We start from the raw sequence: 144,179 nt of genomic DNA, 5'->3' as shown, positions 1-144,179 counted from the left end.
GAGTATCAGATAGAAACTGCACCAAAGGTAGCATCCCAAAAGGTTCCCAACTAGTATGTATAGTTGAATCACCCAGAAGAGAAAATTCTGGGGAATAAGAATGATGGTGTGCAGACTAGAAGAAGACTTGCCAAGAATGATGAACAAGTCAACCTATGCTTCATGACTGAAGTTGAACCCAAAAATTTCATTGAGGCTAGCAAGAGACAAGGATGGATGGATGCCATGGAAGAAGAACTACACAGGATTGAGAAGAACAAGACTTGGGAGTTAGTCCCTCAATCGGAAGACAAGAATATCATTGGTACAAAGTGGGTCTACCAGAACAAAATGAATGAAGAAGGTAAGATTGTAAGGCATAAAGCTAGACTAGTGTGCAAAAGATACTCTCAAGTAGAAGGGATTGACTTTGAAGAAACATTTGCATCAGTGGCTAGATTAGAAGCAATTAGGATGTTTCTAGCCTAATCTACCTACAAGGGCTACAAAGTATACCAAATGGATGTAAAATCTTCTTTTCTAAATGGAAATTTAGAAGAAGTATACATGGAGCAACTTGAAGGATTTCTACTGCATGATGATGAGACATTTGTGTGTCGGTTAAAGAAGGCTTTGTATAGTTTGAAGCAAGATCGTAGAGCATGGTACTCAAGATTAGATCAGTATCTGAAGGAGAAAGGATTCAAAATTGGAAGTGCAAACAGTAATTTGTACATAAGGAAAGATTGGAATCACATGATTATTGTGGTTGTGTATGTAGATGACATCATTTTTGGAGGCAACAAGGATACTCTCTGCGAAGATTTTGCTGATCAAATGTAGTCAAAATTTGAGATGTCAATGGTTGGTGAATTGACTTACTTCCTTAGCTTGTAGATATTACAAAAAGATAAAGGAATCTTTATCTCATAGGTCAAGTATGCAAAGGAGATTCTTAAGAAATTCCAATTGGAAGATTGCAAACTGGTAAGTACTCCCATGGTGATAGGCAGTAAATTGAGTAAGAATGATGAATCACTAGTAGTGGATTAGACTCTGTACAGATCCATGATAAGAAGTCTACTATACATAACTGCTTCAAGACCAGATATAGTTCAGGTAGTATGCATGGTAGCCAGATTCCAAGTAGCACCAAAGCAGTCACACATGAATTTTGTTAGCATAATTTTTAGGTACCTATAAGGAACTCTCAACTATGGTTTGTAGTACCCTAAACAGGGAAAATTTATCATAGAAGCATACACTGATGCCGATTGGGACGGATGCATTGATGATAGAAAGAGAACAAGTGCTGGTGAATTCTTTCTAGGTGACCGGTTGGTCTCTTGGCATAGCAAGAACCAAGGCTCACTCTCCTTATCTACTGCTAAAGCTGAGTACATTACTGTTGCAACATGCCTCTCTCAAGTCCTTTGGATGAAGTATACTCTCAAAGATATATAGGTAGACATCATTGAACCTATTCTTATACAGTGTGACAATTCGAGTGGAATCAACATAGCAAAGAATCTAGTCATCCATTCTAGAACAAAACACATTGCAATAAAATATCACTTCCTTAGAGAGAAGGTTGAAGGACATAAGGTAAGAATGCATTATGTTCCTACTAGTGAACAAGTAGCAGACATTTTCACTAGACCATTACCGGCCAACACTTTTGAGTACCTACGACACAAGTTTGGTGTTATAGCATCTGCCTAGGTAGGTTCTATATGACACAGGGGGAGTTAGGTCAGGGGCAAAGGGGGAGTGCACAAGTACCCTTTGTCATTTATGTCAAAGGGGAAGAAATGTACTAACATTGAGTGGACTGTGAAAAGTTGACATCAATGCCAAAGGGGGAAATTGTTGGCATTTTGGCACTAAGTTTTCATTGATGTCAACCGATGGAGATTGAGCATGGAGGATGGTTGATTGCTCATGATGAAGAGGCAGCATGTTAAAAGTTGTCTCAAACCACCAGAAGTAAAGATGTTGGTCCAGGAGCACACATGGTGTAAGGAAAATATATATTCAAAGTCATCATTTGAAATATAATTGATATTTAAAGGTCATTTATAATGTATTTGAATCCATTTGGAATGATTTGTAAGGCTTGGAAGCTTAAAAATGTAAGCAAGTCTTGATTATGTCCTAGTTGTCCATATAGGCCATTATAGGTCAAGATGGTCAAAATTGTATAAAAGGCCATGAGAAGGCTATCAAGTATGTAAAAGGTATTAAATAGATAATTTGGACATTTTTAGGGGGTTTTTACAAATTGGAGAGTCATTAGGAAAAAGTGTCAAAGTTGCAAGAAAGTTGCAAAAGTGCAACATTTGCAAAAATGTAAAAGTGCAAAAATTGCACATAAAGTTGTAAAAGGGAAGATGAAGGGTCATAAAGGTAGTTGGATGGTTTATAACTACCAAAGAGTCTATAAATATGTTTTATTAGTCGAACCAAATCATTATTGGAAGAATAGAGAAGAAAGGAGAACATTTTGGAGCATTCTAGTATTGTTATTTTGGTTGGCTTTCTAGTTTTTGTGTTGGTTCTAGGCCTTGTACGACTATGTATGACCTAGAAACCTTTGTATATGTTTAATGGATAATTATATATATTAATTACCTTTCTTTTCCTTTTTTTTTGGATTTATTATGTTTAGAAATGAAGAAGATATGGAAGTTTTGGTGAAAGTTGTTAATTGCAGATTTGATACTTCCTGAGAACAGTCACATTGTAGCATATGGTATGAACTCATATGATATTATTAAGACCTCTAAATAGAATTATTGGGAATATATGTGAATCATATTTTTTTTCCCTTTGTTTTGAGATATTTTTGTTTTTATTTGTGGAAGTTATGAAGATTTTGATGAAAATTGGTTTTAAACTGTTCTAAATGGAGTTGCTGGAAAGGGTTTGTACTTATCTTGTGATTTCACCATTGGAAAAATTAATAACTTGAATATTACGAAACTAGACTCAGAGGGCTTTCATTTTAGTATGTTATTGTTTTATTTTGGTTAAGTATTTGTTGTGAAATATGATGCCCTAGCTGGCAGCAAGCATACACTTTCCAAATTTATGACAGTCAAAATTGGTCTCGGTGCATAGATGATAACGTTTTATTACACCATTGCATCTTTATGAATTTAGGATATGTTGTTTATAATACAATTATTCAGGGTCTGACCAAAGGGATTGAGATTGTTAGTTGTTGTTAAAAAGTTATAGAACTCTGTGTATAGGTCTATCCAAAGGGGCAGCAAGTTGGCAAGTTTGATACCTAGATTAAGTTTTCTTGATTGATTGATTGCTGAAGAATGATGAAATATGCTTCTAATGAATTGTTATCATGATTAAAATATGGATGGATCAACATGATCCTAGAGTTGTGATTGGTTTTCCACGATGCCTTTGCATCAAATTGGTATAAGAGCTAGAAGAGCTTGAGTGTGTGGATAGAGCGTCGAAGGAGGCAATCCACACCAGGACCTCGCCCATGAGATTGTTTATTTGATTATTGTGATTAAAGTTTCTTGGTTGTAGGTTTGGTGCAGGTTCACTTAGCTACAAGTAGGTGGATAGGAAGGTCTACTAGAGGGGGCCATAGGAGATGGTCCAAAGGGCCTGAGAAGGAGGTCCAGTGTGTCGCCAAGAGTCTTTGGGAGAGAGGCAAGAGAGGACTCCCAGGTGAGGGACAAAAGTTGTTGGGTGTTTGTAGTAACTTGGAGGAGTGGAATTCAGATAAGAGATGCACCATTGGAAGTAGCCAGTATAAACTCCATTGATAGGAGTCTTGATTGAAGCAGAATGTAGCAGAGGCATCATGTTACTCATTTCCAAGAGGAAATCTTTCAACGCCGGTAGTATGGTGCAGGAACACCCATGGTGTAAGGAAAATATATGGTCAGAGTCATCATTTGAAATATAATTGATATTTGAAGGTCATTTATAATGTATTTGAATCCATTTGGAATGATTTGTAAGGCTTGGAAGCCTAAAAATGTAAGCAAGTCCTGATTATTTCCTAGTTGTCCATATTGGCCCTTATAGGTCAAGATGGTCAAAATTGTATAAAAGGCCATGGGAAGGCTATCAAGTATGTAAAGGTATTAAATAGATTATTTGGATATTTTTAGGGGGTTTTTACAATTTGGAGAGTTATTAGGAAAAAGTGTCAAACTTGCGAGAAAATTGCAAAATTGCAACATTTGCAAAAATGTAAAAGTGCAAAGATTGCACATAAAGTTGTAAAAGGGAAGATGATGGGTCATAAAGGTAGTTGGATGGTTTATAACTACCAAAAAATCCATAAATATGTTTTATTGGTCGAACCAAATCATTATTGGAAGAATAGAGAAGAAAGGAGAACATTTTGGATACATTTTGGTGTATTCTACTATTGTTATTTTGGTTGGCTTTCAAGTTTTTGTGTTGGTTCCAGGCCGTGTACAACCATGTATGGCATAGAAAACTTTGTATATGTACAATGGATAATTAGATATATTAATTACCTTTCTTTTTATTTTTTTTGGGAGTTATTATGTTTAGAAATGAAGAAGATATGGAAGTTTTGGTGAAAGTTGTTAATTGCAGATTTGATACTTCCTGAGAATAGTCACATTGCAGTGTATGGTATGAACTCTTATGATATTATTAAGACCTCTAAATAGACTTATTGGAAAGATATGTGAATCATATTTCTTTTCCCTTTGGTGTGAGGCATTTTTGTTTTTATTTGTGGAAGTTATGAAGATTTTGGTGAAAACTAGTTTTAAATTGTCCTAAATGGAGTTGCTGGAAAGGGTTTGTACTTATCTTGTGATTTCACCATTGGAAAAATTAATAACTTGAATATTATAAAAGTAGACTCAAAGGTATTTCATTTTAGTATGGTATTGTTTTAGTTTGACTAAGTATTTGTTGTAAAATATGATGCCCTAGCAGGCAGCAAACATACATTTTCTAGATTTATGACAGTCAAAATTGGTCTCGGTGCAGAGATGATAACGTTTTATTGCATCATTGGATCTTTATGAATTTTGGATATGTTGTTTATAATACAATTATTTGGGGTCTGATTTAAGGGATTGATATTTCTAGTTCTTTTTGAAAAGTTATAAACCTTTGTGTATAGGTCTATCCAAAGGGGCATCAAGTTGGCAAGTTTGATACCTAGAGTAAGTTTTCTTGATTGATTGATTGTTGAAGAATGATGAAATAAGCCACTAATGAATTGTTATCATGATTAAAATATGGATGGATCAACATGATCCTAGAGTTGTGAATGGTTTTCCAAGATAACTCTACATCAAATTGGTATCAAAAGTAGAAGAGCTTGAGTGTGTGGGTAGAGCACCGAAGGAGGCAATCCACACCAGGACCTTGCCCATGAGATTGTTTATTTGATTCTTGTGATTAATGTTTCTTGGTTGTGGGTTTGGTGTAGGTTCACTCAGCTACAAGTGGGTGGATAGGAAGGTCTACTAGAGGGGGTCATAGGAGATGGTCCAAAGGGCTTGAGAAGGAGGTCCAGTGTGTCACCAAGAGTCTTGGGGAGAGAGGCAAGAGACGACTCCCAGGTGAGGGGCAGAAGTTGTTGGGTGTTTGTAGCAGCTTGGAGGAGTGGACTTCAGATGCAAGATGCATCATTGGAAGCAACTAGTATAAACTCCATTGATAGGAGTCTTGATTGAAGCAGAATGTAGCAGAGGCATCATGTTACTCATTTCCAAGAGACTTGGAAATCTTTCAAGGCTGGTAGTATGGTGCAGGAGCACCCATGGTGTAAGGAAAATATATGGTCAAAGTCATCATTTGAAATATAATTGATATTTGAAGGTCATTTATAATGTATTTGAATCCATTTGGAATGATTTGTAAGGCTTGGAAGCCTAAAAATGTAAGCAAGTCCTGATTATGTCCTAGTTGTCCATATAGGCCCTTATAGGTCAAGATGGTCAAAATTGTATAAAACGCCATGAGAAGGCTATCAAATATGTAAAAGGTATTAAATGGATTATTTGGACATGTTTAGGGGGTATTTACAATCTGGAGAGTCATTAGGAAAAAGTGTCAAACTTGCAAGAAAATTGCAAATGTGCAACATTTGCAAAAATGTAAAAGTGCAAAGATTGCACATAAAGTTGTAAAAGGGAAGATGAAGGGTCATAAAGGTATTTGGATGGTTTATAACTACCAAAGAGTCTATAAATATGCTTTATTGGTCAAACCAAATCATTATTAGAAGAATAGAGAAGAAAGGAGAACATTTTGGATACATTTTGGTGCATTCTACTATTGTTATTTTGGTTGGCTTTCCAGTTTTTGTGTTGGTTCCAGGCCGTGTATGACCATGTATGGCCTAGAAACAATTGTATATGTATAATGGATAATTAGATATATTAATTAATTTTCTTTTCATTTTTGTTCGGAGTTATTATATTTAGAAATGAAGAAGATATGGAAGTTTTGGTGAAAGTTGTTAATTGCAGATTTGATACTTCCGAAGAATAGTCACATTGCAATGTATGGTATGAACTCATATGATATTATTAAGACCTCTAAATAGACTTATATGAAAGATATGTGAATCATCTTTCTTATTCCTTTTGTGTGAGGCATTTTTTTTTTAATTTGTGGAAGTTATGAAGATTTTGGTGAAAACTGGTTTTAAACTATCCTAAATGGAGTTGCTGGAAAGGGTTTGTACTTATCTTGTGATTTCACCATTGGAAAAATTAATAACTTGAATATTATAAAAGTATAATCAAAGGGATTTCATTTTAGTATGGTATTGTTTTAGTTTGGTTAAGTATTTGTTGTGAAATATGATGCCCTAGTAGGCAGCAAGCATACATTTTCCTGATTTATGACAGTCAAAATTGGTCTCGGTGCAGAGATGATAATGTTTTATTGAATCGTTGGATCTTTATGAATTTTGGATATGTTGTTTACAATATAGTTATTCAGGGTCTGACTGAAGAGATTGAGATTTTTAGTTCTTTTAAAAAAGTTATAGACCTTTGTGTATAGGTCTATCCAAAGGGGCACCAAGCTGGCAAGTTTTATACCTAGAGTAAGTTTTCTTGATTGATTGATTGTTGAAGAATGATGAAATATGCCACTAATGAATTGTTATAATGATTAAAATATGGATGGATCAACATGATCCTAGAGTTATGAATGGTTTTCAAGGATGCCTCTACATCAAATTGGTATCAAAAGTAGAAGAGCTTGAATGTGTAGGTAGAGCGTCGAAGGAGGCAATCCACACCAGGACCTTGCCCATGAGATTGTTTATTTGATTCTTGTGATTAATGTTTCTTGGTTGTAGGTTTGGTGTAGGTTCACTCAGCTACAAGTGGGTGGATAGGAAGGTCTACCATAGGGGGCCATTGGAGATGGTCCAAAGGGCTTGAGAAGGAGGTCCAGTGTGTCGCCAAGAGTCTTGGGGAGAGAGGCAAGAGACGACTCCCAGGTGAGGGACAAAAGTTGTTGGGTGTTTGTAGCAACTTGGAGAAATGGACTTCAGATGCGAGGTGCACCATTTGAAGAAACCAGTATAAACTCCATTGATAGGAGTCTTGATTGAAGCAGAATGTAGCAGAGGCATCATGTTACTCATTTCCAAGAGACTTCGAAATCTTTCAAGGCCGGTAGTATGGTGCAAGGGCACCCATGGTGTAAGGAAAATATATGGTCAAAGTCATCATTTGAAATATAATTGATATTTGAAGGTCTTTTATAATGTATTTGAATCCATTTGGAATGATTTGTAAGGCTTGGAAGCCTAAAAATGTAAGCAACTCCTAATTATGTCCTAGTTGTCCATATAGGCCCTTATAGGTCAAGATGGTCAAAATTGTATAAAAGGCCATGAGAAGGCTATCAAGTATGTAAAAGGTATTAAATAGATTGTTTGGACATGTTTAATGGGTTTTTTTAATTTGGAGAGTCATTAGGAAAAAGTGTCAAAGTTGCAAGAAAATTGCAAAAGTGCAACATTTGCAAAAATGTAAAAGTGCAGAAATTGCACGTAAAGTTGTAAAAGGGAAGATGAAGGGTCATAAAGGTAGTTGGATAGTTTATAACTACCAAAGAGTCTATAAATATATTTTATTGGTCGAACCAAATCATTATTGGAAGAATAGAGAAGAAAGGAGAAAATTTTGGATACATTTTGGTTCATTCTACTATTGTTATTTTGGTTGGCTTTCTAGTTTTTGTGTTGGTTCCAGGCCTTGTATGACCATTTATGGCCTAGAAATATTTGTATATGTATAATGGATAATTATATATATTAATTACCTTTCTTTTCATTTTTGTTTGGAGTTATTATGTTTAGAAATGAAGAAGATATGAAAGTTTTGGTGAAAGTTGTTAATTGCATATTTGATACTTCCTGAGAATAGTCACATTGTAGTGTGTGGTATGAAATAATATGATATTATTAAGACCTATAAATAGAATTATTGGAAAGATATGTGAATCATATTTATTTTCCTTTTTGTGTGAGGAGTTTTTGTTTTTATTTGTGGAAGTTATGAAGATTTTAATGAAAACTGGTTTTAAACTATCCTAAATGGAGTTGCTGGAGAGGGTTTGTACTTATCTTGTGATTTCACCATTGGAAAAATTAATAACTTGAATATTATGAAAGTAGACTTAGAAGGATTTCATTTTTGTATGGTATTGTTTTAGTTTGGTTAAGTATTTTTTGTGAAATATGATGCCCTAGCAGGTGGCAGGCATACATTTTCCAGATTTATGACAGTCAAAATTGGTCTCGGTGCAGAGATGATAATGTTTTATTGCACTATTGGATCTTTATGAATTTTGGATATGTTGTTTATAATATAGTTATCCAGGGTTTGCTCGAAGAGATTGAGAGTTTTAGTTATTGTTAAAAAGTTATAGACATCTGTGTATAGGTCTATCCAAAGGGGCAGCATGTTGGCAAGTTTGATACTTAGATTAAGTTTTCTTGATTGATTGATTGTTGAAGAATAATGAAATATGCCTTTGATGAATTGTTATCATGATTAAAATATGGATGGATCAACATGATCCTAGAGTTGTGAATGGTTTTCCAGGATGCCTCTGCATCAAATTGGTATCAGAGCTAGAAGAGCTTGAGTGTGTGGGTAGAGTGCCGAAGGAGGCAATCCACACCAGGACCTCACCCATGAGATTGTTTAATTGATTCTTGTGATTAATGTTTCTTGGTTGTAGGTTTGGTGCAGGTTCACTCAGCTACAAGTGGGTGGATAAGAAGTTCTACCAGAGGGGGCCATTGGAGATGGTCCGAAGGGCCTAAGAAGGAGGTCCAATGTGTCGCCAAGAGTCTTGGGGAGAGAGGCAAGAGAGGACTCCCACATGAGGGATAGAAGTTGTTGGGTGTTTGTAGAAACTTGGAGGAGTGGACTTCAGATGAGAGATGCACCATTGGAAGCAGGCAGTATAAACTCCATTGATAGGAGTCTTGATTGAAGAAGAATGTAGCAGAGGCATCATGTTACTCATTTCCAAGAGACTTGGAAATCTTTAAGGGTCTGTTGTATGGTGCAGGAGCACCCATGGTGTAAGGAAAATATATGGTTAAAGTCATCATTTGAAATATAATTTATATTTGAAGGTCATTTATAATGTATTTGAATCCATTTGGAATGATTTGTAAGGCTTGGAAGCCTAAAAATGTAAGCAAGTCCTGATTATGTCCTAGTTGTCCATATAGGCCCTTATAGGTCAAGATGGTCAAAATTGTATAAAAGGCCATGAGAAGGCTATCAAGTATGTAAAAGGTATTAAATAGATTATTTGGACATTTTTAGGGGGTTTTTAAAATTTGGAGAGTCATTAGGAAAAGGTGTCAAAGTTGCAATAAAATTACAAAAGTGCAACATTTGCAAAAATGTAAAAGTGCAAAAATTGCACATAAAGTTGTAAAAGGGAAGATGAAGGGTCATAAAGGTAGTTGGATGGTTTATAACTACCAAAGAGTCTATAAATATGTTTTATTGATCGAACTAAATCATTATTGGAAGAATAGAGCAGAAAGGAGAACATTTTGGATACATTTTGCTGCATTCTACTATTGTTATTTTGGTTGGCTTTCCAGTTTTTGTATTGGTTCCAGGCCTTGTACAACCATGTATGGCCTAGAAACCTTTGTATATGTATAATGGATAATTATATATATTAATTACCTTTCTTTTCATTTTTTTTGGAGTTATTATGTTTAGAAATGAAGAAGATATGGAAGTTTTGGTGAAAGTTGTTAATTGCAGATTTGATACTTCCTGAGAACAGTCACATTGCAGCATATGGTATGAACTCATATGATATTATTAAGACCTATAAATAGACTTATTGGAAAGATATGTGAATCATATTTCTTTTCCCTTTGGTGTGAGACATTTTTGTTTTTATTTGTGGAAGTTATGAAGATTTTGGTGAAAACTAGTTTTAAACTCTCCTAAATGGAGTTGGTTGAAAGGGTTTGTACTTATCTTGTGATTTCACCATTGGAAAAATTAATAACTTGAATATTATGAAAGTAGACTCTAAGGGCTTACGTTTTAGTATGGTATTGTTTTATTTTGGTTAAGTATTTTTTGTGAAATATGATGCCCTAGCAGGGAGCAAGCATACATTTTCTAGATTTATGATAGTTAAAATTGGTCTCGATGCAGCGATGATAACGTTTTATTGCACCATTGGATTTTTATGAATTTTGGATATGTTGTTTATAATACAGTTATTCAGGGTCTGTCTAAAGGGATTGAGATCTTTATTTCTTGTTAAAAATTTATAGACCTCTGTGTATAGGTCTATCCAAAGGGGTAGCAAGTTGGCAAGTTTGATACCTAGATTAAGTTTTCTTGATTGATTGATTGTTGAAGAATGATGAAATATGCCTCCAATGAATTGTTATCATGATTAAAATATGGATGGATCAACATGATCCTAGAGTTGTGATTGGTTTTCTAGGATACCTCTGCATCAAATTGATATTAGTGCTACAAGAGCTTGAGTGTGTGGGTATAGCACCGAAGGAGGCAATCCACACGAGGACCTCGCCCATGAGATTGTTTATTTTATTCTTGTGATTAAATTTTCTTGGTTGTAGGTTTTGTGTAGGTTAACTCAGCTACAAGTGGGTGGACAAGAAGGTCTACCAGAGGGGGCCATATGAGATGGTCCAAAGGGCCTGAGAAGGAGGTCCAGTGTGTCACCAAGAGTCTTGGGGAGAGAGGCAAGAGACGAATCCCAGGTGAGGGACAGAAGTTGTTGGGTGTTTGTAGCAGCCTGGAGGAGTGGACTTCAGATGTGAGATGCACCATTGGAAGCAGCCAGTATAAAGTCCATTGATAAGAGTCTTGATTGAAGCAGAATTTAGCAGAGGCATCATGTTAGTCATTTCCAAGAGGCTTGGAAATCTTTTAAGCCCGATAGTATGGTGCAGGAGCACCCATAGTGTAAGACAAATATATGGTCAAAGTCATCATTTGAAATATAATTGATATTTGAAGGTCATTTATAATGTATTTGAATCCATTTGGAATGATTTGTAAGGCTTGGAAGCTTAAAAATGTAAGCAAGTCTTGATTATGTCCTAGTTGTCCATATAGGCCCTTATAGGTCAAGATGATCAAAATTGTATAAAAGGCCATGAGAAGGCTATCAAGTATGCAAAAGGTATTAAATAGATTATTTGAACATGTTTACGGGGTTTTTAAAATTTGGAGAGTCATTAGGAAAAACTGTCGAAGTTGCAAGAAAATTGCAAAAGTGCAACATTTGAAAAAATGTAAAAGTGCAAAAATTGCACAAAAAGTTGTAAAAGGGAAGATGAAGGGTCATAAAGGTAGTTGGATGGTTTATAACTACCAAAGAGTCTATAAATATGTTTTATTGGTCGAACCAAATCGTTATTGGAAGAATAGAGAAGAAAGGATAACATTTTGGATACATTTTGGTGCATTCTACTATTGTTATTTTGGTTGGTTTTCTAGTTTTTGTGTTGGTTCCAGGCCTTGTATGACCATGTATGGCCTAGAAATATTTGTATATGTATAATGGATAATTATATATCTTAATTACCTTTCTTTTCATTTTTGTTTGGAGTTATTATGTTTAGAAATGAAGAAGATATGGAAGGTTTTGTGAAAGTTGTTAATTGCAGATTTGATACTTCCTGAGAATAGTCACAGTGCAGCGTATGTTATGAACTCATATGATATTATGAAGAACTATAAATAGAATTATTGGAAAGATATGTGAATCATCTTTCTTTTCCCTTTGGTGTGAGGTATTTTTGTTTTTATTTGCGGAAGTTGTGAATATTTTGGTGAAAACTGGTTTTAAACTATCCTAAATGGAGTTGCTAGAAAGGGTTTGTACTTATCTTGTGATTTCACCATTGGAAAAATTAATAACTTGAATATTATAAAAGTAGACTCAGAGGGCTGAATATTATAAAAGTAGACTCAGAGGGCTTTCATTTTAGTATGGTATTGTTTTATTTTGGTTAAGTATTTGTTGTAACATATGATGCCCTAGGAAGCAGCAAGCATACATTTTCCTGATTTATGAGAGTCAAAATTGGTCTCGGTGCAGAGATTATAAAGTTTTATTGAACCATTGGATCTTTATGAATTTTGGATATGTTGTTTATATTACAGCTGTTTAGGGTCTGACTGAAAGGATTGAGATTGTTAGTTGTTGTTAAAAAGTTATAGACCTTTGTGTATAGGTCTATCCAAAGGGGTAGCAAGTTGGAAAGTTTGATACCTAGATTAAGTTTTCTTGATTGATTGATTGTTGAAGAATGATGAAATATGCTTATAATGAATTGTTATCATAATTAATATATGGATGGATCAACATGATCCTAGAGTTGTGATTGGTTTTCTAGGATGCCTCTGCATCAAATTGGTATCAGAGCTAGAAGAGCTTGAGTGTGTGGGTAGAGCGCCGAAGGAGGCAATCCACACCAGGACCTCACCCATGAGATTGTTTATTTTATTCTCATGATTAAAGTTTCTTGGTTGTAGGTTTGGTGCAGGTTCACTCAGCTACAATTGGGTGGACAGGAAGGTCTTCTAGAGGGGGCCATAGGAGATGGTCCAAAGGGCCTGAGAAGGAGGTCCAGTGTGTCGCCAAGAGTCTTGGGGAGAGAGGCAAGAGACGACTCCTAGGTGAGGGACAAAAGTTGTTGGGTGTTTGTAGCAGCTTGGAGGAGTGGACTTCAGATGAGAGATGCACCATTGGAAGTAGCTAGTATAAACTCCATTGATAGGAGTCTTGATTGAAGCAGAATGTAGCAGAGGCATCATGTTACTCATTTCCAAGAGGAAATCTTTCAAGGCCGGTAGTATGGTGCAGGAGCACCCATGGTGTAAGGCAAATATATGGTCAAATTCATCATTTGAAATATAATTGATATTTGAAGGTCATTTATAATTTATTTGAATCCATTTGGAATGATTTGTAAGGCTTGGAAGCCTAAAAATGTAAGCAAGTTCTGATTATGTCCTAGTTGTCCATATGGGCCCTTATAGGTCAAGATGGTCAAAATTGTCTAAAAGACTATGAGAAGGCTATAAAATGTGTAAAAGATATTAAATAGATTATTTGGACATGTTTAGGGGTTTTTTACAATTTGGAGAGTCATTAGGAAAAATATTCAAAGTTGCAAGAAAATTGCAAAAGTGCAACATTTGAAAAAATGTAAAAGTTCAAAAATTGCACATAAAGTTGTACAAGGGAAGATGAAGGGTCATAAAGGTAGGTGGATGGTTTATAACTACCAAAGAGTCTATAAATATGTTTTTTTGGTCAAACCAAATAATTATTGGAAGAATAGAGAAGAAAGGAGAACATTTCAAATGGATACATTTTGGTGCATTCTACTATTGTTATTTTGGTTGGCTTTCCAGTTTTTGTGTTGGTTCAAGGCCTTGTATGACCATGTATGGCCTAGAAACCTTTGTATATATAATGGATAATTAGATATATTAATTGCCTTTCTATACATTTTTGTTTGGAGTTATTATGTTTAGAAATGAAGAAGATATGGAAGTTTTGGTGAAAGTTGTTAATTGCAGATTTGATACTTCCTGAGAGTAGTCACATTGCAGCGCATGGTATGAACTCATATGATATTATTAAGACCTCTAAATAGACTTATTGGAAATATATATGAATCATATTTCTTTTCCCTTTGGTGTGAAGAATTTTTGTTTTTATTTGTGGAAGTTATGAAGATTTTGGTGAAAATTGGTTTTAAATTGTCCTAAATGGAGTTGCTGGAAAGGGTTTGTACTTATCTTGTGATTTCACCATTCGAAAAATGAATAACTTGAATATTATAAAATTAGACTCAGAGGGATTTCATTTTAGTATGGTATTGTTTTATTTTGGTTAAGTATTTGTTGTCAAATATGATGCTCTAACGGGCAGCAAGCATACATTTTCCAGATTTATGACAGTCAAAATTGGTCTCGGTGTAGAGATCATAATGTTTTATTGCACCGTTGGATCTTTACGAATTTTGGATATGTTGTTTATAATACAGTTATTTAGGGTTTGACTAAAGGGATTGATATTTTTAGTTCTCTTTAAAAAGTTATAGACCTCTATGTATAGGTCTATCCATAGGGGCAGCAAGTTGGCAAGTTTGATACCTAGATTAAGTTTTCTTGATTGATTGATTTTTGAAGAATGATGAAATATGCCTCTAATGAATTGTTATCATGATTAAAATATGGATAGATCAATATGATCCTAGAGTTGTGATTGGTTTTCCAGGATGCCTCTGCATCAAATTGGTATCAGATCTAGAAGAGCTTGAGTGTGTGGGTAGAGCGCTGAAGGAGGCAATCCACACTAGGACCTCGCTCATGAGATTGTTTATTTTATTCTTGTGATTAAGGTTTCTTGGTTGTAGGTTTGGTGCAAGTTCACTCAGCTACAAGTGGGTGGACAAGAAATTCTACCAGAGGGGGCCATAGGAGATGGTCCAAAGGGCCTGAGAAGGAGGTCCGGTGTGTCGCCAAGAGTCTTGGGGAGAGAGGGAGGAGAGGACTCCTAGGTGAGGGAAAGAAGTTGTTGGGTGTTTGTAGCAGCTTGGAGGAGTGGACTTTAGATGCGAGATGCACCATTGGAAGAAGCCAGTATAAACTCCATTGATAGGAGTCTTGATTGAAGCAGAATGTAGCAGAGGCATCATGTTACTCATTTTCAAGAGACTTGGAAATCTTTCAAGGCCGATAGTATGGTGCAGGAGCACCCATGGTGTAAGGCAAATATATGGTCAAAGTCATCATTTGAAATATAATTGATATTTGAAGGTCTTTTATAATGTATTTGAATCCATTTGAAATGATTTGTAAGGCTTGGAAGCCTAAAAATGTAAGCAAGTCCTGATTATGTCCTAGTTGTCCATATAGGCCCTTATAGGTCAAGATGGTCAAAATTGTATAAAAGGCCATGAGAAGGCTATCAAGTATGTAAAAGGTATTAAATAGATTATTTGGACATGTTTAGGGGGTTTTTACAATTTGGAGAGTCATTAGGAAAAAGTGTCAAAGTTTCAAGAAAATTGCAAAAGTGCAACATTTGCAAAAATGTAAAAGTGCAAAAATTGCACATAAAGTTGTAAAAGGGAAGATGAAGGGTCATAAAGGTAGTTGGATAATTTATAACTACCAAAGAGTCTAGAAATATGTTTTATTGGTCGAACCAAATCATTATTGGAAGAATAGAGAAGAAAGGAGAACATTTTGGATACATTTTGGTGCATTCTACTATTGTTATTTTGGTTGGCTTTCCAGTTTTTGTGTTGGTCCCAGGCCTTGTACGATGATGTATGACCTAGAAACCATTGTATATTTATAATGGATAATTAGATATATTAATTACCTTTCTTTTAATTTTTGTTTAGAGTTATTATGTTTAGAAATGAAGAATATATGGATTTGGTGATAGTTGTTAATTGCAGATTTGATACTTCTTGAGAATAGTCACATTGCAGCGTATGGTATGAAATCATATGATATTATTAAGACATCAAAATAAAATTATTGGAAAGATATGTGAATCATATTTCTTTTCTCTTTGGTGTGAGGCATTTTTGTTTTTATTTGTGGAAGTTATGAAGATTTTGGTGAAAACTAGTTTTAAACTGCTCTAAATGGAGTTGCTGGAAAGGGTTTGTACTTATCTTATGATTTCACCATTGGAAAAATTAATAACTTGAATATTATGAAAGTAAACTCAGAGGGATTTAATTTTAGTATGGTATTGTTTTATTTTGGTTAAGTATTTGTTGTGAAATATGATGCCCTAGCAAGCAGCGAGCATACATTTTTCAGATTTATGACAGTCAAAATTGATCTCGGTGCAGAGATGATAATGTTTTATTGCACCGTTGGATCTTTATGAATTTTGGATATGATGATTATAATACAATTATTTAGGGTCTGACTAAAGGGATTTATATTTTTAGTTCTTTTAAAAAAAGTTATAGACCTCTGTGTATAGGTCTATCTAAAGGGGCAGCAAGTTGGCAAGTTTGATACCTAGATTAAGTTTTCTTGATTGATTGATTGTTGAAGGAGGATGAAATATGCCTCTAATGAATTGTTATCATGATTAAAATATGGATGGATAAACATGATCCTAGAGTTGTGATTTTTTTTCCAGGATGCCTCTGCATCAAATTGGTATCACAGCTAGAAGAGCTTGAGTGTAGGGGTAGAGCGCCGAAGGAAGCAATCCACACCAGGACCTTGCCCATGAGATTGTTTATTTTATTCTTGTGATTAAAGTTTCCTGGTTTTAGGTTTGGTGCAGGTTCACTTATCTACAAGTGGTTGGATAGGAAGGTCTACGAGAGAGGGCCATAGGAGATGGTCCAAAGGGCCTGAGAAGGAGGTTCAGTGTGTCACCAAGAGTCTTGGGGAGAGAGGCAAGAGAGGACTCCCAGGTGAGGGACAGAAGTTTTTGGGTGTTTGTACGAGCTTGGAGGAGTGGACTTCACATGCGAGATGCACCATTAGAAGAAGCTAGTATAAACTCCATTGATAGGAGTCTTGATTGAAGCAAAATGTAGCAGAGGCATCATGTTACTCATTTCCAAGAGACTTGGAAATCTTTCAAGGCCGGTAGTATGGTGCAGGAGCACCCATGGTGTAAGGAAAATATATGGTCAAAGCCATCATTTGGAATATAATTGATATTTAAAGGTCATTTATAATGTATTTGAATCCATTTGGAATGATTTGTAAGGCTTGGAAGCCTAAAAATGTAAGCAAGTCCTGATTATGTTCGAGTTGTCCATATAGGCACTTATAGGTCAAGATGGTCAAAATTGTATAAAAGGCCATGAGAAGGCTACCAAGTATGTAAAAGGTATTAAATAGATTATTTGGACATGTTTAGGGGGTTTTTACAATTTGGAGAGTCATTAGGAAAAGGTGTCAAAGTTGCAATAAGATTGCAAAAGTGCAACATTTGCAAAAATGTAAAAGTGCAAAAATTGCACATAAAGTTGTAAAAGGGAAGATGAAGGGTCATAAAGGTAGTTGAATGGTTTATAACTATCAAAGAGTCTATAAATATATTTTATTGGTCGAACCAAATCATTATTGGAAAAATAGAGAAGAAAGGAGAACATTTTGGATACATTTTGGTGCATTCTACTATAGTTATTTTGGTTGGCTTTCTAGTTTTTGTGTTGGTTCCAGGCCTTAAAGTACGACCATGTATGGCCTAGAAACCTTTGTATATGTATATTGGACAATTAGGTATATTAATTACCTTTCTTTTCATTTTTCTTTGGAGTTATTATGTTTAGAAATAAAGAAGATATGGATGTTTTTGTGAAAGTTGTTAATTGCAGATTTGATACTTCCTGAGAACAATCACATTGCAGCATATGGTATGAACTCATATGATATTATTAAGACCTCTAAACAGACTTATTGGAAAGATATGTGAATCATCTTTCTTTTCCATTTGGTGTGAGGCATGTTTGTTATTATTTGTGGAAGTTATGAAGATTTTGGTGAAAACTGGTTTTAAACTGTCCTAAATGGATTTGCTGGAAAGGGTTTGTACTTACCTTGTGATTTCACCATTGGAAAAATTAATAACTTGAATATTATTAAAGTAGACTCAGACGGCTTTCATTTTAGTATGGTATTGTTTTAGTTTGGTTAAGTATTTTTTGTGAAATATAATGCCCTAGCAGGCAACAAGCGTTCATTTTCTAGATTTATGACAGTCAAAATTGGTCTTGGTGCAAAGATGATAACGTTTTATTGCATTGTTCGATCTTTATGAATTTTGGATATGTTGTTTATAATACAGTTATTCAGGGTCTGACTGAAGGGATTGAGATTTTTAGTTCTTGTTAAAAAGTGATAGACCTCTATGTATAGGTCTATCCAAAGGGGCAGCAAGTTGGCAAGTTTGATACATAGATTAAGTTTTCTTGATTGATTGATTGTTGAAGAATGATAAAATATGCTTCTAATGAATAGTTATCATGATTAAAATATGGATGGATCAACATGATCCTAGAGTTGTGATTGGTTTTCCAGGATGCCTCTGCATCAAATTGGTATCAGAGCTACAAGAGCTTGAGTGTATGGGTAGAGCGCCAAAGAAGGCAATCCAAACCAGGACCTCACCCATTAGATTGTTTATTTTATTCTTGTGATTAAAGTTTCTTGGTTGTAGGTTTGGTGCAGGTTCACTCAGCTACAAGTGGGTGGACAGGAAGGTCTACCAGAGGGGGCCATAGGAGATGGTGCAAAGGGCCTAAGAAGGAGGTCCAGTGTGTCGCCAAGAGTCTTGAGGAGAGAGGCAAGAGAGGACTCCCAAGTGAGGTACAAAAGTTGTTGGGTGTTTGTAGCAGCTTGGAGGAGTGGACTTCAGAAGAGAGATGCACCATTTGAATTAGCCAGTATAAACTCCATTGATAGGAGTCTTGATTGAAGCAGAATGTAGCAGAGGCATCATGTTACTCATTTTGAAGAGACATGGAAATCTTTCAAGGCTGGTAGTATGGTGCAGGAGCACCCATGGTGTAAGGAAAATATATGGTGAAAGTCATCATTTGAAATATAATTGATATTTGAAGGTCATTTATAATGTATTTGAATCCATTTGGAATGATTTGTAAGGCTTGGAAGCCTAAAAACGTAAGCAAGCCTTGAAAAATGTATAAATAGATTATTTGGACATGTTTAGGGGGTTTTTAAAATTTGGAGAGTCATTAGGAAAAGGTGTCAAAGTTGCAATAAAATTACAAAAGTGCAACATTTGCAAAAATGTAAAAGTGCAAAAATTGCACATAAAGTTGTAAAAGGGAAGATGAAGGGTCATAAAGGTAGTTGGATGGTTTATAACTACCAAAGAGTCTATAAATATGTTTTATTGATCGAACCAAATCATTATTGGAAGAATAGAGAAGAAAGGAGAACATTTTGGATACATTTTGGTGCATTCTACTATTGTTAATTTGGTTGGCTTTCCAGTTTGTGTGTTGGTTCTAGGTCTTGTACGACCATTTATGGCCTAGAAACCTTTGTATATGTATAATGGATAACTAGATATATTAATTACCTTTCTTTTCATTTTTGTTTGGAGTTATTATGTTTAGAAATGAAGAAGATATGGAAGTTTTGGTGAAAGTTGTTAATTGCAGATTTGATACTTCCTGAGAATAGTCACATTGCAGTGTATGGTATGAACTCATATGATATTATTAATACCTAGAAATAGACTTATTGGAAAGATATGTGAATCATATTTCTTTTCCCTTTGGTGTGAGTAATTTTTGTTTTTATTTGTTGAAGGTATGAAGATTTTGGTGAAAATTGGTTTTAAACTGTCCTAAATGGAGTTGCTGGAAAGGGTTTGTACTTATCTTGTGATTTCACCATTGGAAAAATTAATAAATTGAATATTATGAAATTAGACTCAGAGGTATTTCATTTTAGTAATTCATTGTTTTAGTTTGGTTAAGTATTTGTTGTGATATATGATGCTCTAGCAGGCAGCAAGCATACATTTTCCAGATTTATGACAGTCAAAATTGGTCTCGGTGTAGAGATCATAACGTTTTATTGGACCGTTGGATCTTTATGAATTTTGGATATGTTGTTTATAATATAGTTATTCAGAGTCTGACCAAAGGGATTGAGATTGTGTCACCTTATTAAAAAGTTATAGACCTCTGTGTATAGGTCTATCCAAAGGGGCAGCAAGTTGGCAAGTTTGATACCTAGATTAAGTTCTCTTGACTGATTGATTGTTGAAGAATGATGAAATATGCTTCTAATGAATTGTTATCATGATTAAAATATGGATGGATCAACATGATCCTAGAGTTGTGATTAGTTTTCCAGGCTGCCTCTACATCAAATTGGTATCAAAGCTAGAAGAGCTTGAGTGTGTGGGTAGAGCGCCGAAGGAGGCAATCCACACCAGGACCTCGCCCATGAGATTGTTTATTTTATTCTTGTGATTAAAGTTTCTTGGTTTTAGGTTTGGTGCAGGTTCACTTAGATACAAGTGGGTGGACAGAAGGTCTACCAGAGAGGGCCATAGGAGATGGTCCAAAGGGCCTGCGAAGGAGGTCCGTTGTGTCGCCAAGAGTCTTGTGGAGATAGGCAAGAGAGGACTCCCAGGTGAGGGACATAAGTTGTTGGGTGTTTGTAGCAGCTTGGAGGAGTGGACTTCAGTTGCGAGATGTACCTTTAGAAGTAGCCAGTATAAAATCCATTGATAGGAGTCTTGATTGAAGCAGAATGTAGTAGAGGCATCATGTTACTCATTTCCAATAGACTTGGAAATCTTTCAAGGCCGGTAGTATGGTGCAGGAGCATCCATGGTGTAAGGAAAATATATGGTCAAATTCTTCATTTGAAATATAATTGATATTTGAAGGTCATTTTGTAATGTATTTGAATCCATTTGGAATGATTTTTAAGGCTTGGAAGCCTAAAACTGTAAGCAAGTCTTGATTATGTCCTAGTTGTCCATATAGGCCCTTATAGGTCAAGATGGTCAAAATTGTATAAAAGGCCATGAGAAGGCTATCAAGTATGTAAAAGGTATTAAATAGATTGTTTGGACATGTTTAATGGGTTTTTATAATTTGGAGAGTCATTAGGAAAAAGTGTCAAAGTTGCAAGAAAATTGCAAAAGTGCAACATTTGCAAAAATGTAAAAGTGCAGAAATTGCACGTAAAGTTGTAAAAGGGAAGATGAAGGGTCATAAAGGTAGTTGGATAGTTTATAACTACCAAAGAGTCTATAAATATATTTTATTGGTCGAACCAAATCATTATTGGAAGAATAGAGAAGAAAGGAGAAAATTTTGGATACATTTTGGTTCATTCTACTATTGTTATTTTGGTTGGCTTTCTAGTTTTTGTGTTGGTTCCAGGCCTTGTATGACCATTTATGGCCTAGAAATATTTGTATATGTATAATGGATAATTATATATATTAATTACCTTTCTTTTCATTTTTGTTTGGAGTTATTATGTTTAGAAATGAAGAAGATATGAAAGTTTTGGTGAAAGTTGTTAATTGCAGATTTGATACTTCCTGAGAACAGTCACATTGTAGCGTATGGTATGAACTCATATGATATTATTAAGACCTCTAAATAGATTTATTGGAAATATATGTGAATAATATTTTTTTTCCCTTTGGTGTGAGGCATTTTTGTTTCTATTTGTGGAAGTTATGAAGATTTTTGTGAAAGCTGGTTTTAAACTATCCTAAATGGAGTTGCGGGAAAGGGTTTGTACTTATCTTGTGATTTCACCATTGGAAAAATTAATAACTTTAATATTATGAAACTAGACTCAGAGGGCTTTCATTTTAGTATGGTATTGTTTTAGTTTGGTTAAGTATTTGTTGTGAAATATGATGCCCTAGTAGGCAGCAAGCATACATTTTCCAGATTTATGACAGTCAAAATTGGTCTCGGTGCAGAGATGATAACATTTTATTTCACCGTTGGATCTTTATGAATTTTGGATATGTTGTTTATAATACAGTTATTCAGGGTCTGACCGAAGGGATTGATATTTTATTTATTGTTAAAAAGTTATAGACGTCTATGTATAGGTCTATCCAAAGGGGTAGCAAGTTGGCAAGTTTGATACCTAGATTAAGTTTTCTTGATTGATTGATTGTTGAAGAATGATGAAATATGCCTCTAATGAATTGTTATCATGATTAAAATATCGATGGATCAACGTGATCCTAGAGTTGTGATTGGTTTTTCAGGATGCCTCTGCATCAGATTTGCAACCAGTACAAGATGCTCTATCGGTCAACAGAAGAAGAATACTCTACTAGCAAAGGGTTTTACCAGTATGTGTTTTCCAGACTGACTGCGTGTTGGTAGGCCATGTATTGATTGGTGTGATGTCATGTGGAGCTGAGGTGGCAAGTGCGTCGTGGTTGGTGAAACTTCATCGATAGGGTTGATGAAATAGATATTCACCATTAATGAAGGAAATGCAAATCAAGGGATGGCATCAGACTCATTGCGGCTTGAGGAAGAAGGAATGACGGAGTTAGATCAAGGGAGCAGTTGGCGCCTAGATCGAAGAAAGAAGATTGGATTGAAAGAATACCTCAAGAAGGAAACAACAAAGGTATTAATAGTAGTTTTATAAATGTAGATCGAAATAATGGATCGTGTTTCCCTTATCTGGAAAAAAGTATTTTAAAAAGGCGTGCAAATGGCAAAGATGGAACAATGGACATCAAGGTGATCAGATCGTGTAGGATCTGATTGGATTTGGTTTTCCTCGAAGATGGTGAGGAAACCATAACCATCAAAACTTTGAATTTCATTTTGGCGGGAAATCATTCGATAAGAAATGAGAGCTATGGACATAAAATGTGTTGATGTAGTGAAGATTGTGTGGTGAAGAGAATAGAGAGGAAGCAAGGAGAAAAATTGAAGAAGGAGATCTGAGGAAGTTGCAGAGTAAGAGAAAGCAAGTAAACTGGTGAGAGGATTCTATTCTACTGGTAGAGTGTGATACCGGTGATTCGCAGAGAGTGAGGTGTAGATCCAGTAGAGAAGCAGCAGGTGCAGAGCAGGAAGAAGAGTGAGTCGTCAAAGGAGAGAAGGCACTTCATTGACAGAGTAAGACAATTGATAAGGTTGCAAGATTCACTTGTAACATTATAACAATCTATGTATTTGAAGTTTACATTGTGAACGCTGAGTTGTAGCTCGGTGCAGGGGTCATTGCTCCTTTGGGTTATAGCCCATAAATTTGATAGGGGTTGTAGGTCCTTAGGTTGGTGCCCTAAAGTTAGGGGTTGGTTCTCCTTGGGTTTGTGCCATAAACTTTGTAACTATGTTTTATTGTGAGGTTGGATTGGAGTATTAGTCTCCAACAACATTGCTCACTGAGGTTTTTCCTATATTGGGGTTTCCTCATAAATCGAGTGTTGTGAATCTCTTATGTGTGAGTGATATTTTTTTTTTCTCTCTTGCCTTAATGGTATGAATGTTTAAGTGGCTAAAGAGTTAATTAATTATTCAAAAGAAGATTAGTAAAGATAAAAATTAGAAACTACTGATTCACCCCCCTCTCAATGGTATTTTGTGTTCAACAAGAGATGACAACAAAAACAAGAGAGAAAGTATTAAGTGGTCCTTTCCTCCTACTGGTTAGATCAAAGCTAATTTTGATGGGGCGGCCAAGGGAAACCCAGGGCTAGCAGGGTGTGGGGGAGTGATAAGTAATAAGGCTAGCTATTGTATTGCAATAGTGACACTCCCCATGGGATCATAGACTAACCACTTAGCCAAGGCCATGGCTTCTTACCAAACTCTTTCCCCAGTTAAATCGATGGGATTTAATAAATTCTAGCTTGAGGGAGATTGTAATAATATAGGTCAATGTCAAAAGGGCATATCCTCCTCTTCATGGACCATAACGAATATCATATCTCAAGATAAGGAGATAATCAACTATTTCAAGCTATGTGTTGTGTCTAACAATTATAAAGAGACTAATACTACTGCTAATTGGGCTACCAGTATGGTCATTCGTACTGATCACACTATGAGCTGGAGAGGTGAGATAGATCTTCCTTATGAGGAGCATGCACTCGTCATTTATGGTAGAGTGCATGGTTATGAGGGAGTGATAAGAAATTATGAAAATGCACTGATCAATGAAAAATAACATATGAATCGGAAAGAGAGGCACTCGAATATTGAGCTGGCGTTTAATGTAGACAAGCCTCTGCACATTTTGTGGGTGCACATTTCTATTTTGAAGACCTTCCTGCTCTGCACTTTGATCTTTGTTTTTTCTCTATTTTGCACTGTGGAGGATAAGAAGTATTTGTTTGCAAACACCATGGGAGTTAATAGGAAAATAATTGAGTCACTCTCCTATGATGAATGGAAAGACAAGTCGAAGGCTTGGGCTATTCTGCAAATGAATAAGATGACAGGGAATATGGAGAGAATTGTAGGAAAAAACCCTACCGTGACCAAAATTTTCAAAAAGAATTGGAAAGATAGAAAAATTACCATAGGAAGAAGAAAGGTTGAAGTTGACAAAGGGATGATCACAAAAGTTACTGGTATGCCGATGGAAGGCAGAAAGTTTTATAGAGATAGGAAGGTCACTGAAGCTTCTATCAAGCGATTCCCGAAGGAGGAGTCTGAGAAAACCAAGTTGGTGAAATCTGGAAAAACCTACTACTCACCGAAATTGATAAAGACTGTATGGAGGTGGATTTAGTCTGCTGTCATGCAATATGTTACTCTTGATAGTAGATACTCTCATGTATACAGTTATCACTTTGTGCTTCTGAATCATTTTTCCTCATAAAGATCTGGTGTCTATTCCCTTCTATTTGTTTAGCTCCCTTAACACTAGTATTAAGGATTTTAGGGCTCACCCAAATAGTAACCCTCCCATGCATGAAGGGTTAATGTTGCTTTTATACAACCATCTCAAGGCTTCCTCTATGCAACATTCTATCACCAAGATTTCAGATTCAGATGATGAGTTTGAGAACTCATATGAAAATGAAGATGATGGGTTTGATATTGAGTGGGAAGATGATGTTGATAGGATTACCCCTGCTAAGGGTTCTAGCAAGGAGAAGGACAAATATTTGACTTCTCAGTCTGGAAATAAGAAACCTAGAAAATGGGTTAAAGGAAAAAGAAGTAAGGTTTAGGAGGAGGAAAACTAACTTGAAGATGATGAAGATGATGACGAGTGGATGGAAACTAATAGTGATTATGTTACCCCTCTGCTAAAGAAGAAAAATAAGTGGAGCCCTATCATCACTAAAATCAACCCAGATAAAGGGAATAATTCTCTTAATTCAATCCAATCCTCAGGACCCCAATAAATCAATAGATGATGTGGAAGAAGATGGGAAGATGGTGAAGGAAGGTGATACTCTACCTCCCAATACTACATATGTTAATGTGGAGACCCTAGATAATTTTTCCCTTGAGATCAACAATGATTGCAGAAACTCTCCTTTAACCATGCTGAATACCATGAAGAGTAGGATTATGGAGTTCTGCAAGGTTATTGATAGGATATGTTTGGAGATCAACAGTTTGAAGAATAAGTTGGAGGATTCATCCAGGAAAGTGAATACCTTAGAAGCTATTGGAACAGGTAAACTCGGTACCCTACCTAACTACCTAAAGGAACTGACTAAAGCCATCAGCGATGCAGAGGCTATCACTAGAGCATATGGCTCTCAATTTAAGGTTGTGGAGGATAGATTCAATAATTTGGAGAAGTGGGTTCTCAATCATGAGAACACCCTGAAGAAAATTGGAGAACAAAGCCAAAAAATTCTGAAATCCTCTAACGATAGCTTCAATATGATGATCAACAAACTGGAACAAGTCCAACAGGAAAATAACACTATTGATACTATTGAGCATAAGGTGCTAACTCTTGAAGGGGGGACTACTGGTCATGGAAAAGGAACTCGTGCTAGTACTAGGAAGATGACCCATCATGCCAAGGAGCTAGAGGATTTGAATAGTGTTGCTGCCTATATGGTCCTTCAGGAGCAAGAAGCAATGGAGCTTATTATAAACCTTTCCTAGGGTCTGTTTCTCATGGTTGTCCCTTAGTTTTCTCTATGTTGTCTATATCCCTCTTTTGGCTTCTTGTTGGTTTTATGTCTTTGTCAATTGTTTATTTTTTGTGTTTAGATCTTTCTAGCTGGTCTTTAATGCCATATCCTTTTATTATCTTCCTATAAAAGGGTTTTGGGGCCCCTTCAAAACCTTCTTTTCACTTAATCAAAAACAACCTAGAAGATTTGTGAGAATTAGAGTAAAACTAAACATGATTTTATTTACCAATAATGTAGTGTTCACAAAAATAAAACTCAAGATTACAATCATCGAGCCCCTCTATGAAGCATTTATTTTTTAGGGTTTTGAGACCCTTCTTACCAATATGGCCAAGTCTTTGGTGCCATAATATTGTCTTCTCCATTGGGAGTTTCATCTCCAAAGGATTGGCACCCTCAGGAACCTAGAAAAAATAAACATCAGATGTAGAAACAATAGTCCTCTTCACATAGCAATCTTATGGTGATGATGAATAATCTAGAGCCCTCTTCTTGGACTCTATAGAAGCACTATTTCATTGTACATTGCATGCATCTAGCTTATACAGGGTTTCTATCCAAACACCCCTAGAAAGAACTATAGAGCCTCTAGTCATCTTGCATCCACCTTTGTAGAAAACAACCCGCACACTAACATAACTCAAATCACTTACAAAGAGTATATTTCATGACAAACCCAGGATATACATTACACCAATGATCCCCTTCACTTTGCCATTAGGGAATATAATCTTTACTCTTCCACAACCAACAACTTTTAGATGAGAATCATCACTAAGATAGACCTTCTCACCATCATATTCTTCATTCTTTAAAAACCAACCCCTATATCGGGTTATGAGAAAAGATACACTTGAATCTATCAACTACATATCTTCTGATGCATGTGTAGCCAAGGTTGGGATAAATGCTTCACCATCTTCTTGAGAGAATTTGTTTCAATTTAAATCGATGGGTTTCATATTCTTTTTATTTTTCTCCTCCTTACATTTTTTTTGAAATGGCAAGTTTTACTGTAATTCCAACATTTTGCCTTGGACTTTCCAAGAGACTTGGATGTCCCATGGGATTTAGATATGCCTCTTTTATCTTTCTTGTCCTTCTTCTTGTCTTTCTCTTTTGATCTACCATGAACAATGAGAGCCTCCTTAGCTAAGTTAGAAGTCTTCCTCCACATCTCTTCAAAAAGTATCAATGCTACCACCTCATCCATCTTGAACTTAGTGGTTGTACTATCAATAGCCATAACAAGGTGGTCCCATGAGTTAGGAAAAGAACACAAAAAAAGCATGTAAAGATCCTTCTCCTCGATCTTTTTACCAGCAAAACCCAACTAACCAACAATCATATTGACTGCATTGAGATAATTAGAAGGGGATCCTCCATCTTTCATCTCCATAGAATACATCTTCCCTCTCATAAAAGTCTTGTTTACTAGGGATTTATCCCAATAAACATCTCCAAGCTTCTTCCAAAGACCTTTCATAGGCTTCTATTGATGGAAATTCACTAAAATGGAGTGCAATAAATAGATCCTTATAAGACCCTTAGCTTTTCGATCCATCACATCCCAAACCTCCCGTGCTATGTTATAAGGTTTTGTTATAGATATTGCAGCCCATAAATCTTGATCCATTAGCATATCCTCCATTTTCAACTTTCAAATTTTGAAGTTGTTCCCATTAAACTTCTCCATATTAAATTTTATGAATGTGCTTGTCATCTTCTTCTTGCAATAAGATTCTGAAAATACTCTACAAAAGATCCCACTTAAACAAAGATCAGTATAAAAAAACATTCTACCCAATAATGAAACTAAAAATGGCCAGGCTCTAATACCAACTGAAAGGAAGTTAAGGCATGGAAAAAAAATCCTAAAACTAATCTAGTTGGTGGAGATAGTGCAAAATTTTCTTTAGAAATCTTAATTATTACAAAATAAGAAACACGTTTACAAGGACATAAATAACATGCATAAAGATTATACCATATAACACAAGATATATTGTGGGGAAAACCCTTTCAAGATAAAAACCCCAAACTCCAAATGAAAAGTGCTTTTTTATTACTGAAACAATAGTTACAACACATTAGCTATAAACTTCTTCTTCAACAGGAGTCCTCAACAATCAATCTAACACACACTAAATCTATTAGTCTCAAAAGAACTCATGGATAATCAATCAAGTTATATATAATATTTTTAACTAAGGAAATTTATATTTAAATATGTACAAAGTTTAAGTTCTGTCATGTAACACAATTCATTATAACAATTGGATATCCAACAATAAAAGAATATTTTCAAGAATCATTGAAAATCAAATAGTGAACATTTATAATTCAAGTTCAAAATTGAAATTGTTAGTATTCAAATTATAAATATCTATATATACTTTTCCAAATATTTTGAACATCTTTTATTACATATTGGAATATATTAAAATAATTTTCACTAATTATGAAAGAAAATAAAGGTTATAAATTGGAGATTTTGATGAACATTTAGAAAAGATCTTAAGGAAAATACAAGTCCATTTGTAGAAATTTTATTAAAACATCAGGTACCTTAGCTGACCTATAAACCATAATTATTAATAGTCAAGATCTACTCTAGTCTATATAAAACTATAATTGAGATTTATAATCACATTCTATGAACATTCTAAAGGTGAAAAATCAAATACTATCCAAATACTACAAGATCATAATTTGTAATTCAATATTGTAGATCATTAGTAGCCATCAAACTACAACACATTCAGTTGGAAACCTAGTCATCTCTTCTCATTTAGACCAAGATATAAGCTAGATTTTATTATTAAGATAAATTTAAAAGAAAACTAAATTAAACTTATAAAGATGACTATATAGTTTTCCAAGTATTATGTACTTGTTATTATATATTCAAATATATGAAAATAAATTTCACCATATATATGAAAGAAAATCACCTATGATTTATGCTAGGGTGAGTCACAACTTCTCATGACAAATCAATATTTGCATAGGTAGAAAATATATGTATGGGAAATCACTTGATCAAAGTCTCCAATTGTTACTCCAATTCTATTGGATAAAGTTATTAAAGTTCATCGAACAATTTTGCACTTCACATTTCCTAGGTGGACGGTGGGACTATGGAGTAATAACATAGGATGAGAGTTTAAATTGAAGACCTAGATTTCAATTACTTTAATTAATATTTTAAAAAATCTATGACAAAGCATCTATCTAATCTCACTTTAAAAATCAAAATTATTAACTTTAACATACATTATCTATTCTATTCCATAGTTAATGAACATCAGAAAAGCTCTCGTATTAAAACCATGATTTTATGATCTATTATCATTATAGAATGGAGATATGAAAAAATAAAAAATATAATCACATAATATTATATCATAATATATAATATATAATATTATATAGCATTAAATTATATAAGTATTAACTCTACAATAGTAGACTATTTTTTTTTTCGGTCCATAAACAACCGAAGCCAAAAAAATTATTATTTATAAAATAGAATTTAACATGAGACCGTTAGTATGGGTAGAAAAGAACAGACAAGAAAACCTCTGGTCTTTCCTGGTGCTTAATCAGCCCATAAACCATGTAATAAATCTGACTAGGCAGACATATTTGCCTGTCTACTGCTAGAATAGTAGACCAGTAGACCATTATTAGCCACAAATGTGCAATGCATTTATTTAGAATACTAAACATATTCTTATAATTTGGCCCTAGTTGGAAGGGTTGCATTGGTTTTCAGTATTGGGCTTCCATTGAGTGACTTCAGTTGGAGGGATATATTTCTTGTATTCAAGTTCAAGGCTACCTGACCACCACTAAGAAAGATTATGATCACTTGTTTCTCTCACAAATAGAGTAGCAGAGGGGAGAAAGTGCGAGGGTGTTCTCTTTTTCGCAGCTTCATAACAGAAGAGGAACTTCATGCGTTCATGAAGAGGCTCGCTTTTATGCTTGTATGTACCCTGCAAAACCTCAAAATAGCGGATGTAAGAGTTGCAAATGGGATCATTCCTATTCACATAAATGTTGGGAACCCAACTGCTAACCGCAATGAAATCACCATATAGGCCGAGCAAAATGGTGTCATCTTTCAATCCCGAGCTCACTGCCACCCATTATCTTCTTGTAAACTCACTCCAAAAGACGAAGATAAAGAGAAGTCGGCCCATCACGCACAACTGATAAAGTTCTTTCGACCATCTCAAAGAATTTTATCTCGGGAAGTCTTGGGGAAAAAAAGGGAGGATTGAAGAGATGAGCCTCCATCTTATTTCGCTCTTCTTTCCCCATTTTTCTTGCAACTGCTACGGCAATGGCGGCTCCCAGTGAATGGCCAACAATCCAAATTTGTGAGGTTTATTCCTCTCAATACTCTTTTTCAACTGCTTTAAGCCCTTGTCAACTCTACTAATTGATTTGTGACGTGCATTGACTGCTTTTCAATTGTGGCGAAAATCCTTTCCTATTATATAATTTCCTTTGCGAATTGTACCTCTGAATGCAACAACTTCTGAGGGAGGCTTACCTTCAGCTTCGCCTCCTTCGTTTGTTCCATCCCACTGGAAAATGGCTCCAAATATTGTTTCATCTTTTATCGTTTCCTTAACCTTGAATTTAAGTAGACTGCACCATTACTTCACCATTTCTTCCTTTTTCTTGACCATTTCTTCCTTTCCATTTCCCTTTTCAAGTTGGTATACAACATTCACCAGACATGCAGCGATGCGTCTCTTGGCGTTGGGATCTCCCCTGCCATTTTTCCATTACAAACAAGAATCATTTTCATAGTTTATCAAACTACCAGAAATTATTAGGAACATGGTCAATAGTTTATTCTATAAACATATTACTGTTTAGAATTAAATATGTGAAATGATAAAATATAAATAATTGTAGAAAAATGATTAAAATGAAACGGGGCTAAACGTAGAAAAATGCAGCCTATTGGAAAGAAACACAGGTATACGTAGAAATATTGATAAAATCTAAATCAACATTGCGGACCTACAAATCTCCTTAGAAACCGAGAAATGACGTTTTGCCCGTCAAATAAAAAAACGATGTGCTTCTATGTTACCGTGTTTGGAACATAGATTTCCTTAGAACAATTATACGTTCAACCATAGAAAAACATTTTCAAGATATATTGAGAACCAGTTACCAGCAATTTCATATTTAGAAAATAACATTGCTAGTATTCAACTTCAACTCGTAATTTTTCTCAGCCTTGCAACATAATATAAATATTAGAAAGGAAACTTGAACAGGAAATTGAATTACCGATGGCAACTTCTATTAAGACTATTATTTCTAACCGAGAAAAAGAAAGGAAACTGAAATCTCTATGACTTAAAAATTGATAGTTCAATCTGAGAACTTTTCTCTGTAAGTATTACCAGTTGGGATTGGCGAGGTCAAGAATGTCTTGGACTTTTTTGGCGTCTTGATCAGCCATTGCAGGTGGACAAGAGATAAGAATAGCTAGTTTGATTACACAAGCCCGTCTACGAGGTCTTATATAATGCCATCTGATTTGATTTCCCAAAGAAGAAGAAGAGAATTTTCGTGAAGCAGAAACTTTGATGAATGGCGTTTTATTCTTAATCTTGAAATATAATTGCCTAAAGAAGAAACTCTATGCAAATCCACTTTGCTTTCTTTCTTATCACATCATTATGATCAAAATCCGTCTTTTCCATATCTGACTTTACTCTTTCATATCTTGATTGCTATCCTAAAATCTTCTCTTCCTCTCTAAGAGTGACTTTGGGATCTTTCTTTTTTATAAACTAAATGCCTACATTCTGACATATGCTCATTGTTTCATTCCCAAGTGCTGGGATGGTAGTTATAAAGCTTCAAAATACCGAAAGATATATGGCGTTTGAATGAGAAGTGACTTAACACAAGATGGCCATGATTTTCTTGAGATGCTCAGATTGCACTCGACCTGTCATTATCATATTGGGAGAATAATTAATGAATGTAAATGAGAGAGCGTGGGTCAAGATAAACATTGGCATGAAGTTTGCAATGAGTTTCCAATATTTTGTCAGGTATAAAGTTACAATTCGATATTGGACAATATCCTACGCTATGTGTAGGTTTAAAGTAGGTATTGGTCGTCTTGGTGCACATGGAGATGGTGTCTAGCAACAACATTCTTGATTCCACCATTCTTATGGGGTCCATATTACACTTAGGAACACGATGTAGGTGTATTTCAGTTTAGGTGCAACTACTTCATGTTTTAGGCTATTGGTATTTCTGAGTTGTTTTAATAGTGAATTTGTATTCTTGAAAAATAGGTCATATGTTTAAATTTTGCAGGGTAGGGTATGTATCAGTTATATGCAGCACAATTACGTGCATCTTGTATGATGTATGACAGAGTTTCATATATTATAAGTCATAGATTTTCCCAAAAATAGATTGCACAATAATGTGTACTATGAAAGGACCCATTTCCATTTCCTATGCAGAAGATGGAGCTTGTTATGCAAAAAGATATGTCCATAAGACTCATCTTTGAGGAAAACTTCTACATCTCATCCCATTAATGACAAAGAGTCAAGCCTTGGTAGGTTTTAACTAGAAATACAATGTTAGTTGGGTATTTGAGTGTTAGGTATTCAATTGGTGCATAAATATGATGTATATAACATGTAAACTCCTAGGAATTCTTCCAAAGTTTCCTTTAAAGTAAAAACATCTAGAGGAACTTCATTAGAATGCACCTTTCTTTCAATGTATTCAAGATGAATGAGTTAAGTGGATGAGGCTCACAAGAGATCACATGGACATTCAACTGTGCTCTTTCTTTAGAAGTCCTAACTTATGGTATCAAAGTCCCATCTTAGAATTGTGTGGATAGGGTTTTGGTGGAACTTTAAAACCTTGTTCATCATGCCCACAACCTTTATCTCCATACCCTATTTCTAAAATAGCAATTTTTTTTGGACAAAAGTAAAAAAACCTAAAAATATATATTAATATAAATATGAATGTACATATAATGCTAGACAGAGTAGCAGAACATGCAATACGGTAAAGGGATAAAAAATACCCCAGAGATCAAAGACAAACATTACATAGCCCCAAAAGATAACATAAGGGCACAAAGCCCAGACAATACGAAACCATAGACCAAAGACAATACCAACCAGAACCAAAAACAACAAACCAAAAATATCATTTTGGTGAATTTTCATCCATGTCCTCCTTTTCTAGGCCTTGCATAGAGGACACCTTCTCCATGAGCTGATATCTGACAAATAATTTTTTATGTTCAAATAGGAGTAGAGCTTTGGACTGCCTTTTCCCAAAGATCAACACAACATCACAAAAATTCCTATCATCCCCACAAACACACTAGTGAGGAGTGTCCTCCTTTCTTAGGATTAAGCTTAAACCAACTTCCATAAGACGTAGCTCCTCCTCCCGAGAAGCATGAAGTGGAATTTCATACTTAAACCTTCTCAAATTTAGTCTATCTTCACCCCTTGCACTATGTTGGTCTTGTTTATGAACATGAGATTTATGCTTAACCAAATGAAGAAGAGCATGAAACAAATTTCAAAAATGGGTAGCTTCAGAAGGGAAAACTAGATCCATAAAAACCATGAGTTCTTTATAACTATTTTTTCAATTACTAGTTTTCAAACCCAGTTTCATAGCCTCATACATTTTAACATATCCAGGACGTTTCTTCAAAATTGTTTTAGGAAAAATTCCACCCACCCAACCCTTACCTTCAAAAAAATCATAATTCCTCACAACATTCTTGAGAAACTCAGAAGGAATTAGGTCTTCCTCCACAAAATTGAGAACAAATTGAAATAAAACCCTATAATTCTAAATAATATTAAATTCCAAACAATACATTAAAAAACTACATGCTCATGACCCCAAGGTGATGAAAGGGTTTGTTAATGGAGCTGGAATAATGGTGTTCTCAGTGTCTATGGTGCTGAGTTCAGAATTGATGAGGAGCTTATTGTGGATAAAATTGGGTTGGAGATGGTGGGGAAGAAGTTCTATATAGAACACAAGGCAACGGAGGTAGCCCTCTCTATTTTTTTTTATAAGAAGAGCAAAAGAGATAGAGTTAGGAAAATGGTTGATGGGGGCTACAACAGAAAAGACCTGATGAACCCTTGGGCTCATGTTGCAGAGGTGATTATGAGTTACATCACCTTGGATGGCCATTTTGTTAGTACCTTTTCTTATCATTTTACTATTTTGAACCATTTTAGACATGGTAGGAAAATATCTCTGTTGTTTTATTTGTTCTCTTCCTTGGACCATAGCCTTTCTAATCATATTAAAAAATGTGAAAACCCTATTTTAGATGAGGGCCTTATCCTTCTTATTATGGAATATGCTTAAATAATGAATTTAAGCCCTTGATAGACCACAAAATTGAAAGTAACCCCAAATCCTTGTCTAGTGCTTATGTGCATATGGTGTCAGATACTGAAATTGAGGATGAGAGGATGTCGAGTGAGATGGATATGGATTGGTGTGACCTTCAAGGGCCAAAAGATGACCCAGAGTATCAACCTTCTGATGAAGAGGGTCCCCCACGAAGGTCATGTTATCTCCTAGAAATGCACCCTATGCGAAGTTGAAAACTAAGCTTTCTAGAGAAACATGGGATCAATCCAAGGCTGTGGGTCACCTATAACTGGACTGAACCTCCAGATAAAGCCAACTCCTAGCTGGTTCTATTTGGTTATCACCTATACTAAAAAACTTACAAAGGTAAAGGGTAAGGAAGAACGTGAACTTAAAATCTTAAAACTTATGAAATAAAGGGTGACACACCTAAATATTAAGCAAGACTTGCATAATAGCTTGTAAACACAAGGTAATCAACAACAAGTTGATATACACAACTTAATAAAGATAAGTATTTGCATCAATATTTTGCAAGAAGGCTAATATGCATGTGGATTTTGAAGGAAAGAAAGCTTTCACAACTCAAAACACCTTCAACTTAACACAACTTACAACCTGCACCTACATATACTTTTCTGTCTAAAGATGCTAAAAATGAGACGCAATAACTAGGCATGAATAAATTCATAACTTAAAGGATCAATCACTCAAAACACATACAATAACACAAAAAATTGAGAAGGTACAATAACTTATCTTATTGATTTACAAGGTTATCACGATAATACATGACCAAAAGAGTTACATAAAATTGTCAAAAACTACAGAAGGACTTCAAGAGTCACTAAGCATGAATTGCATAATCAAAACTAAATCAAGAATGAGTTATAAACATCAATATATCCTCCTCTCTCTTCCTCAAAAATCCCAGAAAATAGGAACCTCCAACAAAACTAGGCTCGGATGTAACACACACCATCAAATCTAGCCAATGAATCCATCTCCAAAAGTGATAAAAAATGGTGAAAAAGTCAAAAATGACTTAGTCAAACATGATGACATCTCAAAACCTCAATCACTTTCCCTAAATTAACTCAAACAACCCCTAGATACCCTCCATATGCTTGCAAACAACCCTCAACTGCACCTAAATCATTGGCACACATGCCCTATATGCTTGGCATCTCTCATTTACTAAGTCTTCATCCTCATTTGAGTGAGACACTTGGCAAAAAATTTAAACCACCTCTATTTTCATTGAATAATAGAAAAATAACTATTAAGGTTTATAATCACACCTTAAAGTCAAAATGTTTTACAATGGATATATAGAAATTGTTCTCTATCTAAAACATAAATAGCATGTACAAGTGCTAAAAACTAAAAATCCTTCAAAGGTGATGTGGCATGTATATGTCAAAGATCTCAAAAACCCAAGGCATATAAGGTATTATAAACCTAAGGCATGAAACATCTTATTAAAGCCCACCGGGTCATTACCTTGTATTTATATTCTTAAAAGTTTTGGCAAAAAATGCAATCTTCATCCATTGACATTTTAGGGTTTTCAAATCCTAAACAAAATATTTTTATCTCTCATTTTGTCCTTGAGCTTCCTCTAGAAGCATCACTGACATGCTCTGGTGCTACCATCATTAGGGGTTTCCTACTATGAATGCATTATCATGACTTACATGGTAGTTTGAGGGCATAATGTAGTAGATTTGAAACATTCTAGAGCTTTATCCTGACATCCCTCTTTATTTCCTGAAGGTAATTCCTTCACCCATTGATCTCTTTTGTGATGACCATACATCTGCACTTTTTTGGGTTTCTGTTTGTAGCTATAGTTCTCGCTAAAAACCATGGTTCCCTCCTCTTTGAGACTTCTAAAGGATGTTTGGTAATCGGCTTGCATAGGTTTAAAACCCTAAATGAAAACCTGCACACAATTGCCATTGGGGTTTTCTCTCCGCTCTTCTAGTTATTTGAACATAGACATTCCTTGCAGATTCAGATTACGAACAAGTTGTAACTGGTAAGTCTTTTCTCTTGAAGTTTTTTTGAGAATTTATTTGCACACTGAAAGAATCTAAATGTATTAACTTGTTGAAATACCACTTTTCTAGTTTATTGCCCATTATTTGAGCCATAGATTGTATTCATGCTCACGGTTTAAGCTTACAATTGCTTTGGTTAATATGGTGAACTTTCACTCTTCTGTTTACAAATACATTATTTTTTAACCAAAAAACTCCTCTAAGATGTAAATCTAGTATAATCTCCTCTGAGATTGCAAGTGGAAAGCAACCTTTATTTCATTTTGAAGTATTTCAGAATGACTATGGGTATTTGATGACTCCTCGACTGATCTTGTTATGTTCCTTGAATGAAGCTTTTTTTTTTTTTAAATAAATTCTTTTGATATAAATGGCCATGGTTGTCATTTTCAACCTCTGATTATGCAGTACTTCTTTTTGTCACAACCCATATGAGGGTTTATGTTGTAAATAGACAATAAGGGTCTAAAAACATTTAGTTTTTCATTTCTCATTAAATGGCTACCATTTCTTGAAATTTTGGGGATTTCTTGTTTGCAGGTGTCGTTGAGATGCTATACGGTAGCTAGGGTTTAAAACACCTCCCTCTTGACTTTCTTTATTTCCTCATAGCCTTGTTGTTGAATGAGAGGCTCAGATCTGAACTTTTTGTATCTTGGCTTTATGCTTTTTATATCTCAGAATGCTTCATGAGAGTTCTTCTTGATTAATGTAAAATATTTATTATGCTTTCATAGTCACGTGGATTGTTCTATTTCTTCAGGAGGCTTATTTTAATTGTATTGTGGCTTTACTTATCTCTTGGTTGTATTTATGTCACTTTAAATCTTTTATTCACTGTCAATTTGCAAATGACTAGATTAAACAATATATTGTTGCTTTCATCACTATATTTTTCCTGTAACTTTGTTTATTTGCACTAACATTATCATTATAAAAAATGACATGGGATCTTTTTTCTATTTATGATCTTTTGATTTGAACCACATCAACAATCTCTATGGGATTGCCTTAATATGTCATCATGTTGTTAATAGAATCTTCCTTTTACTGATGAAGCTTGGATTTGAAGACTAAGGCTATCATCATCATTATGACTGTAATAGTGTCAAAGCCTCAATATCTTTACTTGTATTGATCATGGTCTACAACTATTTGCATGTTTTTTAGCACAACTTCCTTCATCCTTCTTCTTAACCATGTTTTCTATATTGTCCTATTCCGCCCTTGACTGTTTCTAGGGATGCAACTATATCGATACATATGAATGTGTATTCTTGTCAGAGAAATAAGAATTGTCAGTGTCTTTAAGATAATGAATTATGTTCATTACTATTGATATAATTCTAAATAAAGGACTGATAATAAAGACTATTATGAATCCCTTGGTTGCCATGACTTTCCTCTTCATTGCAAACTTTCCTCTACCAGTGAAACTTCTTTCTTTGCAAAAAAATTATTTGAACTAGTGACACTATATTCTTTTATTTATTCAGTGGAATTTGTGACTGTTTATTCATCTCTTTTGACTCTGATACTGAAACTTTTTCAAAAAACATAATGATATAGATCACCATTTTGCATCATTCTATGTTCGGATTGTTGCAAGTCTGTTCACTGATGCCTAAACTTATCATTGTGTATACAAGTAACTAGCTGCCCTTCCCCTAGCATGATGTGATCGAGTTTAAACTAAAAGGTTTCATGACAAATAATATCATGTCACTTTAATAGCTTAATGTTTTTTCTCTGATTAGCATGAGTACTCTAAGACTGTTTAAGTCTAGAGTTTCTGTCAAATGAATCTTTTGGCATAACCCATATAATGATCAACAAGAGTATTTCCTTTTAAATCTGATTATTCCTTTTTTAGACTCTGGACTTAAATAACAACTATTTCACTTGCATGTTGGGCTTAACCCTTGTGGGAGCCACAATTACCCCCACATGCTAAAGATGAACATTGATTATACCTATTTCTGCACATAACATTAAAAGTTAGTAAAAGATATCTTCTTATATTATTGATATATGTCTTTACTTTTTTTATGCATGTTGAGATCAACTGATATATGCATAAGCACATGATCATGCAGTGTGCAAAACTTGTCATTGCTTAGATCCTTCAAGATCTAACATCATTGTCAGGACAAATGCAAGAAACCGAATACTCAGGAGGACTCAAAATGCACAGGGATAACCAGCTTTAGACATCCATTCGGGATGCCTAACCAGTCATACAGACAATGACTAGTTATCCTCTCTATATGATTATATCTTTTAATTTACTTATTCATGTATTAGTTGTTCTACTTTTGTTTCAAAGAAGTAAAGGCCAGTCTCATGGCTTGTGTGAGATAACAAGTACATTTTTTATATTCAATGAATAAAGATTACATTAAGATTGTACAAATATTTCTATGTTATGTTCACTTACATGAAATGAAATAATTTTCTTGAACTCTCTAATATTTAAAATTATTTCATTTTTATAAATGAATACAATGTAAGAGGATTTAAATGCACTATTTTCTTAACAACATAGTGGCTCTACCTAATTGAGCCTGTAGGTGAAAATCTGGTAACATTTTTGGCGATTTCTGTTGAATGTTATCCTGCTAAACATTAAAACCAATAACCTAGAAAACTCTTGGGAACATAGTCACTTAGTGATCATAACTGAAGCACAAACTAGTATAGAAAATAACCCTTTCTATCTTGTTTAAGTACAGGTTTAGGATCTGTGATAGTGAAGTATGAGACTTTACTATCATGGGTTGTAGATACACACTTGATAGGATAATGAGAGTTATCTTTTGCACTTAGTTTTCTCAAAACAAAATTCCTTAATGGACTACTGCCATGTTCACTAATTTATTGGATACATATGTATGATTTGTGACAGTAAGACATAAGTCTTACTATCATAAATGGTATATGTATGCTCAACCAATGAGTGAGGAATGAAAACAGTACGATTTTGAACAAAAAACCTAGTTTGTTGCCATACAGAAAAACCTTGGAGACCTAAGCAAACAAAACGAAGCAACCAACACTACTCAAATTGTGTTGTGACAAAACTTAGGAAAAACAAAACATCTAACCTATAGTGTAGAAACACTTATTGAAATCTGGAAACCTATACTAATATTTACAATAAATATCTCATACCTCAAAGCAATACTTTAGGTGTATCCCATTCACAGGGATAGGTAGTAATTCTCCTTCTATGGTTGAGTGCTGAAAAACATTGTGCTTTCTTATCAAGGACCCTTTTCATTTGGACTTGTTGATTCTCCATTGTCTTCATGTCTTTATCTCTGGAATCCTCCAACTCAAAATACCTCAACTCCATATGATAATTTGCTTGAAAACTTGCAAAAGCATTTGCAATATCAAGTGTAGGAGGCTCAGTAGAAATGGGTAGCCTTGCCTCTTTAGCATACACTAGCTTATAGGGTTAGTTACCAATGGACCTCTTAGGAGTGATAATATCTACCCACAAGGTAGATTATAACTTATTGTTCCAATCCCTCTGATTTTACTGCTGAGTCCTTTTGATAATTCTTATTAGTTTCTTATTTATTGACTCTGCCAAACCATCACCCTGTGGGTAGTAATTATATGATGTGTTCAAATAGATACCATTTTTAACTACCCAGTCACTCTTCCTCAAACCAATAAAAGCCAAGGCATTATTAGATATGATAGATTCAGGAACCCCAAATCTAGTTACTAAATCATCATAAAAAATCTAAATAGTTGATTCATTGGATTCTTTTAGAGCCACTACCTCAGTCCATCTTGTAAATATTTAGTAGCAATAATAACCCACCTATGCCCAACACCTGAAACTGAGTTTATGGGGCCAATAAAATCAATTTCCCGTTTCATAAAAGGTTGATCTACCTAGATAGGTTGTAATGGCAAAGCTGGCAGCCTTTCTTTACCTGCAAATATGGCACACTTTGTGCACTTTCTTGCTCAAGCATGGACATCCTTGAATAAGATTGGCCAGTAATAATCAAGCCTCATTATTTTCCAATCAGTTGTCTTAGGGGCAAAATAACCCTCTGAAGTTCCATCATGAAAGTCATGCAAAAATTTATCAATTTGTTCATTATCAATACATCTCAGTAGGACACCATTCAAGTCCTTTTTAAAGAAAAAAATATTAATAAGGATATAAGGGATAGATTGCAACCTAAAGTACCTTCTTTTAGCTCTATCTAGGCTTGGTGGACACTCACCAATTTATAGAAAATGAGTCATGTCTTTGACCCAACTTGGATCAGAGTTTAGAGGCTCATCATTTAGAAGCAAAACCTTCTTTTCTTCATGTTTTGAATCATTATGAGCTGCTGCAGAAAGCTTCTCACACAATCCCTTTCCTCTGACCAATTTTGTTATCTTGATATCCACATCATACTCCATGACTTTAGTAACCCATCCTACTCTTTTTTCACTCAAATCTTTGGTTAACAAGAACTCTTTTACACTTGAATAAGTGACCATTAAGTGGATCTTATTGTTAGAGATCATCTATCTGAATTTCTTTAAACTTCTAATGAGTGAAAGAGCATGCTTTTCAACAAAGATATTCCTTTGTTCACACTCCTCTAAACCCTGGCTAAAGAAGGCAATAGGCTACTCAAAGCCTAAAACATTCTGTTGTACCATCATAGTAGAAATAGTGTCCATACCTCCATAAGAATAAATGATAAAAACCTTGGAAAAATATGGATTTATCAAGGTGGGTGCCATGGATAATGCTTCTTTGATGGCCTGAAAAACCATCTTTTGCCTCTCTAGTCTAGCTAAAAACTGCATTTTTTCTTAACATTGTAGTTAGAGGTTTCAATAAATTAGCAATATCTGGTATAAACCTTATAACGAAATTAATCATTCCCATAAAACTTTGCAGTCCCACTTTGTGATTGGGTAGAGGCAAATCTAAAATAGATTTTACTCTTTCAAGGTCAATTGAAATACCCTTTTTGGACACAATTTGTTCGAATAACTTACCCACTTGCACAACAAAAATATACTTTTTTGGATTGAGGGAAATGCCATACTCTCCGAACCTCTCAAAGACCTTCTTCAAATGAGACAAATATTTATTAGAGTTGTTTGAAAACACAATTATGTCATCTAGATAAACCAGTACCAACTTATACATCAGACCTTTAAAGGCCATATCCATAGCCTTTTGGAAGGTTGATGCATTAGAAAGAACAAAAGGAATTCTCTTGTAAGCCATGGTATCCCATTTTGTTGTAAAAGAAGTTTTATGTTGGTCCTTATCCTTGACCTAAACTTGGTTATACCCAGAATAACCATCAAGGAGAGAAAATATTTTAGATCCTACAACTACTTGCGACATCTGCTCCATAGAAGGTAGCGGATAATAATATTTTAGAGATGCTCTATTAAGGTCTCTAAAATCAACACACAACCTTATCTCTCCATTTTTATTCCTCATAGAGACAAGCTTAGAGACCCAAGATGTGTGTTCAATAGGGTAAATGATGCGTCCTTCAATCAACTTGGTTAACTCTTCGATAAGCAAAGGCTCAAGTTCTGGGTTTAAAGGCCTTTGTTTCTGTCTGATAGGCTTAGCCCCTAATTATAACTCTATCATATGCTAGGCTATATGAGGGTCAAAACCCTTTAAATATGAATACTCCCAAGCAAAAACATCATGAAACTCTTGACACAAAATAATAAAAGATTTCTTCTCTTTAGGAGAACAAATCTTACCAAGTTTCAGCAAATTACCCTTAAATATTTCCAGCACTTCCTAATGATGGTGTTGATCTACATACCAACTTTACTCCTTTTTAACCGGTCATCAGTGCTGAAAATGGATTCTAAGGTCACAAGACCTTTGGATAGCTTGTTTCTTCTTAACTGAATAATCTATTCATCATAATTAAGCCTCAACCTTTCTTGGTTAGTGACAGAAAGTTTGAAGCTTAATTATGATGAATAGATTGAGGGGGAAGATCAATGACAAACACCTCTTGGGGAATGGAGAAATTTTGGCAAGCATTCAATGTTAAACCCAAATCCTTAATTACCCCTATGGTCTTTATTGTTGTTCCATCTAACTGCAACACTCCTTTCTCTAAAGGTTGGCAAGTTAATCCTAAAATATCAGCAATTTGTCTTGACATGACATAACTTCTTGCTCCACTATCCATCATGTAATTATGAAGTAACTTATCCCCAATGATTAAAGACAAATAAACAGGAGGAGGCTTCACATTTTTATCTTCCTCTTTACTTGCTAACTTACTTTCCTGAAGGTTATTGGTCAACACGGCCCTGTCTTGACCTATTGGAGATTCTTTTGATACTTTCAAATATTTTAATGCTCAACTTGCAAATGGGGTTGCTCCTTGGTAGTTGGCCGAGTCTTTCTCAGTAGAATGCGAGGTATTTGTAATGTAGATTGTCCTCCAGTTGCTTCTTTTTCTTTACCAAATGCTTGTTCAAGCTCAAAATATATTTTATTTGATCTAGTGTTAGCAGCAATTGGAGTATCATTTGCATTCATTTCGAAGAACTCCTCCCCTTACCAATTTATTAGAGCAGTGTCCTGTGTATGTTGCTCTTGCTGATGTGAAGCACCATCATTAGGCAGGCTAGGCTTTGGACTTGCAACATTTAATATATTCGAAGCATTCTGAACCATTAAAGCTTGATTGATGACACCATTTCAATATGTGGCTTGGTCACGAGGGTGACCACTAGGAAAATACCATTCAGAATCAGCAGCAAGATTATTTTGAATAGGTTGAAGGTCTTTTACCACACTGATATGTTCTGGATTATATGTTTGAAAAGTCCTTTGATTTACATTTTGCCTTGGACCTTGATAGTTTCCTTGGTAGAAATGCTTATTGCCTTGGTACTACTATTGTTTACCTTGAAAAGGTTGATTTGAAGCCTGATTTTGCAGCTGATAGGGGGTCGGTTATGAGCCTGCTACTTTTCCAAGTTCACCAACTTGTTACCAAAAATTTTGAAGTAGGCTTTTGATGTCTTGTAGCTCTTGAGTTGATCCTAAAATAGTAACTTTTTGAGTTGTAGCAGTCTCAGTAGTTGCTGGTAATGTTCGCACCAATAGAAAAGGTGAAAATGATGGAATCTGCAAAGGCATTTTGGGTTGAATGTCCAGATGTATGGGCATAGGAGGTCTGGGAGAAATCTTCCCAGCCCGAATTAAACTATTCTCTTCTTTAATGGATATCTCATATGCATCAGGCAGTGAAACTCCTCCCATTCATTGAATCATCACCGCTATATCACTATTAAGGGATCTTAAGTAGTAGAGAAAAGCATATTCAATAGATGGCTTAATAGTGGTAGGAATTCTATCCTAAGTCCTTTGGAACCAAAAATTATACTCAGACATTTGTTCTTGAGGAGTCCTCTTAACAGTCGTAAATTCCTCAACAAGGGAAAGATGATTAGACTTGTCTTTGAATTGACTGTACAACTTCTCCACAAAATCATCCCACATTGTAACTGAGCCAACTACTAGGCCTCTAAACCATTGCAAAGCTTTACCCTTAAAATAAGCAACAAGTAATCTCAGGGCTACATTTTCCTAAGTGATATGATGTGCTCCACATAGAGAGACAATATCTCTGATATGCTCTATGGGAGTGGTTTGATCCTCACCTGTAAAGAATGGTAGAGTCCTTAGTGTAGCCACTGGAATATCATTGTGTATTGTAAGAATCAAATGGATGCCTCCATTAAATACCACAAAAGGAAATTATCTAGCCATAGGAATAACTGGAGGTGGATTAAACTGAGCTAGAAAAAAGGGTAAGACAACTGATAAAACAAAAGAAGTTACTATCTTAAAGATGGGTGGTGTTGACTGCACTCTTTTGGACTACTCAAGAGTTCTTTTTGTAGTCCTTCTTATTCTTTTAGGAGGTGAAACTTGCAGATAATCAAAGGATGAAGAGCTTCTTCTTGTTTGCATTCTTCTCATAAACTCTAAAATGCACTAAATTTTCTCACAAAACATCAGTCGCCAAATGTTCTTAAATCACCTCTTGAAAGGCTTAAAATTTGTTGGTTGCATATCAAAACCAACAAAAAATAAAAGATTCTTCAACTGTCTAGATTCGACATTCCCACTGGGTGTGCCAAAAATTGTCATCTCTTAGAAATGCACCATATGTGAAGTTGAAAACTAATCTTTATGGAGAAACATGGGATAAATCCAAGCCTATGGGTGACCTATAATTGGATTGAACCTCCTGATAAGGTCGGCTCCTAGTTGATTCTATTTGGTTATCACCTATACTAAAAAACTTACAGAGGTAAAGGGTAAGGAAGAATGTGAACTTAAAAGCTTAAAACTTATGAAATAAAGGGTGATGCACCTAAATATTAAGCAAGATCTACCAAACAACTTGTAAACACAAGGTAATCAACAACAATTTGATATACACAACTCAATAAAGATATGTATGTGCATCAATATATTGAAAGATGGCTAATATGCATGTGGATTTTGAAGGAAAGAAAAATTTAACAACTCAAAACACATTTAACTTAACTTAACTTACAACCTCCAACTACATATACTTTTTTTGTCTAAAGATGCTAAAAAGGAGACACAATAACTAGGAATGAATAAATTCACAAGATAAAGGATTAATCACTCAAAACACATACAATAACACAAAAAGTTGAGAAGGTAAAATAACTTATCTTATTGATTTCCAAGGTTATCATGGTTATACATGACCAAAAGAGCTACATAAAAATGGTAAAAACTACAGAAAGACTTCAAGAGTCACTAAGTATGAATTGCATAATCAGAACTAACTCAAGAATGAGTTATAAAGATCAATATATCCTTTTCTCTCTTCCTAAACAATCCCACAAAATAGGAACCTCCAACAAACTAGGGTCAGATGTAAGAAAAACCCTCAAAGCTAGCCAATGAATCCATCTCAAAAAGTGATAAAAAAGGGTGAAAAAAAAAATGACTTAGTCAAACATGATGAAATCTCAAAACCTCAATCACTTTCCCTAAATTGACTCAAACAACCCCTAGATACCCTCCATGTTCTTACAAACAACCCTCAAATGCACCTAAATCCTTGGCACACATGCCTTGTATGCTTGGAATCTCTCATTGATTGAGTCTTTATCCACATTTGACTGAGACACTTGGAAACAACTTTAAACCACCTCTATCTACGTTGAATAAGAAAAAAATGACTATTAAGGCTTATAAAATCACACCTTAAAGTCAAAATGTTTTACAATGGATATATACAAATAGGTCTCTATTTAAAACATAGATATCATGTATAAGTGCTAAAAAAAACAACTCCTTCAAAGGTGACGTGGCATCTATATGTCGAAGATCTCAAAAACCCAAGGCATGAAACATCCTATTAAAGCCCACGGGGTCACTACCTTGCATTTATATTCTTAAAATTTTTGGAAAAATATGCCATCTTCATCCACTGACATTTTAGGGTTTTCCAATCTTAAACAAAATATTTTTATCTCTCATTTTGTCCTCGAGCTTCCTCTAGAAGCATCACCAACATGCTCTGGCACCACCATCATTAGGGGTTTCCTATTGTGAAGGCATTCTCATGACTTCCATGGAAGTTTAAGGGAATACTGAAATAGATTTAAAACATTCTGCAGCTTTATCCTGATATCACTCTTTATTTCCTAAAGGCAACACCTTTACCCATTGATCTCTTTTGTGATGACCATACATCTGCATTTTTTTGGGTTTGTGTTTGTAGCTATAGTTCTCGCTAAAAAACATGGTTCCCTCCTCTTTGAGACTTCTGAAGAAAGTTTGGTGATCGACTGACATAGGTTTGAAACCCTAAACAAAAACCTACACACAAGCACCATTGGGGTTTTCTTTCTTCTCTTCTAGTTATTTGAACACAGACATTACTTGCAGATTCTGATTATGAAAACATTGTAACTGGTAAGTCTCTACTCTTGAATATTTTCTGACAATCTACTTGCACACTGAAAGCATCTACATTTATTAACTTGTTGAAATACCGTTCTTCAGTGTATTACCTGTTATTTGAGACATAGACTGTATTCACACTTGTAAATTACGCTTGCAATTGTTGTTGTTAATATTGTAAACTTTCATTCCTCTATTTACAAATACATTATTCTTTAACCAAGAAACTCCTCTAAGATGTAAATCTAGTATAATCTCATCTGAGATTGCAAGTGGAAAGCAACCTTTGTTTCATTTTGAAGTATTTCATAATGACCATGGGTACTTGATGACTCCTTAACTGATCTTGTTATGTTCCTTCAATGAAGCTTTTTTTTAAATTTTAAAAAAGAAATTCTTTTGATATAAACAGCTATGGTTGTCATTTTAAAGCTCTGATTATGCAGTACTTCTTTTTGTCACAACCTATATGAGGTTTTCTGCTGTAAATAGACAATAAGGATCTAAAAAACCTTAGTTTTTTCCCTTCTCATTAAATAGCCACCATTTCTTAAAATTTTGGGGATTTCTTGTTTGTGGGTGTCATTTAGATGCTATACAGTAGCTAGGGTTTAAAACACCTTTCTCTCGGCTTTCTTTGTTTCCTCATAGCCTTGTTCTTGAATGATCGACTCGGATCTGAACTTTTTGTATCTTGGCATTATGTTTTTTATATCTCAGAATGCTTCATGAGAGTTCTTCTTGAATAATGTCAAATCTTCATTATGCTTTCATAGTCACATGGATTGTTATGTTGCTTGAGGAGGCTTCTTTTAATTGTACTGTGACTTTACTTATCTCTTGGTTGTCTTCATGTCTTTTTAAATCTTTTATTAACTATCAATTTACTAATGACTGGATTAAACAATATATTGTTGCTTTCATCACTGTATTTGTCATGTAACTTTGTTTGTCTCCTATAACATTGTGATTACAAAAAATGATAGGGGATCTTATTGCTATATATAATCTTTTGATTTGAAACACATCAACCACAGCTCTGGGACTGCTTCTTAATATGTCATCATGCTGCTAATGAAAACTTCCTTATACTGATGTAGCTTGGCTTTGAAGACTGAGGCTATCATCATCATTATGACTGTAACTGTGACAAAGCCTCAATATCTTTACTTGTATTGATCATGGCCTACAACTATTTGCATGTTTTTTAGCACAACCTCCTTCATCCTTCTCCTTAACCATGTTGTCTGTATTGTCCCATTCTGCCCTTAACTGTTTCTAGGGCTACAATTGTATTGACACATATAACTGTGTATTCTTGTCAAAGAAAGAAGAATTGTCACTGTCTTTAAGATAATGACTTATGTTCATTACTATTAATTTAATTATAAGTAAAGGACTGATAATGAAGATTGTTATGAATCCCTTGGTTTCCATGACTTTCCTCTTCGTTGCAGACTTTCTACTACCAATGAGACTGCTTTCTTTGCAAAAATTTAATTTGAACTAGTGACACTATATCCTTTTATTTATTCTGTGGAATTTGTGACTGTGTTCACAGATTTTGACTGTGATAGTGTATTTTTCAAAAACCATAATGATACAGATCACCATTTTGCATCATTCGATGTTCGAATTGTTGTAAGTTTGTTAATCGATGCCTAAACTTATCAATGTGTATACCAGTAACTAGTTGTCCTTCCCCTAAAATAATGTGACTGAGTTTAAACTAAAAGGTTTCATGACAAGTAATATCATGTCCCTTTAATAGCTTAATGTTTTTTCTCTGATTAACATGAGTACTCTGAGACTATTTAAGTCCAAAGTTTTTGTCAAATGAATCTTTTGACACAACCCATATAATAATCAACAAGAGTATTTCCTTTTAAACCTGGTTATTCCTTTGACGGGACTCTGGACTTAAATAGTCTTAGGGGAAGATAAAACAACTATTTCACTTGCATGTTGGGCTCAACCCTAGTGGGATCTGTATTTACCCCCACATGTTGAAGATGAACATTGATTATACCTATTTCTGCACATGACACTTGAAGTTAGGAAAATATATCCTCTTATATTACTAATATATGTCTTTAATTTTTTGATGCATATTGAGATCAACTAATATATGGATAAGAACATGGTCATGTAGTGTGAAAAACCAGTCATTGCTTAGATCCTTCAAGATTTAACATCATTGTCATGACAAATACAAGAAACCAGACACTCAGGAGGACTCAGAAAGCACAAGGACAACCAACTTCAGACACACATTCAGGATGCCTAACTAGTCATACAAGCAATGACTGGTTACCCTCTCTACATGCTTATGCCTCTTACTTTACTTATTTATGTATTATTTGTTCTTATTTTGTTTCAAAGAAGTAAAGGCCAGTCTCACGGCTTGTGTGAGACAACATGTACATTTTTTATATTCAATGAATAAAGATTATATTAAGATTGTAAAAATCCTTCTTTGTTATGTTCATTTACATGAAACGAAATGATTTTTTTGAACTCTATAATATTTTAAATTATTGCATTTTTATTAATGAATACAATGTAAGAGGATTTAAAATACACCATTTGCTTGACAATGTAGTGGCTCTACCATATTGAGCATGTAGGTGAATATCTGGTAACATTTTTGGTGATTTATGCTGAATGTTTGCCTGCTACACATCACAACCAGTAGCCTAGATAAGTCTTGGGCACAAAATCACTTAGAAATCATAACTGAAGTACAAATTATTGTAGACAATAACCCTTTCTATCTTGTTTAAGTACAAGTTTAGGATCTGTGATAGTGAAGTATTAGACACTACTATCATGTGTTGTAGATCTGAACTTGATAGGCTATTGATAGTTATCTTCTGCACTAAGATTTCTTAAAACAACCTCTATTAATGGACTATTACCATGTTCACTAATTGATTAGATATGGGTATATGATTTGTGATAGCAAGATATAAGTCTTACTGTCATAAATGGTATATGTATGCTCATCCAATTAGTGAGAAATGACAGTACTATTTTGAACAAAAAGCCCAACTTCTTACCATACAGAAAAACCTTGGAGACCTGAGAAAATAAAACCAAGCAACCTAGACTACTCAAACTTTGTTGAGACAACACTTAGGGAAAACAAAACATCCAACCTATAGTGGAACAACACTTATTGAAAGATAGATACCTATACTAATATGTATAGAAAATATCTCATACCTCAAAGAAATGCTCGAGGCATATCCCATTTATAGGGATAGGCAGTAATTCTCCTTCCATGGTTGAGAGCCAAAAAGTAGTGTGCTCCTTGCACTAAGAAATGGTGAAGGGTCTGTTAGGCCCAATATGGAAAGCTAATGTACTGAGAGGAGAGGGGTGAATCAGTACTTCAAATCCTTTCTTCAACAATATCTTTACTGTTATGCATAAACCAAAAACTGTTGTAACATAACATAAAGCTAAAACAAATAAGTAACAATCATACATGAATCACTCCATAACACATATATTTTGGTTACGCAGAAAATCTTGGTTAGAGAGAAAAACTGCGGTGGGGATGGCACCCACAACTTCACTACTATAATAATAAAGGTTTCTCGGTTAGAGCTACATGTTTAGCTATTTCTGATAGCTTACCCTATTAGGAGTATCAAGATCGTTAGATCTACCTTGCTAAAGGATTTTACAACACTTATTCTAAATGCTGCACCTGGTTAAAGGATTTACAATTTATAGACTTTGTTAGAGTCTTTTACCTTGTTAAAGGTTTCTCTTACAACTCAAAATATTACAATAAAATCTTTACAAATATCTGCAACTTCACATCTGAAATGTTATAGCAGATTCTATTTGCTCAAAATGAGATTACCTTGCTTATAGCATACCTTGGTAACCCATAGATTAACTCGGTAAACCCTTCTATTTACTCTGTTCCTTGACTGTTCTTTGAAATCCTTCTCGGTGACCTCTGTGTCTCTGACTGTCACATTACTTAGTGCTTCCTTATCTATTACATGTCTTGCTTCATATATCGTTGTTTTTCCATATTTTTATCCTTAATCCATGTTGTATAAATAGATCTCTTATGTCGGTGATTTGTTCACTGCTTCGATCTTACAAACATGATTTATCGAATGAATAACCATGCAAAATATTTCATTGGATAGATGACCTAGAAATCATACAAAATCTTTAAGTGCAATTTCCAATGTGATAACGGTTCTTTGTTCCTTGATCTTGTAACACGTTTTCCCAGGTGTGTCTATGTTCAATGAATCTAGTAAAACATTTCACTCGGTGTGTGTTAACTCGATATATCATTTTTGTTGCTTGGTAGACATAGAGTGTTACTCGGTAGACAACTCAGTGTATACTAGGCTCTGTGACTAGTTTCTTCTATAACTGACTGCTCTGTGCTTACCGACTGAATATTTCGGTAGTAGTAATCGACTAGAGTATATAGAATGACTTTGGACATAAAACTAATGGCAACTTAGTAAGTAGTAACAATCTCCCCTTTTAACATTAGTTGAGATGTTTGACAAAACTCCTTTTTAAAGTCATAACTTAAAAAATCTATATACTTACAAAATTTGACTAATCAGATAGTATATACATTTGTCAATAAAATAGTATATTTAGATATACTCCCCTTATCAATATACTATATAAAACTCTGATTATGCATGCTCAGTGATCAATATTCTGTATTAACTACTTGGTTGTCACTACTCGGTTCACTGTCAAAATTAACTGTGCATTTGGATACTCTGTTCTGCTCAGTATACTCCCCTTATTTACTACACTTCCCCTTTGGTACTTTGATACTAAACTCCCCCTTTTTGACAAATATCAAAACTTATTTACCATTCGATGAGGGTAGCTGGTCAAAAATGGATTTGTACTTTGTCCTTGCATTGGTAAGAGTGGCAGAGAGGGCATCCTTGACACTGTCCATGAGTGAATTCTGAGTTGTAATGTCAGCTAATAGTGAAATTAGTCCATCTAAGGTGCTTCCCTCTGGCTGAGTGGATAGGGAGGTAGCCTTGTTGATCTGCTCTTGGACGAAGGACAAATGTGGAATGAATAAGGTTTGAAGAGTCATAATGTCCATCCTTATTTGGTGCTCTTCATTCCTAAGTTCCAATTGTTGAGCCATGAGCTTTTGTAACTCTGTATAGAGTTGCTAAATAGAATTGGGCTCAGTGGTCAACTTATTTGAGAGATCGGTGCTCTCTTTCTCAATCACTTCTGTTTTATTTTTAATATCTTTAATGAATAAATAGAATATACAAAGTTTCTGAAATAAATAAAGAATGTGCTTGAGTTGAGGGGAGAACTCAACAATAAATTTGACAAGTTTTACTTTGCCAATAGCAATAGCTTTATGTACCTCTTCAATCATTTTAGCAATGAGCTCTTTGTCCTTTAACTTGCTCAAGTATTTAGATGTGTCTACTCCAAATGTCTCTATTTTAGTTAGGAGTTCATCTAGTTGAATATGGATGGTGAAATCTTTTGTCATTGTTGCTTCAGGTAGCATATCTGTTAACAGTTCTTTCACCTTCTGAAGTACTTTGTTTTTCTTTTGAATAGCCATCTATTTTTCCTGTTCGGCTTTGGCTTTGCATAGTTCACCGAATTCAATGAGTGCTTGCCCTTTTAATTTGGATATATCTACATTTGGACACACTATTGGTTTTGACAAATCTAATTTGAAACTATGTTTCTTCATTTTCTTGTCTCTAGAAGATGAGGCTTTCATCGGTTGAATTAAGACACGGGCTTGAGAGGCTTGTTGACTCTCGATAGGTTGCTCAGTAGAGGCAACACTTTGGTCGATTTCTTTAGCCTCTGTAGCGTCCTTTGGTGCCTCTGTGCTTGGTGTCTCACTTGTAACATTTTCAGTGCTAGAAGGAGCTTGAGAGGTCTATTCCCCGGTGGCTTGAGAAGTAGCTTCTCCTTCTGTAGACTTGTGACCCTTTGTTCCTTGTTTAGTATCTTGAGGGGCTTCGGTTGAAATAGGTTGATTGACTAGAGGATAGGGCTGAACTTGTTCCAAAACTGACTCATTGGATACAAGTTGGGCATATGCATTCCCTTCTATCATTTCCTATTCTGGTGCCTCAGTGTCCATGATATCTTCATCAATTTGTATAGTGTCAGCAGGGTCTTGCTCGGTGATATCAGCTATTTCAACTTCAACTTGCTCACTAGCATCCTTGATGCGAAAGGTTTCCTGCCACTTTTCCTTGGTCTCATTCTCTACATCCAGATAAAGTCCATTCATCAATTTCAAGGCTCTTTGCTTGACTAGGAAGTTTTTGTGGTAGTTTTTCAGATGTTCTTTGATCTCATCTACCAACATGTCTGGAAAGAGATGTACCAGACTTCTTTCTCTCATCTATTTTTTTGAGTCCATGGCATATGTCCACCTGTTATCAATATACGAATACAATTCTTTTGGAAGAGAATTAGTTACTTCCAATGGGACCAATCGAAATTTCAAAAGAGTGCAGATTATGGCTTCTTCAATTTGTCTCTTTTTTGCATCATTTCTAGATTCATATTTAACATATCTAAATGATCCAAATCCACCATATTGCTTCAGATTAGCAAAAAAAATTCAACACTATGTACATTTTCCTTTTTACTCTTGACAATCTGAAATTTACTTTTGTCTTCAGATTCGGTGTCACTGGACTCTTTAGTCAAAATGAGTCTCCGAGTAGATTTCTTATAAGTTTTTGTTACCTTTGGTGTGGCAACATTCTTTGGTTTCTTACTTGGTGATGTTGCAGATGATCTTGTGTTCGGTCGCTTTGCTGGAGGAGTCGGTGATACCTTTCATGTATCTTGTTTCTTCCTTTTTAGAACTTTCCCTTTAGGTAACTCGGTGCTCAATGTAAGAGCTACCTCTTGGGCTTCAGATTCCTCCTCGGTGATGACTAGAGTATCCTTGATAGGTGTGGAGGAAGAACCTTCTCCAAATTTCTCCATTAATGCCTTGATCATTTTTGTTGCTTTCCTTGTAGCCTTGGGTACTACAATGCTCATCTTAACTTTCTCTTTCACTTCTTCATATGTACTGTATCTCAGCTCGATAGCATTCCTTGGCAATGTAAGGAAAGAATCTATCTATTGTTGTGTGATGTCAAAATCAATCTCATAACCCATAGGTGGCAAAGATTGAGTTCTTGGTTCCACAACATTGACATAGTAGTAGTCGGTGTCTACTTCAAAGCATATGTCATCTTTGTATTTCTCCACTAACTTGGGTGGAATTCTATACCTGTTATGCATCTTTTCTTGAAACTTGCTAAAGTAATCATCCATGATATCATTAAAGTTATCACCTAGCTTTTTGATGAAGTCATTGATTTTATAGGTGATTGGTCGGTGTAGCTCCTAAACTACATTACCGACTGATGGAAAGAATTTCTCAAAATAGAAAAACATGCATACCAAAAGTGATCCAAACTTCAGTGTATTAGCCAAGTTGTTCTTCTTCAGCTTCCTTATGGTGTTTAGATTCTCAAACAGGTTTTTCAACAATACTTTACATAGATCAATTTTCATTCCTTTCTTCACAATTTTATATGCTAAATCGTCTGCTGCACAGGGTACATTGTTTTCCTGTGCCGATTGAAAGAAACAAAAACCTATTACTCTAATGGCAAACTTCATCTCTGCATCTATCACATTGTTCAGTTTCAATCCTTTGTAATCAGATTTAACTCCAGTTAAAGTGATCAATTCCTTTTGTGATATCATTTTCTGATCTTGTGCATGATCAAAAATAGGGTAACCGGTGATCAAATGAATAATTTCCTTGGTGATCTTGAATGGTTGCTCCTCTAACCACATGAAATCATCATAAACTCTACTCAGAACAAACTTAACCCACTGGGGTTTGAATGCACAGGGATAGGTTAGGGCTTCTATCAATCCCTTGATTTTAATGTGTTCATACTTGCTATCCAATTTCCCATCGGTGCACAATTCATCATATGTGTCCTTGATCTCAACATGACCTAGTTCCTCAACATGACACTTAGTGAAGAATCTAACATCCTCAACTAGTAAAACTCTATCCGGAATGAGTGAAAATGTAGTTTAATCATCCGGTTTAGATGCTACTTTGGGAGTTAGAGAGTATTTCAGTGAGGGCTTTTCAATGTTCTCAACAACAACGGGCTTTTGGATCTTACGTGCCATTGCAGATTTCAGATAAATACTAACAAAAGATCCTTAGGGTTTGAATACTTTTAAATGGTAGATGCTTTCACTTAGCAAATATAAAATAGATATTCACAACTGATATGATCAGTAAACTAGCTTGACAATAAGTTGTGATTGATGTAAATTACCTTGAATTTCTCTTCGGAGGAGGTTTGATTGCCTTTGAATCTCTTTGCTCTGCTTTCCTGAAAACTTGGTGAGTGTAAAATGACCATGCAAAAGCTTTAAGTACACATTATACCTTATCGAGCTTCGTGTAGTTAGGTCAGAAAACATTAAATGCACTCGATACCACTTCCTTTTTATGTTTTTACCGAGTAGTCAGACTTCCTATATTCACGGACTAGACAGGCTTCCAAAAGACTTGATAAAATTTAAAAGTTCCTAGTGCATCTTTAGTTATGCAGATTTTGAATTAAGTACATGATAAAATAGGAACTGTTCAAATTTAACCTTTTGAGAGAATGCAGTCCCTTCATACCTTTACTGATTAATTTTGAATAGGTGCACCTAACTCGGTAGTTAAGGTGCTTTCTTCATTTGACACAATTTCTTTCTTTTTCCAAATCATCTATAATTTTCCTTTTATTTCCTTAGTGTCTCCTCTAGGTTGATCTCTGCAATCTCTAGCCAAGTGTCCAACTTTATGACAATGAAAACATGCCATACCAGGGTTTCTCCATGATCTTCGGTTGTTTATTCCAAACCTTATAAAGTAGTTGGCACTTATATGTCCATATCTTCCACAACATTCACACCATATCCTTGTATTGTAATCCCATGGTATTGCTGAATACTGTCGGTTAGGATCTGTGTGAGTTCGGTAGCCTCTAGTATTTGCTCAGTGTGCAGACCACATATAGTTCTTTTGCTTAAACCAACACTTCTCGGTACTATGTCCATATCTATTGTAGTTTTTACAAAACCCTTTGAATTTTGCCTTCTAATAATTGTTAGCAGATTTTGTCCTACATTGGTTAGATGTGTGACCATATTTATTGCAATTGTGACAATAACCATTAGACCTAGTGACATTCGGTTGCTTACCTTTTCTGATTTGGTACATATTAGTAGTATGTCCTTGTTTTGTACAATAGTTGCAAGTAGGCTTCTTTCCTTTGATGTTCTTCTTGTTTCCAGCTTGATTTGATGATTCTCCTCTCTCGATATCTCTCGATAGTATGGATTCCCTTCTCAGTAGAGTCTTTTCCTTTGTAATCAAGTCCTGAAACTTTGTTGGGTTTCTTTTTATTAAGTTGTTCATCCAACATATTTGATGCTTCATAACTCTTTTTCAATGTTTCTTTGGATTTCTTCTTTGTTTCAAGTTCATTGGTCAACCTTGATACTTCAAGTTTCAATGCTTGATTCTCATCATCTTTTAGATTTGCTTCATGATGTGTATAACCCAATTGATCTGGCAAATTTTGTTGAATCCCAGTCAACCTTGTGATTCATCATTCTTTTCAGATACTAATGCTTTAAGCTGTTGATTTTCTCTTTCTAGATCTCTTACTTTATCCTCAGCTATCCTTAATGCATCAAGATTTTCAGTCATCTTTGTGCTGAAATGTTCATGTCTTCTTTTCATTGCTTTTAGCTGATCAGTCGTGCTTTGTTCTTCTCCTTCAGTTCTTCGATCATTTCTTCAGTCTCTTCAGATATACTGTTCTCAGATGATGTTTCAATTTGTTCCACTAACTCTTGAGAGTCTTGCAAATCATCAAATAATCTTCTTCTAACTTTCAATGATTTTTGCATTTGTCTTTGCATGTCTACAATCACTTGATTAGCACGATCCAACTCAACTTGCAGATACACAATTCTCTAATATTGTTTATAGCCTTCCATTGATAAGATCTTTCTCTTTAGGCTATTGAACCCTTTCCAAGATTGAAGCTGTGATACCAATTGTTAGGCCCAATATGGAAAGCTAATGTACTGAGAGGGGAGGGGTGAATCAGTACTTCAAATCCTTTCTTCAATAATATCTTTACTGTTATGCATAAACCAAAAACTATTGTAACATAACATAAAGCTAAAACAAATAAGTAACAATCATACATGATTCACTCCATAACACATATATTTTGGTTACGTAGAAACTCTTGGTTAGAGAGAACAACTGCGGTGGGGATGGCACCCACAACTTCACTACTGCAATAATAAAGGTTGCTCGGTTAGAGCTACATGTTTAGCTATTTCTGATAGCTTACCCTGTTAGGAGTATCAAGATCATTAGATCTACCTTGCTAAAGGATTTTACAACACTTATTCTAAATGCTGCACCTGGTTAAAGGCTTTACAATTTATAGACTTTGTTAGAGTGTTTTACCCTGTTAAAGGTTTCTCTTACAACTCAAAATATTACAATAAAATCTTTACAAATATCTGCAACTTCACATCTGAAATGTTATAGAAAATTCTATGTGCTCAGAATGAGATTACCTTGCTTATAGCATACCTCAGTAACCCATAGATTAACTCGGTAAACCCTTGTGTTAACTATGTTCCTTGACTATTCTTTGAAATCCTTCTCAGTGAGCTTTGTGTCTCTAACAGTCACATTACTCAGTGCTTCCTTATCTATTACATATGTCTTGCTTCATATATGTCTATTTTTCTAAATTTTTATCCTTAATCCATGCTGTATAAATAGATCTCTTATGTTGGCAATCTGTTCATTGCTTTGATCTTACAAACATGATTTATCGAATGAATAACCATGCAAAATATTTCATTGGATAGATGACCTCGAAATCATACAAAATCTTTAAGTGCAATTTCCAATGTGATAACGGTTCTTTGTTCCTCGATCTTGTAACATGTTTTCCCATGTGTGTCTAGGTTCAATGAATCTGGTAACACATTTCACTTGGCATGTGTTAACTCCGTATATCATTTTTGCTGCTCGATAGACATAGAGTGTTACTCGATAGACAGCTCGGTGTTACTAGGTTCTGTAACTACTTTCTTCTATAACTGACTACTTTGTGCTTACCGACTGAATATTTCGGTACTAGTAACCGACTAGAGTATATAGAATGACTTTGGACATAGAACTAATGACAACTTAGTAAGTAGTAACAGGGTCCAGTCCAGAGGTTGTCAAACTTGGTGTGTTCTCCTGGCCTACCATTTAACTCATCCCATTTCAATACAATATCTCCTTCTCTGAAGATTTTGGGAGTCACTTTATTATCAAAGACCCTTTTCATTTGGATTTGCTGATACTCCATTGTCTTCATGGATTTATCTTAGGATTCCTCCAACTCTAATAACTCAATATGCCTCACCTCCATAGAATCATTTGCTTCAAAACTGGCAAGAGAATTTGCAAGATGAAGTGTAGGAAGCTCAGTGGAAATGGGCAACCTTGCCTCTTTACCAAACATCCGCTTATAGGTTGAGTTACCAATGTACCTCTTATGAGTGATTCTATCTACCCACAAGGGAGATTTCAACTTCATGTGCCAATCCCTCTGATTATCCTACAACGTCCTTTTGATAATCCTTATTAGGTTCTTATTTGTTGACTCTACTAAACCATTACCCCGTGGGTAGTAATTAGAGGATGTGTTCAAATAGATGTCATTTTTAACTCACCAGTCACTCACCTTCAAACCAACAACAGCTGAGGCATTATCAGATATGATAGATTCAGGAACCCCAAATCTAGTTATTAAATCATCATAGAAATTCAAAACAATTGATTCATTGGATTCTTTTAGAGCCACTGCCTCAATCCATGTTGTAAAATTGTCAGTAGCAGTAGTAACCCACCTATGTCAAGCACTTGAAGGTGGGCTTATGAGGCCAATAAAATCAATTCCCCATTCCATAAAAGGCTCATCTACCTGGATAGGCTATAATGGCAAAGCTGGCAGTCTTTCTTTACCTACAAATATGGCACATTTTGTGCACTTTCTTGCCCAAGCATGGGCATCCTTGAATAAGCTTGGCAAGTAATAATCGGCCCTCATTATTTTCCAAGTAATTGTCTTAGGGGCAAAATGACCCCCTGAAGTTCCATCAAGGAACTCATGCATCAGTTTATCATTTTGTTCATTATCAATACACCTCAGCAAGACACCATTCAGGTCCTTTTTAAACAAAACATTATTAATAAGGATATAAGAGATAGATTGCAACCTAAAGTACCTTCTCTTAGCTCAGTCTAGGTTTGGTGGACACTCACTAGTTTGTAAAAAATTAGTCATGTCTTTGACCCAACTTGGCTCAGCATTTTGAGGCTCATCATTTAGAAGAAAAACCTTTATTTCTTCATGTTCTGATTCATTCTGAGCATCTACAACAAACTGCTCACACAATCCCTTTCCTCTAACCAATTTTGTTATCTTGATGTCCACATCATACTCCATGACTTTAGTAACCCACCCTACTCTTTTTTCACTCAAAAATTTGGTTAACAAGAACTCTTTTACACTTGAGTGAGCGTCCATTAAGTAGATCTTATTGTTAGAAATCATGTATGTGAATTTCTTTAAACTTTTAATGACTCAAAGAACATTCTTTTCAATGAAGCTATACCTCAGTTCATACTCCTCTAAACCCTAGATAAAGAAGGCAATATGCCGCTCAAATCTTTGAACATTCTACTGTACTAGCATAGTAGAATTAGTGTCCATACCTCCATAAGCATAAAGGATAAAATCCTTGGAAAAATCTGGATTTATCAAGGTGGGTGCCATGGACAATGCTTCTTTGATGGCCTGAAAACCATATTTTGCCTCTCTAGTCCAACTAAAAACTATATTTTTTCTTAACATTGCAATTAGAGATTTCAATAAATTAGCAATATATGGTATAAACCTTCTAACAAAATTAGCCTATAAAACTTTGCAGTCTCTTTTTGTGATTGGGTAGAACCAGATCTAAAATAGATTTTACTCTTTTAGGGTCAATTGAAATACGTTGTTTGGACACAATGTGTCCCAATAAATTACCCTCTTGCACAACAAAAATACACTTTTTTGGATTGAAGGAAATACCATACTTCCTACACCTTTAAAAGACCTGCTTCAATCGAGACAAGTGTTCGTCAAAGTTCTTTGAAAACATAGTTATGTCATCTAGAGAAACCAATACCAGCTTATACATCAGACCTTTAAAGGCCATATCCATAGACTTTTGGAAGGTTGATCCAACATTAGAAACACCAAAAGGCATTTTCTTGTAAGCGATGGTACCCTATTTTGTTGTAAAAGCGGTTTTATGTTGGTTGTTATCCTTGACCTGAACTTGGTTTTATCCAAAATAACCATCAAGGAGAGAAAATATTTCAGATCTTGCAAATATTTGCAACATCTTCTCCATAGAAGGTAGCGGGTAATGATCTTTTAGAGATGCTCTGTTTAGCTCTCTAAAATCAACACACAACCTTATCTCTTCATTTTTCTTTGTCATAGGGAGAAGTTTGGAGGCCCAAGATGTGTGTTTAATAGGGTAAATGATGCTTCCTTCAATCAACTTGGTTAACTCTTTAATCATCAAAGGATAAATTTTTGGGTTTAAAGGCCTTTGTTTCTATCCAATAGGCTTAGACCCTAGTTCTAACTTTATTGTATGTTGGGCTATGTGAGAGTCAAAACCCTTTAAATTTGAATACTCCCAAGAAAACATATCATGAAACTCTTGACACAAAGCAACAAAAGCTTGCTTCTTTTCAGGGGAACAAATGTTACTAAGTTTGAACAACTTACACTTAAATATTTCCAGCTCTTCATAATGATCTTGTTTGATCTGCATACCAACTTTACTATTTTTTAGCTAGTTATTAGTGCTGAAAATATATTCTAAGGTCATAATAACTTTGGATAACTTGTGGCTTCTTCACTAAATAATCTATTCATCATAATTATGCTTCAACTTTTCTTGGTTAGTGATAGAAAATTGATCCTCTTTAAGCATAAAACTAAGGATTTTATCATCATCTCAAAAAAATTCTAGTTGACATTATTATCAGAAATAGAAGGCCTGACAACTATCTTAAAATTATATGAAACCTTCTCTTTGCAAACCATATCAGGAATGTCAAACTGAGCACCAATTGTGGCTAATCTATCAGGATGCTTATTTTCATTGCTAGGCAAACACTATCTTAAATGCTTCAAATTCCTCTATAGAAACCCAAACTCGGTTCTTATAAGACTTAAGAGTATCATTTTTTGTAACATTAACATTCCTTACTTGATTGACATTGAGTTGACTGTCACCATGTATCTTCAAACAACTAACTTTCTTCTTCCTTGCCCATTCTAGTCCCTAAATGAGGCCTTTATATTCAACAATGTGATTAGTACAAGAAAAGGCAAAATGAAAAGATGAAAAGTATTGCTCACCTTGTGGGGACACAAACATTGCACCCCTACCGGCTCCATGCCTGCTCTGAGAACCGTCAAAATACATGTGCAATAATTCATCTTGTTGTTTTGATATACTTTCTACCTTCTTCTCAATGTTAAGCATTTCTATTTTAGGTTCATGCAAAACATAATTGCCCAAACTTGTAATCTAAATGTACTTATCTGGGTCATCAATCACATTGTCTGCTACCCACTCATTCAAGAGTAGCTCGGGAACACTTTCTGACTCCAACTCTTGAGCTGCAGAAAGCTCATCCTCCTTGGGAATGTCTGTGTGGATATTAACTACAGATGGTGTATATGGATCAATATGGTCTTTGGCAAGGGATTCAGATATAATAGTAACCTTAGTACCATATCTAGTCCTAAAAAGAATGTGTGATCAATCTGATGATAGATAACCTCCAATTTTGTAGTGAAATCTCTTGATAAACAGAACGCAAAGTAAGGTGGGAGATCAATAGAAGAAACCTCGTTGGGAATGGAGAAATTTGGGCAAGCATGCAATGTTGAACCTAAATCCTTAATTAACCCTATGGTCTTTATTGTTGTTCCATCTAACTGCAACACTCCTTTCTCTAAAGGTTGGTAAGTTAATCCTAAAATATCAACAATTTGTCTTGGCATGACAGAACTGCTTGCTCCACTATCCACCACGCAATTATGAACTAACTTATCCCCAATGATTAAAGACAAATAAAAAGGAGACAACTTCACATTTTTATCTTCCTCTTTATTTGCTAACTTACTTTCCTGAAGGTTATTGATCAATACAACCCTATCTTGACCTATTGAGGATTCTTTTGATTCTTTCAAATCTTTTAATGCTAGCTATACCATATCTTGTTGATCGGTTATAGCTAGGGATTCCCACATAGACATAGTTATGCTCATTTTTTTTAATATTTTCAACAATGTTGAAAGGTAAAGTTGAACTCACCTTTTTATGAGTTTTGACACCAGCATAGTCAGCTTGTAATTGGGGCTTCTCTTTGGCAGCTAGCCAAGTATTTCTCTATAGGATGCAAGGTATTTGAGATGTATATGGTCATGCAGTTGCTTCTTTCACTTTATCAGATGCTTGTTCAATCTCAAAAGCTCTTTTCTTTGATAGAGTGTTAGCAACAACTGGATTATCATTTGCATTCATTTCACAAAACTCCTCCCCATACCAATTTAGAAGAGGAGCATCATGTATATGTTTCTCTTAGTGATGTGAAGCTCCATCATTAGGAGGGTTAGGCTTTGGACTTGCAACATTCGAGATTATTGATTTTCCAAGTTCACCAGCTTGTTACCAAAAGTCTAAAGTAGGATTTTGATGTCTTGTAGCTCTTGAGATGAGCCTGAAATAGTAACTTCTTGAGTTGTAGCAGTCTGAGTAGCTACTAGTAATGTTGGAACCACTAGAAAAAGGTGCAAACAATGGAATCTGTAAAGGCATGTTGGGTTGAATGTCTAGAAATATGGGCATAGGAGGTCTAGGAGCAATCTTCCCAACCTAAATTAAAATATTCTCTACTTTAATGGATATCTCATATGCATTAGGCAACAAAAATCCTCCCATTGATTGAATCAACACTGCTATATCACTAGTAAAGGATCTTAAGTGCTAGAGAAAAGCATATTCAGTATATGGCTTAACAATGGCAGGAATTTTATCCCAAGTCCTTTGGAAATGAAAATTAAATTTAGACATTTGTTCTTGAGGAGCTCTCTTAACAGTCGTAAGTTTCTCAACAAGGGACAGATGATCAGAATTGTCTTTGAATTGATTATACAACTTCTCCCCTAAATCATCATATGTTGCAACTGAGCCAACTGCTAGGGCTCTGAAGCATTGCAAAGCTTTACCCTCAAAATAAGCAGCAAGTAATCTTAGGGCTACATTTTCTTGACTGATATGATGTGCTCTATAAAGAGAGGCAATATCTCTGATATTTTCTATGGGAGTGGTATGATCCTTCCTTGTAAAGAATGGTAGACTCTTTATTGTAGCCACTGGAATATCATTGTGTACTATAAGATTCAAAGTGTTGCCTCCATTAAATGCCAAAAAACAAAATTGTCTAGCCATAGGGAGAACCGGAGGTGGATTAACCTGAGCTGGAAAAAAGGGTAAGACAACTGATAAAACAAAAGAAGTTGCTAGCTTAAAGCTGGGTGATGTTGACTGCACCCTTTTGGACTGCTCAGGAGTTCTTTTAATATTATTTCTTCTTCTTTTAGGAGGTGAAAGTTGTAGATAATCAAAGGATAGAGAGATGCTTCTTGTTTGCACTCTTCTCATAAACTATAAAATGAACTAAATATAATCACAAAACATCAGAGTATCCCAATATGCTTAAATCACCTCTTGAAAGACTTGAAATCTCCTAGTTACACATCAAAACCAGAAAAACTTAAAAGATTCTTCAACTATCTTGATTCGACAGTCCCATATAGCGTGCCAAAAACAATTATCTCCTATAAATGCACACTATGCAAAGTTGAAAACTAAGATTTCTAGAGAAACATGGGATAAATCCAAGGTTGTGGGTCACCTATAATTGGACTAAACCTCCTGATAAGGCCAGCTACTAGATGGTTCTATTTGGTTATCACCTATACTAAAAAACTTACAAAGGTAAAGGATAAGGAAGAACATGAACTTAAAACCTTAAAACTTATGAAATAAAGGGTGATGCACCTAAATATTAAGCAAGACATGCATAATAGCTTGTAAACACAAGGTAATCAACAACAAGATGATATACACAACTTAATAAATATAAGTATTTGCGTCAATATTTTGCAAGAAGGCTAATATGCATGTGGATTTTTAAGGAAAGAAAACTTTCACTACTCAAAACACCTTAACTTAACTCAACTTACAACTTGCAACTGCATATACATTTTTGTCTAAAGATACTAAAAAGGAGACACAATTACTAGGAATGAAAAAATTCACAAGTTAAAGGATCAATCACTCAAAACACATACCATAACACAAAAATTTAAGAAGGTAAAATAACTTATCTTATTGATTTCCATGGTTATCACAGTAATACATGACCAAAAGAGTTACATAAAAATAGCAAAAATTATAAAAGGACTTTAAAAGTCACTAAGCATGAATCACATAATCAAAACTAACTCAAGAATGAGTTATAAACATTAATATATCCCCCTCTCTCTTCCTCAAAAATCCCACAAAATAGGAACCTCCAACAAACTGGGGTCGGTTGTAACAAAAACCCTCAAATCTAGCCAATGAATCCATCTCCAAAAGTGATAAAAAAGGGTGAGAAAGTCAAAATGACTTAGTCAATCATGATGACATCTCAAAACCTCACCCACTTTCCCTAAATTGACTCAAACAACCCCTAGATACCCTCCATGTGTTTGCAAACAACCCTCAACAACACCTAAATCCTTGGCACACATGCCCTATATTCTTGGCATCTCTCATTGATTGAGTCTTCATCCTCACTTGACTAAGACACTTGGCAAAAACTTTAAACTACCAATATTTGTATTGAATAATAACAAAATGATTATTAAGGCTTATAATCACACATTAAAGTCAAAATATTTTACAATGGATATATACAAATAGGTTTCTATTTAAAACATAAATAGCATGTACAAGTACTAAAAAAAACAACTCCTTCAAATGTGATGTGGCATCTATATGTCGAAGATCTCAAAAACCGAAATCATATAAGGCATTAAAAACTTAAGGCATGAAACATCTTATTAAAGCCCACTGGGTCATTACCTTGCATTTATATTCTTAAAATTTTGGCAAAAAAAGACATCTTCATCCATCGACATTTTAGGGTTTTCAAATCCTAAATAAAAGATTTTTATCTCTCATTTTGTCCTCGAGCTTCCTCTAGAAGCATCACCGACATGCTCTAGCACCACCATCATTAGGGGTTTCCTACTAAGAATGCATTCTCATGACTTCCATGGCAATTTGAGGGCATACTACAATATAATTGAAACATTCTAGAGCTTTATCCTAACATTGCTCTTTATTTTCTGAATGTAACGCCTTCACCCATTGATCTCTTTTGTGTTGACCATACTATTGGCATATGATGAACTGATATGATGATAATGTATGTTGTCATTGATGTCGATAAGTGTAGGTGAACTGGTATGAAGATTGGAAGAAATTCTTATTGATGTTCAAGTTGGAGAATCAGTATGCAAGGATGAAGTGGACTGATGTCAGGGTTTCACTAAGTGTGACTATCGGTTGGTAGTCTCAGCTCTAGGGTTTACGTTTTGGCAATCTAGCTTGTGTGATGCAACCAGAGACATTCTGTAATGAGTTAGCTAAGAAATAAGGATGAGATCGAGATGCCACGTCAGTTTTGTGCACATGAAGGATTTCCTTGAGGATATTGCATGTGCAAATCGATTGCAATAGATTTTTACCTCGGGAATGAACATTCTTCTTAGTGGTATGTGAAGAGAGTTTGATGGGTTACTGATTTCCATATGCGGTGAAGAATGGACTATGAAGAATGACTTGCGATCTATTTGAGATTGTTTTATTCTATGCAAAGTGTTTTGAATGGTCAGGATTGGACCACTTGTAATTGTAAAGCTAAAATATTTAGGGTTTAGGGTTTATTCTACCAACCTAATTGTTGTCTATAAGGTCGATGATGTTTGTTATTGTTTGTGTTGGCAAATGTTGTGTTTGTATTCAAGTGATGAGATACTTGCCAGACTAGTGAGTGGAAAACTGCAGAGTGTGATTGCAGAGTAGAGGAACTAAAAAGGATTTGCCTTAGCATGTAGTGTTGTTATCAAATCAGAGCTTTACCTATTGTTTTCTAACCATTTAAACAGTAGGTAAATCCCTTTATTGAGTAGCTTTAATAGGCTTATTGCAAATCCTCTAACCAGGTGACTCAAGATCATTCAGTTCTTCAAATCCCCTAATGAGGTAACCTTTAACAAGGTTTCAACCTTTAACAGGGTATATAGCCATCCCTTAACTGGGTGATCTTTAATAGGATCGGTTCCTAACAGAACCTTATTGTAAATGATGAATAATGATGAATTAGTTAGTACCAAACCAGTATTGAGAGGGGGGGGGGGGTGAATCAGTATAGACAACAACTTTCCCTGAACTAGTTTGACTGCAAAGACTGTACTTAACAAGTAAATAGAAACACCAGTCTAAATCAGGGCACTACTGATAAAACACAGTGAGAGAATGAAAGACATAAACCAGTAAACACTTAGATCTCTACATAATCTAATATCTCATTTCCACTTCACCCGTATGCATAAACAAGTAATATATCATCAAAAATATAATGACTGTCGGTTCAACATGCTTTACCACTTGACAGAGAATATTAAAGCATCACATGAAAAGCATCACACATGAAACTAATTTTTCACGTGGAAACCCAACTAGGAAAAAACACTGTGGGGATGAATACCCACAAGCAGTTCCTTGAACGCTTTTGAAGTCCGCTCTATTAGGAGCCTAGTCTGGTTAAAAACTTTTATAATAGGTTCTCCTAGGAACCGATCCTGCTAGGGATCACCCGGTTAAGGGATGGCTAAATACCCGATTAAAGGTTAGAACCCTATTAAAGGTTACCTCGCAAGAGGATTTGAAGAGCTCATTGAGTTGAGTCACCCTGTTAAAGGATTTACACAAAATCCTATTAAAGCTACCTGGTTAAGGGATTGTCCAACTGCTAAAATGGTTAGAATTCAACAGGTAATACATTGATTTGATAACAACACTCAATGCCAAGGCAGATCCACTTTAGCTCCTTTTCTTCTGCAATCACACTCTGCAAGTATCACCACACTTCTTCAGTCTGGCAAGAATCAAGTATCACTCATTGGGATACACACATAACATTTTCCAATAACTTCAAAATGAAAAACACCATCGACCTTATAGGAAACAGATAGGTCGGTAGCATAAACCCTAAACCCTAAACATTTAGGTTTTACAATTCAATCGGTTCAATCTTGACCATTAATCATACTGCATTGAATACAATAGTCTTGAATAGATCTCAAGACATTCTCCAATGATCATTCTTTTCTACTTCAGGAGGTTGATAACCCATCACGCGTTCTCCACCGTTTATAGAGACTTCGCGCATTCCTGAGGTAGATAAGATCAATCTCCATGCAAGATCCTCAAGGAAATCCTTCATGCGCACAAGGTTGACATGGCAACAGTATCTAATCTTTATTACAATGTTAACTCATCACACGATGTCATTGGTTGAATCACATAGGCTTCGAATGCATCAACCAGAAACCCTGAAGTTGAGACTACTAACCGGTAGTCATGCCAAGTGAAACCCCGATACAAAACTTCCCATATACCAATTCTCATTTCAACATATTGCTTCACTTTTTCACATATATTAGTTCACAATATCATACCGATTCTCACATATATCGGTTTGCTTAGTTGAATATACCGGTTCATACTTTAGCATATTGACATCAATGACAACATACAATATCATCATGTCATAAAGTTCTGCACATATGCCAATAGTAAAGTCTTTAACCGGACTAGGCTCCTAACAAAGAGATCTTCAAAAGAGTTCAAAAACAAGCTTGTGGGTATCCATCCCCACTGTGGTTTTTTCCTATTTGGGTTTCCACATTAAAAATCTGTGTCATGAGTTGTGCATTTTTCATGTGATGATTGAGCAGTCTTTGTCTAGGTGAATATGCATGCAAAGCTAATGGTTATGGTAGTACTAATACAACACATGCATTAGTATATTGGTGAAGTAGTTATCAAGTGTTGAATGCTATTTGAAGTATTTATTTTTATTGGTTTAGTTGTCTGAAGTCTTACTATGTTTAACTAGTATTTCCATGGTTAAGTTCAGTGATGAAGACAACCGGTTAGCATTGATTTAACTTGTTAAGTTGTTGAGAATTTTTTGTATGTACTAATTCACCTCCCCCCTCTCAGTACCGATTAGGGTATTTGTTGTTCATGATTATTCATCAATTGGTATGAGAGAAACTCCAGGTCCTCAGTGATATAAGCTTAACCACTTGAGGTAAAAGAAAGCTACTTTAATGATGAAGAGGGAAGATCCTAAGTTCAATAGAGATAACTTCAAAATATGGAAGGACGGAATGAAGATTTATATCAAGAGTTTGGGTGCTCAACACTGGAGCTATGTTGAGAATGCCTATGTAATCCCTATTGGCACACTAACTGATGATCAAAAAAGAGAGATTCAAGAAAATGGGAAAGTCATGGAAGCCCTTATTAGTAGCCTGTCCGATATTGAGTTCATTGATGTACAAGATAAGGAAACTTCTAAGGATGTATGGGACACACTGGAAACCATTTATAACGGTGATGAACATGTCAAGCAAGCTAAGAAAGAGATCCTTACTGGAAAATTTGAAGACATGAGGATGGTTGAAGGAGAGACCATTCAGCAATATGGCATTAGGATCAAGACTGTAGTTGGAGATATCAAGAGCACTGGTGGAGCAATTGATGATGCCACCATTTTCAGTAAAGTTTTGAGATCATTATTACCGGTCTATATAATTAGAGTTGATGCTATTTAGAAGCTAAGGTCTATCGAAAAAACCATGGTATCCTTAGACTCTATCATTGCAAAGTTGACTACATATGAGTTGAATAGCTATGATGGAAGTGTTCAGAAGACTGAGTCAGCCTTTAGAGAATCTACTGCACCAACTAGAAAAGGAAAAGAATTACCAGTTATGAATCCAGGCAATGCAGAGATATGGATGATGAAGAGATTCTGATGGAGTTTGAAGGTCTTCTTTCCAAGAGACTTCCAAAAGGCACCGTAAAATACAGAGGTAAGCTTCCTTTAAAATGTTTTTCCTACAATAAGATAGGACATATAGCTATTAACTATCCTAACAATGACAATAAGGATAAACTGGAGAGGTTTAGAAAGTATAAAGGAGGAGGTAGGAGAAATTGTCTTGTTGCAGTGGATGAAGGAGTTACTGATGAAGAATCTGAGGATGAAGATAATGAGGCTATAAAGGAAGAAGTGTCTGACAAGAAAGCCCTTGTCTCTTGCATTGAGAACTCTAATGAGTGGATTATTGATAGTGGGTGTTCTCACCACATGACTGGTGACCAAAGAATGTTTCTGTCTCTGGAAGAATATGATAGAGGTGTTGTCTGATTTGGCAACGATGCACCATGCTTGGTGAAAGGTAAAGGATCCATCTCACTGAATGGAAAGAGAAGTGTGGATGATGTCTACTGGGTAGAAGGTCTTGAGCATAACCTTTTGAGTTTTTCTCAACTAAATGACAAAGGACTCATTCTGGAGTTCAAAGGTGGAGTCTGCAGTATAATTGGAAAGAGTGGTGAACTTATTGCCACCGGTAAGCAAACTAGAGGTAACTTGTTCAGTTGAATTATAAGATTAGTCAGTGTTTGATGGTGAAGTTTGATGACAGTTGGATATGGTATAGGAGACTTTGTCATATGAATTTTGATAATATTGTAATAGCCAGTAAGATCAATGCAGTAAGAGGATTATCTTTGCTGAACAAACCAGAGAATTTTTTGTGTAGAGAATGCCAACTTGGGAAGATGTCTTCCTCAACTTTCAAAGGTGTCTTTTTTAGAAGAGAACTTACTTGATCTTGTGCACACCGATCTATGTGGTCCAATGAAAACTAGAAGTATTCAAGGAGATAGGTATTTCATGATTCTTACTGATGACTACTCAAGAATGATGTGGGTCACATTCTTGAAAGACAAATCTGAGCAATTTTTATGCTAAATGTGATGAAGGAATATTTCTGGGATACTCCACTAAGAGAAAATCTCTCAAGTGCTACAACAATAGGACTCAAAAAATTGTTGAGAGTATCAATGTTAGGGTTGATGAATCCCTTGAGGAGCTTGAGGAAACCTACAACAAACAAGTGGAAGATGAACCGGGTGTAATCTTCTTGGAACCGGTTAAGAGAGAAACAAGTAAAGACCTCAGTGTTCTTGTGCTAGTAGAAGCTACAGTAGGTGAAGAAGAAGATGGAGAAGAAGAAGAAGAGGAAAATCAAGCAGAACTAGCTAGAGTTATTCCTAGATATGTGAAACTACATCATGATCCGAAGAAGATCATAGGAGATAAAGATGCAGGGATACTCACAAGAAGAAAGGTGAAATAAAACTCTTGCATGGTTTCTGAATTTGAGCCTGAGACCACTAGAGAGGCACTTACAGATGAAGACTGGATTAAGGCAATGGAAGAGGAGCTAGACTAGATAGAAAATAATGCAACATGGTCTTTGGTACCCAGATCGGAACAAAAGAATGTCATAGGTAGCAAATGGGTCTTCAGGAATAAGCTGAATGAAGAAGGCATAATTGTAAGGAACAAGGCAGGACTTTTATGCAAAGGATATGCTCAGGAAGAGGGAGAAGACTATGGAGAAACCTTTGCCCCAATGGCTAGAGTGGAAGGTGTTCGAATGCTACTTGCATTTGCAGCATTTAAGGGATTCAAGGTATACCAGATGGATGTGAAGTCTGCATTCTTGAATGGAATCCTAGAAGAGGAAGTGTATATTGAACAACCATATGGGTTTTCCTTATCAGAAGATAGTAACATGGTGTGTAGATTACACAAGGCTCTGTATGGATTGAAACAAGCACCAAGGGCATGGTATGAACAGTTACACTCTCATCTTGTAAAGATAGGATTTCAGAGAACAAGTGAGGACAACAACATCTACCTGAAATCTGAAGGTGATCAAATTCTCATCTGTGAAGTGTTTGTAGATGACATAATCTTTGGAGGAGATGATGAAATGAGCCATGCATTTGCAAATGAAATAAAGAAAGAGTTTGAGATGTCTCTGATTGGAGAGATAAAGTTTTTCATTGGTCTACAAATTCAGTAGATGAAAGAGGGTATCTTTATTACCTAGTCCAAGTATGTCAAAGAGGTATTGAAGACCTTTGGCATGGAGGAGAGAAAATTGGTTGGCACACTGATGGTGACCGGCTGTAAATTGACTAAGGAAGATGATTCAATGTTGGTGAATGAGAAGGAGTATCAGTCAATGATCGTTAAGATGCACTATGTGGTACACAACTGACCAGATATTGCTCATGCAATGGGCATTGTGGCCCATTTTCAAAAAAGTCCAAGAGAATCCCACTTGCTAGCAGTCAAGAGGATTCTTAGATACCTGAAAAGAATAGCTGATTATGGATTGTGGTATCCATACAATGGTGATTTTAATCTCAAAGTTTTTATCGGTGCAAATTGGGCAGGTAATGTGGACAACCAGAAGAGAACAACTGGTGGAGTGTTCTTTCTTGGTGGAAAACTAGTCTCATGGACAAGTAAGAAGCAGACTTGTATTTCCCAGTCTACAACTGAAGCGGAGTATGTGGTAGCATTTATGAACTGCACTCAAGCAATCTAGATGAAACATGTATTGGATGGTTTCAAAGTACCTATATCTGACCTAGTGAGTATATTTTGTGACAACACAAACGCAATAAATATTTCCAAGAATTCGGTATTGCATGCTAGGATAAAGCACATTGAGCTCAAGTATCATTTCTTGAGAGAGAAGGTTCAAAACAAAGAGATTGTATTAGAACATGTTTTTAGTAAGGAGCAACTAGCAGATATATTCACTAAGCTCTTACCAAATACTACATTTACCTATTTGAGGGGTGAATTAGGGGTTCTACCCATTCATGAAGTAAACTAAAGTTCTATGCTCCACATCAGTTAGGTACTACAGTGTCAAATATTTTAGGATTGATGAGTTGAGGGATGCTACTCCATAGGGGGAGAAACATAGTGGAGAATGGAAGCTTGTGCCTCCACTTTAGCATTGTTGTCAAAGAGGGAGAAGATATCTGATGTATGGGGGAGAAAATATCTGATGATGAAGATATATGTTATAGTTGCACTATTCTATGTTTTTTTTATAGTTGCAATGCTACACTGAGTACTGCCATCAATGACAAAGGGGAAGATTGCTGGCATATGATGAACTGGTATGATGATATTCAATGATAATGTATGTTGTCATTGATGTCAATAAGTGCAGGTGAACCGATATGAATATTGGAAGAAGTTGTTATTGATGTTCAAGTTGGAGAACTGGTATGAAGGGATGAAGTGGACCGATGTTAGGGCTTCACTAAGTGTGATTACAAGTTGGTAGTCTTAGCTCTAGGATTTCCGGTTTGGTAATCTAGCTTGTGTGATGCAACCGGTGACATTCTGTGATGAGTTAGCTAAGAAATAAGGATGAGATTGATATGCCACATCAGTTTTGTGCACGTCAAGAATTTCCTTCAAGATCTTGCATGTGAAGATCAATTCCATTAAATATCTACCTAGGGAATGAACATTCTTCTTAGCGGTATGTGAAGAGAGCGTGATGGGTTACTGATTTCCATATGCGGTGAAGAATGGAGAATGAAGAATGACTTATGATCTATTTGAGATTGTTTTATTCTATTCAAAGTGTTTTGAACGATCAGGATTGGACCACTTGTAATTGTAAACCTAAAATATTTAGGGTTTAGGGTTTATGCTACCAACCTAATTGTTGTCTATAAGGTCAATGATGTTTGTTATTGTTTGTGTTGGAAAATGTTGTTTTTGTATCCAAGTAGTGAGATACTTGCCAGACTAGTGAGTGGAAAACTATAGAGTGTGATTGCAGAGTAGAGGAGTTGAAAAGGATCCGCCTTAGCATGTAGTGTTGTTATCAGATCAGAGCTTTACTTGTTGTCTTCTAACCATTTCAACAGTAGGAAAATCGCTTTACCAAGTAGCTTTAACATACTTATTGCAAATCCTCTTACGAGGTGACTTAAGATCATTGAGTTCTTCAAATCCTCTAGCAAGGTAAGCTTTAATAGGCTTTCAACCTTTAACAGGGTATATAGCCATCGCTTAACCGGGCGATCTTTAACAGGATCGATTCCTAACAGAACCTTATTGTAAAGTCTTTAACCGGACTAGGCTCCTAACAAAGTGATCTTCAAAAGAGTTCAAAAACAAGCTTGTGTATATTCATCCCCATCATGGTTTTTTCCCATTTGGGTTTCCACGTGAAAAATCTGTGTCATGAGTTATGTGTTTTTCATGTGATGATTGAGTAGTCTTTGTCTAGGTGAATATGCATGAAAAGCTAATGGTTATGCTATTACTGATACAACACATGCATGAGTATAATGGTGAAGTTGTTATCAAGTGTTGAATGTTATTTGAAGTATTCATTTTTACTAGTTTAGCTGTCTAAAGTCTTGCTGTGTTTAACCGGTATTTCCATGGTTAAGTTCAGTGATGAAGACAACCGGTTAGCATTGATTTAACTTGTTAAGTTGTTGTGAAGTTTTTGTATGTACTAATTTACCCCCCCCCTCTCAGTACCGATTAGGGTATTTTTTGTTCATCATTATTCATCAACATCTGCATTTTTTTTTCTTTCTATTTGTAGCTATAGTTATCGCTAAAAAACATGGTTCCCTCCTCTTTGAGACTTCTGAAGGAAGTTTGGTGATCGACTGATATAGGTTTAAAACCCTAAATGAAACCTGCACACAATCACCATTGGGTTTTTCTTTCTTCTCTTCTAGTTCTTTGAACATAGACATTCCTTGTAGATTCTGATTACGAACATATTGTAGCTAGTAAGTCTCTTCTATTGAAGATTTTTAGAGAATCTACTTGCATACTAAAAACATCTACATGTATTAACTTGTTGAAATACCACTCTTCTAGTGTATTGTCTATTATTTGAGCCATAGACTGTATTCATACTTGTGGTTTATGCTTAACATTGTTGTGGTTTCATTCCTCTGTTTATAAATACATTATTCTTTTACAAAAAACTCCTCTAAGATGTAAATCTATTATAATCTCCTCAGAGATTGCAAGTGGAAAGCAACTTTTGTTTCATTTTGAAGCATTTTGGAATGACCATGGGAATTTAATGGCTCCTTGACTAATATAGTTTTGTTCCTTCAATGAAGCTTTTTTTTTTTAAAGAAATTATTTTGATATAAATGGCCAATGTTGTCGTTTTCAACCTTTGTTTATGCAATATTTCTTTTTGTCCCAACCCATATGAGGGTTTCTGCTGTAAATAAACAATAAGGGTCTAAAAACCCTTAGCTTTTTCCATGTTCATTAAATGGCCGCCATTTCTTGAAATTTTTGAGATTTCTTGTTTGGAGGTGTCATTGAGATGCTATATAGTAGCTAGGGTTTAAAACACCTCCCTCTAGACTTTCTTTGTTTCCTCATAGCCTTGTTATTGAATGGCAGGCTCAGATCTAAACTTCCTCTATCTTGGCATTATGTTTTTTATATCTCAGAATGCTTCATGAGAGTTCTTCTTGATTAATGTCAAATCTTCATTATGCTTTCAAAGTCACATGGACTGTTCTATTGCTTCAGGAAGGTACTTTTAATTGTACTGTGACTTTACTTATCTCTTGGTTTTCTTCATGTCTCCTTAAATATTTTATTCACTGTCAATTTGCTAATGACTGGATTAAACAATATATTGCTACTTTCATCACTATATTTGTCCTGTAACTTTGTTTGTCTACACTAACATTGTCATTATAAAAAATAATAGGGGTTCTTATTGCTATATATGATATTTTGATTTGAATCACATCAACCACCGCTCTGGGGCCGCCTTCTTAATATGTCATCATGTTGTTAATGAAAACTTCCTTATACTGATGAAGCTTGACTTTGAAGACTAAGGCTATCATCATCATTATGACTATAACTATGATAAAGGCTCAGTGTCTTTACCTGTATTGATCATGCTCTACAACTATTTTCATGGTTTTTAGCACAACTTCCTTCATCCTTCTCCTTAACCATGTTGTCTTTATCGTCCCATTCTGCCCTTGACTGTTTCTAGGCTCCAACTGTATTGATACATATTACTGTCTATTCTTGTCAAAGAAAGAAGCAATTTCACTATCTTTAAGATAATGACTTATGTTCATTACTATTGATATAATGTTAAATTAAGGACTGATAATGAAGATTGTTACAAATCCCTTGGTTTCTATGAATTTCCTCTACCTGTGAGACCACTTTCTTTCCAAAAAAATTATTTGAACTAGTGACACTATATTCTTTTATTTCTTCTATGGAATCTTTGACTATTTGTTTACCTCTTTTGACTGTGATAGTGAATATTTTTCAAAAACCATAATGATATAGATCAACATTTTGCTTCATTTTATGTTTGAATTGTTGCAAGTTTGTTCACTGATGCCTAAACTTATCACTATGTATACCAGTAACTAGTTTCCCTTCCCTTAACATGATGTGGCATAGTTTAAAATAAAAGGTTTCATGACAAATAATATCATGTCCCTTTAATAGCTTAATATTTTTTCTTTGATTAGCATGAGTACTCTGAGACTATTTAAGTCCAGATTTTTTGTCAAATGAATCTTTTGACACAACCCATATAATGATCAACAAGAGTATTTCCTTTGACAGTACTCTGAACTTAAATAGCCTTAGGGGAAGATGCAACAACTATTTCAGTTGCATGCTGGGCTCAACCCTTGTGGGAGCCGCATTTACCCCCACATGTTGAAGATGAACATTGATTACACCTCTATCTACACATGACACAAGAAGTTAGCAAAAGATATATTCTTATATTAATGATATATGTCTTTACTATTTTGATGCACATTGAGATGATCTGATATATGCATAACAACATGATCATGTAGTGTACAAAACTAGTCATTTCTTATATCCTTCAAGTTCTAACATCATTGTCATAACAAATGCAGGAAACCAAACCCTCAAGAGGACTCAGAACACATAGGGACAACCACCTTCAGACATCCATTCGGTATGCCTAACTAGTCATACATGAAATGACTAGTTACCCTCTCTACATGCTTATGCCTTTTAATTTACTTACTCATGTATTAGTTGTTCTTCTTTTGTTTCAAAGAAGTAAAGGTCAGTCTCATGGCTTGTGTGAGACAACATGTACATTTTTTATATTCAATTAATAAAGATCACATTAAGATTGTACAAATATTTCTATGTTATGTTCATTTACATGAAATGAAATGATTTTCTTGAACTCTGTAATGTTTAAAATTATTGCATTTTTATAAATGAATACAATGTAAGAGGATTTAAAGTGGACCATTTTCTTGACAACGTAATGGCTCTACCTGATTGAGCCTGTAGGTGAAAATAGGGTAACAAGTCACTCCTGGCACTAACAACAATAGAAAATGTAAACCCCCTCTATAAATGCAGCCAAAAAGACCAAAACCCCTCTTTCCTAGGAGGTGGGTAATGATAGATTTAGAAAGAAAAAGGTGGGTAAGTTTGTGGATCTTAATGACAAAAGGAATAAGGAGATTAAGATGGATATACCCCTCAACCTGGACTAGGTGCACCTTGATAAGAGTAAAAGTGATATGGTGGATATTGACCTGCTACTTGCTAACTCCACCTCCACTTAGGAGTAGTGATTTCTTTGAGTGATTAGTGAAATCCTCTTCATCAAACACAAAATAAATGATATTATTAATATCTTCAATAAGATGACAATGCTTAATAAAACTAATACGCTTCTTAAATTGACCTTGAAATTGACTAAAGATGTTAAACTCATAAAACCAAAGCATGAATCCATAATTACCAATTTGGAGAAAGAATTGGAAGACCTTAAGGGAAGTCTTAGGAATTTGGTTGAGATTAGTCTAAAGCAATGAATAATAGTGTTGAAGGCCTTAAAATGATGAATGAGAAAATGATAGTCCATAAAGCTCAATTGATCAATAGTATTCCAACATTTTCTACTAAATCTAAAAGGAAAAACCCGGTTACTAAATCACATGGATCGAAGGTGCAGGTTTCTACATGCCCATCTACTAAGCCCATGAGTAGGAGTCAAGAGACAATTACCATGAGGAGCATCATAGAGGAGCTGAAATACATCAATAACAACTTTATTGAGAAAAATTATGAGTTATTAGGAGCTCTTGTTTAGCTTTATCCTGGTTTGCCCAAGGCTTTAGTGTTGTCTTTTAGTTGGGCTCTATGGGGTTTTGCCCCTATTTCTTTCACTGTGTGGTTGTTGGTTCCTGGACTTTCTTATTGTTGTTTTCGTTTTTCTGTACTTGGTTTTGAGTTTTGGGTCCATGTTAAACCCATTTTATCTCAATCAAAAACATAATTGCACTACTCAAAAGGAGGATCACTAGTAATGATATATATGTCAATATTATGTGTCACCTATTTTATGTCTGTATAATCATCCTTCACAATAGGTGTAAATGAGATCATTGAAATTTTTAGGTGGATTAGATTAACTTTTTATTCTTTGATAAACCATTTGGTAAAAGCCAAAGACCCCCAATCATTGCCAAACATACATTCTATTTAGAAGAAGAAGTAGAAGACATAGGATATTTTACTTTAGGATGATCTCTATTTTGAATCATATTTAGGGACATCTTGAGTGGATGTAACTAAAGTATATGTTGGTGCATTAGAAGATAGTAATTAAATAAAAATTATAAAGGTAGGGGAAACTTAGGTTTGACTAGTTGCTACCATTTGATTGCAAATGTGTAGCATCAAGCTTAGCCTTGATTGTGACTATCTCATTGTAAAAACAAACTCTGTAGAATAATGTAGAGTAGATGTGATCATTCCTAAACCCTTAATGCATGGTATTACCAAGAGAAGATTATATGGTAGAGATCCTAATGTAATATATATTGAGGTGGGCATGATAATAGGCTGCAACTTTAAAGACAAAACTACAGTGTCTAAGGCCTATCGACGATCATTATCAAATCCATGAATGAACAAAGAAGTTAAATGAGAAGTTGGATCAATTTTGATTTCAGGCAATAGATCAAGATTAAAAACATTAAGTCTTGAGCTAGTATGAATTAGAGTACATGTAATGCTAATATTAATTATATAAACTATTGTCATTAAATAATTTTCTTAATTTTGTGCTTTTGTAGGTAGAAGTTAAGGTGGATGGAAGATAATGTTTGTTGTATCCACACAAAAATGTTCTATCAATGTATTTACATCTATTAATATAATAAAAAAATACAAGATAATCTCTTACAAATCTTCCTAAAGCATACCTTTATAAAACATAATAGTCTAACGACAATCCCAATGTGAGATCTTAGTAAGAGTAATGTGGACTTTCTCGATAAGATTGCATTCACTTTGATTCTTAATTGTGGGTTTAGATGCTTGAGGAAGATCAAGTAGAGAAGTTGGTTGATCATTTCTTTCTTATTTATTGAATTATTGTAAGTGTGGGGTAGCATTCTATAATAAGGAGCCTTAGATTGTGGTTGGAGGAAAGATCTAGTGGGTGGTATTAAAAAAAAATGCCATGAATAAAGATTATATTCTTTGGAGAGGCATTGACTAGATTTATATAAATGGCTACTCTCTTAGGCTCACTAGGGGGAGTAGAGACTACAATTATATTAATAGAGTTCTCATCTAAAGAAGATAAAAAATACAATGATGGAGTTTATTTAACAAATTTTCAACTAGAATGAGATGCCTCTAGGAATCATTTACAACATCCTCCAACATGTCAAAATATTGCTTTGAAAATACATTGTAAAAAATATAAAAAATTTGAATAAAAAGATCCAACATGTTCATGTTTGGTTCACAAAAATGTAAATGAGGGGATTTTCTACTCTCAAGATGATAGGGTATTAAGGAGCCAATAGCCCTTAGTTACCTTAAATGATCTAGTCAAATGGTTGTAGGGAAAGGATAAGGAATTCTATGCCTCAAGATTAAATTTTTTATAACTTTGAAATAGGAGGCAAATTGAAATCAATTCATTATGCTAATATACAAATAGATAAAAAAAATTGATCTATATAAATATATATTACAAACATCAAATATTTCACCACAAGACAAGTAAATTATTGAACATGGACACTAGCACACCACCTAAATTTTTGTGTACTCACACTATCATCCCAATGAAAATGGTTGATACATTCCTAAATTAGCACAATCTAATTGAATGATCCCTTAGTGGTATAGATAAGGAGACATGAGGATTTCCCAAGTGCCCCATTCGAAACCCTCCTTTGATTCAAAATCTCTTTCTTTGCATGGCGATTACATTCCTCTTTTTTCACTTTGATTCTACTATTTCTTCTTTTCATAAACTATTTTAATGAAATTGATTTTCAAAATGATTTAAATGAAACATTCCCAAATTAGAACAATCTAATTGAATGAGCCCTCAGTGGTACACATAATGAGACATGAAAAATATTGAGGGTCTTATAGTGGTTTTCCTTAGTCACATTATTGTTTTGGTCTTTCAAACTCCTTGGACAATCAAAATGGTAGACCTAAGTATAAATAGATATAAGAAAAAAAAATCCCATTGTGGAGGAAACCCCTATCATAATAAATAAGTGACCTATAGATGATATTGCAAGGAAAATAACAAAGAGAGAATACAACCAACCTATGACTACTCTCTTAATACAATATATTAGACATGATGTTGTTGCAAATAAGAGGAGTCTTGGCTATTATTAGTGCTTGAAAGACAACATTATTTTAGCAAACCTTCACTATGAGAGAAAAAGAAAGAGTAGAGAGTAAAAAGCTATGTAAGAATTCTAGAAATGTGGTAGAAGAAGGGTTTTGTTTGGTTGAATGGGTGGGAGGAGTTGTTACACATGCATTTGGTCACTATGACACATGTAGAGGATAAAATTTGGAAAATATTTTGATTTGAATCACAAAAGTTATTGGGACATTAGTGCATTGCATAAATATTTATGTGTCACACTATTGTTCAACTATTTTTTTTTATTTTCAAACTAAAGGTCATTTAATACTTCATAATTTCCACCAATGAGGTAGAAATTATGAAATTTTGATCATGGGTTTTGTCATTAATGTCATAGGTACAATGCATAAATGTGAAATTGACCTCAAGTGTAATTTAGGAAACTACAAAAGGACTAATAATTGTTTAGAAATTAGGATTTCCTATCTGAAAATGACTTATGACATGCTAGTTCTAGAGAATCAAGAAAATCAAGGACTAAAATAGATAATTAGAAAGACAAAAGGAAACCTCCCAATGTCATACATAATGTTAGTTTTTATGTCTGTACATGCCCGTGTAAGACAACTTACAAAAAATAGTACATGTGATTGTCAAGTATCTAATTATATTACACCTCATATGCATCAACATGTGCTCCAAGATAACTAAATAAAACTACAAAATAAAAAATTAAATTTACAATATTATTTTGGGTCATGCAATATTTCCATTACATCACTACATGCTTTTTTCACCCATGTCAACAATAGAAGGACTAGTGGCTAGAGGAGGATTGAGAAAAGAGCTAAAATAGTTCATTGCCTCCCTATTAATAACTTCAATAAGAGTTGTAGAGCCATTTGACTCTATCAATTCACTAATTTTGTTCCTCTAATATGTTTGAGGGTAGATTTGTCAAAAGAATTCTTGTTCTTATCTCCCTCTTTAAGTCGTTGGATTTTGGATCTTTCCTTCCATAATAGTTCTTGATTTAGCACTATATTATGAATTTCATATAGAAGACACCTCTTTTGTTTAACCAAGTCAAGGGAACAAACCAACCATTCCATCCCCATTTAAATAGTCTAAATCTAATCTTGGAAAACCTTCTTCTAGGAAAAGATTTTTCCAAACGAATATTTTCTCACTTTACAAAGATTTATTTTAATCATTTTTAGTTTACAAACAACCTTGAACATGGTCATTGCCTAGACAATGAAGCTCCACCAAAGAACCACAAGATATTTAATATGAGGGTGATGGGTCCACATTAATTCAAATCTAAAGGGGAGCATCCCCTAGGTATATCTTGAATTCAACAAAGAAAAATAGGGCAATGATCCAAACAAAGATCAATAAAGGAGGAAAGATCTCCTTTCTTAATAAGATCCTAGGAAGAAGAGAGAAGTCAATAATCAAGGTGGACTTTAATGAGGCCATCTCCCAATCTCATATTAGACCAAATAAAATTCTAGCCCTCCAAATCTATGTCAACTGACTTGCCTTTAGACAAAAAATGATGGAGGTCCTACATACTAATAGAAAGATTAGGGACCCCTCCCATCTTCTTAGAGGAATAAAGGGGGATGTTGAAGTCACCCATCAACATCAAATTGGAGTTTTTAAATCAAGCACAACAATCAATCCCTTTTTAAAACTAGATTGTTAGGCATATAGATATTAGAGAGCACCCACTTAGATTAAGCAATTTCATCAAAGAAAAACACATTTTCGTAATTATTGTCTTAAAAAATAAAAAAGACCCAACAAATTTTGAGGTTTATACATTATTAGTAACCACCCTAAAGCACAATTTGCATTGATATCCAAAGAATTAGAAAAGGGACAAATAAATTTACTCACCTTTAGAAAGGCTTCAACACTCACTTTTATTTCTCAAAGAAGTAGAGTGTTATCTTTAAATTTTTTCACAAGATTTTTTACTAAATTCTATTTATGGGAACCATTTAGTCCCCTAATATTCTAGGAGAGGATGTTCATTTCTTATATTTAGGGTAGAAAAGATGCTCCAAAGTGATTTGGTTTCCATTATCCACGTATCTACCTATAAAAGTCTATCATTTTTCTCTAGAAAATTTCCTGCCAATGTTAGGGTCTTTTCCCACATATGTTTGTTTTTTAGCACTCTTGATGGAGGGTTTCCCAGCCATTAAGGACCTAGGTGAAGGAAAGGAAGGAACTTTTTTTGAAGAAACTATAGTGAAACTAGTAGATAGAGGGGAAGTAACCTACACCTTAATGCTTGCAACAAACATAGTCTCAATTTCCAAAGAAGGGGAATTGAATAGTCCAATAAAGGAGCCTCAACAATAGGAAACTAAATTCCTCTACCATTAGAGAAGGATTCAATTTCCAAGATTCCTTTTGTGGCCACAAAAGGAACAATGTCTAGAATAGGGTCTGAATCAGAGTCCGTCACCATTACCAAATCAACCATAAGGGATAGAGCACAATCATTGAATTCCATAAACGACATAGAGGGAGGAAGAGGAATTAAAATCTATAGTGTCCTAAATTGTGTAGTGCATTTATGATAGTTATCATGGTGCCTGGTGCATTTATGACAAACTCATGATTGAAATTGCATTGTTTTGGCATCATGGGCTTGAATGACAAAGTGCCTCAAAATGCCTAGAAAACCCCTTTGGGCCTATTTTGCATGGATGGCAGCATGACGCGGAGATGTCCTTGCACCGTGCTAATGTCCCGAAAAGCTGGTAGAATCTCAAATCTGGCAGAGCCGGATGCTGGCCGATACGTGTCCTTTGGCTCACATTTCACCTTAACAGCTCTTTGTGCCTCTTCCAATTTTAAGAACCCTTCCTAGCTCATTTTGAAGAGTTCCCACTTTTGGTTCTTGGCTCTTGGCTCTTATTATGCTCTTGATATCACATTGCTCTCTTCAGGCTTTTGGATACACACTCTACCAACATCAAGCTACAACTATCTTGTGGTGGCACTTACCAACAAACACTATTTTAGGCTTTTTCATGCTCGTATCTTCAAAAAAGTGGGCTTTGGCTTCACACCTTGTCTTCTCTTTTACCTATTTTCATTACATGTAATGAGTTCTTTGCATTATTTATTGTATCTATTATCTAGGTGCATTCGTTATTTCTGATATTTTTAATATTCCAAATATTTAATGCATGCAATAGGGGTTTTCTTTCATTAAGTGAAGCATAGTTTCTATTAGCATCTATTTCCAATTTATCAAGTTTCCAAGTTCCTTTATCTCTTTCCAATTTATCTAGCTGACTGTCTGTGGCAGTGGAAACACCTAAGTGGGGGTCTGACTGAGGCAAGCCCCTATACGGCCCCAACAATTTTCCATGTATCAATGTGTGCAGGTGGTGAATGGGCTCCATGCATAGGGAACCACACACGGATTTGTCTTTGGGAGTTTCTCTATCTGTGGGCCATACAAACCATAGCGCACTAGAGTCCAAAACTCGAGAGCTCCTTAGTTGAAAGGTATAATCTTCTTTTGATATTACATCATTCTGTAAATTTAGTTTGTGTATACTTATTATTTCTGCATTATAACTCTATTGTTTATCTTTTATATCATAGTTGGTTTAGTTTCTTGTTATCCCCTAGCTCATCTTAGTGTCAGTTTGAAGAGGTAGCAGTGGATTGATTTGTCCTGTAAGATTCATCATCTTAGAGGGGACAAATATCCTCCCCTACAAAACCTAAAGAGAATCAAAGGAAGGGGATTCTAGAATATCCTTCACTAGGCATGAAGTCAACAAATTGACATATATATCTAGATAAGATAGAGGGAGTTGTTTCTCATCAACCAAATCCTTCAACAAAGGGGAACAATTGAATCCATAGAATGGTAACTAGAACCACCATCCATAGAATTTTGAGAAGAATTGATAGGGCCCTTCCTTTTATATGAGATAATCATGTCAAGCTTAAGATGGCTATCATTTAGACAAGCATCACAAATGTGACCCACAAAGAGATAGAGTTAACAAAAAGGAATTGAGTTCTCAAATTTCAATAGTTGGGTCCAAGAAACCAAATGATATTTTAAAACAATCAATAGTGGTAAGGTCAAACCAAGGACAATGCAAACACAAAAGCTAGCACTAACCAACTTAGGTTTGGTCTTAGTCAATAGATCAAAAGAAAGGAACATGCCAAATGAGTTAGCAATCCCAACAATAATCTCCTCATCCTAGAAATCTAACAAGAGAACTAGAAGATGAACCCAAGTTGAAACAACACCAACCATATGAACCTTAGGATCAAACCTTGTAGGCCATTTGGAGAGGAGGTTTTTTTTATAAAGAACTAGGGACCAAAGGAAAGGATGTGAGTATATTCCTCTCGCATAATAAAGGAAAAGAAAACATCCCTTTAAGGAGAGCCAATATGGACATGCTTCCTTTAATAGCCTAGTGATAAGTAGCCAACTTGTATAAAAAAATATATGAGGCATCTACCCAAGAATTTTCCAATTGGGGAATTCCCCATTTTGGCTAGAGGTCTATTTAGGGAAGGATCCTTAATATCAGAATGTTCAATGGAGACCCCATAAGTAGCGACAAATTTTCCACTGTTGAAAAGGTCCATCTAATGCCAACCCTTGAGGGAAACACCCCATCATTAATTTTTGGAAACAAGATACAACCATATGCACACAAGCCCTCACAAAGTATGACACCAATTCCAATCCATCCATGAGGTAGAAGTTATTTAGCATGGGAGGACGCTACACATTTGCCTTCACACTAAGATTTTCCTACCCACCACTTCTAGAGAATATTTCAGAAATATTTCACCTACTACATTATAACATATATGTTAGATTAGACTATCATTTGAAAATAGTATTAACCAAAAGGTTTACATATGTAGTTGCATTTACAAGACAAGGTGGACTCAAACATTTTGTTTTCATCACTAGAATTGAAGATATCTTAAAATACACAATATACACCCAAGACTATGCTAAAATTTATATAACATCATGTTGCACAAAATTTAGAAAAGGAGACAAAAATATATAACATTACTACACATAAGTAAAGTGCAATAGAATAGAAATAAATTTTCTATTGTTGAAATCCAACTTGCAAAAATAGATCTTAATTGTTGAGTGTTGCAAAATTATAAAGCATTCCTACCAAAAACTACAAGAAAAACCATTACCAAAATTTTACTTCAACATACATAGGAAAATCATAGATACGAATTGGGAGGCAAAAGTGCATATTATTTTTATGAAGGGCATTTGAATATTTTATTGATAAATTTCTAGAATGCTTCCTAGAATTTTTATGAAGAGTTTCTAATTCCGACTTGATTTGGAGAAGGTGTATCCATAGCGTATGTGAACAAGATTTCCCAAGGTTAAAGTCTTGCGTGCTAGTTGTAATGAGTTTCGAAATGGAGAGCACGGATGTCACAGTGCATGGTTGTGCCATTTGGTATTCATGGGGGAAATTGTTCGGAGGTGAAGCCCAACAATCACATGACCTTTTGGCTCCCTCGGCTCTTCAAATTATACCTTTGTATGAATATATAAATATGTGTGCAGTCCATGTATGGGTATTGTATTGATAACAATTAATAAGAGTATTCCCTGTTTTGAGTGTGGATGTAGGCAAATTTGCCGAACCACGATAAATCATGTGTTGTCTATCGTTATTGATTTATTCTATTTTTGTTATCGTTTTCTCTACTCATTTTAATCTTTATAGAGGCTGGGATCATATGACTTTACAGATGATAGCAAAATTACCTAGAATCACAAGAAGAATGATCATGCAACTTTATGCATAATGATACAAAATCTAATATCAAATCTACTTAGAAACTAAAACTAAAAATAAAAATATTAATCATGACTTCAAAACACGGAATTGATGTCACCATTAAAAATGGAAGAGGGTGACATTATAATTCTAGAACATAGATTTCCTTAGAAAAAATATATTTCTAGTCACCAGCATTGGCACTACCACTTTTAAAATTCAACAAGTAGTTTAGATAGAAAAATGGAAACGCGAATATGAAATTTCATTAGTGACAACTGACTTTAAGACAATAAATTTTCGAACTCAAATTTGTATGACATAAAAATGATAGCTGAATTTGAAGAAATTTCTCTGCAAAAAATACTATTTGGGGATGGCGAGCTCATGAGCGTCTTGAACATTGCTCACCATTGTAGGTGCACAAAGGATAAGAATGCCCAGGTTGGTTAAACAAGTTCGTTTACAGGGTCTTATATTGATGTCCAGAATGCCATTTTGTTTGATTTCCCAACAAGAAGAATATAATGGCATAAACTTTGATGAATGGTGTTTTATTCTCAGCTTTGAAATACAATTGTCTAAAGAAAGAACTCTATGCTATTCTGCCATGAGAAAATGTCAGTGATACTCAAATCCACTTTATTTTCTTCCTTATCACATCTGTCTTTTCCATCACTGAGATTAATTCTCTCATTTCCAAGTGTTGGGGATATTAGTAATAAAGCTTTAAAGTACCAAAAGAGATATGGAAAAGTGTCTGAACACAAGATGGGCATAATTTTCACTCAATTGCAAGTACTTTGCCCTAGTTTATAGGTTTAATAGCTTAGCGACAAGGGTGGTGATGATTTTACTACACTTGGAACATGAGGAGGGTAGGTGTCACTTCAATTGCAAGTACATGGCCCTTTGCATCATTGACCTCTCACTACAAGTATATTGGTTGTATCACATTCTCTAAATATCTTTTAAAATTTTGATGTATTTTGCATCCCATTCTCTATGTTTCACCTATTTTCTATATTTTATTTTCAATCTGACTTCATTCTTAACTTATTAGTTATACATATCTAATTTTCATAAAGATATATGTAATCATTATGGGGTCATTAGTTACAAGAGTTTTTGTCAAAGTTAGAGAGTAACAGAAATTTGATTTGATTTTGTTTCTTTCTTTGTTGATGTACATCAAACCTTCCATTGTCTATGTTTCAACTTTTTTCTATATTTTGTTTTCATTTTATCACTGAAAAATATCATTAGAGAGGGACATATATGTCATTAATCTGACTTCATTCTTAATTTATTGGTAATTATATAAATCTAAATTTCAGAAAGATATATTTAGTCATTATGGGGTTGTTAGTTAAAAGAGTTTTTTGTCAATGTTAAAGAGTAATAGGAATTTGATTTGATTTTGTTTCTTTGTTTGTTGATGTACATCATACTTTATTTAGATCCAATTAAATTTTATGTAATGAAAAAATATGATTTGTGATTACATTTTTTTCTTATATTTTTTTCTACATGTAATTGGTAATGGATAAGTTGGGAATCCCATTGATAGTGTTGGCATCGTAACCGAACATTGCAGTTAGACCAAGACTAACTTTAATGAGTGTTGGCATCCAAAATGTTGTCTAGTTTTTCACAGGAAGAGAAGATTTTTCATGAAGCACAAGCATTAATGAATGACTCTTTTATTCGCAATTTGGAGTTTGTTGAAATTCAGAGCTGAAAAAGTGTAGTTAAATCAACTTTACTTTCTTTCTTCTCATAAATGAATAATTTAGTTAAGTCCACTTTACTTTCTTTCTTATCACAACATTATGGTCGAAGTCTATCTCTTCCACAACTGACTTTTATTCATTCATAACTTGATTAGTATTTGTCTTCTCGCTTTGCAAATCTTCTCTCAGGATATCTTATATAAACTAAGCACCCAAGTTGTTGCTTCTACCTCTTTTGATTCCATTGTTATTTGTTTATTCTATGTATAAACAAATTTAATAAATATTTTACAGTTTAATATTATATTGTTGTTGGAAAAAGAATTTAAATTGTTTTATTTATTAATTTAAATTTGTTGTTTTAATGTATCAAATAATTAATTATATCCTAAATTAATTTCTTAGGGTCAATATAAAAGTAAGAAAGTTTTATAAATGATAACTTAGAAAATGAGGCAAGTGATAACTTAGAGAATTAGGTAAGAAATTGTTTAGCTATTTTATTGTGGCTTGTTGAATTGGTGTTGGCTAATGAACTGTTGCATCATTACTTATTGTAATGACTACTGAAGTTTTATGGATGACATTGATAAAAAATAAAAATCTAACATTGGTTGACGATCTTTTCAAAAAAATTGTCCAATGTTAGATTGCATTTCCAGCAAATTGGGACAATGGGTGTAAAGTGTCTCAAGGAGGCTACAACAATGTTGAAAACCTCAAGCCTAATCCTCTACCATGTCTAAGATTATAGTTGGATGTTTCGAAGCTCTAGTAAGATAGTTGGGAATGACATGATTGGAACATTGGTTATAGTTTCACTAGGAGTTTCCCCACACCAATTGGAAATATAGCATGAACAAGGGTCTCATTCTAAACTTAAAGATCAAGTCATGGATACATTTTTTAAAACCCTAGAATAGGGAGTATTAGTGGTTTTTGCAAGACATGTTTAGTGGTAAGTTTGAGAGTTCAAATTCAAAGAATTCAACTTTAGACCTTTCATTTTCCCCTTTCTTTAGATACAAATCATGAAACATAATTTATTTTGGATGTAAAGAGGTTTTCCTGGATGCTTCATTTAAAGAGTCCTATAAATTGTTGATGGCTACTTAGCCTTAGTTTTAATTATTTGTATGTCATAGATCTAAATACAGTGATATGTATTATTGTGATAATTTAAAATAAAGAGAATCCCAGTTTCACATGGATTTCACAATTTGGTGAACCATATAAATTGTTTGTTGTTGTGTCTATTAATTTTAGTGAATCTATTTTATATTACTATGAGTTTTTGTTTTTCATTTAATAATCATATATATTTAACGGTGTGTATTAGAATTAACTTTGGTTCCTAAAGGGTTTATGATCATTGTACTACAATAGAATTTTGATAGGAAAATTTGTAGATCTAAGTGTAGAAGTCATGGATTCCTCAATGATGATAGATATTTTGAATGGGATCTATGTTGGGAAATGGAATATCATTGTTGAAGATCTTATTTTCATGTGTTTCCTTGTTAGATGGTGGAAACCTAGAGCACTAGTTTCTCAATATGTGACTATCCTCTTTCATAAGAGTGTTGCTTTCTTGTGGCCTTGTGCAATGAAAGGGTGTTCATATTGAGTTGGTTCTTTTGCCCCCTAATATCATAGGAAACTACCGATTATTTGGATTTATATATGAAGTTCTTATGTTAGGTTTATGGTTTTAGTCCTTGATTACATGAAAGCACTGGACAATTAGCTACAAGTTTCTTTAAGCTTGTGTAGCTGATATATTTTTTACTTTATAGGTTTTAGATAATATATTTCCTCTATTTCATTGTGAGCTATGGAGTAGGTCATTCTATGACTTTAATTCTCTTTTACAACTTAGTTTTTTTTTAGGTTTTACAATTTTCCATTTTCTAAAAGTTGCAGTTTTGAGGATTTGGATTATTCCATTTTTTAAGATGACATAATTGATGATATGAATGTCTAGATGCTTATGTGGGTTTATATTTATAGAGAGATGTTTTTTAATTTTTTAAATGTTAACAAAAATCTATGACTTATATGTGTTGAAATATTATGTTCATAATCTTAGAGCTTTCTAGATGGAAACAATCATAGGTTTGTAGGGGTTCTTGGCGGGTTCTTATTTATCTATGGGTAATTTTATATAATTTGTTTTCTAGACCAAGTCTAGCATTGATCCTAGTGTTTGAATCATTAAAATATACATGTTATACCTAATTACCTCTATTATGCATAACACTAATGTGGCTTTTATTTAGTTATTAGAGATTAGAAAAATGAATATCTTTTTATCCTTTAAGATGGTGCATATGTGTATATCTTATAAAATTGTCTAATATAAAACTTGTTCAATAGACCTTATTCTTGGTCACCTTGGCTACATTGATATATTTATTATAGTGTGATAGATAAAATATTTTTGTGTACCTCATATGCCTCATAATAAATTGTATTCACTTGTAGGAGTGGTAGTGTATAGTTCATGATAAATTTTGTTCACTTTTAATAGATCCTTGCCAATGGTGTTGGTCATGATTCCATATATCACTTTCAATGAAAGTTTTGTTTAATTGGATAGTGCATTCTATGTTATTTTAATCAAGATTATGATTCTAAGTTATTTTTTCTATAGTTTGTAGTAATCCATAAATAATATTTGATAAGAATGTGGACATGATCTTTTTTAATAGTTTATTGGTATCATTAAGAGCTCCTCAACTCTACCCTTAGGTTACAATAAGGGTTCATTGATATATTTAATTTTATTGATAAATAATGCTTAATCTTCATTGAAGAGATCCAGTTATAATGATGCCAAGAGATCTCAATATCATGATTGAATGGGAACTTTGATAATAATTTACATACATCACTTAGAAATGGATGATATTTTATAATTTTTCTTGGTGTTATGAAGGAGCTATTAGATCTTGTTGTTGTAATTGGTGTTCTTTAACATATTTAGTTTTACTAGCAAGATAAATTTGTCTTTGTGTGATTGGAGATGTTAATATCCTGGTTAGACATGGATGAACCTTGAGTTTTTGGTTGAGGTGTTAGGTTTGCAACTTTTTATATTTGGATAGGTGATTCTTGTCGTAGAGGATGTTTGATATTGTATCTTCATTTATTGTACATAAACTAGTTAATTTTTAATATGATAGAGGTTCTCTTGGTAGTATCATATGATAATTAGAGAATATGATCTCATTTTAAGGACATGTTAGATCATTATGTCCAAATGTGTTCTCTAGATTTTTCTCCTAGTTTTTGAATAAATGTATTGGGAGCTTAATGATAGTGAGCTAATGATGGACCTTCGAAGAGATTTTTCTTGGACAGAGACCTTGTGTCTTGGTGTATCCTAGAGGAGTAATCTCACATTGTTGGAATCTATAAGATCTTTCTCCTACACTTCAGCTCATTGAGGATGTAAATGGAAGGAGAGAAAAGTAAAGGCCATTGTTAACATTTTCCCAAAATTCTACACCTTTCTAGAGAAGGATTTAGAATACTTTGAAACATTTATCTGGAGTGAGCTAACCTTATATAAACATTTTTAGAACATATAGAGTGACATAGGCCTTACTAAGGAGACAATAATCACAAATGGAACCAACTTAACACAAACAAGTATGATGTCTAGCATGTCAGTCGTACCACAAAAGTAGATCCCAATCCTAAAGAAGAAAAACACAATGATGATGACATGAATGTAGAGGACATAGTAGAAATGCAAGAAAGGGAGATGCTCTCTCAAATGGGGCTAACACGTGATCTCAACCTTGAGAAAATGAAATGCTTGCACCTGTAAATTTGATACCACTTATAGATTGGATGAAGTTACAATACCCCAATATCTAAAGGACATTGTAACGCACTTCATAAGCATGATAAAAAATTATAACCAAAATGAGCATATACTAGTCATACCAAATGTACCCAACTATGCATTGTTATTTGAAGGAAAAAATAGCACTATTAGTAATTACCAATCATAGAAAGGACCATTTAAATGAATCATTACACATGCTCATCCAAGGAACAACTGGAATAGGGAAATCATATCTAATTATTCTACTAAGGAATGCACTTGAGAGTAATACTCTACAACAAAGGATGAAAATCCTTATACTAGCTCCTACAAAAATTGTTGCATTCAATACACACACATCAACTATCCATTCAACACTAAAGATTCCTATCAAAGAAATGCACCCACTACAAGGGAAAAAACTAATGATATTTCAAGAAGACTTTAAACACGTAAGGTACATTCTCATTGATGAGATGAGCTTCATAGGGCCAAAACTACTCTTACGAATATATAGTAGGATATATAAAGCTTTCCCCAATAGACAACATATGTTCTTTGGAGGAGTATCCATAATTCTAATTGGTGACCTCACACAGTTACCACCCATGATGGACAAGCCTATATCTATGCATCACACTTGAATGCCATGACAATATTGAAGAAATTTACAATGATCGTAACCTTACAAATAATATTATGCCAACAAGGCAAAAATCTAGCACTGACACAATTCTACCAAACATTGGTAAACATATGAAATGTAGAGCCAACACAAGAGGATTGACAATTGTTGATGACACACGTAAACAAACAACTTGCACCAAGTGAAAATGAGTGATTTAACAATTCAATACACTTATTTTCTATTAATGACTTGGTAAGACTACATAATAGAAAGATATTAAAATAATTGAACCAATCAATTGCAATAAATACCCGAAGTAAACCAACTATTGACCTTGATGATGAACAACGAGAGAGACAAGTACTACTATGCAAGGGCTAGCAAATTATGCACTAATAGCCAACATATGGACACAGAATGCCTTGTAAATGGAGCTCTTGGTGAAGTGGTTGATATCATGTATAGTCATGGCTGCAAATGCCCAAACATCCTAACATATGTTATAACAAGGATTCATAACTACGCTGGGTAACCATGGAATCCAGATGACCCAAAAGTGGTACTAATAACCCCTGTTTCACTAGGTAATCACAAAAAAAAGTTTCTTTGGGATATTACGATACATAAATCTCAAGGATTAGCACTCCAAAAGGATATAATTGATATTGGAAAAACAAAGATACAAGGCTTGACATTCACAACTATATCTAGAGTGAAATCGTTGCATGACCTCCACGTCGAACGAGCATTCTCCTTTGATAAATACTCTAAAATGCAACACAACCCATATACAATTATAAGGAAGAAAGAAGAAGCCCGATTACAGAAACTATCTCTCTAGGTGAAAAAGATACACAGTTGCAAACTGAAACTATTTCATACTTTTTATATTTCTACATATCTCACAAACTTTATTTTTCCATGTTTGCATTCCAGCTTAAACTACACATCTCTTATTTATTTTAGCAAATGTCCAACTTGCAGAGAAAACTCATCTACAAGAGCATCAAAGATGAAGTGATTCATATCTTAAGTGATAAGCACCGAAACCAACAAAGACATTTCAGCCTCCAAAAACAAATGTATTAAATATACTCAAATCCAAGAACATAATGATTTGCATCTTATATTATATTTAAGACTTACTATCAGCACTACTAATGCACCTCTGTTTGATACAAACAGTAATTAGTCTTTTTATAATGTATTGAGGTGCGAGTTCTAAGAATCCTCGTTTATTCAAACATTGTTATATTTTGAATGTGGTAGTCTATTTATGGTGGGGGTTGCCCACCGCACGAGTCCCACGCCTGAGATTTTTTCATGTTGAGGTATTTTTTTGGTAACCCGTAAATACACAACTGCCTATCTGCACTGGCCGATATTCACAGCTTTTTTCTGCTGTAAATACACAACAGCCTTGCTGCGCTGCCATGTCTTCACCGCTTGCAATTTGGTCTTATCTTCACCGCTTTGTTCAACAGGCGTACCTCGACCTCAGATTTTGCTGGCGTTTCTACTATTACAAGTTTGCAAATCGCCTTTCTGTTACAGAAGCGATTGCAATTTGTATGTTGATCAATCTGCTTCTGCTGTTTGATTTTCCCGTCAGCTGTTGGGTTCTGCTGAAGTCGTTATGTTGGGTTCGAAGATTTGAAATGGCGTCATTTAACGTCCAGACAATTAACTGATGAATCTATAGATATTTTTTTTGTTGTTGCATTTTTTTTGAAATGGGTTGGCCAATTCGGACTATTAGAAATAGAGTTTAATGTACTTTAAAGGGCTCTTCTGTTTTCAAAGCACCTTTTCCTAAGATTGTTTACTTCAAAACACCTTCAACTGTATAAAAGTCTAGGGGTTAAAATCCTGCTCATGGTTTGGATATAAAAAAAATAGAAATCTATTTAGGGGTTTGAAATCTTAGAAGGGAATCCTGTGTATACCTAAATGTAGATCTAATGTTTCTCTTTGATTCACGGTCAGCGTTTGAGGGGAGATGGGTGTACATTTTAAGGATGGTGGAATTTATCAAAAATTTGAATTGTTTTCGGGGCTGGCAAATTTCACATATTGGTAACTTTTCAATTTTATGTTTAACCCTTTTGTTTGTTGGTTTTTAAATACCAGTTGAGGGGGATCTATTGGGCCCTTGTAATATCCAAAAACCGATTATAACAGTCCTTAATGGACAACCGAAACCATATAAAAACACTACAAGATGCTGGAAGCGCAAAGAAAGATCATAGAAAATCCCAGTGATAGCAGGAGAGTACAACCCGCAGTATTGAAACCAAAACAGCACGAACCTAAATCTCAGCGACCTCTCAATCACCCATCCCCAATTTTTATATTTAGAAATTTTAAATCTTAAATTCAAATAATTCTAGCACCTGAACATTGATCATTGAAGCGATCATTTAGCATTGGCCGTTGAAACTTGAAATAAAAATATTGATTTTGATGAAGCCTAACGTTTTATTTCAGAAAGGAAAAACTACCATTATCACAAAGCGTCTCTAGTAAAGAATAACACTCTAGTGGAGAACCACCACCATAAGATCACAGGCATCAACAGATAGAAGAAAGGGTCCTCCTCAAAATCATTTTCCGACTTCATCCGAGAGTAGCTCATTACATCTGTGGACTATCCAATAAACTAATAATGGATCTGCCCCTCTAGGCTATTCAAATCATTGACGAATAAGCGCAAGCTTTCATGAACTTCCTCTATGTCACCAATATTTGTGTTGATTATATTTAAAGTGTAAGAGTGATCTGCAAGAAGTCTCCTCTTTTCCACTTGATTTTTTGGGTCAAATAGTTGGTGTTATTGAGAAGCTTATAGATGGAGATAGTAAATTCGTGAATCGCAACTTTTTGGAGAATGCTTAATCTGTAGATGTCGTGGCTTCCAAGCAAGGATGGATCCAAATTGACAAAGAGAGTTGAAGATGAATTAAGGAAGAAAGAGAACTAGGAGAAAGCGGAGCGCCTAGCATAAATAGATATAATTTCTCATCTATCACCATAATTTTCACTTATTATACCAAACAGCGTAAAACAGAACAACGTTGGGGACTTAAAAATTTACTTAGAAACACAGATATAACGTTTAGACCGCTAATACGGGAAACGGTGGCATTCTATGTTAAATATATATTTCCATAGAACAATTATATATTCAACTATAAATGAGCATTTTCTGGAACTATTAAGAATCAGTCACCAGCAATGACATTACCAGTATTCAACTTCAACAAGTAATCTATATATGATTTAAATAGAGAAAAAGAAACGTGGGTATGAAATTTCACAATTTACGACAGCTACCATTAAGACAATATAGTTTTCAATCGAAAAAACAAGGAAACTAAACTATGTATGACATAAAAAATTTAGTCCAATTTGAAGAAACTTCTCTACAAAAGTTACCAGTTGGGATTGGTGAGGTCACGAACGTCTTGGACATTGCAGGTGTACGAAAGATAAGATTACCTGGTGTGTTTACGGAAGGCTGTTAACGAGGTATTATATAGACCTCCAGAATGCCATTTAGTTTGATTTCCCAACAAGAAGAGAATTTGTCCGAAGCACAAACTTTGATTAATGTTGTTCTTTTCTCAAATTTGAAATACAATTGTCTAAAGAAGAAAACTCTGTGCCATTCCGCCATGAGAAGATGTCAGTGATACTCAAAATCCACTCTACTTTCTTTCTTATCACAGCATTATGATCGAAATCGGTCTTGTCCATAGCTGAGTAGGTGTATTTAATGAATGCAGTTGTTATCCTCAATTCGAAATGTTACCTAAATTCCAAGGTGATAAGATATCCGTTAAATCTAACTTAACTTTCTTTCTTGTCATAGATGAAGAGTTCAGTCAAATCCACTTTACTTTCTTTCTTATCACAGCATTGTAATCGAGATATGTCTTTTCCATAACTGATATATTATCCTCCTTTCATTGCCAAGTGCTGGGGATGCAGTTATAAAGCTTCAAATACCAAACAAGGGATGGCGTCCAAAGGAAAAGTGACCAAACACATGATGGGCATAATTTTCTTGCCATGGTTAGATGTCAACCGGCCTCCCTTACCATAGTAGGGAAGTAATTAATTTATAGACATGAAAGACCACAAGCCAGCACGAAACGTTGACATGAGGTCTGTAATGACGTTGAAGTATGGCAATATGGTAAGTGGGGGTTTACAATAGGTGTTGGACCACATCGTCATGGGGACTAGTAGCAACATTCATGATGCCACCCATGCTTATGGGGTCCACCAGGCCCTAGTTTATAGATTTAATAGTTTTGTGAACTAGGTGGAGAGTATTTTACTACACTTTGGAACATGGGGCGGTTTACTTTCACTTCAATTGGAAGAACCTGGCCCTTTGAATCATTGACCTCTGACTACAAATACTCAGTAGCTACCAATCAATGAATTGGTTGTGTCACATTCTCTTTGAAATTTTGATATATTTTGCCTCCCATTCTCCATGTTTCATCTTCTTTAAATTTTTTATTATGTGAAATTTTTATTTTCATTTTACAAATTAATAACATAATTAGAGAGGGGCACATATGTGACCAATGCAGCAAAGGTACTTCATTCTTAATTTTCATTTTACAAATTAATAACATAATTAGAGAGGGGCACATATGTGACCAATGCAGCAAAGGTACTTCATTCTTAAGTATGTTATTAAAATATTAAAATTTGTTGTTTTGAAATTATTTTATTTATTTATTTTTGTTTGTTGAGAGGGTTGTTATCAATTCATTAAAAATAATTAAAATGAGAGATTATCTTGATGACAATCATGTTGATTATGTATTTTTTTAACTTATTGATACACTATTAAAAAGGAATACTAATATAAAAGGCATCAATGTTTTAGCTAGGTTTGCATGCCATTGAGTACACTAGTCACCAATGCATTTCAATCCATATCAAAATGGATTTGACAAAAAAATATACCATGGGATACATTTCTCAAGTCCAAACATGAAACCATCTACAAACCTATAAATTCTTAAACTCTACTTTGAAAAATGTTAAGTTATTATAATTGCTTGTTAATATTGACTATAAGATCATTAAAGCGTTTGCATTGATGTAGTTATTGTTTCTAATATAGATTATATAGTGGACAAAATCTATTCATTGACACATTTGAAATAATAATATTCTACTTTTGTATGGTTATACATGGCATTTATTTGTTGTTGTAATTATTTATTTGTATTTACACTCTTTGGAATATTATTTGAAATAGAGATCATATAAATACAATAATATAGTTTTACAACATTTCAATTATAGTTATGTTTCATTGATAAATTGATTTCGAGTATAATTTAAAAACTATAAAAAAATGATAGATATATTACAAAGGTAGAATAACTTTACAGGTCCTTTAAATACCATAATAAAACATGAATAAATCTCATCATGAATGCACTAATTCAACAATATGTCACAACATGTTGGGCGCTAGTTCTGGCATAAATTTTTTAACTATACTAATAAATATTTTATTTTGTCTTATTATCCTTAAAAATTTCAAATTTATTTGCCTTAAGAAACCTTGGAACGATAATAATTGCTTCAATGTAGTATCCTATATAGCATATAGTAGAAGGTTGTGTTATTGTAGGCTCACCTAAAGAAGTTAAAGTGAAGATTAGACACCATACAAGAGAAAACTTTTCTACAATCTATTATTCCATGTGCACTTTGCTAGTTATAAAGTATTATATTGTGAAAAAAGTGAAATGTAGTTGATGGCTTGATTGAGAGTACAATGTCTCATTAGACATCCAATGCAAAGAGTTTAACATTTGCCAAATTTTTATTTCAAAAGTAAAATTATAAGATTATTTAAATTTCTCAACTTAATTACGGTTTTCTTGATATTATTAAGAATGATGGCGATGTCATAAGCATTAGAGGAAGAATAATTTATGTATTGAATAATATGAAGAACTTAATACCTTTAATTTGTAACATGGTGATTGAATGAGACAATATTATAAACTACGAAAAAAATGTTTCTTTTATACAATTATGAGGCTAGAAAACTTCTTTTATTCATATTCTATTATAAATGGTCAACAAATTATTTATTTATATTCTTCTAGTTTATATATAACCAAATATTTAAGTTGGATGGACCCATACTACAACTAGTATTATATCTATGAGGTTGAAGAAAATGTGTCATGTCATAAATAATTGGCTTCCTTGTATTGATAATAAATTTATTCTTAATGTACACATATTAAGTTTTTAATGAATTAAAAAAACTTATAGAGGATAACCCTAGTTGGTAATTCTAAGTTTGAATTTGTTGAATCACCCAACCCTTTTACTCAAGAAGTTGATTATAATTTAGCCTCCCAAAAAGGAGGTCGAAAAATCGCAAATTAATTGATAGCCAAAAGGTAAATATAAAGTGTCTTATTGATAATGTTAATTGATTGCATTTAGTTTACAATGTATATTGACATAATGTATTCATTTGATATTTATGTTTGTAATTTTTAGTACTTTATCATATGGCTACCATTCATGTCTAACTTTTTTATTTTTTAAAGTAAAGCACCTACTTGAAATTTGAAATGAGAAAGATAAAATATTCATATATTTTACAATTCCTATAACATGTTAGATAGCAATATAAAAAATTTATATTATTTACATCAATGTAGATTCAATTACATAGTCACCTAAATTTATGCTATATATTTGTAAAAAAGTTATAAAATTTCACTTCTTGTGTTAAGATTGATTTGTAGTTGAAATACTAATTTTTTTTTCAAATTGCACATGTTTAGGTAAATGACAACATTTGGATGGCATATTAGAAATCATGAAGTAAACATGTACATAGCTTGAAAAACTCAACATGTATTTCATCATATAGATATATAGTTTATGGTTTGAGAGATGTCTTTCAAATTCATTGACTTCATATTTGAATCAAAACATGTAAAATCTATATTTTGCATTATGAATCTTGTTCTTACAACATCTTCAAAAGTTCAGCATGAATATTTTCAATTTCTTATTTGAAATAATTTTAAAAACATTTAAGAGAAAAAGTAATTTCTTTTGATCTCCCATTCTATAGATATATGCAATTTATAAATACTTCATGATATTACAACTTATACTATAGGAATTGCATGTTTTTATATTAAGGCTAAACAGGTTTTGAGGGGACCCAAAACCCCAAAGGTTTTGAAGGGACCCAAAACCCTTATATTTTACCAGGATCTAGAATCTACAGTACAACATTGTTAAAAGTAAAGAACATCAACATACCAGTAGCTAAACCACAAACTAGACATAAAATCTCCCCTAACACATAAGTAAGGGTTTTACAAGGCTCCCTGAACCTACAAATTTTTGCCTGGGTGTATCCAAGCAGCCATCACCTTAAACAACACCAGATTACAATATATCAACATATACTCACAATCTAGACTAATGGGGTTTTGAAAGGCTCCCCTAACCTTCATCATGGTTTTTAAACTGGCTCCCAAAACCAACAAACAAGGGTTTTCCCAGGCTCCCTTAACTTGTAACAAAGTTTTTAGCCTACCAATAGCACAACTGGCTAGACTAGCCCCTTCAAAATTACTAGTATCCAACTTGCTTGTGGGAAAAAGAAGGCTCCCACGACTAGCACACATAGAAAATAAAAACACCTGAAAGAAAACATGGGGGTTTTGAAAGGCTCCCCTAACCTTCAAGAAATACACAAGGAGGGTTTTGGAAGGCTCCCACAAACCCCAAAGATGTCTAGAAACCAGGGACAAAAAATCCCAGACCTTATCATGAAGACCCACAAGAATGTAGTGGCATGTAGCCTCAACTAGTAGCTCGAGAAGTTGCTTCACCCGAATGGCCTTCTCACACCATCTCTCCACATCAATAGGGAAGAGTTCCACCTCAATAGGACAAGAAAGAAGATGGATCATCAGCCTCAGAAACTCTCTCGTAGCAAGAAGAAACCTGACTGCTCCCAACCACCAAATCTTCGCCTCTATAGGAGAAAGGTCCACCTTAGATAGGCTAGGAGGAGAGTAGCCTAGAAGTTCATACATACAAGTCATAGACTGGTAAATAAAAATCCCCTCCACCTCTATAGGAGGACTTCCCAAAACAAAGAAAAAGTTGAGCAACCTCAAGATAAAAATAGCACAAGATAAGCACATGAAGTCTTTGAGAGAAATCGCAGGAAAAAACCCCTTAGAAAAACAAAGATCTCCCTCACAGAGACCCCCATCAGCTCCAAAGGAAATGATTTCTTGGAATGGACGCAATTTGGTGCAAAGAACCAAAAGAAAAAGAAAGCCAATGTAGGAGGAGAGAGTAGAGTTGGACGGTCATCGCAGAAAGATTCTAGGAACAAGGATGCAACAAGAAAGATTGCCAATGGAAGACAGAGGACCTCAGATGGTCTCTCATAAACTAAGAAAAAGAAGAAGTAATTTGCATCCCTTGGTGGAGGGATGTTTGATCTACTCAAGGATGAGTATCCTTTTTGCACTTTTTTTATGAAGATTCTGTCATGGAATGTGAGGGTCTTAAATAGCCCTATGAAACAACACATGTTGAAATGTATGTTGATGCACCAAAATGTGGATATTAACTTGATACAGGAATCAAAGATGAGATCTGAAATATTTTAAAAGATGGTCAAGTATTTCAAGCCTTCAGTTGAATTCCTTGTTAGTGATGTTGAAAGAGTTTGTGGGGGCATTACTACCTTGTGGAATCCGACCTCTTTTAAAGGTTGTTTGATTTATTTAGCCAAAAATTGTCTTATTGTTAAGTTGAAGGATTTGAGAACCCACTTTGATTGGAATCTTATAAATATCTATTCTTCCAATGCAAGATCAATTTGGGCTTGCCTCAAATCCTCTTTGACAACATTTATCTTGAGCTCATCTATAGATTATTGGATGTTGGTTGGAGATTTTAATTCACCCTTGTATGCTTTTGAGAAATACGGTGGCCTTGAAGACTACTCTGAGAGAATGAATGATCTTGGGAAATTTATTTCTTTGGTGGGTCTAATGGATATTCACCTGGTTGGTTCCAAATTCACTTGGTCTAATAGGAGACTGAGACTTGGACAAAACCTCATTCAGGTCAAATTGGTTCAGTTTTTGGTTTCTAGTAATTGGAGAGATGTTGAGTCCTTATCCCTAAGTTCCCTCCCTAGATATGGATCGAATCATAATGCTATTATCTTGTCTTCAGATGAAGATTATAGGAAAATACCTTATCCATTTAGATATGAGATCATATGGTCTCTTCATTTGGATTTTAGAGCCTTGGTTGAGCAATGGTAGAATGTTCAAATTAATGGTATTCCCATTTTTTATGTGGTCCAAAAATTAAAATTGTTAAGGAACAAAGTTAAAGGTTGGAATAGATACTCCTTTGGGAACATATTTGAGCATAAAAAGTCTATTTCTGCTAAACTGGAAGATATTTAGCACAAGATTGAATGTGATCTTGCTACTCAAGATGAATGCTTGGAGGAGATCTCACTAAGAGAGCAATGGTTCAGACTGACTAAAAAAAGAAGAGGTCTTTTGGAAATAGAAATCTAGGATCCAGTGGCTCATGGAGGGTGACAAGAATACCAAATTATTTCACTACTCTACTATGAAGCACAAGAGCAGGAACAAGATAAGACAACTATAGAAGGAAGACGGTTCAATTACAGTTCAAATGAGGTGGAGATTGCTGAACTGTTTGTGAACGTCTTCGTTAATCAAAATACTAATAGTCAGTGTGGCTTCAGGGACAATAATGGTCTTCTTGAGGTTATACTTGAGGTCATCACAAATGAGGACCTGCATCTTCTGATTTCTAGGGTTTTATTTCAAGAAGTTAAGGAGGTATTTTTGTTTTTAGGATTATAAGGCACCATGTCTTGATGGGTTCCCCTCAGCTTTCTTCCAAGAATACTGGGACATGGTTGGAATGGATATCTTCAATTCTACTAAGGACTTTTGGAGGTCCCATACACTCCTGAATGAAGTTAATTCTACATGCATTTCTTTGATTCCAAAAAAGGATAATGTTGTTTCAATTAAGGATTTTAGACCTATTAGCCTATGTAACACTTTGTATAAAATATTTTCTAAAGTTATTGTTAATAGGCTCAAACTTACTTTAGACAAAATGATATCTATTAATTAGAAAGGATTTGTCAAAGGGAGACATATTATGGATGTTGTTATCACTACCCATGAACTTGTTCATTTGATGAAACATAGTAGAAAACCTAGTATGGATTTTAAATTAGATATCTCAAAAGTCTATGATAGAGTGTCATGGAATTTCCACTTTGAAGTGCTTAAGAAGTCTGGCTTGAAAGAATTATTTTTAAGGATATTTACAGTGTGTGTGAGTACACCAATGTTCTTTGTTCTAGTTAATGAATCACCTAAGGGATACTTCCCTTATTGTCGTGGCCTCCGTTAAAGGGATCCTCTATCCCCTACTTGTTTATCAATGTTGTTGAAGTTTTAAGGAGGAATATTGAAAGACTATAGATGCAAGGTCGACTGAAAGGTGTCAAAGTTGACTGTACTTTGGACCCTATATCTCACCAATAGTTCATGGATGACACGATCATTTTTGGAGAGGCCTACATTTCACAAACTAGAGGCTGGATGGAGATCCTTGAAAATTATGCTAAGATATTGGGCCAACACATAAATATGAAAAGAGAAAAATTTTCTTCCCGAATGTCCACTTGAATCTATAGTAAAAAATCAACAAGATTTTGGCATGTGAGGATCCTTCCTTACTAAACTCCTATCTAGGATTGCCCCTTATCTCTGAATCTGCCACAAATATATTTTAGAATGGCATAATTGAAAGGTTTTAGAAAATCTTGTTAGACGTAAATGGAAACTTTTAAGTTTGGCTAGTAAAATCTACTTGTTTAAGTCCTAGTTTACTACCTTTCTCTCTTCAAGATGCATGGATGTGTCATTAATGAGATTGAAAAAATCCAAATGCATTTCCTTTTGTACTGGTACAGAAGAAAAAACAAGAATGTCCCTAGTTGCTTGAGATACAGTGTATAGTTCCATTAATGAAGGGGGGCTCGGGATAAGGAAGCTTAAATTATTTAATAGGGCCTTAATTTCCAAAGTTGGATGGAAATTGTTTAAGGTGTTAAAGAATGGGCCAAAATCTTTACTACCAAATACCTAAATAATGCCAGTGGCTGGCGGTTTTTTCTTGACAAAGAATATCTTCTAATTCTCACATATGGAACAATATCTCTAAAATTAACTATTTTAAGAGAGGATGGGAAAAAATTGTGGGGAACAGAAGATGTACTAGGTTCTAGGATGATGTTTAGTTGAAGGATAAAGCCCTTTTTGATATGAACCAATTCAACATAGTTAAACAGATCCTTACCAAAGGTTTCAACACTTTTGTTCATGACTACCTCTTGTTGTAGGCGGACAAAGTTAGATGGAGAAATCCTATGGATAAAGTGTTGAACAATAATAATATCTCATATGCTAACTTAAATCAATTGGTGAATGAGGCTGAATCTTTGGTCTCTACCTTGGGTGATTGTTCATTTTTTCCTCCTTATAGAGAAGATGGATGGATTTGGCATCACAGCTCCTTTGGAGCTTTCTTTGTTAAATCCACCTAGAGTACCATTTGTTAAACCTTAGGCATTTTTTGAATTAGTGTCAAATGTACTGAATGCATGTTATATAGACATTTGATTGACATTGTAATTACTTTTGTTGTCACGAGTTGACATATAGTGTCATTATCATTTCTTACCTATTGCAAGATTAATTATGTCATTTCATGGTTACATTGGTTTGATCCTTGGCACAATTGTACATATGTGGTATATTTTAAATTCCTAACTTACTTGGAGATAAAGAGGTGGTAGGTTGCATGACCTACTTTGGTGACTAAGTCATGAGGTAATGGTAAATGGATGAAGTCACCTAAGTGACTAGGTAACATGACATAGTGTCTTTCCCACCAAGGACCTAGTGGACAGAATAGTTTGTTTATTCTTTCTTGGGTTATGGCATAAGATATGTGGAGAAAATAATAGAAACCATAAAAGCATTTTGTTTTTTTGAGCTCTTGTTCAAGCTAGGTCACAAAGATGCATACCTAGGGTTTTATCTACAATAATTTTTTTTGTTGAAAGCAGTATATGATTTGATGGGTTGTAAAGACATGAACAAAGTATCAGTTGGAAACACCAATCTTTAGCAACCATTTGGGTTCTAGGTGTATCGAACTCTTAACCTATGTTTTTTTTGTTTTTTGTCAAAGTGGAAAGTTTGTCTTGAAAAGTTAGCAATTTTGGTCTTTCCAGTTTCGAGGCATCCAACTATTCATTTAACTGTTTCCTTAGTAGTAATTAATTTCAAACAAAGAATGATTGTGACAACATATTTTTTTGTGTGCGCCAAGTTTGGGGTTTTTGTGTAAAATGTGGGGTTTAGTCTACAACAATGAAAATGTCTTCTATACAATTTTTTTTTCTGTTCTTTCATTCTTTAAATCCTAGTTTTTTGTTTTAAACAAAAAAGGGGATATGTATACACATGATAAAACCTCTAATACCCTAGTGCAGGTTTTGTATTTTCTTGCATGAAAAGAGAAATATTTCTTTGACTATGATTAGATTTTGTTAATTCTTATTAGGGATTATTACAAGCTGTTCTTTTTATGAATCAAAACAAGGGTTTTGTAAAGGAGTTTATTCTTAATGCCAATTTGCCTGTTGTGAAATTTTTTGTTCATTCTTTGTTATAACTAAAGTATGGATTTGTTTGGTGTATATCTGGTCTATTTTAGATGCACAGTTTTCTGTCTTTGGAACTATTTTTGGAAGATAGTTATGTATTCTTTTAAAATAGTTTAGAAATGGAAAATCGGCTTTCAGTTTAAAGATGGCGATTACTATTTGATGATGAAAAAAGGACATTTAGCGGGTTATTATTTTGAGAAAGACATATCCTTTTAGTGCTTTGAGAAGAAAGTTTTTTCTACAAAGATTCATAGCAGAGATCTTAAGCAGAATATCATTCACAATATCTTGATCAAGGTTCATTATCTTATATCATTGTGTATGAACTTCTTATGCACAATGGTATTCTGTAAGTGAACATTAATGTTCTCTATATGATACTACTATGTGTGATCTTTCTAATACACAATGATGTATTGTATATTAAAAAGTGTGGGATATTGTATTTTTTCTTCTAAATCTCTAATGTTGTGAGATTAGAAGATGCTTTGTAAAGAAACAAAGATGAAACTCTTTATGTAATTCAGACTATTTATTTGAAAAGTTGTTGTGATTGTCAGTGAGGTACATTGCTAGTGAGGCACATCATAAAATATTTAGTGAGACATTGTAAAATGATCATTTTCAGATAATACAGTTAGGCAATTCAAATGCTTTTATTCCTCACGAGGGTTTCCACTCAGGACATATCATTGTCTCAATTTGTGTTGTATGATTTGTTCATGATTATACATATACTTGTCATTTCATGTTAATTATATATCTCATATTGCAAAAGTTTTTTAAAGGCTGAAAATTGATTATCAACACTGATTCACCCCCCCTCTCAATGTTGGTTGTGCTCTAACACCATTGTTGAATAATCTAATGATAACTTCAAATGGAAAAGGATATGGGTTAAAGGCCTTATTCCTAAAATCAACAGTTTTTGGTGGGTTACTGCTCATGGCAAAATCTTGACTATAGAAAATTCAAATAAAAGAGGATTGTCCGTCCCTAATAAATGTATCTTATGTTGAAAGGCTCTGGAGAGTATTTATATCTATTTCTTCACTTTTAATTTGCAAGGGAGGTATGTGATGAGTTGTTTGTTGATCTTATGATTATGTGGACCTTCCCGGGGAAATTAAAAGACTTCATAGACAAGTGGACTCTTAGTCCTTTTACACATCCAATTATAAGAAACTTGTTGCTCCAAATTCCTCCTTTTATCACCTAAAACTTATGAAAGGAGCATAACAACAAGATATTTAGAGAGGACTATCATAGCAATATAGTTATATTCCACATCATAAAACAACAGGTTAAGGGGAATATAAATGTTGCTTCATTCAGGACTTCTAAGGTTATGTTGAGCTTGATGGATTTGAGGATAAAACAATGATGGGAAATCACCCATGGTCTTCTTAATATGAATTGGTATAAACTGATCTTAAGGAACAATTGTATTTGGTTCCTTTGGATGAACTTGGTTAAAAGGCAACTTTGATGGCTTCTCTAAAGGGAACCCTATCTTATTTGGAGCAGGTGGCATCATAAAAAATTGTAGGGTTTTTTTCTTGAAAGCTACTATATGTGAACTTTGGAAAAGGATCTAATAATAGGGTTGAGGCTATGGCTGCATGGCAAGGACTTAAATGCCATCATAATTTAAACTGACAAAATACAATCCTAGAAGGTGACTATAAACTAATTGTGAACTGCTTGAATGTAAAATAAACATCCCCTGCCCAAAATAAAAAATATTGTAGAAGATTACAAAAGTCTAATGAGACTCTTTCACAGAATTAAAGTCCAACATATTTTTACAGAAGGGAACAAGGCGGTAGACAAAGTAGCTAGCCAAGGATTAATTCACAGGGACTAGTTTTTTATCAACTATATGCAGAGCCCTATTAGGCTAAAAAATATCCTCGTAGCGGAATAAACTAAGTCATGCGTGAATGACTCTGTTTATTATATTGGCATTTAAAGGTTTATTGCATTCTCCTTTGACCTCTCTTATCATTTTTAATATGTGCATTGAAGTTTTGCAAATTAAAATTAAAATATGCAAGATGACCTGGATGATGACTAGGCTACTAACTGGGTGGCTAATGTGGGAGCTGTTCTGGATGCCTATTAGGATAAATGGTGACACGAATGTTAATAATTCCTTTTGTAATGTCAGTACGGTGCATTTTTTCCTCCACTTCACCTTAATTACTAAGGATGGGAAAATAATTCTATGGAAAGGCAACAGTTTCATATCTTATAGGATCAAGATTCCCATGATGTGAGATGTCCTTTTATATGTGGGGAAAGTGGTGAAGATCAGTATAAAGAGATCCTTTTTGGTAATTATTTTTTATCTGGTCGGGTTAGAATTACGAGTTGATGTTTCTCTCTGTGTCACTTTCATAATTTCTGCCATAACACTGTGCCTAAGGTTTTTGAAATAGGGGGCTCTTTTTGAAGAATAAGGACAAGAAAGTTGAGAAAAAATCTTGAGTGATTACAAGTACTACATAAAGAAATTATTAAAAAGAGGAGACAAGCCAGTGGTAGTGCATAATAGGTATGGTTGCTTTGTCCTTCCTAAACCCTTTGATATTGTTAGTTATTTTGTTATGAAATGCTTTACCTTAGAAGGTTTCTACACCTTAGGCATGGTTATCATTTCCCCATCTTGAACCACATTAGGTATGGTGATATAATTAATCTGCCCTATTTTATCTTTACTTCACTTTCTACAAGTATTGCTACTGGTGCTAACCCACCACTACACCAAGGGCTTATCTATATCATGTATAAGTATGCATTTGATCATTCCACCATTGCAGTTGTTTGCTTACCCTTCTTGGGAATTTTGGACATAATAATGAGGCCCAATGCTCTTTTGTCAAAATTGAGATTATTGGGACCAACCCCCTGCTTTTGACTGAAAATACCCCTACTACAAAATCTAAAGGCAAGAAACCCCATGTCAATTTGGATTCATAAACCTTGGAGGTGGCTTTGCTTAAAACTAGCCTTGAAAAAAGAAAGTTGGAAACCCCAAAAAGAGCCCTATTAAGGCTAGAAAGCTTGATGAAGAACCTAGTAAGAGGAACATCACCATTGACCTTGAATTACATGATTCTAAGAAAGATGAGGATGACCCACATGAAAAGGAGAAGAATGAGGGTATCTCTGGGGAGAGAAGGTCGACCCATCTCTTTGCTAAGGATAGGAAAGTCAAAATCGAGCCCAATGATGCTTCCCCTGAACCAATTGAGGAGTATAGCCTAGATGAAGATGATAAATCCTCTAATGAGGATACAAAGGATGAGGAATTTAAAGTGGAAGAGGAGGAACACAAGGAGAAATATAAGGAGGAGTTGGATGATGAGAGTGAATCTTTGGAGGATAAGGAGGATTCTGAATCGATTTTCTTACCTCAAAATTCTCTGGAGGATGTTGAAATGTTAAAATTCTCTCGGGACTCACCCGCTATTATGGAGAATCACAGTACCAGAAAGTTGCATAACCAGATAATTAAGTTGCAGTCCAAAGTAATGAACCTTGAAGCCAAAGTTGAAGATTATAGGCAGAGATACTAGCTAATGGGAAAGTCCTTCATCTCTCTATGTGTTATTACCGATGGCATAATGTGAAAAGAGGCCATGGGATTTGTCTCAGGGAAAAGTAGGATGAAGAAGAAAGCTAAAAAACTAGGGAAGCGTAGAAAAGCACACGAGGAAGAGTAGAAAGAGGACACTTTGTACCCAAATATTTGGAATAAGCAGATATAGTGACGAGTGGGATTGGAACCTTATCAAGGAGGACTAAGTTGCAGCTATTATGGTTTCCTTTTTTCTCTATGATGATTTTAAATATTAGTTAATCTTAGTCTTTTTAAAGACTCTCTTATGAATAGGCCCACCTACCATATGCTTGAGAATTCTATTAGAATTAAGTTCTTTGATAAGTTTATGGACTCTTTATACTTAATTTCTAGTAGTTATCTTAGATAGGTGGTGGCTAGAAAAGATTAGTATGTTTAGTTATTATGATATGTTGGTTTTTGATTACTTCTAAGAGTTGCATGTGAACTTTCTAGGTGTGTGGTTGTTTGATGCCAAAAACTTTGTTGTTGCTCTCTAATTTTAATGTTTTGTGAGGGTTCAGAGCCCCCTACCTACTAAAGTAATCAAAAACATTGACTATTGTTTGGTCTCTCTTTCTCTTGTCTAGTTTGTTATAGTTTAGCTCTTAGTCCTAATTTTTTGTTGATGTTTGGATGCCGATAGGCTATGTTTATCTTTATGGAAACTTTTTGTATAGAGGGTTTTAGTGACCCTTAAAAACCTAGTTAGTTAATAACATTAATGACTATTGTTAATCTCATAACCATAACCTATAAATATAATTTTATATAGAAAATATAGTATGAATTGACATACTTTGAATCAGAAGTAGCGTGTTGGTTAAGTGGTTGTGTTGTTGTAACTTGTGAAGAGGCAGAGAATATTTTAAAAAAGTAATCAAGTTATGAAAGAATAAAAGTCACTAATGGTCTTTTCCATTAAAGTATTGTTTCCATTATAGTCATTGCCCACAATCTTTCATTTATTTTCTACAAACCCTTAACCAACGGTTGCATGTTACCTTCAACTGCTGCAACAATTTTTCTTGGCACAAATCTCTGGCTATTTCTTCTAAATTGTTTCCACTTTTCTTACAAATGGGAGAGCTGCTCCTTTAGTGGCTATTATTTCCTTCAAATTGCTAAAATGACAGATCTTACCCTTAATCTCTGTGGGCATTTAGAGCAACGGCTTATTCTTTTCTTTCAACAGTTAAATTTGGCTTCGAAGATCACTCTTTTTGATGGCCCTTCCATTTTTCTGAAAACTAGCAATCTTCTGTGGCCTCCTTCATATTATCACCTTTACTTTTAACAATGACTCCATCTAACAGCAGCAGATTTCTTTACTCTCAGTGAAAGACAATCGACATGGCTCTGATATCAAATCTTGGAAACAGGGGAGTGCAGAAAATAAACAGAGCATAACGGAAGAAAGACAAAATTTCATTTATCAATCCACATTTTTCATTCATTCTGATTTGATTACATGTGCCTCTTTTTACAGAGGTTTTTACATCTTTTTAGAAGCTGGAGGTAGCTGGAAGAAACATCCAAAGCAATAATATTTCATGTTACCCATAAAGCGTGTGATGCCAGTTGATGGGACAATGAAAATGAAAATCTGTTTGAATCAACCAAACAGATTGATTCCAGATAAGGAGGGTGTTGAGATGATAGGAAGACAATGGATAGTTGGGATTATTTCCAACAGTAATCAAGTTATGAACTAATGAATTTAAGTGGGTTATATCATTAATGATTTGAAAGAAATTGTCAAATTTAGTAATATGTCTCTTTATCATTTTTATTTGTTTCACGATAGTAGATAAAGTTTTCTAATATTAAATCAGAAATTTCTTCATTGAAACATTATATACTGCTTTGTGGGATCTATAGGTCTGACAGAAACAATTGATGGCATAAAAAATAAGTGTATAAAGTCTGTCACATCGTTCAATAAAGCTAATGAATACAGACGAGCAGATAACTACAATTGTTTTCGTTAACTTCTGCTGCTATTTTGGATTGTTAGATTTAAAACGCTTACTGTGTTTACCCGAAACATTAACTTCTGGTAGGTCAAAATGTAATGGTTTTAGTTCTCACATTTTCTCCTATCAAGAAAAGGATCTCCTTAGGGTTTTCTTTTGATTCCGATATTTTACCTTATCCTTACTGTTTATTCTAAATGAAATAATTTGTTCTTTAAATTTAGGGTATAGTTGAGACCTAGGGTTTCTTACTTCAAAACTCCAATTTGGATGTCCCACTGAATTTAACTTCGACTACAATATAAGAACCTTTTTCATGTTATCCATTGTCAATTGATGGTGACAACTCTTACCCATCCCCACCATTTTACTAGAGCTATAGTCCTGGACCTGTTTGAAGATTAGAACTAAGGATTTCAACATTGTTGTGGTCTTCTCGAGACACTCTAAACTGCTACACCCATTTTCCCAATTTGCTGCTTTAAATCAGACCAGCAGTCTAGCTTGGGACAAAGCTATTAAAGAGACCATCAAGAAGTGTTACTGTGACGTTGTCCCTTAAACATCATTTGCCATTACAACATCCATTCAACAGAGTAGTTTGTTGGGTGTGACAGCTCAATATCCAACATCAATTCAACAGAGTAGTTTGTTGGGTGTCCCATACCTAGAAGTGAATTCGTGATGTAGCAACTAGGTAAATGGGTAATTATGAATGATTAACAACGGTTGTTAATCAAGCAAATTCTAAGATATTATAGAACAAAATAGAATACATATTTATCTCAATTCTTTGAATGTGTAATGAAACATTTTCTTTGAATGTGTAATGAAACATTTAACATATAGACCGTAATGTGATCTTCAGTCAATCTATCATCATAATATCTATATTTTTTAATGACCACCTCAATATTCTTAGATATATTATCAACAAGGATTATAATAATCATTAATTTTTTGTGGTTCAAATTATTTTAAATAAAGTAGTTTTGAATGAAATGTATTTTGAAATATCAATAATTATTGAAAAAGGGTAAAAATTTATTGATCAAGAGAAAACAACATTACATGAAATAATTTTCACTCTTAATATTATGGGGTCCAATGAAAATCTAGAAGTGCAAAATCACAAAAGTCATTTCAACCAACCAGGAGACAAGACTATCACCCAAGAGAAAGTGAAGCCCTACATTAGCCTTGCATATCCTCTAAAATCATTCTTTCTAGCTACTGGGAGTACTCAAGTGAAAGTTGCTCCCAGTTATTAACCCTCCAACCATCCATATGCTCAAAGGCTCATTTGGCCAAATCTGCAACATTGTTCCATTCCCTTAGGGTGTGAACAAAGGAAATAGAATCCAAGGAAGTGCTTAGTCAAATAATTTGCCTAACCACTGAAGCCAACTACCAATTTACATCATCAAAGTGATTCTTATTTAACATATTGACAAGAATCAATGAATCAGTCTCAGAGATAATCTTATGCCATCTAATCTCAGAATTTCTTTCCAAAGTACTAAGAACAATTAAATATTTCATAAGGTTATTGGTCTAATACCTTTTATAAATGGAGAAAAGAAAGAGAACATTCCCATAACTATCTCTTCTAACACCCCCAACACCTGCATGTCTATGATTCCCCTTAAATGAACCATTCATGTTAATCCTATAAACTCGTCTAGGAGGCAGGGACCAACAACTAGTCTTGTGAATATTCTAGATGTGGCATTGTCATCTACTCAAAGAAAAAAGCCTTGATTTATTCCTAGATAAACCGAATTTGGTTATCACCCCCACCTCTTGAGTCTCCAAGCAACCATCTAGCTCACATTTGGCATGGATAGTTCTTAGATCATAATAACAATTCTTAGCCCAATTTGTTGGACCCCTACCTTCCTATCTTGAAAGATATTGCAATTCCCCTCAAGCCATATTTGTGAAAGAATGCATGTTGGTCCAATATTGTAGGCCACCTCAAGAAAAAAGCCTTAGCAAGGGGGTCTTCTCAAATATATAAACTATTGACTCTATGATATTTCGGATCATAATATGTGATCCATCATCAATAAATTGAAATGAAAAAATAAATGAATGATATTTTGTTTCTTTTCTAATCACCTTTTTGTCTTTTCTTTTGTTTTTTATTAATTGTTTAAATGCTTTATTAGTTCTTCTTTATGATTAGCTCTCCACCCCTCTCTCTTTTGTTGTATTTATACTAGTATATATATATATATATTTTCACATTAGATGATCTCTTCTTAATCTCTATGTCATGATGTTGGATCAAAAAAGTGTGATGTAAAAAGTCAGAGAACTACTTTTTCTTATGATTTATTTATAAACAAATAAAAAATAATACTACACTTATAAGGGTGCTTTCTGCTAAGTGTGGGGAGCAATTATTATTGGATTGTAAAATACAATAATAGGACTTAAAAATTATTCGTAAGGTAATGAGTTAAAGGATTGAGGATTAGTGAATTGATACCAAAGATTGATTGAGTAGTATAACACTAACATAGGTACTAGTCAACAAAGTAGGTCTAGATCTACGTTTTCCTAATAAATTTACTCATGAAAAAAATATTAAGTACTATCATTGCACACAACTTTCCAAGGATAAAGTCTCACACTTTAGATATTTTATTTATTGAAATGGAGAAAGTAAACTTAAATCAACAATAAAACTAAAGAATTGGTGCAAAAGAAAGAACAACTTCCCTCTACTTTGCAACCATAAACTCAAAACAAAAATACCAAAACACAAACAAAGACTTTCTACAATAACAATATCATTTATCAAAGCTGAAAATTCTTTATTATATACATTAATAACTCAAATTCAAATTGACCTTTCTATGGACCCTTAGCTCTATCACTATCTTCTTTACACAAATTATGTCTCCTCTCTACTCAATGTAGCCTTAACTAATTTCCTTTCCCTCACACAATTAGTCTTCACTCTGGCTAGAACCCACACCTACACAGCCCCACACTTGGTCTTTATTTATATTGTATCTTTCTGAAATTATTGGCATTGATGCCTTTTCAGATTCGATTCATATTATCCATTTGTTTCCCCCTTGAATCATTAGACAATCTGCAATTCCCCATCCCCTACCTGTCTTACTAACTTCTCCATCGATGGAGACCTCGATAGCTTCCTATGACTTTTCTACTTATGCCTCTTCATCTCCAATTATGTCTCCTCTTTAATTTAGTCATCACACAATAAAAGTAATTAATATTTTAAATATAAAATTCATTTGAAGTTTTCTAAAGCCTTTCTATTTTGTGCATATCATGAGACTATAATTCGATTGGCATTTTGTCAAATAGTTCACAAGATTGTTCTATGTTTCCACGTATTTACCAGGAAACATGTGCTTTGATGGATGCCAAACTCTGTTTCAAAGCTCCTATTTTGGCACGGGCTGGAAGGGTATCTCTGTGAGTTATAGAATTTGGTTCTACATATGCCAACATGATCAAAAAAATCTATTTTGTGCATATCCTATAGTCATTGCAGTCCAAGAGACAACGACCTCATGAGGAATTCTGTAAAACAACCAACATGCCCTATTTTTGCTTCCACATTTTGGATAAATGTCTACCAAGGAAGTTGCAACTACCACATAGATGTCTTCTAATGAATTGATGGACATCCATGCCATGTTCACAAGCTCACTGGTCGATCACAAAGAGTAGAGAATGTATTAAACTCGCTTATTAGAGCTAGATGGATAGAAAAACAGAGCCGACAATATGGAAAGAAATGAACTTCTGCAAAAAATGATTAGAGTGAAGCTGGACCAAACAAACCAAAACTTGAAACAAATAAACTGAGATGAATTGCTTTTGATTGGTACTAATCGTAGATGCACCCGGGTGCTCCTGCACCAGATACGTCGACTAAGTGAAATGTTCATTGAGTTGGTAAATTCGGGAACATTAGAAGGTGCATGAGATGGTGATCCCATGTTTATTTTTGATCCACCTTTTCTCCTTGTCCATAGGAGCCTTCCATCTTCTATTCTTCTATACTTCATCAACTTCAACACACAATTCAACTCTTTGACCATCACATTCTTTTGGACTGGTATTCTCTCTTCCTTTAGGGCACTACTGCAACAAAGAGGAATCCAATCTGCCTTTTAAAATCTGCCCTTTAAATGTTTGCAAATTACTATCCTTAGCCCTCTCCTTTTTTTCTATTTGTTGTTTCCCATTGCTACAACACATAATGGAGCTTGATTCTTTTGCTTGCTTCTCCTCCTTCTCCTTTAAGGATTCAATTTATACTTTTGGCTATCCTTCCAGATGGTGTACACATTCCTACAACCATCATGAATGTCTTTTCAATCAAATTGACATGGCCTACCCAATAACACATGACAAGCACTCATAGACATCCCATCACATAACACTTCATCGTTATAAGGGTCAACCTGAAAATTAACCAAACACTTCTCATGCACACTCATCTCATGTCCCTCTTGTGACTATGAAACTTTGAAAGGACTACGATGCTTACACCTTTTCAAACCTAGCTTGTTTACCATCTCCTCTAAAACTAGGTTATCCGTACTACCACTATCTATTATAACTTTGCAACACTTACCTTCTTCCTTGCACATAGTTTGAAAAATACTCCTTTGGGATGATTCCTCCTTAGTTGGCTTGGGATTCACCAACACTCTCCTCATCATGAGAGATTCACCTCCTTCAAGGTCTTCACCTTTCATTGATGCATAACTTTCTTTATCCTCTTGTGCCAAGTGGTTTCTTGCTACACTCTTTCTGGCACCTTATTGTATCGAGGACACTCCAAAGCACGATGACCATCTTCTCCACATTGGAAACATTAAACTTGGAAACCTCTAATACTACTAGCACGACCTCTCAATTAGAACTCATTTTCCTTTGTGATTTGGCCCATTTCCTTGCTCCATTTGGGCTTGGATTCTTCTTCAATCTATTTTCCTTTACTAGTGCATGCTTGTCCCTTCTCTGCTACAAATCTTTAGTGACTTATGGAATTTTTCATTTGTCTTCTCATTAACTTTTTCCTCAGCCTTCAATGCATATTGATATGCTTCCTCCACGGTGTTAATATGAAACATAATCATTTCATCTTAGATATTAAACCGTAAGCCATTCATATACCTAGATACCTTTTCCCTATGAATTTCATGCCTTCTTGATTGAATGGCCAACTTGTAGAATACCCCTGTGTATTCTTTTACACTCAAATCTTTCTACTTCAAATTTCGCAGCATCTTGAATAACTCCATTTTGTAGTCTCCAGGAATAAATTTTCTCCTTAATCAAATAACCATTTGATTCCTTCTTGTTATCTTGGGGTCTCCATTCATTACCCACTCTTTCTACAATTCTTTCCACCATAATGTAGTGTGCCCTTTTAACTTTGTTTGAGCTCCAACTTTACACTTTGAAGATCTCTAATTTCTTCCACATCAATGTATTCTTCTATCTCCCCTATCCAATTAGTTAACTCATCTAAATTTAATATTCCATAAAAGCTTGTCACATCCATTTTGTTAATCTTTGTGATTTTTGAAAGAAATCTCAAAAATATTTCTTCTTCAAGATCTATAGGTTGTTCTTCTTCTCTTTTGTGTTCTTTTTCTTCCAATCCACTTCCTTCATCACTCACATGTTCTCTTTCATTTCATGTAGCTAATGTCACTTCATTTCCAATATCGTCTCTCAAAATCTCTCCAATGCCTCCTCAATTATAGGCATTCCTCTTCGAGATGGCATCTTGATCACTCGTCAAATCAATGGCTTCAAGATCTCGCTACTCAGGACTTCTTTCTTCCAACTGCAATAACCCACATGAGCTTCTTCACAATGACTTCACACTTCCACAGGTCTTGGTGTATCCTTTACATGCTCAAGACAACAAGCTTTGATACCATCTGATGCAAGAGAAAAAAAATTCCCTCTACTCTACAACCACAAACTTAAAGTAGAAATACCAAAACACAAATAGAGACTTTCTGCAATAATAATATCATTTATCAAAGCTGCAAATTCTTTATTATATATATTAATAACTCATATTCAAATTGATATATTAATAACAACACTAAGCAAGAGCAGATTTTGATGTTGTCCCAGAATCAGGATCAGAAAACTATTGTTTGGATGGAGGGCCCTCTTGGTTGGTCCGCTTGGGTGGACATCCACCTTGATCTTCTGCTCTAGCTCTTTTGTTCCCTTTTTTTCACTTTCGATGTATCTGAGCTTTCCTCTTTGTAATAGTACTACTGCTACTTTGATGTGAGGCCTCCTTTCAGGCTCTCATTGGTTGTACTCTCTTTTTTGATCTCTCTACTTTTAATAAAAAAAATAAAAATTGATCATTCTATGGCCCCTTAGCTCTGTCACTATCTTCTCTACACAAATTATGTCTCCTCTCTACTCAACACATCCCTCATTAATCTCCTATCTGTCACACAATTAGTCTTCACTCTAGCTATAACCCACACCTGCATAGCCTCACACTTGGTCTCTATTTATATTATATCACTTTTTAAAATTGTTGGCATTGATGCCTTTTCAAACTCGATACGTATAATCCATTCATTTTTCCCTTGAATCATTAGATAATTTATAATTCCTCATCCCCTACCTATCTTATTGACTTCTCTATCGATGGAGGCCTCTCTAGCTTCCTACGACTTTTCTATTTGTGCCTCTTCATCTCCCATTACACCTCACTTTAATTTATTCATTGTACAATAAAATTAATTAATATTTCAAATATAAAATTCAATTGAAGTTTTCTAAAGCCTTTCTATTATGCACATATCATGAGACCATATTTAGATAGGAATTTTTTCAAACAGTTCACAAGATTGTTCTATGTTTCCACATGTTTACCAAGAAACATGTGCTTTGATGGATGCCAAACTTTGTTTCAAATCTCCTATTCTGGCATGGGCTGGAAGGGTATGTTTGTGGGCTATGGAAATTGGTTCTGCATTTGCCAACGTGATCAATAATGTTGGCATTAATTTCTCCCTGCTTCATCCACTTGTACAGGCATCAACCATTCGCTCTGATACCACTTGTATGCAAGGTTTGTGGTAATTCGAAACCACTTGAATACAAAGTTTTGTGGTCAGTAGAAACCACCTGAGAGAGAAGTTTATGGTCAACTACAAACCATTTGTGTGAAGAGTTCGTGGTGAGGAAGAAACCACTTAAGAAGTCTATTGGTTAGGGGTAAGCTGTAAAAACCCAAGATGATTATGACAAATGGAAAGTCAAAAGACTAAAGTAGAACACTAAAGCCCACTTAAACACAAGTTGTATAAGAGTTGTAAATGGGTACCTAATAAGGCTTTAAGCCGGGAGCCATCTTATCAAGATTACGAAGGGATATTCAATTAATTAGCATATGTGATCAAAATTAAGAGGGAGTTTGTTGGTATTAATTTCTCCCTTCTTCATCTACTTACACAGAAGCTTTTCACATTGTCAAACTAAGCATTTAATGTAGAAGTTTCCATATTTGCCCAATATATAAATTAAAAACTTTCTCCATCGACTGTCAATCAATAGTCTATACATGTGCCTTGACTGTGTTGCCTCTAGACAGTTCTGAGGCCTTTATAAATGTTGCGATGTGATGCATGAGCCTCACCACCATGCATTGCTGTGTGATCGCATAGTTTGACTATTAGTTTGCTAACTATTAATAGCTTTAGTTTCCACCATTTATTTTTTAGTTTCAAGCTTTTCTTCGGAGAATGCATAAAATGCATGAAAATTGCATGGACCAAAGATAAGTCAAGTTTCATTCTAAATTTAGGGATTGTTATCTTTAAATAGAGATGCCCTGTTCCTGAGAATATTAAGATATTGAGTTGCACGATGTAATGCCTTGCATGATGTAATCCCATTGAATTGAATAAAGAGCATTGTTTTGTTTGTGTTTAAATTTGTGTTACAGTAGCATTATCTATGTTTTCTGTTAATCCTTTGTATTTCAAGAATCTACAAATGGTATCAGAGTAGGTGAGGGATCCATGGGTGTAGCTGTTCTCGAAGTTTGAATAGTGAATGATTCAAAATAATTGCATGAGGAAAAAGGAAGTTGCAAAAAATTATAGAAATTAGTCCCACCCAAGATGAAGAAAGTGTGGAAATAATTCAGTTAGAGAAGTCAATGTCGCTGCCAAGAAAAGTGTCTCTAGTTGAAAACACCGTGCAAAAGGGTTCGTAGGAAAATAAAAGAAACACTCAGGCTAGGTTGTGGTTTTTTGTTCAAGGGTGTTAATCAAGAAAATTTAGATTGTTGGTTGCAAGAATCTCCATTGTTGAAAGGAGAAAATTCTTAGGGGAGCCAGAAATTAGAAAGATTGTGTGACAAAGTTGCCAAGATTGTGATCTATCACTATTGTGAAGTTGTAATATCAGGTAAAAAAATTTCAATTTGTTATAATGGGAAACTCTGGTAAAAGAATAAAGAAAGAGAATGAAACTTTGGTATGTGAAAAAGATTGTTTGAAAGATGAATTGGTGAAATTGAAAGAGTGTAATTCACAGTTGATAGCAAATTTAAAAGAATTTGGAAAAGAAAGATGTGAGTATTTGTTTGAAATTGAGTAGTTTGAAAAAGAATTACAGAAGGTTAAAAAGAAGAATGAAGATCAAGAAGCAAAATTAAAATTGTTTGACGAAATCAAAAAGAAGAATGAAGATCTGGAAGAATAGTTAAAGTTGTTGGCAAAAGAAAATGATAGTTTAAGGCTGAAGCCTCTTGTTCATGATGTTGCATGTGATACAAGCGATTTGTATCCTTTGGTTGATATGGATGATGTACTGAAAGTTTTTGTAGATGAAGATGGTGAAGTTGAAAGTAAGGATGTGTTTGCATGTACGGATGCAAGTTGTGATGTTAAAGACAAAGGTTGTTCTAAAAAATAATGTTGGTTGGAAGATGATGAAGAAAATGGGTTATAAAGGAAGAGAACTTGGAAAGCATGAGCAAGGAATAAGAGAGCCCATTAGGTTGGTTATGAGACCAAAGAATGAAGGTCTTGAATATTGTAAGAAAGAGAAATTTGATGTTGCTAGTGTTACAAGCTCATGCAAATAAGCTAAAAGAATGCAGTGTTCACATTGCCATAGAGAAGGACATAAAGAAGAGAAGTGTTGGGATCTTCACCCTTGTTCAATTTGTGGGTTGAAGAATCACTATGAAAATTCATGTTGGAACAAAGAGATGAACGAACAATCTAAGAAAGGTTGTATGAAAATTGATTATGGTTCGATCGATGGATCATGTTGGCAAAAGTTAACAAATATGTTTAGAAGGTTGTACAAGCCTAAATGTTCACATGTGAATGGGAGAAGTGATCAGACACAATTTGGATGTTCGAGTCAAGTAGCAGTTGACTACTTTTTATGATGGCACATTGAAGTGCCATGAGTCTGTTTATAGAAAGGAAGGGAAGGCTTTGCGATCTCTCATGAAGTGAGTTGCAAAGGTTTAGATTTTGTCACGTTGAATTATGATGTACTAACAAGGTCACATCAAGTTACAAAGATCCAGTTTGTCAAAACTTTGAGATCAAATTATTAGTCTCAGCATCAATGGGGAGTGTTGCGATGTGATGCATGAGCCTCACCGCCATGCATTGTTATGTGATCGCATAGTTTGACTATTAGTTTGCTAACTATTAATAGCTTTAGTTTCCACCCTTTATTTTGTAGTTTCAAGCTTTTGTTCGGAGAATGCATAAAATGCATGAAAATTGCATGGACCAAGATAAGTCAAGTTTCAGTCTAAATTTAGGGATTGTTATCTTTAAATAGAGATGCCCTGTTGTTGAGAATGTTAAGATATTGAGCTGCACGATGTAATGACTTGCTAGATGTAATTCCATTGAATTGAATAAAGAGCATTGTTTTGTTTGTGTTTATTTCTGTGTTGCAGCAGTATTATCTATGTTTTCTGTTAATCCTCTATATTTCAAGAATCTACAATAAATAAGAGGTATTTGTATATATGTTTGGTAGCTCCGTAGAGCTGTAAGAGGTTGTAGGAAACAAAAAAATGTAATGGTATTTAGTTTTTATGAAGAGATGTAGCTCTGTGACAGATGTAACATGTATTTCCAGTCAATATAAAAAATAGTTTGTTCTACCTGATCTTCAAACAAATCTATTTTGTATATATCCTACAGTCGTTGCAGTAAAAGAGACAATGTCTATTTGAAGTATTCTATAAAACAACTAACGTGCCCTTGTTTTGCTTCCATATTTTGCATAAATTTCTACCACGGAAGTCGCAACTACCACATTAATGATTTTTAATGAATTGATGGACATCCACACCCTATTTGTAAGGTCACAGGCCGATCATAGAGAGTAGAGAGTGTGTTAAAGTCACTTATCATAGTCCGCTGGATAGAAAATTAGAGCCAACAACATGGAAAGAAATGAACATTTGCAAACATTGATTTGAGTGAAGCCAGACCAAACAAACCAAAACTTAAAACAAATAAACAGAGAGAAATTGTTTTTGGTTAACGCTGATTGTGGATGCACCAAAGTGCTCCTGCACCAAGAATTAAGAATCTTCATCTACTCATAAAACTACGAGTTTACAAAAATTTATCTACTCATAAAACTACCAAGTTCCCAAGGAAATTAGGATATGAAGGAGACTAGAATTTTTTTAGAGTTTGTCTCTATTATCTAAAAGGAAAAAAAATTATTTGAAGGAGTAGAAATATTTTAGAGTTTGTCTCTATTATCCAAAAGGAAAAAAAAATTATTTGAAGGAGTTAAAACAATTGGTGGAAGCATAAAGCGTTGTTTTGATTGCATCTGTGATTTTAAAAGAATGTTTTTGCATGCATAAAAAATTGGAACTCTTATAAATAATTTTTTTTCATTAAAAGATCTTTAAAGTGAAGGTCCTAGAACAGTATGGGGTCTAAACTTATCTTTAATGAATATTCTTTCTTGGTATGAAAAATAAGGACGTATTTCTAGTAATGCATATTCTTCTATTTTATTTTCCGTAGACAACAATAATCATCTTAGTCAATGATGGTCAAGGGTTCTCAAACTTAAGGGAAACATATATGTCCCCCTAGATGAAGCCCAACTCAGCTGAGGAGATGACCATGACAAAAAATGAATGTATTCTCATTTTTCGTGGTTACTAATAGTGTACTACAATTAGATTTTAGGACTTCTAATATCGAAATTAGATATAATTTTAATATTATATAGTATTATATATTATAATCTACTATTGTCATTTTTTTATCATACTTTTGTGACGATCATGAAAGCTTATTACGAAAAAGTGATTAGAAACACAAAATGAAGTTTTTTGGGACATATTCAGCCATTTCTATAGCCTTACACTTTATGAAGATGAATATAAATAAATCATAATATAAGTATGATTTCATTAAATAATTTAAATAGACTTTTGATCTTTTGGTTAGGTAAAAATAGTATTTTTTGAATGTTAATAACATGGGTTCATTTTGATTGGGTAAAGCAAGATAGGGCTTATAAACATTATAAAATAACCATCAAGGTAGGACACATACTACTATTTTTCACATTTCATTGAAGAACTTAAATTGTAAATTTATTGTCTTCAAATTTGATTTATTAAACATATTTTATGTTATTGTGAGATATTGATTTGTATACATTACCATAAAATAGCATTTATTCCTTGATTTCATTTTACACCTTAGTTACAAGTATGAGAAGAGAAAATTCAAATAATCAAGCACTTATTCCTTGATTTCATTTTACACCATTTATCTTTTTACCTCTTAATCTTATCCCTCCATTTTCTAAACTATCTTGTATATAGGAGGATGCTTTTATCCTTCTAATCCTAATGCATTTATCAAGATTTCTTGCAATCAAGCAACTTTACAACCACATTTCTTTCTTTGTTGAGTTCTTGTGCACAATAAAAACTCTGAGAGAAAATATATCAAACAAGATTAATTGAGATCAAACCCTACTTGGCTTGTGAATGGTATTATTCTTTCATTTATTGATTTGCATGCTCTTAGGTTTCTTCATTGGTGTATGGTAAATATTTTATTATAGAAATAGGGTTTTATATGGTTGGATCTTTGTGGTTTTGCAATAGTTTATCGTCATCATTTTTTACCTCACATGCCAATAATAGAATGAGTGAGTGGCCCAATACATGTAGATTAGGTGAGTCCACATCTTGAATACCACCTTAAAGTATATAGAAAAGTAGATATTATTATCATAAGTATGTGCTTTATTAACACTTAATCATACATTAAACTCATTTATCTCTTTTGTATATATATTTCATATAAATTCATTCATTATCTTCCCTAAAATTCATTTATGGTGTTATCGTTTATCAACCCTAAGCCAAAATAAATTAGAATTACCATTCTATTTATTTAATTGTATAACTAAATAGAGGTACATGCATTTGTAATTCTAAATTAAGTAGTTGATTCCTTACACAATCATATTCATATTGATTTATATTTATTTATTAACATACATTTAATTTATTTATAAAAATATTTATTTTAATTTTCTAATATAAAATCTTTTATTTAAATAGAAATCCATATATTTAATACCAAATCTCTAAATGTATTGATGTCATTTTTTCATATAGGTCACTATCCTAGTTAACCCTATAGCTCTCAATTAAGATGTAATTTATTTAGTAACTCCTTATCAAATTCAAATTGATTTTGGTAGTGTCCTCCACCATTTGGTTTAATGATACTCCATCTCTACAATATTCTTGATTTTGTAATGAATGAAATGATATATTATTCATATGTTTTTAAATTTCCTATGACACTTTTTATGATTTATCATGGTAATACAACTTTGTTTATCACACATCACACTACTATTCTGATATCTTGTGAGAAATATCCCCTACCTTGTCTACATTGTAACAAGGGATGCAGGGCAACGAAGTTCCTGCCAAAGATAGAAAAAATGGTTTTTCTTTTGTTTGATATGTTTTTGGATAGAGTAGAAAAAGTCAGGCAATCAATTTTAGTAAAGAGAGTAGTTCGATTGAAAAGAGGCATCATTTGATTTCAACCCTCACCGAGTCAACATTTGAAAATTAAATAAAAAATCCATGCTCTAGAGGAAATTTAAATTTTACAATACTGTTTCAGATGCACCATCTGACACTCCATTATTTTAAAGACATAACTAAATTCTAACCAAATTTATAATAGTTTAAATCATTTTCCATCAGAGTTCATATATTTGAATAAAGATTTTCATATAGATTAATGTATAGAGAAATTTAAATTACTTCCCACAACAAAAAAAAATGAAAAAAAGAAAAGATTATTATTTTTTAATCAATCATTAAAATACCTTGCATATTGAAACAACAAAGCACAAAACTCAAAAGTACAGAAATACAATTCTTCCAATAAAGAAAATGGGTTCTATTTTAAAATAATTGTCTACATAATAGAAAAGTGCAAAACATTTTGACCACTCTCCATAGTGGAAAAAAACTGATCAATCTTTCCATTGTACCATAAGTAGTTATAAAAACCAACTTTACCTTTCAAAATGGTCCAGTGTGATTGCACTTGCCAAAGATATACAAGTTATAAACAAAATCCCTTCACCCAAGTATCTGGCTTCACTAAAAGGAACTCAAACATTTTGTACTTCTTCCTATACAATGCTAATCCTGTCAAAAAAGAGTTATAAAACACAATATATATGAAGGGTAAATATTGATTGTAAATAAATTTCCATACATGTACTATCAATGACTTTCTCTACATTAATGTAGAGAACGAGAGCACCAAGATTGAATTATCTTTCCAACAAAATATAGACTATACATTCCATGAGTTTTAATTATTGAAATTTCAAACTGAGGTCTATGAATATGAATTATGGGAACTCTATTTTTTCAGCAATCTAAGATAGTTTGAAATAAATGGTTAGTGAGCTAATTATGAAGGAAGGAGCGAATTTTTGGGTCGAGTGAGCTCTCGGGAGTGAGGAGTTTGGCATGCAATGAGACAAGCGCTGGGGAGATGAGGCAGTGTCTGATCCACTCCCCCCAAAAGATCCCTTTGGCGCTCGAGCAGGGTATGTGCCACAATGGGTTTTTCAAGAGGGCAAATGGGTTGATGTTTTGGCTTCGCCTGCTCATTTTTCGGAGGATAAAACATCTCAGTATGATTTCCCTTCTTCTAGATATTTCAAAGGGTTTTTTCAGCGGCATCAAAATTGGGCTCGAAATTTGGGGAAATGGCCAAAGGGCAAGCAAAATTAGAATGCTAGGGTTCCTGGTAATAAGGCTCGGACTCACCTAGCGAATGCCTCTATGAATTTGTCAAGGGATTCGAGAGGTCATTTGCAAAATTTGGAATTGCCCTTGCAACCTGCTCCGATTCTATTTCCGTTGATTGATGCCTCGGATGCCATTTTGGGGAAGAAGGCTCTTAATCTTTAAGCTTTGGAAGTTGTGATTCAGGTTTGGGGTGATTCTATTACTTTGCCCAAGCTTCATTATAAAAATCATGCACACTGTTATCGTACTTTGTACTTTCATTTTCTTTCTGCAAGCTCGTTTATTATTGTGTTTGATTCTACATTTGCTAGAGATAAGGCTTTGAGTACTCCATTTTTTTGGCTTGGAAAAAACCAGATTTTTGTGGAAAGCTGGAAACAGTTTCTGGCAGCTTCTAGGGTTGGCCCAAAATAGGTTCCAATGTAGTTTAAACTTCCACTTTTACCATCTGAATTTATTGAATCTGATATATTAACAAAACTTAGGGATTCGCTAGGTAAATTTTTGTTGTCTTGTTCATTGTTTGAGGATGGGGCATTGGTTGTCAAAATTTGTGTTTTAACTTCCCCTAAAATCTCCCTGCCAAAGTTTTGCAACATTCGGTCTCCTTTTGGTTTGTGGCGTCAAAATCTGGTCAGGGATTCTAGGGATTTTGGTTGCTCTGTTGTAGTTATGGATTCTCCAAAGTTCTTTCATATGAAATCCATTCATTTTGGTTCAGGGGGAGTTGAATCTCCGTTTGACGAGAATGTGGAAACTTTTGCCAGGAATAAAGTCCAATTGGTTGGTACTATTGTTAATCCTCCTTCCCCCATGAAGAAGACATACACTTCTAGGGTTTCAGTAATGGTTCCTAAAAATTCCGTTCCTTCCTGGAGGATTGGGCAGACGAATGCTCCTCCTCTAAAAAATCCTAATATCACTTTAAACACAAGATTGTCTTCTAAGCCTGTGGTTGAGTTGGGTAATATGTTAGGGTATGAGTCATGAATCCCTGATGTTTTGCATAAAGACTTGGGTGTTGATATTGTTTTAGATGTGGGTATTTTATTAGAAGCTGCATCACAAATCCTTGAGGTTTTGATAGATAGTGACAAACCCATGGAGGTTGATGTTATTCTAGACAAGCATCTCATTGCTCAGGTTCAGGATTTTGTTAATACTAATAAGGTTTCTCTTGATTCTCCTTTAGCCAATGAGATAATCTCTTCAATATTGGTTGATCTGGGTACATTGGAGAATGACTTGGCTGCTTTTCCCACCAATAATTCTTTTAAGCTCCTCAATATGGATAAGGCTTTGGTGGCTTCAGGTCTTGTGTCATCTCTGGCTCCCTTGGTCTCAGATAAGGAGGAGGTTAGGATAGATAAGGCACCCATGGCGGTCACTCCCGGGCTTCCTTTGGTACCCCTCTCACAAGAGCTTTAGCTACTAAACGAAGTTTTCATAATGTTTTTTTGTTAGGATTGGTTTCTCTAGTTTCTTTGAATGTTTCGAGAGGAGTTGATGCTTCCCCTCAGGACCAATGAGGATTATATCCTGGAATGTTAGGGGCTTAAACGCCCCTAACAAACGATGCTTGATTAAGTCACAATTGGACTTAATGAAGTGTGATTTGGTGTTGTTACAAGAAACTAAGCTAAATCTGTGTTTGGTTGATAGGTTATTTTCTTCTTGGAAAGTATGGAATTTTTGCTCATCTCCCTCCTCAGATGCTTCGAGTGGGCTGGCAGTTCTTTGGAGAGATTCTATTGTACATTTCTCATTATTTGCTTCCTCATCTAATTGGATGCTTGGGCTAGTTAAGAGTAGGTTGTCAAATTTTAAATTTTGGTTATTTAATGTTTATGGTCCTTCTGGGGTTCTAGAAAAAAGAACACTTTGGAATTTCTCAGTTTCTCTTGCTACTCCTCTGCGGAATGTTTTTCTAATTTTTGGGGGAGATTTTAATGCGATTACTAGTATGGATGAAAAATCTGAGGGAATCATACCTAATAAACATGCTATGTTAGACTTTTGCAACTTCATTCATTCCTTGAATTTGGTTGATTGTAAACCTCTTAATGGGTCATTTCCATGGACTAATATGTGAAGGGACTTTTGTCAAATTTCAGAAAGGCTGGATCATTTTATGGTTGCGGATAATTGGTTTAATTCAGATCAAGATTTTGTATCCTCAATTCTCCCCTTTACTGGTTCTGATCATTTCCCTATTTAGTTCAATATTTTTGAGGATAGGGCTCCTAGAAAGTTACCTTTCAAGTTTGAGCCAATGTGGTTTAGGGATCAATCATTTTTGCCTTCCTTAAAATATTGGCAGAATTCAGCTCCATTTTTTCCTAGGTCTCGTGTAAAATCTTTACTAAGGCAATTTCGGTTAGGCTATCTAAACTCCTTCCTTGTATAATTTCTTTGGAGTAGGGTGGGTTTGTGCCTAGACGGGAAACTTCTGAAAGTGCCATTGTAGCTCATGAAATCCCACACTCCATATCTCAGCAAAAGGTATCAGCAATGATTCTTAAACTAGGCATGCTTAAAGCTTATGATCATGTTAATTGGTAGTCCCTAGTGGCGGTCTTACATCGTTTAGGGTTTTCGCATTGTTGGCTTAAGTGGGTCTTTTCATGTATATCCTCTGCCTGCTTCTCAGTTTTAATTAATGGTTCTCCCTCAGGGTTTTTTGCTTCCTCTCGGGGAATTAGGCAAGGAAATCCCTTATCTCCTTTTTTGTTTATTCTTTTGGTAGAAGCATTAAGAAGGGCTATATCTAATGCTGTGGTATTAGGTTTATGGTTAGGAATCAGAGTGGATGGCCTCCCTTCTTCACAATCTCATTACTTATTTGTTGATGATACACTTTTGTTTGGGGTGGCCTCTATGAGGGAAGCTTGAGTTATTAAGAAAATTATTTATTATTATGTAGCCTTTTCTAGTCAAAAGGTTAATAATCAGAAGTCCAAAGTCTTTTTTGTGAATGTCCCCACTTTAGTTCGGGACAATCTTGCCCGCTTTTGGAGTTTCCAAGTTGGGAATTTTCCTTGTATGTACTTAGGTATTCCTTTCTTTCTGGGATCAGATAAGACCTCCTTTTGGGATAAAGTTGTCCATTCTATTACCTCCAGAATTTCCTCCTGGAATCATAAGTGGCTAACAATGGCTGGTAAGATCCTTCTAATCAAATCAGTTTTGAATGCCATTCCTACATATTTGATGTATATCCTATAGGATCCCTCTCAAGTCATTTAGAAGATTAAGGTTTCCCTCAGGACTTTCCTTTGGAATGATAATTTAGGAGGGAAATAGAAGATTCCTCTTCTTGCTTGGGATAAAATTTGTTGTCCGAAGGAGCTGGGGGGTGCGGGTATCCATGATCTGGTTATTCAGAATAAAGCATTGGGGGCAAAATTGATTTGGAAGTTATATGCAGCCCCCTGTAGTAAATGGGCCTCCATCATGCTCACCAAGTATTTAAGCGGAGAATCCAGAGAAAGGATTTTTACTGCAACATCCCTTTCGAAGGGTTCTACGTTTTGGAATTTTTTGATTTCTTGTAGGGAGTTGGTCCTACCACATTTATCTTGGGTTGTCCATAATGGGAGAAAGGCCCATTTTTGGGATGATGTTTGGAATGAGCATCCTGCTCTCTTAGCTATTCATGACTATTCCCCTTTGCTAGATATCCTATCAGATCTTTGGGGACCTTTGGTTGCAGATTATTTTAAGATTGTCACCTCAGGTCCATGTTTAGTGGCTAAATGGAAGGATACCCCTCCCCTGTCTATTAATAATGATATTATTTTAGCTTTTGTAAAAGAACTTCATAGGAGACCATTAGTTTTCCATAACAAGGAGTATTCTTTGGTTTGGGTTAAAAATGCTACAGGCTCCTATTCGGTAAAAGAGGGGTACAATTCTTTGGTTCAGACCCTATGTCTTTTTGTTGGCCTACTAAGCTTTTTTGGCATCCTGCTTGTCTTCCAAAAGTAGGGGCCTTTGCTTGGTTGGTAGTCCAAGATAAAATCCTTACTAGAATGCAATTGGATAGGCTTGGGATTACAACAATGTTTCCTTGTGTTTTCTGTGGTTATTGTATGGAATCGGTGGATCACCTTTTCTTGCTATGTCCTTTTGCCTTTGAATGTTGGTATTGGCTATTTGGTATGTTAGGATGGTCTTCTGCTCTCTGTTCAAATCTACTTTCACAATTTATGTCCTGGCCCTTGTTGTTTCCCTCTTCATTCCACTCATCTCTTTGGGTTGTTGCTCCATCTCTGGTGATTTGGAATCTTTGGCTTGAAAGGAATTCAAGAATCTTCAAACATAAGTCTGCATCTTTGGCAGACATAATTGGTAAAATTCAAGCCTCTATTAGTGAAGTGGTGCTTTCTTTCATTCATAAAAATTTAGATCATCTTAGGTCCTTTTCTCATTGGGATAATTGGGTTACTTGGCGATGGTCTTCACTTCATTTGATGCCTTCTCATGGGGTTATATCAGATGGATTTTCTTTGCTTCTTAAGCGTAAGATGGCTAATTGGAGTCCTCCTCCTTTCCCTTCATTCAAACTTCAGTTTGATGGGTCCTCTAAGGGAAATCCGGGGAGGCATGGGATTGGGGTAATTATTTTTTATCACTCTTCAAAAATCATCAAACCAGTTGGTAAATATATTGGTTATGGCACTAATAACGTGGTTGAGTTTCAGGCTTTATCCTTTGGACTTGATCTTTCTCTTTCTCTAAACATCAAAGATATTGTTATTGAAGGTGATTCAATGCTGGTCTTTCAAGCGGTTGCTAGCAAAAAGTGTCTTTTTTGGCACTTGCAATATTTTTTGGAGCACATTGTCCTCCAACTTAATGGTTTTTCCACTTTCTCTATTTCACACTGTTTTAGAGAGATTAATGTTTTCATGGATTTTCTTGCAAACAAGGTTGTTGGTGAAGGTGCTGATTATATAGAACTTGCCCCTTTGGACTTTCCTATCTCCTGCATGAAACTTCTCTCTTAACAGTCCTTCCATTTAGAAACTTCGTTCATTCCCCTTTCTTGGTGTGGTTGTTCTTTCGTAAGTGCCTATAATGAGGGTGTTGGCCTTTGGGGCAATATCATTGTTATTAATATTTATTGGGAGAATCCCCTCATTAAGGAAAGAGTTTGTTGTGGTTTCTATTTTTTTGGATTGATCTACCTTTTGTTCGATTGTCCTCCCCCATCTCCTTGCTTTGTGGGAAGTTTACTTCCTTGTATGGCTATAGGGGGATGTTGTCTTGCCTTATGACAACATCTTTGTTCTAGCTATTTCTGGTAGTAGCTCCTTATTAAGTATGGAGGATGGAGGGGCAATTTAAGCCCAACTGGCACGTATTTGATAGTGAATGGGATTTGGGTCGATTCTCATGTTTGTTCTATGGCTACATTTTTTAATATTATGGATACCCCTATTGATGGATATCTTTGTTCTTCTTTTGTTACTTTCGAGATTGTCTTTTGGTCTTTCTTTATCTTTTAGCTTTGTGGCACATTGGTTGGCAATTTATATGCGTGAGATCATTTTGGGTTCTTGTGTAATTATGTTCCCAAATGGTCAGAGAAGGGATGCCTTATGTTCGGCTAGCAGTTTTGGTAATTATTGGTTTTTTTTGCTTGGCATTGTCTTGTCCCATGAAGCTACATGATGGGTTTATGGGATTATCATCATGCTAGTTGGATACCTCGGTTTCCTTTGAACTTCTTGGGGACTGATTTGGCATCAGATATTCTATGTTAATCATTATTTTTTTTGGTTGAATTTTGTTATAATGCTTTGATGCTCTGATTTTTTGGTAATCATTTCTCCTTGCAGATAGATATGGGTGACCTTGCCATGAGCTTTTGTTTCACATTAAGTGGAACTGATCCTTCTGTTGAATCATTATGTTTCGTGGGTGCCCTATTGTTTAGGCAATTTCTTTAATGATTGGGCCTGTTGTAAGCTATGAGGAAATTTCCATCTTTTGTTATGAGGTCTCTTGCTAGACATTTTCTCTTATGATGACAAGATAATCATACAACGATTATCCTCTTCTCTCTTATATTCTGGATTGGTGTGTAGGTATGGCATTCATTCTCTTTTGTTCTTTTTCTTTCTATTACACAATGCTCTACATTATTTGGAGATTTTTTGGCAAAGTTGGTGGTTGGTGGTTTTTTCTGAGGAATTGGAAAGTGCAGTTTATTTGGTGTTGTAGATGGCTCCTTATCATGTTGTTACTGATATGGCTTTTGCTTTGGACTATTTATTGGATTGGTCTCACCTTGTTTCCTGAGGGTTTTCTCCATCCTTCTCTACTACTTATATGGATAGGCATATGTATGCTAACCATTTTTATGTTGTCAGGATTGCTTTTTCTTGGTTCCCTTTTGGCTGTGTGTTTTGTTCTCTGCAGGGCCTTGGATTCATGTGATGCATAGGCAGTTTGGCTTTTTGGGGGTGCTGGCATTGATTTTGTTTAAGATATGGTGGCTTCATTTTGGGATGTTATCTTCTTCACTGGTTCCTACAAGCTTTTCAAGCTTCCTTTATATCTAATGTGATTGATGATGTAATCAGGGGTTGTATTTGGGTTGCCTATGGGCTATTGTAATGGGTAGATAGGCTTATGTTTTCTTGAGAAATACTGAAGGGTTTTCTTACTAGTTCTTTCCCTTCAGTTCTCTTTGAACTAGACACCATGTAAAAAATAGAAAGATTTAATATAATTTCAGTGGGTCATCCACTTCTATCAAAAAATAAAATAAAATAAATGGTTAGTAACCTACAATATTTAAGAAGTTTTATGAAATAAATAGTTAATTGTTGAATAGGTTTTACAAGTTGAGCATCCCTTAAATATCAATAAAATCTATAGTTCAAGTGTGTTCCTATTCACCAATTCCAAGAATCCTTTCCGTTTATTTCCTGGTTTCAACCTCACTGTTTTATTTTTGTGGTGTGATCGCCAATTTTATCAATGCCTACCATTAATTTAGCTAGTTTAAGTATTGATACTTAGCTCATGTGAACACCACATTTCATTATAAAAAGAACAAATTAAAATATTGAATACTGTTGTGGATGAATGTTACTAGTAAAAAGGAAATCTAGTTTTAAATTGAATTGTTGTTTTAAATTTTGTAGTTACTATGGATGATTCTTTTGGCATCTTTCTTAGCCTTGATTATTCAGTTCCTAGCAGCCAACTTGGGGGTCGCTATAGGTCGGTTCATATTTTCAATTATTTAAGAAATTATGCTTGGTTTCCACATGTGGAGTTCGAATAGATAGCACTAGAATAAGGTGTCCTGAAAATCAAAGATTTAGTTTGGACTCAACATGGCCTAGCTTATGGTGAGTGGCTTAAAAATTAAAGATTGGAATCAGAATCTACATGGCCTATCTTTTGGTGGGTTTCTTGAAAATTGAAGATTTGAATTAGACCCTATATTGCCTATCTTTTGGTGAGACTTGTGAATATGAACAACTTTTGGCTGGTGAGCCTTGTGAATTTGGACGACTTTAATGGTTGGTAATGAAGTTAGGAATCCTACCAAAATAGAGACACCAAACAATTTCCATTTTTCTCACTCAAATGTGTTTCAATTCACTTTGACATTTACTATTTTATTAGTGCTTTTCAAACATTTAAGCTTGTACTTCATCTTCAAGCTCTAAAATTTGAAGTCTAACACAATTACAATTATTTTTATTGAGGCCCATCTTGGAGTTTCCTTCTTGCATTAACTGATTCACAATTTGCAGTCTTGAATTTGTACTCTTAAATGTTGAAAACATAAATTTCTTTGAAAAACTTATTTAGGCTACTGAGCAATGCCATAATTTATTTAAAATGTTAACCAAGCAGTTTGTGGTGGGTTGTGATGCTACACACATCTCCAGTACCATATTTATAATGAAGCCATAGATATTGCTTTGTGTAATCTGAAATTAGTTATTTGATATACAACACCAGTTTTTAGGTTGCCTGATGATGTTAATAGATTGCTTGTGATAGCATCAAGTTTGGATTTTGATGATTGGGGTTGGCATAAGGGGTTGACTAGTAGGCATTATAGCCCAAATAGGAAGATGTTGGTCTTGAGAGGCTAGAGCTATCTTGGAAACAATGGAATTAAGTTCCAAATCTAAGAGACCAAATTTGTGGACATCTCTTGCTCTAATTTCACACATTCTATTTAAGATGACTCAAAACATCCTTTCAACTTAAGGTTTCTGCACTAGGATCTAATGGCCTCTCATCACATTCCAATGGAATCTTTAGAGCCTGAATCAAATTCATTAGAAAATCCCTTCACTTTCTGAAAGGAAAAATTTAGTTGATGAAAACATATAAAAAATCCTCAAAACCCAAGCAATGTTTGGAGAAACATTTAATAATCTCTTCCCTTTATCTAGTCTAAAGTCTACTTGCAAGTATTTGTAGTCTATCATTTGCATGAACATATACTAATTTTGTGATTATGGGATATTTGTGAGCATTTTTTCCTAAGAGCCGCCAATAATGTTGTGCATTTTTATGTACACCATTTTGAAACTTTTGCAATTATTAAACAGTGCAAACAACAACAACCAAAAAGCTAGGAAGTCAAGAAAATAAAAGAAAAAATGGATTTTGTTGATATAATGTATTGATGATGAGATAGACATGCAGTTGAAGTAGAATAATTCCCGAAAGGCACTTCATGTCAATACAACAAGTCTATCCTTCCCTTCAAATTTGTGCTTGAGGCAGCTTTTTTTACTAAAGAAATAGAGCAATCACCAAAATAACAATCTTATCTAATCTTTTGAGTCCAGCCCATCTCTTATGCTCGAACTCTCCAGCCTAGAAAACATGTTTCTCTTCACCTTTGGAATTCTTCTTTAAATTTTTAATTTATCTCTTTGAGAAATCCTTATATATAACAAGTGAGAGTAACATAGATCCTTGCATATTTGAGGTGATCAATTGTATGCTTAATGTTAGATTGTACAAAAATCAATGATGCAATGAATTTGGTTTCCTTAAGGTGCTTATTGTAAATATTATAGACAGCCAAAAAAATAACAATAATTCTATTTTAAAGGCAAGAAACAGTTAATCTAGGTTCATACCAAAATTTATAGGGCTGGGACAAAAAGTATCTACTAAAAGTTTAAACATCCTCATTATGTGTTGATCAAGATTAAGATAAATGGTTGTACAAGCTTTTTTGAATCCTTAGAATAATATATATTTTTCTTCTAAATAGATTATTGAATTTGAGAATACCAACTATTCATGCTAGCTTAAATTTGACATGGATCACAATCCATCAATGCACTGAGTATAAGCCACATCAAAACCTAGTGCAGTAGGTTTCCAAAGGTTATACACCAAATTATATTTATACCATTATGATTTGGGTATTCAATATCCTTCATTGGACCCTTCAATGATGATTGCATCGACTAATATCATAGAAAAGTTTTGAATCCTTATAAAAATAAAGAAATTATCAAATTTGAGGATACCAAGTATTCATGATACCTAAAATTTGGCATAGATCACACATCCACCAAGCACTAAGGAGTATGAGCCACACCAAAACCTAGTGGAATTGTTTTCTAATTGTCATAAACAATATTATAAATGTCATTATCATTTGGGTAGATGGTTCAATATCCTTTTAGGTCCTAAATACACATCGTATTTCTGTTTTCAATGACTCAGTTAGATCTAAATGTCTGCCATACTAAATTGGTCCTAGATAATCTCTTCAACTATTGTGGTTCACTTGTTTGTGTAGAGTTTTGAAGAAAATTAGAAGAATATTTAAACAAAAATATGTGAAGAATTAAGTTTGTTTAGAATGCAATCTTGCTTAGAAGACCAGCCGTCTTTCTCTTCATTGTGTATAGATAGGAATGGGAAGTGCATTAGAAACATTATTTGGACAGACCTATGGGGCAAAGCATTATCATTTGCTTGGGATTCATGTGCAGACAGCAATTTTTACTCTTTTTTGTATGAGTATACCCCTTGCTATTGTGTGGAATTACATGCACACAAATCTAATTGCATTTGGGCAGGACCCTTTGATATCTTTCAAAGCAGGTAAATTTGCTAGATGGCTAATTCTTAGCCTGTTTGCTTATATCGTTCTTCAGCCTCGATATGATACTGTTGCTGAACTGCTTACAGATTTAGGCTTACCCGAAAAAATAAATGATTTCTTAATCAATCTTTCCTTCTCATGTGGTTTAAACATTTCGAGTTGGGAGTTTAAATGAATAGTGTCAATATTGTTGCCTAGTAAACAAAGCTGTGCTTTGACAAAGAAATTTAGTAATGTCATCTACTGATCTAAATAGCGTGTAAAGTGGATGTCATTATTAGTGATAGCCTTGAAACAGGGCACATCTGAGAAAAGAAGGAAAGAATATGAAATTATTCAATAGTGGGGGCTTCTTGGTAAAGATATGCAAGCTTGGAAATTTAAACCCAATTTGGCTTATACATTCCATGATATTTGTAGCAGTTGTCTTTGGACTTTCTCCTATATTTGTGCTACCCCTGCGACATGCAACTCCCAAGATGTGGTGGGTGTTAACTCATTCTTTTGAACCATGCTCTCATCAGAGTTTATTAATTGCATTGCAATTAACAAAATTTAGTTTCCTTCACATTTTTACATTCTGCAACCTTAATAGAATCTATTTCTTTTGGGTTTCAGTTTCTGCAAGCTTAATAGTCTCTTGTTTTTCCAAAGTTCCATTTATTTCCTTTGAGATTTTAGATTATTCAATTCATCTCTCACACATGGCATGTTTACTATAAATGCATGTTCACACTTTTAAAACCTCACCTCTATAAGTGCCATGGCTAGTAAAGACTCAAATACTTTACTCCAACAACAACTAACATGGGCTTATAGCAGTCCTTGCACTATGCTAATCTTTAAACTACCAAAATAGAGTGCAAAGCCTTCAACATAATTATCATAGTTTACAAAAACTTTATTGAAAATTGTGCCCTCTTGAATCAAGGAAGAGAAAAACCTGTGCGAATCAAATCCTAGACAGACTACACTTTTCAGCCAAATCAAAAACATCTGAAGAAACATCAAGATTAAAAGTAAATTAGGATTTAAGAAAGTTGATCAATCTTACAAGAAATACTTATGGAATACTCATGATAGTGATATTTGGAATAAACCTGGTAGTTTTTGGAGTGATAGATGATGATGCATATGGTTTACTGTTTGCTTTGAAATCTTTTTCTTGAAAGTGCTGAGAATGGTTTCAGTAGCATACAATAAGTTTTTTTTTATCCTTCATCATTCATCTATGTTTACACTGTAATTAGCTACAATCAATATAAAAACTCGACTCTGCCTTTACTGATAAAAAAAACAGGGCTGCATAAATATAGAGCATGCATAGTTCACCTTGATAGTTCTCAGACCTTATAACTCCATTGATATTGCTAAGCCCTGAAACAATCCATGTATACAACAAAAACTGGAGACCAACAATGCAGAGACATGAACATTCTTACAGACCTCCATATTGTTGTGCAACAGCCATACACTACATTTAATTATCAACGAATGAGCACTATCACTACACAAGCATATACACACACATATTTGCATATGTCTAGCAGGGGAGATTGTCTGCAAACCCCTTTCACACAGAAACAAATAATCCCAAGTGTGAACAGGTACACAATAACCACCTCATAATCATGTAGGAACTTTTGCTAAATATAAAAAAGTGATAGGTTCCAAATCGGTGGCACCTCTGTAAAAATTATCTTCTTTCAATAATGTCATCATTTTGTCAAATATATCATCAAACTGTGTCTCATACATTACGAAAAGTATAAGATAAGGAATGGTTAAGTGGAGCCAAATTCTGAGTCTCATTTCACATTTAATTTTAATGCTTTTTATGAGCTGTAAATAGAGAGATTTCTTCGTTGTCCGGCCTAAACATTGGAAAAAACCAAGAAATTGGTAGACCAAATTACGTAAAGATAAGGACAACCTAGAATCTCTATTTTTTTTCCAGAGAGGAAGAAGTTGTTTTTGTGGGTAAGGTTTATCTTGCATTCCAAACTACATATGTTTTATTTGTAGGTTATGGAAAGGTACTCTAAGAATTTCTCAGCAAAGGCTACCTGTAACATTAAGAAATTTTTAAAAGTGGCTATAATAATGGGGTTTTCTGGATTCAGCAGGGTATTCAAATCGTTTTCCAAAGTGTAGTGTCTCTCTACTAGACCTACAGTGAGAAAGAATAATTCAATCAATACTTAATCAAAAGAGGGGAATTCATCTGCTCCCTAATGATGTGTCTGGTAGATAGACCTGAAATAAAGTCGATGGTTAATCAAAAGAGGGGATTTTGCATTCAGATTTATTGGGTTAACTATGTAGAAAATGTCTCCCAAATCATAGGTTTGGTTTGTTTCTGACTAATTATTGCCCTACTGGTCGAATACTCTTTACCAGCTATTTATAATTTATTTAGAGATAAGATTAGGATTAAGTTATGGTTCTCTTTAAAATTGGTGTTAGGTAAGTCTTAGGTTAAACTTTTAGTTAATTATATTATATCAATTAAATATTACTTTAATGAAAAATTGCAAGACAAGTCAAAAAAGAAAAAAAAAGTACCAAAATTAAATATTGTAAGTCATAATTTCTAATTCATTGAATTAATCCTAAAAATGCGAATAAATATTTGTCAACTTTAAAATTTAAAATTATTTGAAACATAATCTTATTATTTAGATAAATTTTGTTGTCTAGCCAACTCATCTTGGATGTTGAATCATAGAATATGATAAAAAAATTGATGAAATAAATGTTTACATGATCAAATTTAGAAATAATAAACCAATTACCATACATTATAGTAATAATATTTTTATAATTAAATTAAGACAATCTAAAATTGGATCACTAGGTTGAAACAAAATCATCAAGAAAGTTTTAAGAAAGTGATGACTACCCATTTATGATTAAATTTATTATTCTAAGATAAAGCTTGGGGTAAGGATTAGGGTTGATATAATGAAATATAACCCTAATTGAATCCTAATTTGACCATAAATGTAATACTAATTATTAAAAATATATATATATATACCTGATCTTAATTAAACCATAGGCCTATAATAGTAATTTCTTGAGGCTTATTTCACCTTATGCACCTTTTTCACTTGAAAGGTTATTTATCTTTTTTAATCCTAATTTGACCATAAATGTAATACTAATTATAATAAAAAAAAATATATGGCTCCATTAAGTAGCCGCATGGGAACATGAGGTAATATTGATGATTAAACTTACTATTCTAGGATAAATTAGGGTTAGTGTTGATATAAGTTTAGTTGAATTATAACCCTAATTTTACCATTTTTGTAATACTAATTATAATTTAAAACTATATCTAACATTACTTAAACACTAAACCTAACTTAAGCCTAAATTATGCCTAAATTATAATTCTAAATTCTAAATTATGAAAAATTATTAATTAATTATGTATTTTAATTATTATATTGTAAAAGTTTGTATATATATATTATTATATTGTAGTTATTTATTAATTTATTACTATAAAAATTAGAACTTTAGTATTAATTTATTGCATATCATTAAAATTATATTCTTAAATTATTATTTTTTATATTATATATATGTTTATTTATTTATATAAATCTTTAAAAGATTTAAATGCAAAATCTAAATAATTTGTTAAATATTTTTTTAGATAATTCAAGTTAAATATTTGTTCCATGGATGTGTAAAATAAATTTGATAAGAATCTTTAAACATACTAATAGAAAAAATTCATAGAAATAATTGATGGAAAACCAATAGTAGTAACCTAATGGCAATTACTAATAACCTATAACCATAAAAGATTCGTATAAACTCTCATTAAATGTAATTTTATTGTTATTTATTTATTATATATATCTAAAAGTTCTTTTATAAAAAAAATATTTCTTTATCAATGCTTACAAAATGCATAATATAAATTCTACTAGAAACCATGTTACAGCATGAAAAATAGTTTCTTTTATATTGAACTATAATACAATATATTTCTTGTCTACTAATTTTTTTCTTATCCATTTCCTTTGGGAAACCCATTTGATTGTAATTTTCACTTTTCATAATTCTTTTGGACTTGATATATACAACTTGTGTAGGGTTCCATCTCTAATTAATTTAGAATAGTCACCCCACTTGTATCTTTTAAAACACATAAATTACAATTAGAATCTTCAATTTTATTATATGCGCATTTATTTTTATCTCTTGACTATGTTTTTATATAATATAAACTACACTCTCTTGAATTGTAAGTTCAATTCTTTGAATCCATTTAACAACACTTGAATACAACATATTTTGAATATGTAATAACCAAGATTTAACTTCTTTTATTAGTACTTTCCTATTGCATTGTTTTTTGTTAACTCGTTATTATTCAATTGTTTCTCCACCAAGAACTATGTATTTTTTTTGTTTTGATCTATATTTTTAAATTTTTATAAAGTTAAGATGCATGATTTTTAGGTTTGTAAATTATAAAAAAATATCTTTTGCTTGAAAAACTTACATCTTATTAGTGGATTTTCGGATCCAGTATTTGAATGAATTTTTTTGATATTTTTTAAGGTACATTCAAATAATATTTAGCATGTTTAAATTTTCTTATCAAATTTATTTTACACATCTACCAAACATATATTTAACAAATTCTATTTATCTTTTAAAAAATATTCTAAATTTAAAGGATTTAAATTTAATCAAACTTTTTAAAAATCGATATATAATATACACAACATTAAAAATATAAAAGTTAACTGGGGTAATCCTTATGTAATTTTGTTTTCTGAACTATAATGAAAATAATTTAATTAAATATTATATAATAATAATATAATATTAGAAAAAATAATATAATAATTAAAATACATAGTATAATAATACAACATTTAAGTGCAATTTTAATTGATTTTTAACTTCTTATCCTTTTTTTCAATTGTAAATGGTCTTAATGTTTATCCAATAACATTTAAATTAACCCTAACCTAACTTTGAATCTAACCCTATCTTTAATTCAACCTTAATATAAGGCTAAATTAAAGATTTAAAAAAAAACCTAACCTAATGATAATTTTAAAAGTAATAATAACTTAATACTAATCCTAACTCTAATTGAATCATAAACTTAATTAGTAATACATCATATTAATATTGGGTATATTATTATTATATTAATTATATTTTATTAATATTATATTAATATTATATTTTATTACCATTATATTATAATGTATTCTTATATTAATGACATTAATATATAATTCTTATTATAATTAGATATACTAACATAATGTAATATTAAACTATATATATAGTTAAAAAATATATATATTTTAAAGATATTTATGAATATATATACCAATTAGCAATAATCATAATTTATGAACGAAACTTTTACTTGTGTACATTTTTTCAAGATGCTTTTCAATTTTCTTTCCACTATGTTGGGTCCAAGAATGTGGCACAAACTTTTAACAATGTTGATGATTATTTCGGATTAAATCGACCTTTGTAAACTTCCCAGGGAATAGATTTATGCTTGAACAAAAGAAAAAATGGTTTTGAATGTGGGATTCAAAGATTAATGGTTAAATGTTTGTGGATTTAATTTTTAAAATTATGATTAAAATTAAGTTGAAATATTTATAATTTTAATATAGAATTAGAATTATATATATTATTATAATTTCATAATTATACGGTGATCGTACGGATCTATGTCGCACTTTAGGCTAACATTGCATGTTTTGATCGAAAGGGTTCCAATAGCCACGTAACGCTCGTGTGGGAAGGTGTTTCTGATCGGAAGGGTTCTGGCTAGAACGTTTCTAGTCGGAACCCTCTTGCCCTATATAAGAACTCGAATCCACCCAAGCCCCTCATTTTGCATTGAGCGGCTTAGAGTTTAGCAGGAGGGTGCAAAAATTCCCAGAGATTGGGTCGAAAGGGTTTCGGTGGTAAGTACCTTTTTTTTAATTTATATTTTTAAATGTATTTATTTTATCATATTAATTTATATTTCTTTTTTAAAAATAATTTTAAAAAATATATATATATTTTTTGTATTTATTCTATCATATTAGTTTAGAATATTAGAAAATAAATACATACATGTACATAAATAAACACATACATACAAATACATACACAAACATACACATACATACATACATACCTACACACATACATACACATACATACACATACATACAAACCTACATACATACATACACATACATACCTACATACATACATACATATACCTACAAACCTATACACAAAAATACACAAATATACATACATACATACAAACATACATACATACATACATATACATACATACATATAAAATAATTATATGTACACCTTAGTAATACACATACATAAAAATGCATACATATACATACATACATAAACATACATACATAGGTCTACATACATACATACACACATACATACACACATACATGTACATACACATACACAAATACATACATATACATACATAAATACACATAAAATAATCATATACATCTTACGATATACATACACCTCAGGACATGCTATCAGGGGTTGTGTGTGATCCTGAGGGGTCACACACATGGTGTGTGACCCCTCAGGATCACACATGACCCCTGATAGCATATCATGAGGTGTATGTATGTATGTATGTGTATGTATACATCCTAAGGGGTATATAATTATTTTATATCAACCCTTAGGACCACACAAGGCCCCTTACGACACATGTGCACCTCTTAGGACCTATTAGGACCACATAAGACCAAATGGTGTCACAAGGGGTCTTATGTGGTCCTAAGGGGTCACATATGTTTTCTAACACATGGGTAACCCCTTAGGACCACACAAGGCCCCTTACGACACATGTGAACCCCTTAGGACCTATTAGGACCACATAAGACCAAATGGTGTCGCAATGGGTCTTATGTGGTCCTAAGCGGTCACATGTATGTGTTCTAACACATGGGTGCCCCTTAGGACCACACAAGGCCCCTTACGACACATGTGCACCCCTTAGGACCTATTAGGACCATGTAAGACCAAATGGTGTCGCAAGGGGTCTTATGTGGTCCTAAGGGGTCACACATGTGTTCTAATAGATGGGTGACCCCTTAGGACCACACAAGGGGTCTTACAATACATGTGCACCCCTTAGGACCTATTAGGACCACATAAGACCAAATGGTGTCGCAAGGGGTCTTATATGGTCCTAAGGGGCCATGTATGTGTTCTAACACATGGGTGACCCCTTAAGACCACACAAGGCCCCTTATGATACATGTGCACCCCTTAGGACTTATTAGGACCACATAAGACCAAATCGTGTTGCAAGGGGACTTATGTGGTCCTAAGGGATCACTCATGTGTTCTAACACATGGGTGACCTCTTAGGACCACACAAGGCCCCTTATGACACATGTGCAACCCTTAGGACCACATAAGACCAAATGGTGTCACAAGGGGTCTTATTTGGTACTAAGGGGCAACACATGTGTTTTAACACATGGGTGACCCCTTAGGACTACACAAGGCCCCTTACAACACATATGCACCCTTTAGGACCTATTAGGAGCACATAAGACCAAATGGTGTCACAAGGGGTCTTATGTGGTCCTAAGGGGTCACACATGTGTTCTAACATGTGGGTGACCCCTTAGGACCACACAAGGCCCTTACGACACATTTGCACCTCTTAGGACCTATTAGGACCACATAAGACTGAATGGTGTTGCAAGGGGTCTTATGTTGTCCTAAGGGGTCACGCATGTGTTCTAACACATGGGTGACCCCTTAGGACCACACAAGGCCTCTTACGGCATATCTGCACCTCTTAGGACCTATTAGTACTGCATAAGACATATGTGAAAATTAATTAAATTGTATATGCAATTGTAAATTAATTTGACTTAATTTGTCTTAATTTAACTTAATTTGACCAATTTTCTAATTAATTATTTTATATGCAAATATATGTAATTGTAAATTAGACATATATTGAAATTTAAAATTAAATTTATAATTGTTATTTAAATTTCTTTTGTGCATAGATCTTGAAATTTATCTTAAATTTGTCTTTATATCTAGAAAATTTTAACTTGTATGCATTTATGACATTTAAATTTCTTTTTTGTATATCTAATTTTTTTAATTTACATGTTTAAATATGTTTAAAATGATTTAAATGTATGTATACTTTTTTAATTATTATGTAATGTGTACTACATACATGGACATGTGCAGATATATATATGTATATAGATCTACATTACCCACTCACATCATGTCTAATGAGCCTAGATCACATAACACTAGGCATGTTGGAGTGCCTCTGTTATCTGATTGTAGAGGTGTTGTCTCTCTTATGGAGTTGTGGCAGACCTATGTGATGTCTTCTCACTCCCACGAGGATGAAAACTCATTTAAATATCACACTGGGAAATATGCGGAATCAAACAAATAAACAAAGGGGTGAGATTTTTAGAGAGGAGCTACTTTATATGATTGACCTCGTTGAAGATTATAATCCATATGATGAGGTCAATGCAGAGGAATTCTATAGATCCCTTTGACGAAGTGTATGTGGTACAGTGAAATGGGAAACAGTGAATCATAGGGTTTCCACAGCTGATGTGAAAACCATGTTTCCTCATTATTAGGCCTTTGGTAGAGTGAAGGGTTATATGTCTAACAAGTGCACAGATGAACTAGTAGCACATTTTATATATCCTAGATGGTTAGCCACTCATCATAGGTGGCCCCAAAAGGATGAGTTGCCCCTTTATTTCTGGAAACAATTATTTGTAGAGTTTCATTTTTTGGATGATGTTGATTACACCAATTTTCTAAAACATACTGGGCAAGGGAAGGGGAGATTTCCAGATAAGTTTAGATGACCAAGTGCAGCCCCACCCGTTAATAAATAGACATTGATTGGTCCAAACCTTGTGGTTCTTCCCAAGATTGTGAACCTAGCACATGCTGCAGATAGTGTACCAGATGACACTCGACAATCTATCTTTTCTAGTATTGCTACTATAGCCACACAGGTGGAGGAGATGACATCAGATCAGGTGGGTAGATATTTGTTGCACTCTCATAGTAGCATTTATGATGCATCAATGAGTGATGGTCTGTATTTTTGAGTATTAATACCATCACTGATGGATACTGCACACATGCATGACATAAATCCTTTACGACAAATGAGCACATGCTTATCCAATGATCTCTTGGATTCATATCAGGTCATTTCTATGAAGCATGGGATCCCACTAGAGGATGCCCCAT

Source organism: Cryptomeria japonica, chromosome 5 (genome assembly GCF_030272615.1).
Source record: "Cryptomeria japonica chromosome 5, Sugi_1.0, whole genome shotgun sequence".
Lineage (NCBI taxonomy): Eukaryota > Viridiplantae > Streptophyta > Pinopsida > Cupressales > Cupressaceae > Cryptomeria > Cryptomeria japonica.
The sequence above is the reverse complement of the archived record's forward strand: the minus strand, read 5'-3'. Positions refer to the sequence as shown.